This window comes from Cyclopterus lumpus, chromosome 7 (assembly GCF_009769545.1).
Source record: "Cyclopterus lumpus isolate fCycLum1 chromosome 7, fCycLum1.pri, whole genome shotgun sequence".
NCBI classification, from domain to species: domain Eukaryota; kingdom Metazoa; phylum Chordata; class Actinopteri; order Perciformes; family Cyclopteridae; genus Cyclopterus; species Cyclopterus lumpus.
The window spans coordinates 6,343,468-6,451,938 of NC_046972.1; the positions used below are offsets into that span (position 1 = coordinate 6,343,468).

Below are 108,471 nucleotides of genomic sequence, written 5' to 3' on the forward strand. Positions count from 1 at the left end.
ATCTATCTATTCATATATCTATCTATCTATCTATCTATCTATTCATCTATCTATCTATCTATCTATTCATATATCTATCTATCTATCTATCTATCTATCTATTCATCTATCTATCTATCTATCTATCTATCTATCTATCTATCTATCTATCTATCTATCTATCTATTCATCTATCTATCTATCTATCTATCTATCTATCTATCTATCTATCTATCTATCTATCTATCTATCTATTTCATCTATCTATCTATTCATCTATCTATCTATTCATCTATCTCATCTTCGCCTTTTGGCAATAACCTCCCAGTGTCTCTCACAGCTCCTCTTTGTCTCAGACAAAATAATCTATAGCCGACCAAACAAACCAGTCAGACCGGTTCTCTTCATCATTCTGTCTTTCTTCGTGGTCCTTTTCCTGCCTCACGCTCCTTCCTCATCGTCAGAAGACAGAGATGGCATGCCCACACCTTCATCATCCCCAATAACTACTACAACCTCCACTGTCTCATACTCAGAAGACATTTAGTAGATCGTATACCTTCTCCGCCGTCGAGGATCATCAGTGCTCAATAAAGTAGGAGAAACCTCCTGCGTAAAGAAAAGTAGAAGCACACAAACACTCAATTTTAAATATTAAATCCCTTTTAAAAGAAATGATATTTGTATTTTTCAATAAATATAACTCCACCTGTGGGTAGCCATAGGTCGAGGTTAAAGTGTAACAGAAAATAAATGCAATAGAGTAAAATGCGTTTGCAATGACACATGCCGTCATGCTGTAGGAACTGCTGTCAAACGTACATAATTAAACACAATAAAAAATGTCCTTATATCTGTGTCCAACCACATGATGCAAGGGGAGCCTAGGCCACCCTGATGTGTTATTATGAAGATCATTTGTATAATTAACTGTCAAATATGAAAGCAAAGCACAGCATGTGATTCCTATAACTCTCCTATCGACATCGTTATCAACTAGCCTATATACTAAAACAGCATGATAGAATTCCTGAAATCCAGTTATTCAGCTTTTGGTTTTGGCATGCCACCCCAATATTTTTAGTGGCTCCATCTGCCCCCCTTAATGAAAAAAGTCCTGGGGGGGCCACTGGCTCTAGTTCTCCAACGAGGTTCGTTCTCCAGAGGCTTTCCGGAGCTTCACATCTGAGAGTTTAGCTTTACAAGGTTACATTTTGGCAGCGGATCAACTCGGGTCAAGTCCAAGAGCAAAGTGTGAACGTGGAAAAGTCACTGCTCTGTTGGTTACCATGACGCACATGCTTGAGTGTAAGTGCTAGTAAAATGGTGAGCGCGTATGCAGTCAACCTTCGGGCATATCTATGCGACAAAATCAGGGAAAGGGGGAAATGTTTGCATGCTACATTTTCAACCTCCTTTTAGTTTACTTTGCTAATCACTTGACCAAACAGAGGCCGGTTGGATTGGGTCTTGAAACGCCAGGAGGAACGACGGTTTCTCTCCAAACACTAGAGCACAGGAAGGAAAGTGGGCTTTAAAAGCCAGAGAGTTCAGCAGCTGGCCAAGTAATGGCTGAGTTATTGGTATCGATCCATAATCCCTTTCAACCCCCGCAGATATATAATGGTCATTTTGTGCCATCCTGCAGGAAAAATATTACACATTGCACACATTAAAACAGTCACCTCATCCCTTTTTAATTTAAAGGCTCCCCCCAAAAAAATATGAGAGCTGCATGCGTTGAATTCCAAGCAGGCATTATAGATCAATGCCACTGAATATTACACATTTCGATTTTAGCTGTGTAATATTTGTACATATGCACCATTTTCGCACCTTTGTGTTCTACTCATGCTGCGTGTTGGGAACGCAGCATTACGCTCGCCTGTTGTCATACAACATAAGACATGCAGGAAATACAAATTCATCTCACAACTTATCTCTCAACCTATTTATATAACCCTGTGTGCTTCAAAACACACATTAACTGTTTTCTGGGGAATTCTAGTAATCCCAGTATAACATGTATAACTAATCAACGATTTAGAACTATAAGACCACCCTCTGTACACATGTACACAAATGAGGCTTAGTTAAAATAGCATTGAGTTTATGGAGAACAAGCATCAACAAAAACAAACAAACTGAAATTCAGTGGGAGTTCGTGAGAAGTGTTTAGTTCTGATTACTGTCAGTGGGACTAAATGTTAGAGGAAAAACATCCTTTAAAAAAAACAAAGTGTTATTATCACTCCAGTGAAATCAGTATATTTCTGTGAGGGGTTGTTTTTGAAAAAGAATTGTTCATAATTACATAATTATAGATAATGTAATAATTCTAATTATGCGCGCAAAGTCAAAATCTCACAGCTCAGTTTACATGTTTTTGAATCCATGTCAGTGAGTGTGAATGTCCTGCTGTAAGTTGCCATGATTCATAAACTTGTGGCAATGTACAGTAATTATTCATGACAAGTAACACCTACTATGCGTGTGGGTGAGAGCGAATCGAGTCATGTTTCAGCAAGCAAGCTGTCTGATCTTCACAAAGCATCTGGTTGTTTCCACGCGGTGGATGAAGCATAGTAAAATGGTTTGTTGGTTGCTATTTTTATTTTTTGCAAAGGGAAGGCAACATGAGGCTACATGTTAAGTAGTCCTCCGGGCTGCTTGACTACTGTTGTGCTGTGACTGCAGCGCACAGAGTAAACTGTCTCATTTAGACCGGAAATTCAATGATTTGCCATTCAATATAAAAGTTTAATTTCGATTTTAAAAAAACCCATAAAATGAGCATCTTTAAAAACAAGAAAGTCAAACAATATAACAAACAACATGCCGTGTTTCCAGAATGAATGTGTCGAGATAATGTTTCCTTTACACGCCATTCATGTATAGCATGTATTAATTATTAATGAAGGCAAACACAGACCAACAATCTCAATATAATCATAGCTATAAGAGATGAGTATAAGCAGTTTTTACAGGATGCATATTACTTTAATACATTTGTTTTCTTCCCGGGTTACTCCCACACAGCGAACTCGTAACGGGCTTTATTTTGAAAACCTCCCACGGAAGTGAGCTGTAGGTTGTAACTGGTCTTGTCTCGCGCTTTGAGCAGTGTTTGTGCTTTACCTCCCGAACAAGTGACAGCTTTACAAGAGGAGGGTGGAGAACTTTTTTTTTTTCTTCTCCCCCAAGCTTCGCCTTATTCCCTTCATTATGGAGGCTCGAGCACATTTCTACCGGGAGGAGATCAACAGCACGGTGTGGGAGGTCCCGGAGAAATACACACGGCTTAAACAGATAGGGACCGGGGCGTACGGCTCGGTGTGGTGAGTGTCGTCTACCTTACGCGGCGTGAAGTGTGTGTGTGCGCGTGCGTCTCTGTGTGTGTGTCGTAGTTGAGACGGACTGTGCACGAGCGCTGTTCCGTCTGGAGCCCGCAGCGTCCGCTTTACCCCCCAACACTGTCGACGCGTTATTAAGTTATAACGCCCGATACTTTAGTCGCGCATCCTAAATCCGTAGCGCGTGACGCGTCCCCGTCAAACGGATGTATAGGTTCAATAACAGAGGTGAGATGTTGTAATAGTGGAAACGTCGATATTAAAGATGGCTACTTTCCACTTTCATTTCTTAGTGCAGTTACATGCAAATGTACAGGGATACGTTGTGGAGGGAGGCCACAGAAGCAGATGACATGCATGTTGTCCAGCACCTACGCACGCGCGTGTGTACGCATATATTTGCGCAGACACACGCACACACATATCCACACACACATTGGATGTGGTTTGTTTACATGTAGTAAAGATAAATAAATAACATGTCAGGGATGCACATGAATACAGGTGTCAAGCATCACTCAACATTATTGATTTACAGGTACTGGTATGTTCATCCAGCTGACTACATACACACAATCAGTGTTTAATGTGTGGGTCAACTGGTGCTGCAGTTTGGTGAAATGCTTGTGTTACATTGTATTTGTGATTGTATCTGTATTGTGATTTATGAGTGATCTATAGTGCTACATACAAGGCTGCTGTCAAGTTTCATACAAACATTATACAGAGACACTTGGATCCATAGCCTACACTCTGGGCCGTAGCCAGGATTTTTAAATATAGTTATATATAAGTTCCCAAAAGCAGCTGCCATTAGACTCAAAAATGTCCAGAAACAAAAACTCCCTACATTGTAGTTTAGTTCGTTGGATTCGAAAGCCTGCACTTCCACCGGTGCCACTATCTTGAATACTAAATTCCTTTTATTCTCACGAGTACTGCCACCCCCTTACATCAATCTCCATCAAATGTTTACTTCTATTAATTATTTGTACTGCAGCTATTAGACATTTGGGCTCATACATAAATCACTGCATTATTGTCAGTTTTGGTGTAAGGCGGACTTCTGGTGCTTCTGTTGTTAGAGCTGCAGATATTGTGCCAGTTGCTGTTACCAGGGTTTCAAGCATTAGCGTGGGAGTGATGGTCTTTAAAAGAAGCACCGTCTGATGAACTGGGATCAAGTCACCACCATTATCTGTAATTTTAACATATTCCACATCTCTCATACATTGTGTTGTGGCAATTGAAAACATGGGGAAAAGAACAAATTAATAAACAGAAACGTAGCACTTTCACAACTACTGTACGTGTGAGATGCACTGTATTTACGTTGGCTGCTTGTCTGGCAAAGGATGAGCCGCTGCGTGTTAAATTGGCGTTCATATCCGACATTAGTGCGTCAGCACTGTGCACTATCTTTGTGTGTGATGCGTGTTGGTGGATGTGGCTCCAAATAGCCTAACAAGCCTGTCCTCCCACGATGTGGTGCCCTGCAGATCACTGCAGACATACTGTGATCTGCAGACATACTGTGCATATCACTGGTAGCCAAACCTTTTACATGTTCATGCTCAATACAACCACCGGACCCCCTTTCCAACACCGCCACTCTGTTCGAGAATCCGGACCTCCGTCTGAGAACGTCTCTGCTGTTGCAGGAATTCATTTGCCTCTTTTGCGAGAGTGAAACCTCAAAATAGACCGTCCTGTCATTTCCATACTGCTCCTCTGACTTCAAAAGAGTGAAATCACAGTGAGACTGCAAGGCGCACACAGACTCTTGAGTGCAAAGCTAATGACTTGTTTTTTGTCCATTATTCACCGCAGCTCCGCAATAAATGAGAAGACTAAAGAAAAAGTGGCCATCAAGAAGCTGCACAGGCCCTTCCAGTCAGAGATCTTCGCCAAGAGGGCCTACAGAGAGCTCCGTCTGCTCAAACACATGAAGCATGAAAACGTGAGAAGATGAAACCTGACACTCCTCTTCTTCTTTTTCTTTAGACTTTTTTTTTTTTGGGGGGGGGGGGGGGGGGGGGGGCCTTTCAAGCGTCAATCCTTAAGATTTCAGCCCTTTGATGCCTAAGAATTTCTATTCGAGTAAACATTTAGGGTTAAGTTTATTTGCACCAGTCCAGTGATGGCCTGGTGCAAATAAACCCTGATGACCCTGCCTTCACCCAAAGTCAGCTGGGATTGTCTGAAGTGTGACCCTGTGACCCTGAACAGGATAACAAGCTACAGATAATGGATTGATGGAATTGAAATATGCAACCGTAGAGACAACAACTGATAACCCACTGCTTATTTGAAGCCGTCACCTAAATACTGTTAACATTTCACAAAATCATACACAAAAGTACGCAAGATTAATATTCATAAAATAATATGACTACATAATGTTGATGGCAAACAATTTTAACTAGATGCATAAAATAACTATAATGTATCAAAAGAAAATGTGACTGTGTGGTGATGTGTATACGTCATGTGTGTTCATGTGTGTGTGCGTGCATGCGTTTTCAAGTGCACAAGTGTGTGCTTGTGTTTACACACCTTGTGGAAACCTAGGGGTCGAGGAGGCAACATTCCCAATAAAACACTCTAGACTCAAGAGGCAGTTGGTATGAAACCAAAGAAAGTGTCCTTTAATAAAGAGGTCGGGAGGGAAAAGGGATGGGGTCAGATTCTAACTAAGGATTCCCCCCTCTGGCCGTCAGCCTTCTCAGAGCAGAGTAAGAGAGATGAGTCTTTTCGATTACCTCCTGTTCGGCGCCTCTTGTCTCCAGCGGTACAGGAGATCCTCTGGTCTGCTGCCCCAGCTCGTCTCCTCAGCTCGTCTCCTCAGCTCGTCTCCTCAGCTCGTCTCCTCAGCTAGTCTCCTCAGCTCGTCTCCCCAGCTCGTCTCCCCAGCTCGTCTCCCCAGCTCGTCTCCCCAGCTCGTCTCCTCAGCTCGTCTCCCCAGTTCGTCTCCTCAGTTCGTCTCCCCAGTTCGTCTCCTCAGCTCGTCTCCTCAGCTCGTCTCCTCAGCTCGTCTCCTCAGCTCGTCTCCTCAGCTCGTCTCCCCAGTTCGTCTCCCCAGCTCGTCTCCCCAGCTCGTCTCCCCAGCTCGTCTCCTCAGCTAGTCTCCTCAGCTAGTCTCCTCAGCTCGTCTCCTCAGCTCGTCTCCCCAGTTCGTCTCCTCAGTTCGTCTCCCCAGTTCGTCTCCTCAGCTCGTCTCCTCAGCTCGTCTCCTCAGCTCGTCTCCTCAGCTAGTCTCCTCAGCTCGTCTCCCCAGCTCGTCTCCCCAGCTCGTCTCCTCAGCTAGTCTCCTCAGCTCGTCTCCTCAGCTCGTTTCCTCAGCTAGTCTCCTCAGCTCGTCTCCCCAGTTCGTCTCCTCAGCTCGTCTCCCCAGCTCGTCTCCTCAGCTAGTCTCCTCAGCTAGTCTCCACAGCTCATCTCCCCAGTTCGTCTCCTCAGCTCGTCTCCTCAGCTCGTCTCCTCAGCTAGTCTCCTCAGCTCGTCTCCCCAGCTCGTCTCCCCAGTTCGTCTCCCCAGCTCGTCTCCTCAGCTCGTCTCCTCAGCTCATCTCCTCAGCTCGTCTCCCCAGTTCGTCTCCTCAGCTCGTTTCCTCAGCTAGTCTCCTCAGCTCGTCTCCTCAGCTCGTCTCCCCAGTTCGTCTCCCCAGCTCGTCTCCTCAGCTCGTCTGCTCAGCTAGTCTCCTCAGCTCGTCTCCCCAGTTCGTCTCCTCAGCTCGTCTCCTCAGCTCGTCTCCTCAGCTCGTCTTCTCAGCTCGTCTCCTCAGCTCGTCTCCTCAGCTCGTCTCCTCAGCTCGTCTCCCCAGTTCGTCTCCCCAGTTCGTCTCCTCAGCTCGTCTCCTCAGCTCGTCTCCTCAGCTAGTCTCCTCAGCTCGTCTCCCCAGCTCGTCTCCCCAGCTCGTCTCCCCAGCTCGTCTCCTCAGCTAGTCTCCTCAGCTCGTCTCCTCAGCTAGTCTCCCCAGTTCGTCTCCTCAGCTAGTCTCCCCAGCTCGTCTCCTCAGCTAGTCTCCCCAGTTCGTCTCCTCAGCTAGTCTCCTCAGCTCGTCTCCCCAGTTCGTCTCCTCAGCTCGTCTCCCCAGCTCGTCTCCTCAGCTAGTCTCCTCAGCTAGTCTCCTCAGCTCGTCTCCCCAGCTCGTCTCCTCAGCTCGTCTCCTCAGCTAGTCTCCTCAGCTCGTCTCCCCAGCTCGTCTTCCCAGCTCGTCTCCTCAGCTCGTCTCCTCAGCTCGTCTCCTCAGCTCGTCTCCCCAGTTCGTCTCCTCAGCTCGTTTCCTCAGCTAGTCTCCTCAGCTCGTCTCCTCAGCTCGTCTCCCCAGTTCGTGTCCCCAGCTCGTCTCCTCAGCTCGTCTCCTCAGCTAGTCTCCTCAGCTCGTCTCCCCAGTTCGTCTCCTCAGCTCATCTCCTCAGCTCGTCTCCTCAGCTCCTCTCCTCAGCTCGTCTTCTCAGCTCGTCTCCCCAGCTCGTCTCCCCAGTTCGTCTCCTCAGCTAGTCTCCTCAGCTCGTCTCCTCAGCTCGTCTCCCCAGTTCGTCTCCTCAGCTCGTCTCCTCAGCTCGTCTCCTCAGCTAGTCTCCTCAGCTCGTCTCCCCAGCTCGTCTCCCCAGCTCGTCTCCTCAGCTCGTCTCCTCAGCTCGTCTCCTCAGCTCGTCTCCCCAGTTCGTCTCCTCAGCTCGTTTCCTCAGCTAGTCTCCTCAGCTCGTCTCCTCAGCTCGTCTCCCCAGTTCGTCTCCCCAGCTCGTCTCCTCAGCTCGTCTCCTCAGCTAGTCTCCTCAGCTCGTCTCCCCAGTTCGTCTCCTCAGCTCGTCTCCTCAGCTCGTCTTCTCAGCTCGTCTCCTCAGCTCGTCTCCTCAGCTCGTCTCCCCAGTTCGTCTCCTCAGCTCGTCTCCTCAGCTCGTCTCCTCAGCTAGTCTCCTCAGCTCGTCTCCCCAGCTCGTCTCCCCAGTTCGTCTCCCCAGTTCGTCTCCTCAGCTCGTCTCCTCAGCTCGTCTCCTCATCTCGTCTCCCCAGCTCGTGTCCCCAGCTCGTCTCCTCAGCTCGTCTCCTCAGCTAGTCTCCTCAGCTCGTCTCCCCAGTTCGTCTCCTCAGCTCGTCTCCTCAGTTCGTCTCCTCAGCTCGTCTCCTCAGCTCGTCTCCTCAGCTAGTCTCCTCAGCTCGTCTCCCCAGCTCGTCTCCCCAGCTCGTCTCCCCAGCTCGTCTCCTCAGCTAGTCTCCTCAGCTCGTCTCCTCAGCTAGTCTCCCCAGTTCGTCTCCTCAGCTAGTCTCCCCAGCTCGTCTCCTCAGCTAGTCTCCCCAGTTCGTCTCCTCAGCTAGTCTCCTCAGCTCGTCTCCCCAGTTCGTCTCCTCAGCTCGTCTCCCCAGCTCGTCTCCTCAGCTCGTCTCCTCAGCTCGTCTCCTCAGCTAGTCTCCTCAGTTCGTCTCCTCAGCTAGTCTCCCCAGTTCGTCTCCTCAGCTAGTCTCCTCAGCTCGTCTCCCCAGCTCGTCTTCCCAGCTCGTCTCCTCAGCTCGTCTCCTCAGCTCGACTCCTCAGCTCGTCTCCCCAGTTCGTCTCCTCAGCTCGTTTCCTCAGCTAGTCTCCTCAGCTCGTCTCCTCAGCTCGTCTCCCCAGTTCGTGTCCCCAGCTCGTCTCCTCAGCTCGTCTCCTCAGCTAGTCTCCTCAGCTCGTCTCCCCAGTTCGTCTCCTCAGCTCGTCTCCTCAGCTCGTCTCCTCAGCTCCTCTCCTCAGCTCGTCTTCTCAGCTCGTCTCCCCAGCTCGTCTCCCCAGTTCGTCTCCTCAGCTAGTCTCCCCAGCTCGTCTCCTCAGCTCGTCTCCCCAGTTCGTCTCCTCAGCTCGTCTCCTCAGCTCGTCTCCTCAGCTAGTCTCCTCAGCTCGTCTCCCCAGCTCGTCTCCCCAGCTCGTCTCCCCAGCTCGTCTCCTCAGCTCGTCTCCTCAGCTCGTCTCCCCAGTTCGTCTCCTCAGCTCGTTTCCTCAGCTAGTCTCCTCAGCTCGTCTCCTCAGCTCGTCTCCCCAGTTCGTCTCCCCAGCTCGTCTCCTCAGCTCGTCTCCTCAGCTAGTCTCCTCAGCTCGTCTCCCCAGTTCGTCTCCTCAGCTCGTCTCCTCAGCTCGTCTTCTCAGCTCGTCTCCTCAGCTCGTCTCCTCAGCTCGTCTCCCCAGTTCGTCTCCTCAGCTCGTCTCCTCAGCTCGTCTCCTCAGCTCGTCTCCTCAGCTCGTCTCCCCAGTTCGTCTCCTCAGCTCGTCTCCTCAGCTCGTCTCCTCAGCTAGTCTCCTCAGCTCGTCTCCCCAGTTCGTCTCCTCAGCTCGTCTCCTCAGCTAGTCTCCTCAGCTCGTCTCCCCAGCTCGTCTCCCCAGTTCGTCTCCCCAGTTCGTCTCCTCAGCTCGTCTCCTCAGCTCGTCTCCTCATCTCGTCTCCCCAGTTCGTCTCCCCAGCTCGTCTCCCCAGCTCGTCTCCTCAGCTCGTCTCCCCAGTTCGTCTCCCCAGTTCGTCTCCTCAGCTCGTCTCCTCAGCTCGTCTCCTCAGCTCGTCTCCTCAGCTAGTCTCCTCAGCTCGTCTCCCCAGCTCGTCTCCCCAGCTCGTCTCCCCAGCTCGTCTCCTCAGCTAGTCTCCTCAGCTCGTCTCCTCAGCTCGTCTCCTCAGCTAGTCTCCCCAGCTCGTCTCCCCAGTTCGTCTCCCCAGCTCGTCTCCCCAGCTCGTCTCCTCAGCTCGTCTCCCCAGTTCGTCTCCCCAGTTCGTCTCCTCAGCTCGTCTCCTCAGCTCGTCTCCTCAGCTCGTCTCCTCAGCTAGTCTCCTCAGCTCGTCTCCCCAGCTCGTCTCCCCAGCTCGTCTCCCCAGCTCGTCTCCTCAGCTAGTCTCCTCAGCTCGTCTCCTCAGCTCGTCTCCTCAGCTCGTCTCCTCAGCTCGTCTCCCCAGCCTGTCTGCCCGTTTTGATTTAAGTCACTCGCACACACTGTGCTGTATCTGCATGGCATTTTTCCCCTGGTTTGCCACAACCTCATCAACAATAGCAATGTTACGTGTCACTGTGAGTAAAAAACATATACATAAGATATAAAAAACAAGTCACGTATAGATGGACATCAATACATGGAGGAAAGCAGTTCAATTAATAGATATTTTGGGATCGTGATCAGAGTTTACTGCAAATTATATTTTCTTTACTAGGCCACCGGCTCGTTTGCCATCGTATCACCTCCTTTGGTGAAAGATGGTGACTCAACAGACATTCATTTGAATGAACACCTTTGAGACTTTAAATAGCGTTATAATTTAGCATTTTTGATGCGATGACATCCTGTAAATACTTCACGTCTCACGTTTCATCCCAACCAGGTGATAGGACTACTCGATGTGTTTTCATCTGCCTTGAGCCTCGACGAGATCCAGGACTTGTGAGTATTTTTTGGCTTATGAGCGAAGCCCTCAGGCAGAGACAGGCAACGCCTCTTTTCAGCATAAATAGGGGCAAACAACTGTGGAGATGTATGAAGCAAAATACAGAATAGCTTTAGATTGATTTGATTATAAATGACTACATTTAGTGTGCTGATAAGATGAATACGTTCAACTTCAACTTTTGCAGGAGCAAATTAGGAGGATACTGCAATAAGAGAGCATATTGAAGGTTGTGTTATTTAAACTTACACAATGCACGCAAAGCTCCTTAATCAACATGGATCAACTCCAGGATTGCAGCATTAACAGTGTGTGGGAAAGAACAGCAGGCAGCAAAGGAAAGCTTTTCCTTGGGCATTCTTTGTGATCTGGACTGATTGAAGCTTGTACAGTGTTTGGCCTATTCAATAGAGGTAATTATTCTGCCCGTGTCTTTCCATTCATTCCCCTTGCTCGCTCGGCCCCATCTCCCTCTCTTTTTCCCAGTTACTTGGTCATGCCTTACATGTTCACTGACCTGTCGAAGGTGCGAGGTCATCTCACAGAAGACAAAGTCCAGTTTCTCGTCTACCAGATGCTCTGTGGACTCAGGGTGAGCCGACCTTTCACAAACGTATAAATGTTATCGGCAAACGTTTTTTTTTTTTTTGTGACTCATCAAAAACCTCCCCTGAATGCGTTCCACAGTAATCATGATGCACAGATTCATGCCAGATTCATATGCTACAATAATTTTGCAGAATTGTCTGCACTTGCACATACACGCATAATAAAGGGTGCAGGGGAGAGTCAACCTGTTGTTTCTTAAATGGGTCATGATAACAGTTAAAATATTTTAAAACGGAAAAGACAAAGTTATGCACTATGATAAACTAGTATATACTATATATAGTGTAATAATACATTATGCTATATTAAGATATAATAGACAAAAAGTGCAAATAGGACTGGTAATAAAACTACCATGTCAACAGGCATTATAAAGATACACAAAATACCATATATATAATTAAAAGCCAGATACCATGCATTTTGGATTTTACTGCAATAAAAGTGTCTGCTTTCCTGCTCTGTCTCCCTCTTTCTGCAGTACATTCACAAGGCTGGAATCATCCACAGGGTAAGCACAAGTCAATCTAGATATTTAGGCATATATATATATATAAAAAAACAAAAGGTTTATCCTGAGAAAAGGTTTTGGTCTGTGATGAGGGCTATTATTAAGAAATTGTAACGTGTGCAGTGATTTGTTTTGCAAGCAATTCCGACTCAGATGACACACATACACATGCTGTGTGAAATCCATGGGAATGTTGATTGAAGTCATTAAGTCAGATCAAACCCTGCCCCAACAGGTAGGATGAGTTCACTCGCTGATGTTTGACTGCAAGTCTCGAGACGTTAGGCCACACCCTTCACTGGTGCCAAGTGTGTGTGTGTTGTCTGGGGAAAGTAATGTTTAGATCGATACAGCCCTTTCATATCAGTCAGATATTAATGGCGTCTTAATATTAGATTTACAAACACACTAATTGCTTTTCATTTCATTTTTTGATTATGCTCATATATTACCAAAGGCATCTGTGTGTTGTGGATGAGCTGCAACAAATTGTTTGAGATTAGCAAACATGATCAATCACGTGATTCTGTCGGTGTTGGGCTGCTATTACTCTTGTACTCGCTGCACAGTTAAGGTGTTATCAACACTCACTAAGAGTGCCACACTTACACACACATTATGTCACAGTATTTTACGAGTGACCCTGCAGAAATGCTGCAGTGAGTCGTATGAGCAGCGCACAGTCGAGTCTCACCATTTGAATCCCTGAGTCACGTTAAACCTCAGGAACTACAAGCAGTTGTGATACTGCCCAGTCCAGACAAGTTCATGTGCTGTTAATCACTATGTGCAATAAGTAACCACCACTCAGCTCCTTTTCTTTTACAGGATCTAAAGCCCGGAAACTTGGCTGTAAACCAGGACTGTGAACTGAAGGTTTGTACTTCGAAGCTTTACAAACCTGATATGATAGGCACCCTGCAGCAACAAAGTAGTAGGAATCATATGATCGAAATGCCAAGAAATATGTTTTAAGATATTGCTATTGATGTATGATAATATCTTGGAACTGGTATGACCAATATGAGTCTATATGTTAATTAAAGCTGCAGTTGTTCACTTTTATTAAAATAACAATTTTCGTGCACATGGGGATAAATAAGCCCAGTTTGCTTAGTTTTTGGCTCGACTGTTTCCAACATGGCAGTCTGGTCACAAGCTACCTAATTTCACAGCTGAAGGGCACACGAGAATAAGTTTCTGAAAACATTTGAGGCGAGAAATAGGCAATGCCGAGACAGGACCTTGATTCTCTTTGGATCAGCGCTGCCCAGTTTGACAGTTTTGATGGGAATTCACCTGCAGCGATCGACCATGTGGTTGTGTAGGGAAACTAAAAGGAGGAAGAGGAACCTGCTTTTTTTGTTGTATTTATTGATGATTATTTATCTCATGTACTACTTTCAGGGAATAATGACAGTTTGAGCAAATGTGACAAAGACATTTGAATGTAAAATTGAAAGACGAAAAACCCAGTTAGCTTTACGTCGGTCATGTCCAGGGTTCAAGTTCCTGGTTGTGATTCCTGTCTTTGCTGCCGATGCAGATCCTGGACTTCGGGCTGGCTCGCAGTACTGACGCTGAGATGACGGGCTACGTGGTGACCCGTTGGTACCGGGCACCTGAGGTCATTCTGAACTGGATGCACTACACCCAGACTGGCAAGACAATCGTTGCCGTTACACATTCTGACCTCTGACCTCGCTGTCGTCTAAGTACTAAGTTGGCCGGTCGGTGCTGTCACTGTTTGCTGTTTGCCATGTGAAAACATCTCCAGTTACAATGGTTTCTTTCTTCAGCTGTGGCTTGTACGGCACTTTATGGGTCAGCAGTTTTTTTTTTTTTATAATCCCACCGTTCGTGCGTGAAATGCACTTAAAGTTTCACTGGTTTCATTTTGGCTATACTTTTTTTTGTTCCCCCTTAATCTGTTAGCAGTTGACAAAGATGGATCTGACAGCGGCCTGATAGTGCTGAGACTCAATGACAGTGCTGTCACTGCAATGAAACTGACTTTCTCAAGATGTATGCTTCTTTAGGAGATAGTGGTCTATTTTTTTCATTCTGTAAATGGCAGCTACAGAATTGGATGTAGCACAGAGAGCAACTCTGGCAAGTTCGTACCCTCCGTGGGATTGTATCACTCACCAAGTATTCCCCAACATAAACAGCACAAGAGTGACGAGGAACTTTGCTCTGGCATATAAATGCCAACTTCCCCATTTGCACTGTACTGAGCTGAAGTTAAAACACTCTGTGACATGTTTTGCTTTTCAGGGTTCTCACTGGTTTTTTTCTTCTTCTTTGTTTCTTCTAGTGGACATCTGGTCTGTGGGCTGTATCATGGCAGAAATGATCAACGGCAAAACCCTTTTCAAAGGGAGAGATTGTATCCTTTCACCGGCCATTCGAAGCCTGTGTAATGCCAGATAATGAATATGTTTCAGTGTGTAGAAACGTAAATGTACTAAACGATTCCTAAATGACATCAAGTTTTAATGGCACTTTATTAAATTAATGTAATAATAAATGCCATTCAAGCCACTTTATTCAAAAGTGACAGTTCTGTGACGGGCAATATATAAATCAGGTGCAGAATGGAACACAAAAGGCAATCACAATTTATTGCATCCAGCAAAAACACGTTTCCTCAGGCAGCTACTGCTGCACTATATTACATACTTTCCCTGCATGTTTTAGATTCACTTTTTATGTCCCTTTTTGCACTTCAGGCAATTTAATTATTTATAGCATCTACTCGCAAATAAAGCTCTCACTTGTGGCTTTGACTTTCCTTTAATAATCTGTTTCATGGCCCTGCATGGAAACCCTACTTTCCACTTTCTTATTGAACCACCAGAACAACCCAAATTAAAAAACTAAACCAAATCCTTGATTGTTACCGTAACCAGACATGGACCAGCTGACTCAGATCATGAAAGTGACTGGAGTACCTGGAGCAGAGTTCATACAGAAGCTGGACAGCCAAGAGGTAGGTTTATATATATATATATATATATATATATATATATGTATATATATATGTATATATATATATATATATATATATATATATATATATATATATGTATATAAAAATTGGTCCAGAATGTATTTCAACTTATAAATAAGATGCTGCAAGGATTCATTAATTTTTTACAGAAACTTCTGTATCATTTGCAGACTGATGCAGTTGATGTGTCATTGACACACACGCTAATATGTCACAATCAAGTGATGCTTTGAACAATATAATGTAGTTTATTGTTAGCTGTGTGTTTGTGTGTGTGTGTGTGTGTGTGTATTTAGTTAATTGCATGCTACCCTCAGTGACAGTTTTTTATCAGTGGAAATGAATGTACTTGTAATAATCTATAGGTCATGAACAGAGAGGGAAATCAAATAGCTTTGATTTGCATTATATTTGGTCAAATTTTGTTTTTGATGCCTAATTAATTTGTCTTTTGTCTTTAAACACAGGCCAAAAATTATATTAAGGCCCTTCCTCGCTATCCCAGAAAAGACTTCTCAACGTTGTTCCCCAGAGCCAGTGCAAAGGGTGAGTTAAGCAACAGCCGTTTTCTTGAGCTCGACCAGTCCACAGATTTTGATATTTGACCTTTTTATCAAACTTAAGACACATTTAGTACAAGCACATTCTTTTACTCCGGTCCACCACAGCAGTTGGAAAGCAAATGCTGGTTGTTGAAGTAATCATTTTTCCTTTGCTTGTAATACTCATTTTCCTACTGTCCTTCACTGAATTAACACCGTCGTGACTTATATTGCACCTGCAATAAGCGATCTGTGGTGCATTTCTCTATCTGGCAAAAGCAAAATATTTTGGGGTATCTTTTGGAAACAACAAAATAGGCACAAAACAAATAGTACTTTGGACTATACAAAATTCAACCTTCTGCTTCTGAAACGCTCGCAGCAACCATCCATATGGCTAATGTCAGTAGAATGTTTCAAACATTGACACGTACGATTTGATGTGTTTTTTATGTTTGATCAAGTTGTTGCATTATTTTTGTACCACCGACCGTTTGCAGGTATCGACCTGCTGGAGAAGATGCTGGTTCTAGACGGAGACGAGAGACCCACAGCAGAACTGGCTCTGGAGCACCCGTATTTCGACAGACTAAGGGACCCGGACGACTTACCTGAGCCTGAACCATACGATGACAGCCATGACAACGCCACATTGACCCTGGATGAGTGGAAGGGTAAGCAAAAAACGCAAAAAGCCATAATATAATCAATGTTTTGGGATTTGAGTAGTGTATACGGTATATCTCTATAGTGTATAGATGTCAGCTAGATCATAGATCAGCTATGGTCACCTTTTACAACTTTTCAGAAAAGAGATTTTCTAAAAACAATTCCTGTGTAGTTGTATAGTAAATATTGAAGTAATACGGTTGTCTCATAGTGGACACAGTAAACATTGGAACTTATCATGCTTTTGGTTGAAGTGGCCATTTGTCCCCAAGTGTTTACCATGTTGGCCATATTGAATAACTACACAAACATCCTGTTGCAGGGCTTCTGTAAATGTGGTAATTAATAGTTAATGTTATGATGTAATACACCTTTAATAGCTTTCTGTTTGAATTATTATTGGAGTTGTGAACTTGCCCCTTCTGCCCACAGAGTTATGCTTTCGAGAGGTGAGAAGCTTTGTGCCGTTCCCACGGCGGGACTCTAAGAGGAAAAACTCCCTGACTATGTGTCCGTGACCCGATGTATGACCACTGATGACCCGACCCCCACAGCATATTGCCAATGGTGCCCTTGTATATTCCAACCATGGATTCACTATGTTTGTTGTATCTTGGATAGTGAAGAATGTTTACGACAAAACTTTTTTTAGTGCAATTGTTCCATAAGTGTGGATTGCTCTTCATGTTACACTTTCCCTATCAATATATTGTGTCACGGAATTTACTGTACCATTTACTGTAATGTGTTTTTTCAATTAAACAATAAGACAAGATGTGTACAAAGTTCTGTTTTTGCAGCAAATAGCAAATGTTGCTGCCCAAGAAAAGACTGGCCTAACTCAAGTCAAATAGAATCTCTTGTGAGGAAAACCATTGCAGTCTTGAGGTGAACATGTAATCTTTATGTCATCAAATTAAATTAGGATTTGCCAGTGAATGCCCTGAAAACCCCTGAACAACAAATAACAAAAGATTAGCATTTACTGTGTGAATGTCCCATCTGTATCCAGTGTCCGCTGCCATATGTGACCGTGACGCTAAAAGCAACTAGTTGATTTATTCATGTCCCGAATGTAGCAGCCTTTGAAAATGTACTTTACTGGGCATGTACATTTGGAGGCTGCTGTAAGGTGTTTCTGTTTTTAATTCATTGTGCCATCTAATTGCACTTGAGCAGGTGAGGGTGTGCATGTGTGTAAATTGAAAGAATAAACAATTTTCATGAGCAAAATGTGTGCCCGCATGTTTAGTGCACATGGGGTGACTAACATGTGTACGGTTTCCACTCCACGTGTAGTTCAGAGTTATAATTTTGAAAATGACACATTTAGAAAGCATAAAACTCGCTCAATGCAGATTGTTGTCATTGGCCCTGTTGAGTAGCTTGCGCGCGAAAATCACGACGTGGTGACGTCAATGAGGCGGGCTAAACGTATCACACTGCTGCTATCAAGGTAAGGTTAGTCCACTGCCTACCGTAATAGCGGAAGTGAGTAAATTCGTCGTCAAAATAAAACAATATATAATATGTAAATATAAGTAGAATGACAACTAATTTGGCATGGCTTTATGATTGATCAAAACTGAAAACTAAGCTTCAAAAGCGATCGATTATTTAAATTAAGTTATTTAAGAATGATCCAGGAGTAAAGAAATGAATTGTAAGTCTATTCAGGATTTTCTCGTTTAAAAAACAAACCAGACAGCTGAAATAAACAAACACTGAAGGTGATATTCCCTGTAAGTGGATGGAATAGATCAAACATATCAATAAAATGTGTTACAACAGGAAATGTTGATAGAGGAGGGAAAAATACGATTTAATTCTGAGTCGTATTAATTGTGACACGTTGAAAACAATTTATTTTGAAACGCGTATCCGGAAGTCATGTGTTTTTTCTCGGGCTAGTATCGTTTTAGCACATTCTCAGGAGTCCAAACAGTGAGCCAGCTAGCCGAAGGATGCTAGTAGTCCTCCTTCTCACAACATTTAATCGACAATAAGCTGTTTGTCGGCTTATTAATGCAAATGTGTTCCTCGTGTTCTCAGTAAACCTTTGGGGTTGACTGTTTGCCTTCCAAACGCCTTGTTGTAAACAAACGGAAGCGGTATAAAATAGAGAAATATACCGGCTGTGCCAGGAAACTGTAGCTGGCTGGTAGTTAGCTGTTAGCTTCGAGAGTACAGCAAGTAAGGCGGCTGGCTCGGCAACCATTACTGTAGGCAACCATTGCTGTTGGCAACCATTATTGTAGGCAACCATTGCTGTAGAAGCGGCTCCAGACCGCCGGCTGTCGAGCTACCTGTGTCAGTCAGTTGCCATAATAGGTAAGATGGCTTAAGTTTGCTACGTACTGTTTCTTTATTATAGAGCGACTTGTTACATTTGGTCAATTATTAATATGGCAACATGTTCTGCACCTTGTCAACGTTTAAATATAAGAAGGCAGCTGAAGTTAGTTCTGCCTTTCTTTTAAAGTTAGCAGGTTAGCTCGTGATATCTGTAACGTTAACTAACTAGCTAGTTAACTAAGTTAGCTAACTCTACTTTTATGTCAGAATACAAGTACTGTCACGATGCTGAGCCTTTCTCATCCCGTTTGACAAGAGTGGGAAGTAAAGCACCGCTATAACATGCACGTACAGAACTGTAAATTATATTAAATCCGAAGAAGAGCTTTTAGTTGTGTTTAAAACTGTAAATATGGCTGACATTTTATTCCCGAAATAAGGGCACTGATCTGGTTTCCTTAAAGCTGATTGGTTCTCGGGTGGATCAGTCACGCCGTACTGGAAGCTGATTGGACGTGATTCGCCGTTGGTTGCGGCTAGCACTGGTAGTTGGCAGATAAAGTCGAGAATAATCGAGAGATAATTTAGTTTTTCTGTCCGTGTGTCTATTGACAGTGTAGAGTGACTGTCATTTTGACAGTTGGTTGGGTCAGCTGTCAATACATTGGTTAACGCATTTACCTAATTAGGTTGAGTAAGTTTGGCGAGTTGAGCTGTGTGTAGGAATGTTAACACCACAGGTGATGGTGACCATAGTCCTGCCACATAACACTGCATTTAAATGCAGCGCACAGACAGGGATGCACTGAATGACTAAATAAAGCATTTAAAGCCTATTAAGAACTTAGTTTTATTGCATTGTTAACAAAGGAATTAGATTGAGCTTAGTCCTGTACATCAATAATGAGAAGAAATGAGGCTGTCCAATGCTTGCTAGATAAGAATAGGAGATTAATACACAATCAAGATAACACAAGCCAACGATAACAACAAAATACTATCGCAAGAGTGGAATTATGGCATAACATTTTAACAATTCACTGTAGCACCACCAAATGCGTAGTCTGATGCAAACTAAGTTTTGTATATTTATTATTATTATTTACAGTCTACAACACTATTTTCTTATATTATTGTATTTCTTTGTTATCCCAACAGGAGGTAAAGTGTGACTTGTGGCCTATGAGGAAGCCACGTCGAAAAGGCCAGGTGGCCGCAGGGGATGGAACTGATGTCAGGAAGTCCAATGGGACAGTTGGCGGGCGTGGGGGTGCCCGCCAGCGATCCCCATCCCCTTACAGCCTCAAAGCGTCTCCAAGCAGAGAAACCCTGTCTTACTCCCAGGCCCAGAAGGTGGTAGAGGTGGAACTGGATGGTAGGCTTCATCGCATTTCTATTCTGGAACCCTTGGAGGTCATTACTGAGGATGAGATGATGGCTCAGGACATTATTGAGTGTAACAGCAACAAGGAGAACAGTGAGCAGTCCTCACCTCCCACCAGCAGTGCCCAAACAGTTCGCAAACCCATCACACCCCGGGGCCGCAGGAAAGACGCCAAATGTCCCCCTGTCAAGTCGCCACCACCTTCCAAGAACCACTACCCCAATTCTCATCCACCATCCCCTGAAAAGTTTAACGAATCACACCATCAGCACATGACCTTACCTGAACCTAAGTTCCACGTGTTAGAGACCTTCACGCCAGTCGAAGCGCCTCCTCTGCCCACGGCATATTACCGTTACATTGAGCGGTTAGCTGAGGAGCAGGAAGCCGAGGCAGAATATGACATGGATGACGAGGACACCGCCTGGCTGGAGATGGTCAATACTGGCCGGACGACAGAGGGTTACTCGGCTGTCACACCAGACTACTTTGAGCTGCTGGTAGACCGGATGGAGGAGGAGGCGTACCGGGAAGCCCGCAGCCGGGCACCCTCTCAGAGTGCTATTGACGACGATGCCTTCTGCTGCGTGTGCCTGGATGATGAGTGCCTCAACAGCAATGTCATCCTCTTCTGCGACTCCTGCAACCTGGCCGTCCATCAGGAGTGTTATGGTGTCCCCTACATCCCCGAGGGCCAGTGGCTGTGCCGCTGCTGCCTTCAGTCCCCTCAGAAACCCGTTGACTGTGTTCTATGTCCGAACCGCGGCGGCGCTTTCAAACAAACGAGTGACGGCCGCTGGGCACATGTAGTCTGTGCCATCTGGATCCCCGAGGTCTGCTTTGCCAACACAGTGTTTCTGGAACCAGTGGAAGGGGTCAATAACATCCCGCCGGCACGCTGGAAACTGACTTGCTACCTGTGCAAGCAGAAGGGCCGTGGTGCATCAATTCAGTGCCACAAGGCCAACTGTTACACTGCGTTTCACGTCACGTGTGCTCAGCGTGCTGGACTGTTTATGAAGATCGATCCTGTGCGAGAGACAAACGTTAATGGGACTACATTCTCTGTCAAAAAGACTGCATTCTGTGAGACCCATTCACCACCGGGACAAGAGGCCGTTTCAGATGAGGACAGTGAAGGGAGAGTGGTGGGCAGCAGAGGGAGGGCTAGCAGAGGACGGAGTGCCTACACAGATGGCCCTAGAACACCAAAAAAAGGCAGGAAGTCTGAAGATGATGCCAAGCTGGATAAAAAGAAGGGGAAGAAGGGCTCAGAGTCAACAGAACAACACAGTGCTTCACCACAAGTGACAGTGCCTCAGATACCCACAAGCAGGTGAGACTTTCTTTTATTTTGAATGTAATAAAATGCTGCACATATGTTTTTTACCAATATAAATAAGTGGAAATTCCTGGACCAATGTTAGTTACGTTGACAGTAAGACCAGCCTGCATTTATTTCTGTTGTACAGGCTGAATATCATCTGCAAAGGAATCCTCTTTCAGAGAAAAAAACAGTTCATACATAGGCTGCATAATTACTGGTTACTGAAGCGTCAGTCGAGGAACGGCGTGCCGCTGGTCCGGCATCTGCACTCTAGCATCCACATCCAAAGGACGACTGAACCGGTCTGGGTAAGAAACCGTTCCACATTCTTGTCTCGCTGTGACTATTTTTGTTCTCTGATGATTGATTTTGACATTATTTAGCCATTGTCCTACCAAACAATTTCTAAAATGAATTGATTGCCTCAATTGAGTGTTGATCCGATACCTATTGAAAGATGTGTTGTACTTTGTAGCCTGAGGTGGATGAGAAGGTTTCTGCTGCAAGAGAAGCACTGAGATATTGGCAGAAGCTGCGGCATGATCTTGAGAAAGCCAGGCTGTTGGTGGAGCTCATCCGCAAGAGGGAGAAACTCAAACGAGAACAGGTAATGTACACGGGATGAATCTCACATGCTTACAATGGGGGGCAACTTACTGCATTTCAATTTCATGCTTTTAACTTCATCCTTTACCCTTTTGATATTATGAAGATCAATGTACAGAATACTGTCATTATTTTCATTGTTGATTATTCTGTAAAGAATTTTCTTTCTCTTGTCTATAAAATAAAAATGTTGCCCAGTATATCCCAAAGCCCAAAATATCTTGTTTCGTCCACAATTCAATCTTATTCTATTTACTGTCACGAGGAGTAAAGCAACCCCAGAATATTCACATTTAAGAAGCTGAAATAAAAGCTTTTTTGCTTAAAAAAATAATAATCGGAAAACAAATTACTCAAACTGATTAATCGATTAGCAAAATAATTTGCGGTTAATTTAGTAGTTGACAATTAATCAATTTAATATTTGCGCTTCTACAGAATGTAGTATTTCAAATCTGAAGTGTTGAGGATCCAAAGAATATAAATTATGGGTCTTTCAGATTGTAGTCTATAGATCTGAGATGTTTGAATGGTCACACTTTTCTTTGCCTCCCCTATAGAGAGTATATGTATCTCTTTTATACGTGATACAATCCCTTTAATATAACTGAGTGGTAAAACAAAACCAACAGGTGGCTGCTATGAATGGACAGAGCTTTGTGGCAGATTTTAAAGAAAATGAACTGGACTAGCTGCGGGTGTTAAAATCTGAGGAGTTTGCATGATATTCTGGTTGGCCGTGGACATCTTTTATAGAAATATTTAGATTTGATCAAGTTTCATAGAAAAACAATTGGCTCTGTTAGTTAACATTTCCGCTCACTAGTATCGTTACCTATTGCTTCTTTTCCTTTTAGCCTCTTGGAAGTCTGTCAAATCTTTCTTCTGAAATTTGTATGGTGGCAACTTCCACGTATGGTGACATCACATGAACATCCTCTGACAACTGCAGGTCAAAGTTCACCAGGAAGCTCTGGAGATGAAGTTGACCCCAATGTTGGTGCTGCTTCGCTCCACTCTGGACCAACTAGAGGAGAAGGACACAGCCCAGATCTTTGCAGAGCCCGTCAACATCAAAGAGGTTAGACACTTCACTGTTACAACCCCAGTTGCCAGAGACCAATTATTATTAAGAAAACAGTGTTCATAGTTTCTGAATTCACCAATGCACTTGACCCACAAATTATTGCGTTACAGTTAACCTCCCCCCGAAGTTTCTAGGTACACAGGCTTATACCTTTTTAGCCAACTTTTCTTACAAAGCTTGTAATCTTTTGCATTGCTAATTTAACTGAAAGAGGTTCATGCCCATCACAGCTGTCAAAGAGTTCCAAAGTATCTGTGGGAGTATATATATATATATATATATATATATATATATATATAGTTTTTTAAAATCAGTCCAGTTTTTTTGTGTTTGAATTGCCTATATGTGTCTGTTCCTCGTGAACCTTTAGAGTTCTGTTGTCTTGTCCTCAGGTCCCAGACTATCTGGAGTTCATCAGCCAGCCCATGGACTTTTCCACGATGCGCACTAAGCTGGAGAGCCACGCCTACCACTCAGTGGCTGACCTGGAGACCGACTTCAACCTGATGGTGTCCAACTGCCTCCTCTACAACAACAAGGACACGGTCTTCCACCGGTTAGCGCTGCGTCTGAGAGACTTGGGGGGCGCCGTACTGCGCCATTCACAACGCCAAGCCACCAACACCGGCCTGGACCTGAACACTGGCATGCACCTCTCGGAGTCGCCGCAGAAACGAGACTTTTACAGCTGCACCTGGGAGGATGGTAAGTGGTGGAACGGTGGAACTCGACAGGAAATGTGACCACACACATCTGTTTTACTTTAGATAAGGGTCTGTGTCTACCTTTCTTATGAGTAGATACTTATTTTAGATGCATGGTAAATGTTTCAGTACAATTCAAGAAACCTTTTACCAATATTGTTGTATTATTTCTATTCAACGATAATACATTAATACACTGCCACTCAAATTTGATTAAATGGGACGGAAATAGATATGTGTTATTCTTTATTATGGACATGAATTAAAGTGTGAGTTATATTTGGGTGTACCTAAATACTCCACTCTTTTTGTTTTTAAAAGGATTCTTCACTTCTTACTTACCCCATACTTACTTTGAATTTGTGAAGAAAACTTTGCTTTTCTTGCCTCCACGGGGAATAGAGAATCTAAAAAAAGACGAAACGTCTTGATGAATTGAAGCAAACGGGGAGCGGGAGCTATATACCCAAACATTCGTTTACAAATTCTAAAGACTTGGATTTAACAGTCAATTTAATCCAAGTCTCATTTAACCCATGCATCTTAACACAGAATCTTATGAAACACTCGGGATTCGTCCAGACTCACACTGATGCGTTTCTTAGAACCAAATGACACCAGAAATGTCTCCAGTTTGTCTAAATATGGACTATGGATGCTTTTTTTCACTCAACCTGACTGAGAATATGTATAATAATACGAAATGTTCTTCATGTTCTTTTCCTGCAAATAGCATAAACATCAGCGACAATGCTTGAAAGCAGAATAGTGTGGCCACCACCAGTTAATGGGGTGGTTGCATGCCTTACTTTGCATAATGCTCTCTGTTGGCTATAGTGCAGTCTGACATTTTATTCTGGGAAGTGATGGATTTGAATGAGGTTTGAGATTTGGCAGGAGAGGGAGGGCTATTATATATTTAACTGTTCAGAATTTGTTTTGTGTTTGAGTTTCTCTGACTCTTCTATCCACTATTGTTTTGCCATCTCATACTGAAGATGTAACAATGTAGCTCAAGAAATTACAGTATATTGTGTCTGTGGACAGTGTACAGAGTCAAGTTCTGGCAGTTGTGAGTTGGTTCATGATCAATTAATTTGACTGGGCAGTACTGGGCTCTGCTCTCTTGTTTTTTGAGAGCGGAGACAGAATCTAGTTCCTCGTTTGCGAGTTCATTGGTTGCTCTTCAGCTAATCTGTTCAGTTAACAAATATCAGTATTAAACTCAATGTTTTTTGTACTTTCGTGGAACATGCCCGTCCGCCTCACCCTTCTGCCTGACCCTTCCTGTTGTGTCCAGTTGACAGTGTGCTGGATCCAGACAACCGGATTCATATGACAGTGGAGGAACAGCTGAAGGAGCTGTTGGAAAAGATGGACTTTGTCTCCTCCATGCGATGCAGCGGCGCCCGAACCAGACGCATCCGCCTGCTTCGTCGCGAGATCAACAACATCCGCTACAGGCAGGGCCAGCACCACCGCTCCAGCCTTCACAATGGACATCTGAAGGACGGGGATGACGAGGAGGAGGAGGAGGAAGATGACGACGACAAAGATGCCAAGGCCGACCACGGCCTGTCGACCTCGGACAAAGGTGGGTGATAAGCACTGAACGTTTCAACAGTATGACATTGCCTGCATGAACCTTTTAAAAGCCTCTTATTTTCAATGAGACAGTTGTGAACATGAGCTAACGGAACATTGTCCTCAGGTAATTGAGCCAGGGTCCCCCCCACGCACCAACCCCAACCACCCCACTGTCTCCAGTCTAGTAAGTAGGGGCCCACAGAGTCTCGTTAGCCATGGCTGCCTCACAACTCCTCTCTCCCAGTGCACTCTATGTCTGCACCTCTTCTGTACATCACTCTCATGGACTCACCACTCTCCATTGGCCACGTACCGTCATGCCATGTCATCCCACTTCTGACTCCAGGCTAGTCCAGCCTCTTGCTACCATAGAGGTGCGGCGCAGAATACCTGCGATTTGTGTCAGCTGAGTCTTAAAATATTGCCATGTTGTCATGTTGCTGGTGTCCAGTTGTGAGAGCAAAGTTATCTATTCACTCGTCTTTATAAGGTCCTCCATACCTATAGAATACCTCAACTCCCTTTGAGCCTGTTAAACCGATTGAATGAGATGTGACCATTCTGAAGTGACACCATATTCCAGTGTGAATACTACACCACCGCATCACACAACATACTAAATGGACATTCATTTGAAATATATGCAGACGGAAAATTAAATGCAACTTTTCTCTCTCTTCCAGATGATCTCAAATCCACTTCGCCCCCGACACTGGAACTGACCGGCCCAGCCCCTCCTCCACGACACGGGGACGCCCCTCTGGAACCTCCCACACTGCGGCCAATCACAGGGGAGCCCTGGTCCCCCAGCTGGCCTTGCAAACGCCTGAAGATGGACGTCGACCTCACCACGGAGAACATGAATTGCACTAAAACGCCGGAGCGGGATGTGTTGCCGCCCCCCATTTTGCACAGTGAAGGACAGGCGCTGGCCAACGGGCTGCCAGAACTCGGTGCTCCTCCGCGGCCCACCACCGGGGGAGTTGGACGACGGACCTCCGTATTGTTCAAAAAGGCGAAAAATGGAGCCAAGCTGTTCAGAGAGAGAGACAATCCTTTGCTGAACGGAAAGGAGCAGCAGGACAACAGTTCCAGCAACGCCCCTACAGCACCCAACTCCACAGCCAGTACCCCATCCTCGACACCGTTATCCACTCCATCTAAGACCCCACAGAAAAGTCCCGGACCCCCCACCCTCAATGATCAATGGACCCCCAGTCGGTGCTCAGATAGTGAGCTGGATAAGACACCAAATCATACGCTGGAAAGTGGTGAGAGGCTTTATGTTGTTCCTTACATTAGTTCACTACCTGTCTACCTGTGGCACTGAAGACCATCAGTCAGATGTGTCCACATGGGTAATATATCAACGTGCTGTACTTTAAATCCCTCTTCTTCAAGAGACGGAAGAGCTGTCTTCAATCTGTCTTTATCCATTTTTAATATCTGTTTACCACATCAGGTTAGCATCCCCTTGTTCTTGTTCTTTATTGTGAGGAAACGCTACTGATCACTGATCACAGCATCAGAACTTGTTTGTTTCCCTCTACCCTTACACCCGACCCCCCCTGCATTATGTGCGATCATTGTGCGCTGTCCCCTTTTGCACTGATTGGCGATGTTTTATCATTGTGACTGAAATGGGACCGCATATATCCGTCTGTCGGCGTGCCCTTTTCTATCTAGCTTTCCTCCTGGTCTTCTGAGATTGTTCTCAGAATTTTCTCATTTGCTTTTCAGGACTGACCAACGGTTTTAACAAGCACAAAGATGGCGGGTCCGACTCCGAGTACAGCCCGTGTCCAGTCCTGCACAAAGAAATGTAAGACACGGTGCAGCCGTGTCGGTGGTTGTTTGGTTGCGATTGGTAATGAGTGACAACACATTGACGGTGACATTGTCTTCCAGTAGCTCACCACCCAAACGAAGCCTCGGGAAACCAGCTCTTTCCAAAGTTCCCTTTCTGGAGATCGTCAATGGAGACTTTGATTATACTGGTATGTTTGTTTTGTTAAACACACGTCTCAGTTCACATGAATTTCTTTCTGCTGTGTACCATCATTCTCAAGTGTCCCCTATCTTTTTCTTATTAGAAGAAATTATTTTGCTATCTGTTGCTGTTTTGCAGGCAACGGCAGTCTAATGTCTGCGGACGGGACGGAGCTGGAGTCCCTAGATCTTGTGTGGGCCAAGTGTCGGGGATATCCCTCCTATCCTGCTCTGGTAAGCCTGTATTCTTTTAAACGTTAATGACGCACCATCTAATATGAGCCGTCAACAGATGGTGTAGCTCCCTTGGATACTTGTTGGCAGTTTTCACCAAACATCTTGAGAAATTCAAGTGAGTTTCACTGTGATATAAAACCAAATCTAGATCTAAATAAGGAGCTTCCTGGGACCACAGAACAGCCGTTTGTGAGAGAGCAGCACTAGAAACGGACCTAAGAACTTCTTGACTGTTCGTTCCAGATCATCGACCCAGAGATGCCAGAGGAGGGCATGCTGCACAACGGGGTGCCCATCCCTGTCCCACCCAAAGAGGTCCTCTGTCTGGGGGAGCAGAGGCAGGAGGAGGCCAATGAGCGGCTCTACCTGGTGCTCTTCTTTGACAACAAGCGGACATGGTGAGGGGTACACGCTTATATATATATATATATATATATATATATATATATATATATATATATATATATATATATATATATATATATATATATATACACACATATATATATATACACACATATATATATATATACACGTATGTATGTATATATATGTGTGTGTATATACTGTATAAGATCAGAATGCATTTCAGCTGGGTGAATTGTCCAGTCAAGGAGGATCAGAATGATGGTGATGATTATTTATTATTGTTTGCCTTTTCTTTAAATTAGTTTGTATATATTGTAGATAATTACATTGAACACAAATATTATCAACAACATTCCCCCTGGGGATGAATAAAGTATATATATATATATATATATATATATATATATATATATATATATATATCCATTAAATGGTCCTAAAGCAGTGAAAGTCGTCACCGTCTGTTTCTGGTACTGCAGGCAGTGGCTCCCGCGAGACAAAGTGACCGCCTTGGGTGTAGACGACACGGCGGACAAGCTGCGCATAATGGAGGGTCGCAAGTCCAGCATCCGCAAGTCGGTCCAGGTGGCGTACGACCGTGCCGTGATCCACCAGAGCCGAGTCAGCCACAGCCACGGCTTTGTCGCCTCCAACTACCTGTAGAGGGCGACGGCGAGCCCCCACTGTGCACGCACAGTCAGCAACTATGCATCTCTGTTTTGGTCTTAAAGCTGCAGGTCGTCTTACCGCCAGTGGAATAGAGTCCTGGACTGTACGTTCCCAAACCACTAGTGTCTGACTCACACACAGAGCTCTCGATAACGTTACCTTGAGGTCCCACGTTGCTGCGGTCGGTAAGCATTAAATCCCCGTTCAGAGGGATGTATCGAGGTATCTGCTTACCTGGATGTGAAACGGTGTGTTTGTGTGTGTGTGTGTTTGTGTGTATTGGAATTCCCTCTTCTTTGTATAACGCTACTGCCAAGGAATCAAACTGTCAGAAAAGAGATTTGACATATTTATATGACACGCAGAAGAAGAATGAATGGATCACTGCCATCTTTTATACAATAGCTTTTTACATTTTAATCTTTTACAAAGACACTTGTATATTATAACGGCACACTTTGTGTACATATGTGTGTTTATTATCAAACCCAATGTAATTTAATGTTGCCGTTTTTAAAATGCGTATTTCAATCAACCCACAAGGGGCAAAGGGGCTGTGTATATTTGTGAAGATGAATTAATTCCTGACTTGCTGCAGTGTACTGTGTGTGTGTGTGTGTGCGTGTGTGCGTGTGCATTCAGAACATACATTACAATGAGCCAATTGTTCTTTATATTTGAATTCTCTTTTTGATACAGAGAGAAATAATTTATTTATGGGATACAGAACTATAGAAATAAAGTTATATTGGTGAGAGTTGGTGTTATTTAAAACAAATGGAGTGAAGTTTAAGAAAACAAATTTACAGCCAACATTTTAACAGATAAAGTTCACATTTGGTTTGGTGGTGATTTTACCAGCCGCCACTGTTGACCCCCCAGAATATCCTATTTATTGTCAAGAGTCACATTTTATCAAATGGAAAAATACACCTTTTTATAAGCTTGTAATATGTGCATATTTTAGCTGCTAACCAAATATTTTGTCAAAACAAGTATTTCCACATTTTTGGGAAATAAATGCTCTATTAAAAACCTTTTGGGATTACTTTTCAATTTTTTTCTTTTTAAAACCAAAAGTGAGAAAAGCCATTGTTTAGTATTTAATAATGATCACTACTTTAAAAAAGCAGGTGTGGTGGAAGTGATATTTCCGGTTTCAGTCCAAACGTTCTCTTTTCCACTGACTGACGGTAACGACGATCAGCATCATGGAAAGTAGTTAAAACTTTCATAAATAAAATAAAAAGACCTTGTCCAAACAAACGGCAGCAATCCACAAACGCATTTCAGTCCCATCATAAGCTCAAACTCAACAATGACTGCTGAACTGAAGTTAACAGAAAGAAGAAGACCCAACAAATATTGAACAGTCGGATCAATATCGGATAAAAAAAGTCCTGCGCATGCAAACATGGACTGACGTGTTGCACAATGTTGTGAAATTGTTGTCAGTCGTCGGTCCGCCGAGCCACTTTAAGCCTGATTCGTTAATTAATTAAGGTGTGATCTTGACTATTCCAGATGGGTTTCTACTGATTATTTACAGTGGAATAGAGGATTTGCATATCTTGACAGCCGAATGGCTTATTTCAGACCGAAGGTACAGATGGCTGATCTGAGAGCTGCTGTAGTGAGCGGGTGTGTTCAGCCTCCGTCACAGAGGAGGTCCTCGCTGCCTCCTGTTCGCTCCAGCGAATGGAAACAGTTTGTTCATTATTTTTAAGCCTGTAGGAGCTTAGAAGTTTTCTGAGTGAGAGTCTGGATTCAGTGAACACACCAGAAAGGAGATGGTGAAGCTCCTGAGGCATTCCCAGGGCCAGACGAGGTATGTGATCTCCCCAGCGTGTTCTGGGTCGACCCCGACGCGCCTCACGAGTTGGACATGCCCAGAAAACCACTAAAGGAGCCCAGGAGGCCTCCTGATCCGATGTCCTCATCATAAACTGTCTATTAAACTATCTCATTATATATTGCAGTGTTAACGAGGTTAGACCTGTACCAGGATGAGGATATAACTTCCCCGTGTTGAAACTATGAGAAAGAAAAGTGCCTTGAGATGAATGATAAATGATGCCGTCTGAATTTGTCCACCTGATGGGAGTCATAGAATGTTGTCGAAAAAAGTCATAGTATTTTTAAAAAGTAATACAAAAGTATTTTTTAATGTACCATACTCTGGTATTTCATGTCTTTTTGTATACATTCGGAGCATACAGCACATTGAGTCCATTGTTATTGTATATTGGCGTTTGGATTTCACACAAAACCAACCGCCATCGCTCATTGTTGAATATCCACTTTATTGTCGAGAGCTCCATAATTATTAAAGGAGAAAATATACCTTAAGCTTGCACTACCTGTATATTTCTACAACATATTTAGTCTCAATAGCATTTCCACATTTTGAGAAATAAATTGTCTATTAAAAACCTGTTGGGGAAACTCAGTGCAGTTTTATGTTGTTGCTTTTTAAATCATAGTAATATAAATTTGCATTCAATAATCACAATAATATTGAAATGCTTTCCATCAAGGATTCAGCCCATCAGCTCAAACCCTCAGGAAGTGATGTCCATTAAGGCGCTGACCTTTTCCACTGGTCAACTCCAGCCAGCACACAGCGTTTAATTGTTATTCTAACAATATTCAGCATAGTGAAAAGTACTGTTAATTGTAAATGTATACAACAGTTATATAAAAAAAGGCTGATAAAATATCCCTTGTCCAAACAAACTACAAACACATTTCAGTCCCATCATAAGCTAAAATTCAATAAGTGTGTGTGTGTGTGTGTGTGTGTGTGAGAGAGACCAAAGCGTCCATCACAGTCTGATCATCGGTGGAAACACTTCTAGTCCGTCAATTCAAACACGAGCCCCGTGGTGGTTCCTCCGTCAGTGTCCAGGCTGCCGTCTCGTCAGCAGGAGGTAGTTGTGGCGAAGGGTTCGCAGCTCTGTCAGTCGGCCCAGCAGGCGCCCGAACCGCTGTGGCCCCCCTCGCGCGGCCCCAGCCTGGGCCCCACACACCCTGGATAGCAGATCCAGGATCAGTTCCTGCATTCTCTCAATGCAGCTGGCTGCCTGCAGGGACGCACGGTCTGTAGAACGGGGGACAAAGAGAGAGCCGGGATGTGTGGCGTCTGTATCCGGACACTTACTGAGTCAGAAGTTACACAACCAAACCATTTTAAGCCGTGACCCTACGTCATCCTGCTGAAGTGCTCCAGGTGTGTGTGTGTGTGTGTGTGTGTGTACTAATCATGTACAGTGGAATACAGATTGCTGGGCTGTACCTGAGCAGAGCAGAGCTGTTGCCGTGAGCAGGGCGTATTCTGCCTCCGTCACTCGCAGCGTTGCCATGCTGTGGAAGAAGTTGAGCACCGGCCCCAAGAGATCCTCACTGCCACCTGTTCACACCAGCAAATAGAAATAGGGAATTGTTCTTTCTTCTTTTCTTTTACACCTTGAACATACAAAATCGTGGATATTTTCTGAGTGAGGGACCCACCTGAATTGACCGGCATCCCACTGTGGATGTTTTCCTTTGACGCTACATTTCTCAACCAGTTGTGTGATGACATGCTGAAAATCTGCAGGGCTGATATTAGAGGGAAAAAAACAAAGTATCAAACTGAACTAGAATTGTGTGTGTGTGCGTGTGTGTGTGTGTGTGTGTTCGTGCTCACCTGGACTGGGGCTAGTTGGGTTGTGGGAGAACTGCTGTGCTGAGAGCAGGAACATGACCTCCAGCGAAGAGATGGACAAGAGAGAGCTCTGGTCAGGAAAGTCCAGGAGGTCAAACCCTGTGAGGGGAACATCGTTATTAGTTTTGATGCGTCACATTTATTTGATTTTTGTGACAACTCAGCAGAATTTGATGAAGTTCTATTTTGTATTTCCACGTTTTTACTCCCTCATACGCCTCTTCATCACTCGCTGGACGCAGCGGTAATGACGATGGACGGCAGTATCCGTACATCTTTACCATATTGTGGTTCTGTATGTCCTTTAAACTACTTAAATACAAAACTTCACAACGGAAGTGTGCCAACAAGTGCGTCTTTGGAAGTCTTTATTTATACGTGGTGTTATTACGCATCACATGCTCCTTCTCCACGTTTCTGTTAAGTTATTTAAACATGAAAAAAAACTATCTTCTATTTATTACACGTCACAGATTCTGAAGGTCACATCGTCCCATCGAGCTCACCCGGCACTGTCCTGGCAAACTGTTGCAGCCGTTGCAGTTGTGGCGACGCGACGTCAGACAAGCCCTCGCCTTCTTCTGTACACGACCACTCAAGCAACTGAGCAGACAGACACAAGCAACCATTAAGGGGCAATGTAGACATGGAACTGGGTTTGGGGGGGGCACAGCTGTTTCCTGGGGGGACCTACCCTGCAGCGGCTGCTGTCCTGTGCTGTGTACAGCTGATGGGCCTCCACCATCCTGTCCACAAGGTACTTCTGTTCTCGGGTTAGACTGGCAGACAAAGCCTGAGGTAGATGGAAGTTAACGACATATGGTTAAGACAGTATAAGGATTATGGTATAACTTCCCCATCTTAAAACTATGATTTAAAGTACATTTGCATGGCTTCCACCTTCTGATGTTTTCTTATGACATATACTGGGAAATTTGTTGTGTACTTTAATATATATTAGACTATTTGTGTATGACATACCATATTTTTGTGTGACAAACTATGACTTTCTATGATGTTTTTCTCACATTTTAAGGCATATATGACATATTTGACATTTCTCGTGACCTTTTTTTGACATGTCGTCTGGCATCCTATACTATGACATTTGGTAAGACATATTATACTATGACTTTTTAGTGACATGTTTGATGACTTTTAGTGACATACTATACAATTACGTATTTATGACATTTTCACATCATAATATGTTATGACATTTTTTACTTTGTCTTTTTTATGGCGTTCATTTTGTGACATTTTTCTATCTTACCAAGGTAATCTCTTTTATGACTTTTTAAAATTAAATTTTTCAGACATTTTCTTTAAATACATGATACTAAGTCTTTTTTATGACACCCTATCACTTGACAATTAATATGACATTTCGAAGCCAATGTGTGCAATGTTGCAAATGAATGAGCAGGACGGCTTAATGGCAAAACTGAGTTTGCCAAGAGTTTCATTTTCTAGATTAGGCTAAAACAAGCACTGACTGAACAAGCTGTTCGGTCTAGAAAATCAATACACTGTATCAATACGGCAAAATAAAATGACATGTACCGTGCTAATCCCCCACTCTTAACTATAACCAAACGACAAACCAACCATTAAATAATAATAAACTATCCTTCAACCTAACGTGTAACTAACACTAGCGGATCGACCCTTTGCTAAGTCCTGCCGTCTGAACGCAGACTTCCCAATCATAGCGTAGCATCGGCCAGCTATGACCAGGGAGCTAACATCCAGCTTCATAGACTCTGATGCAATTGTTTCAGGTTTTCTTCCTTTTCAGCCTATTTTTTATGGATTCGGAGCTCGTCATGGTTAAACATTGTGTAACAGTGATAATCGTTACCCAGAGAGGTTGTAAGGAGTCATATATTTCCCTAATGTTACGTTTCTACATAAAACCCAGTGGAGCTGAATACACATGCTGCTTTTACAAATAATGTGATCATATTTCTTCCTGGACTGCAGTTAGTGACAGTGTGGGCTCCATGGTAGCTCGGACTGCTCGACCGAGCAGGCTTAGAGAAGGGTCAATTAGCACTACATACATACACAGTACATGAAAAGTCGAGGGGATCGCCAAAGTTAGTAGGATTCATCCTCTGGGGACCATGAATGTCTTTAAAATCTCATGACAATCCATAAAATAGCTGTTGAGATATTTCAGTCTGGACCCAAAATGGCCATGCCAGTGCCACTGGCTAACAAGCAGACTGGGTCAGCCCTGCTTTCTATTACCTGTCCGGGTAGCCTGCTGGTAGAGCTGACCCTCTTGTTGTCTGTGTTCTCCTCTTCCTTGTGTCCTCTGACCTTACCGCCTTTCCTCAGTCGTTTGGACTGGCACTGCACCTCTGTCAGAAGGCCTAGGGAAAGAATATGCATCTTGAGACTCGAGTCAAATCAGTTAAACGCCTATTGTTGAAGCAGGTATTGATGACTCCCATCATTACTTTCCTCTTAAGTTAAATCACAGCAGAAGTCGCTTACACTCAGCCAGCATCCCCACAGCGCGGCACTTCCTCAGCCGACAGTCTTGGCACTTCCTCCTCATGTACATGTCCATCTCACAGCCACCGCCACTCTTACATTGATACACAGCCTTTTTAGTCACACTACGGCGAAAGAAACCTTCAAGTGAAGAAGCAGAAAGAAGGACCAGGTGAAATAAAACCTCTCTAGATTAACTATATGGAGAAAAGTTATTAACACAAATTGGAAAGTGAGAAATACCTTTGCATCCCTCACAGGTAAGAGCGTTGTAGTGATACCCCGACGCTTTATCTCCACACACCACACACAGCTCTTCCTGACCTCTTCCCTTCCCTCCCGACACCACCCGCATCCTCCGCCCCAGGGGCAGTCCCCCCGCTCCGAACCCCTGAGCCAGGACCCCGCAGTGGGGCTCAAGGCTGGGATCACAGGGGGCCTCCAGGCAATGAGGGCTGTAGTGGTACGGAGGATGGCAGGGCTGCGAGGAGGAAGAGGAAGAGGACGGAGAGGAGGTGGAGGAGGGCGGAGAGCCATAGAGGGAGAAGGGCACGTTGGCGGGGCTGTACTGTTGTTGGCTGCAAGGGAGCAGCTGAAGGTCAGGGTCCTGAAGGGGGTATCCCAGAGGGTCAGCCAGCATGTCTGAAATAGAAAAGGGTGGATTTCCAGGGGAAAGATTATAGTGCATCTTCACTGGTGCTGCCTTTCTGCCCGTTCTATCAAATAAAACTGCCTTTTTCTCCGTAACTGACACATGGATGTTATTTTATATTTTTTATCATTGTCAACGAACCTCATGGAAAGACATGTACCAACAGGATATGTCTGTGTGGCTGAAGCCTGATATATGTATCCCGTTCCTCTGTTCTCCAAAATGAGAAACATATCAATGTGTCACACCGTTGCACTGGTAGTACATTTTGAGTCAATCTCACAAACACCAAATATGTATTCATCCACAGCTAAAAGAATAGTGCCCAACAAATGCCCTAATTACTCCCAGTTCAGTAACATTTGCTAAAAGTGACCAGCAAAAGAATTACTGAGCTTTTTGAAAATCTAAAACTGACTATACTGTATGTGACTGGTTTTTACAGCTTCATGTGTTGAGCAGGAGCCAATGGGGGTTGGTGCTGAATTCCACAGACGGGGCAGAAAAGTCAGAAACCATCAAGAGACGGAGGAAAACATTGTTGTTTTTGGATTTGCAGATCAATGGCTTGAACAAGTGCAATTATCCAGAACAGAAACGTGAATGACCAAAGTCAAAGAGCGTCACAGGAATGTGGTCTCACGTGACTCGTGTGACTGCTTTTAATGTTCTTGGGGGATATAATAAAAAGCAGAGATGGCCTTTTGAATTTTCTGAAACAGGATGCAGCTGAGAGCTCCAAGTGCCAAACACGTTTTTTATCCCTTTTTCTGGATGCTTCATTCAGCCTGTAACGGCCGTTCCATGTTGTGACGGACTGAAACGTCTCCGAGCGTGTATCAGCAGCTTGTGTTTGCGCAAGTCCGGTCTCCTTTGAGAAAACATGTGTGACCACTGGCAGCCTCTGAAGGAACAGCTGGACCAGTACTACTGGGACTGCTGTGGGATCTTTTATGCGCTGATTAAACTCACCGTCAGGAGTCTCAGACACGAGGTGGGGGCCAAAGTCAATCCAATTATATGGAAAATGTGTCTTCCCTAAAAATGTGTGCCTTCAAACTTTGACGGGGAAACGTAACAACCCTCCTTGTAGGTTTGCGTTGCTAAAGAAGAACTTAAGTGATTGGAATCACAGGAGAAAAAACTAATATGAATGTTTGAAATCAAAGCAGGCAAAGGTCTTGATAGACTGTCCTTTAGTCCCTAGTATGGCCTCAGCAGAGACGACGCTGATGACAATGCCTGGATCCAAAGAGCTTAGAAAAGCCTCCCAGTCAGAGGCTCCTGTGAGAAAGAGCCTTTTTAAAGAAGTGGCTGTGACAAGCTACTGTATTTTTGTTGAAAAGTCACAAGGCTCGGTCAAAAAAAAAGAAAAGAGATGGCCGATCACAAGTTATTTGAGAAAGTGGTATCAATGTTTTCAACTTGGAGAACCTTTTCTGGAGGAGTTCGTGACAAAAGACAGTAGACGCAGAAAACGGGTGCATTAAGTTCATCGACACCCTGGATCGAGTAAATATCCCAATCATCACTTTAAAGGGGGCACTTATGAACCCGCCCTCTGTCCATCCTTTTGTCCTTTCGTTCTCTCTCTCCAGATGTTTTCTGTCTTTATCAGACCGTGGCGGCGATGGTTTGGGGGGTGGGGGGTGGGCGGGGGCACTGTTTGTAAACCATTGGAACACTGTCTAAACACTCCTCAGCCTCCCCTCCATCCCACGCACTACGGAGCCAAACAACACCAGCAAACCACCCCCCATAGCTGCGCCTCCACCCCCTCCACCCCCTCCACCCCCTCCACCCCCTCCTCCCCCTCCTCCTGGAGGCAGACAACATGGGGAATTTGTCGATGATACACGTCAGTATAAATAGATCCTCCGATGCACACTCGGCCTCCCCGCGTGTTGCGAATACATGGAGCCGGCTGAGACGCCTCAAGAACCTTTTTTCTTTTTTTTTTCATGGCAGCGAGTTCTCAGAGGCGGTAAATAAACGCTCGACGTTCATTCATCAACTGTGAGAGTTCAGTCACATCCTTGTTGTATAACATTTTGATGTATAAATGACCCACTGCTGCTTTGCTGCTAAGTTAATGCTCTGGATGTCTAGTTCTGCACCGTTAAAGGCATCCTACATAGCTTTTGTGAGACGCCAGTGAAAATGGGATGTGAAACTAGAATAGTAGATCAAAAGTCACAGCACTCTGACTCAATAATGCCGTTTTATTATAATGGTCAGAAATAGTGAATATAAACTCGAGTAGATTTGAGTAATCAGGTTAGGACTGGTGTGACGGCAGTCTAGTGGGCCTGTCCTCCTTTACATTACATTACATGTCATTTAGCTGACACTTTTATCCAAAGCGACTTACAATAAGTGCATTACATCCTCATGAGCTCCAGAGTCTGACATCTTAGAAGCGAATATCGAAAACGGGAAGAAATTCAATCAAAACTATCTGCAGTAAGTGAGAAAATTTGTTTCATGAATTTGGGTGAACCACCCCATTTAAAACATAGTTGATTAGAAATAAACCAGGAACCAATAATGCTATAAAACGTAATTTTAATAAATGTACCATTGACTGAGAACACTGGAAGTCTCCACACATTCAGATCACATAAGACATTAACACTCACGTCTGTATATTTAGTCTTTTCTGTACTTCCTGGTTTAAATGTATTGGTGTCAAATACCAACAGTCCAGCTAAGACATTCCAGCTTCAGTGTTGTATCTATTATTGTAAAAGAAAAAGAAAAAAATAGAGGGAGAAGAGAAAGTGAAGGCAAAAAGAAAGGTGGACTCACCATAATACTGGAGCTGCTCTGTTGAGCAGTAACCGTCCGAGGCGGAGAGAAACCCCCCTGCCGAAAAGCTCATCTCCAACTCAGTCCACTCTCTCATCTGGACAGAATATCCTCTCTCCACCAAGTAATACAGGATTTATCTTCACACACGCACTTGCAAAGACATAAACACACACACACACACAGTCAATTACTCAGAGGATTCACAGACATGAAGGATCTGGGAAGTGCAGAAACATTCCTCTATCCCCAGGATGCGTCCAGGTCTCTTAGCTGTAGAGGCTGAGATCCCGTCCTATTTATAAAAAAAAAAAAAAAAACAGAGAGGACGAGTGCAGCTGAGGCTCTTGGTCTGTGGTGGACGATGTGCTGGAGGAGGTCTTAGTCGTCCCCGGGGGATAGACGAAAGGGAGAGCGGGGGACACCCATGAAGGACAGGGATGTGACTGGGGTCCAAACAGCTGGACCCGACCGGGACTTCACAGATCGGAAGATGGCAGGGACGGATGGATGGAGGCTTTATCCCCACAGAGAGAACACCCAACACTCATTGAGTGTGCATCTGTGTGTGTGTGTGTGTGTTGAGGTTTGGCCAAATGGATGTATCCCAGAGTGCAACAGCTGGGCTGGAAAAAAAGATATTTATTTTCTTTTGCTTCTCAGTTTAATCTTGATGAGTTGAAATAAAGTAATTAACCTCGTTAAATCAATTGTTTTATAAAGTTTATCGTGGACTAAATAGCGCTTGTGAAGCTCGCCATACTTAATGTGTGTTTGTCTGCCTGTCTGTCCGTGTTTGTCCTCCAAGCCTTCGGGAGTGTGTTTACTCTGCTTTTGTTTACCGCTGTTCTGTTTGTGTTGCAGTTAATATTGGACAGCAGTTAGATTTAAGGGGCTCGGGGACCTCCTCCTCCCCCACAGACAGTGAGCCAGGCCGGGGCAGAGCAGAAGAGGAGACGAGGCCTGCAGCCGCCCAGCGGAGACAGAGGAGTGACCTCAACACTGGCCCGTGAATCTCTGAGCGGGGCCGCTTGACATGCAGCATGCTTACTGAGGATTAACGGCGTCCTCCCACCCGCATATCATCCCTTTCACTGGCTCATTATGGGAACCAGGACCCGCCGGTGGATAACAGAGGGGTCGGTCGGTAATGCTCACCGAAGCTGTAGCCTTCACTGGGGCGATCCCGATATCGATCTCAGTGATAAATGATACAGGAATGTGGGTGCTAGCTACACAGTGTCTCTCCTTTGAAGATTGTGTCCAAAGGGTAAATCGTCACACACTTGACCACAGTCCACGATGACAACACAGCTTTGAGAGGAATTGTAATTCAGGGAAAACCACAAAACTAATGGAGCAGAAATGAACGTCGTAGACCTCCAATAACAGTGAACACTGCAAACCTGCCGTTACACGGTGAAAGGATAAGACAAATAGCTACAACGATATTATTACTTTCGCGGTTTTATGGTTGGATAACAGCATTGCAGGAGCATCCAAATGCACTTCATTCTGTTTCTCCATATTGTAACTACAACAGATGTGTCTGTCTATCCTATTGAGTGTACACAGCAGTGATTTGAGCTGAATCAGCTTGACAGCCAAACATGTCAACAACAAGAAATGCTAACATGCTTTATTATAGCATGCAGACATTTTCTAGTTAGCAGTAAAGACAAAGTAGAGCTGAGGCCGATGGGAGTTTTGCAGGGAGATTTTCTCACCAACCAACATATTGGGCAATTTAAACATCGGACCTGAAGATGATACAAGAGGGGAAAGTCACCGGGCCACCAACGTTCTTACAATTCACCCTAGTTTCATGGCAATCCATCCGTTAGTTGTTGAGATATTTGACTTAAACCCACAAATGTCGACCTCACGGTGTGGCGAGAAGATCAGGTCATTAGGTTTCATCCACTGGGCACCGTGAACGTTTCTTCCAAATATCCTCTCAATCCTCCCAGTAGATTTTGAGGTATATCACAGGATAACCTGAAGAGTTAACCTGCTGCTGGCACGAGTGTAGAGTTAAGGGATTCCCCAAAGTTATTAGGGTTCATCCTCTGGGCACCATGGAGTGCTGTGAAGTGTTGAGACATTTCACAAAAGCCGTCAAGGGATTAACACACCAGGGGATCAGCAGTCGGTAGGATTAATGCCGCTAGCGTTACTAAAAGATCAAATGATTGCCATGAACTCACTTTATTCTAATTAAAACCAACTTGTTTGATCTTCACTCGGGCCTAATCTTCTTGACATTACTAAAATAATCTAGACAGATGCATGAATCCATTGCTGAAGAAGAGGTGGTCTGTTGAGTTTTTCCTCCATTAAACATCAGTGTGTCATGGCAAAACAAGCTTCAGCCATTCCTCGCAACCGCCTCTGACCTCTGACCTCTGAGAACTGGAAGGAAACTTGAGAGCAGGCAGCAGTGCTGAGAGTGACGCTGAACGATGGGGACAACATCCGAGAGCGTGCAAATGTCGCCATGGATCTTCAGGAGGTGTCACACTGTTGGACACGGGCCCGACGATGAGGGCTCGCCCCATGGGAGATGAGTATCACGAAAAGAAGAGGGAGCGTCGGGGAGGGAGACTTGGTAAAGGATATAAATTGGACTCTGAATTAGGTTGTGTGTGTGTTCTGTGAACCAACGAACTGTCCCAAAATGACGAGATGAACACCAGAGGAAAAGGAGCAAAGTTTGGCATTTCGACGCAACGCGAACTTGAACAAAGCAAACAGAAAATGTCAACTTTTCCCTCAAAGTGAGCGATGGCATGTGCAAACCTCCCAAAGTCATTAGTCCCGAATCACTCACAGTGATAAATTCGGCACATCGTAAATCCTTGTTCAGGACGTGGTCTCCATGTGGCCAGCTCCTCTTTATCAGAGAGCCGCTGGCGGGTAGCTGCAGCTCGATAATGGTTTCGGGACTGTTTACTGATCCTCACAGGAAACTGACACTTACATTAAAGTGGCCTCGGGTTCGTGAGTAAAGGTCACAGCTTATGTTTGAGCATAAGCGAGTGAGCGTGCTTGCGGGGTTTATTTGTCCATCAAGAGAAGGAATGTTGAATGTCAAATATTAGTTGTCACTACTTAAATTTGTTTGAAACAATGTCCTATGATCCATTGAGGTTGCTATGTTTTCTACATTCATTTCTACATTAAATGCCTTATTTGAAAAAAAATTGAAAAAAAACATAGAAAACACTGGATCTTAACGCAGCATGTTGAAACTGGCCATAATCAATAACATCTGGACTTTGACTCCCCTGGTGGGAATTACATTGAAGATTTTTCCTAGCTGGAATTGCATTGATATTGAAATGAGGTGGAGAAGGAGAAGGAAAAAAAAACAGTGTAGCAGAAAAACGACAAATGTGATGTCAAAAACTCCCTTTCGTCACTTAAAAACAAAACAACCCGATAGACGAGACGAAGCAGGACAGTAACGTGCTGCTCTTTTGGTTAGAAATCTGTGCGTTGGCTTATGAAAAATTCTGTTCACGCTGCAGTTGTGTTAGTTAGGAGCAGAGGTAGTGGACTCACCTGACGGGGGGAGCCTTCCTGCTGCACCGAGTGTCCCGACGTCCTCTCCCTTTGTCCAACTATCTGACTTTTTGTAATGTTGACTTCAGCCCAGCCTCCATCCTTACACACACACACACACACACACACACACACACACACAGAGTAAACAGACGGCTGCTCTTGATGTGTGTTTTAGCTGGACGTGCGGAAACCTGACCAAAGATCTTGTTTTCCTGTAAATGTTCTCTTGCAGGACAGAAGTCTGTCAGTGTGGAGAAGAAATTATATATAGACCTTTTCATGGGAATATTTGGGGAAATGTGAAAAATTAAGCTGGGCAACAGTAGCATTTAGAGGCAAAGGGTAGTGTGTCTGACAAGGTAGAAGTTAAAGATATTTTCAACACCGGGAAATTGAAAATATCCTTAATTACCCATAAAAAAAAAATCCCCCAGCAAAGGCCTTTTGGTTGGAATAGGGATTTGAACTGGCAACCTCGGAGTCACAAGAGACCCCCCGTTCTTGCCTTACTTGTAGCAACTGGAAACATCTCATTAAAAATTCCCAGTATGGAGTGTTTATAAACGGCCTCTTGTTCATCCCTTGTGATGGATGGATGCTCCCTATCACTGTTCTTCCCGCTAACTCCACAACCCGCTTAGCAATCTCTCTGCCACTGTTTCACAACCCTCCACCCCCCTCCCCCAAATACTCTGGAGCCATGAGTTTCTGTGCTGACCTTGCTTCCTTGGTGGGTGGGCCCTTACTGGTTGACTATGCACAATTGCATTATGTTTGATAGTGAGGGAAAGTGTTTGCATGCGGGGGTGTTATGGAGGGAGGAGGGTGCAACTGAGAGGCCAGTGTGAATCTTCTAATGACGAAAAACAACACGGCTGTCAAGGCCTCCCAGGAGCAGGTCACACACACACACACGTCAGCGGGGGTGGAGGTCAGCCAAGGCAAAGGGGCAAAGGTCAACAGCTAGGTCAAGAGCAACGCCTTGACCTCTGCAGGGCTTGAAAAAAGTGGGAGATGAAGAGAGTAAACTGTAGGAGGAAGAAGTGTTTTCTCAGTATGAAGATAATCCTAAATGAAACAAAATGAACAGAGAAAATTACGTATTTAATGTTTAATCTTTACAGTACACTGACCTACAGAACATATTCAACATTTATCAAAGTACAAAATCGAACTTTTGTTGTGCAAAACAGTGAGAATGAAAAAAAAAAAAAAAAAAAGTAAATTAAACATGGTAGTGAAAAACATGTTGCAACTTTTATCACCAGTGCAAACTCAATTGGTCAAGTGTCCATTTTATTTTTTAAAAGCTAATAAAATAAATGAACAATTCTCAAAACTGTGATTAAAGCACTTGGTGTAAACAATAAAAAAAAAAATGTACCAAATACAATATACACTTTTGCGGTCAGACGCGTGAGTCACTGCAACAGGATGAAACTGGGCTTCACGCAGCGTTAAGTGTCGACGCCGTCAAAGTGTTTGGCAACTTAAAAACACCAGAATACTTCACGGACAGCAGAGTTCTGACATCTATATTAGGTCTGAAATCAAATGGAGGTCGTGGCCTAAAATCAGGAGGATTTGGGGTTGACGGGAGTTTTTTTAATCCATGTGTGACACCTGAAACCCTCGATCGTCCATCTAAAACTCAAATGCTGAGAGAATCGGAAATCCCATCACTGCAGCTGAACCCCAGTGGGGGACTCCAGCTGTCACTGTACTTTTTGCAGATGAAAACAAAGTGTAAACATAAAAATAGATCATCATAAGTTACACTATAAAATCTAGCTAAAAATGTTCTTTCGTCCCGATTCTGTTGGATGTGTGATTTTGAGGCTTCCCTGGAAGCTAGTGTCCGTTTCGTGTCCCAGCAGTACCCTCTTGGTTTAGCTCCCAATCAGAGGAGTCGTCTCACCGTGGCCGACGTCACCCGCCAACTTGGCTTTCCGGTAAATTAAGAACTGGAGAGAGATCTGAACCGCAACGTTAAGGAAATTTAAAGAAATGCACCTAGAAACACAAACAACTATGACAAACATGATATAATATTTGATCATGAAATTACTACATGAAATGACCCATATTTATTGTAGGCTTTGGGGCTCCAGACACCCAGGACTCCCTTAAAGTCTCAGAATCACTTCAATGGATTGCAAATGTGTTGCATATTCCCAAATAAAGTTGCAGTTGACACACACCCCTTGTCAACATGTTCACTAAAAATAAAAGCCACTTCATACTTAAATCCACCACTTATGTGGGGTGTAAAGAGGCACATGGCCTCCAGGAGGCACTAGCACAGCTTTCACAGTGTGTTGCTTTGCTTCCCTGCCAGCACTTGGACCTTTGATACTGTATATTGTGTTTCAGTCATGAGACCTAATCCCATCTGATGAAATGTCCCTTCTGCCTAAAATGTAACACGTACGTGGGATAAACGGAGAGCCCAGAAGACCGGCAACAACAGCCATGTTTTGAATTCTTTAAAAAGGATACAATGAGGTCTAAGGAGAGGGTGCCGAGGCTGCCGATGAGCCATGGCAAGTGGTGGATTATGTAGCTTTTCTCGCCCTGGCCCTCATCAGGGTTCTTGAGCAGGACACTCAGGCCGTACGAGGTGTTTCCCAGGATGACCAACGCGAACAGGAAGAAAGACACACCCTCTGTCGACTTCCTCTTAAACTGTGGGCAGAATTGAGAGGACGGGAAGAGAATTGGGAAGAAATCAACAGGAATAGAGGAAGTAATACATATCCACCTCATGCTGTACAGCAGAGTGATATGTGCAGATTGAAGAGGCAGTCGTCCATGCTATCCTTGCGTCATATGCACTGGCGTTTACGACTGTTCAGCTTTCAGCGACATTTAATCTGGCCTCTTTCACTTTGATATACATTTGTCATCGGTTGCAGATTCAAACAAAACACAACTTGTAATGCCATCACGGCTTTTTTGGGTCTATAATTATCATTTCACGTGCATTTCTACACATTTTAAATTTATCTTTAGCTATACCTTTCATTTTAAAGTCACATTTTTAATGTTACTTATTGGCTACACGTGGATACTATGTAATATTATGAGGATACTTATTCTGAATAGCCATTTGTTATTAGTGTTAGTATAAGTATCAGCAAACATCAATATCACAAAGGAAACAACACATCTGCAGCAGGACCCACTTTAACACACTCACATTAGTGTACATCTGGGGCAATCTGGAAAAGAGGTAGAGAACTGACGACACTGAGCCAATGGAGAAACCAATGATTTCTCTCGGGGTAAAAGCCTGAAGCGACAAAGAGGCAGACAACAACATTAAACCAGCAAAATAAAAAGCCAGACGAAATGTGTTCACCGCCCTCATGTCAGTAACAAACAAATGAATATGACTCACCTTGATGGAACTAAGATCAGCGGTAGAGAGCAAGGCACGACCTCTGAACCCAGAAGGAACCGCTTCATGCTGGGTGCCTAATCCAGGGAGGTGGGCGAGGCCTGTGGTGAAGCCCAGGACACAGGCGACACCCACCATGTGCAAAACCCTCCTTCCTGGGAAGGAGACAACGCCTGGGTTCAGCACCAATACCAGGAAAGACATCCAAGCACATTCCTCCAGACAAGGGTCACCGTGTCAGAGTTCACCAGTCGTGTAACAAACGCAGCAACATGAGGCATGTGATGACATCACAACAGGGTACAGCGATAACCCTCTTCCTCCGTCTGGACTAGTGTTGGATCACTATCCATCAGCATTGATAAGAGAAGCGTGTTCATTAAGCAGCCAAGTCAGATCAAACTGACCTTAGAAATAAGCAGCGCCTTAATGGTGGCTGAATCAATAAATTAACAACGTGGTACATTTGTAAAATTGAGTAGTGAAAAGAAAAAGTAACTCACTTTCTAACATCTTGTTCGATATCTTGTAGTAGAAGTACATGGCCAGCATCAACAGGTCAGCTAATATATAATAAACAGCTGTATATGTCTGGATGACAAGGAGAAAGACACATGAAACAGGTCAAAAATAAAGAATTAAATAATCAATTACTCATGTAAGTCACTAATCAATACAAAAACAATAATTAGCTGACAATAGCTAAACATTTGACGGTTTGTTTTTTGCCATACCATTATTAAATAAAAACACACTTTTTTCTCTTAAATAAATGATTGAGATTTTAATTACTTCTAATGATCATCGCTTTTGACAAATTACTGATTGAAAACAATGATTTATAGACATGGAAACATTCTTAACACCGCTACAAGTCACCTGAAGCGGAAGCTGGTCTGCCAAGAAGGAGCCCACCAGATTACAGGAGTCGCCTCCCAACCACAGCAGCAGAAACCAAATGGAGAGGGCCCGGTCCATGTTGCCCGTTTTACACGAGCTGTAGTACTGTCTGAAAGTCAGAAAGACACGTTGTGTGTGTGTCCATTACGACGAGATGACAGAGCACTTCCTCCGAGAGGCGCCATACACCAAATACTTACGGAAGAGAAGACACCATGAAGAAGACGATGGACAGGAGGCCGAGGTAAATGCTGGCCATGTCCCTCCCGTCCTGCGCGCATTCCCCGAGTCCTTCCCAAACCCACTTGGACCCGTTCGGGCAAAGGGAAGTGAAGTTTCCTTGAGTGGACCACCCAGAGGCACCCCGCGCGAGGTCTCCGTCTGTACTCATCGTCTGCTGGAGAGAGAAAGGGGGCCTGTCGTTATCCGGTTGATTACGGATTAACATCCTTATTACGTCTCTTTAGTTCCCGTTCACAGCCAACACACACTAGTTAATCGACGTCTCCACTAATGCAGTCATATGTGCCACAGGTGTGGAGTTTTCCGGAGCGTCAGCACAGGTTTGAACCCGCAGTACAAACTACAAAGAGAACAACAACACGACCCAGAAGACGTAACGCAGCATTCCAGCTAACTGGGTCAAAGGCTGTTAAATTGTTTTTTTAAAACAGCCCGTTGTTTCACAATTGTTTTCTGCTACGCCGATTCGAGTGTCACACAAAACACACTGAACAGAAGCCACAGAATCACATTAAAAACTAATTGTTAGTTAGCCACTTAGCTAACGTTAGCTAGCAACGTCAATTTAGACTAACGGTTGGATGTTCCCTGAGAGGGTCGACATACTAAAAAAAGAAATGAGTAAAGCAAATGTGTGTCTTGCCTGTGTGGCCGCTGACATGCCGACAGAGTCCTTCGCTGAACAGAAACCTCTCAGACACTGCGGACACAAACACAGAAGCAGTCAAATAAACAAGCCAGGCGCGTGTCCGCGCGCTGATTGGTCGTTGGGTTGATACGTCACCGCAGGCTGGTCGGAACTGGGGCACGTGACTTGCGCCTCTACTCTGCCTTTTAAAAAATAAAGCTAAAATTGGCTTTGGGGGAAATGTACATCTCGTTAATTTAATAAGAATATCCATTCCAAGTTATGTATAATACCTGTTTTTAAACACGTTGTGATTTTAAGAAGCATTCAAAAGGGAATATAAAAAAAGAAACATGTAGATTTGACAGATTTGTTGTATTATTGATCATTTTGATGCCACCATGGTGATTATAAAATGATGTCTATGTGTCTGTAATTGGTCGTGGAGATTGCTCTCTTTGATAATACGTTATGTTTGGAAGGCCGTATTCTGATTAAAGTTCATTCTCCGGTCGGGACTGTTAAATAGACGTAAAACAAAAGATTGTACAACAAGTGTGAAGCCGCGTGACAAGCTTCCGTGTGATAGTCACTCATCTGTAGAGCTGGGACAGCTGATGAGATGTTCCAGGGCTCACACACCTCACACCCTCTCAACACATAGCTACAAACCTCGTTAAATCACATTGTTTCAAAGTAATCCGGTCATTAGCCTCGAGGCCTCCTACATTCTTTAACTAACTTTGCATTTTAGTATGTGGCTGCGAAAAACAATACACCTATAAGTGATTATATAATAACACCAGGTCCGAAACCCCTGAGTAAAGCGTGATTGTATGCAAATTACCCCACTCAGTGACCTTTAGAGAAGTCATTGTTATCAGTGTCTTTTCACTCTTGTTCAATGTTAAGATGATGATGGCTAATTATCCTCATCGTTACAACAACAGAGGCAGTACGTTTAAATCGAAACTATTTCCCCAGTTATCTCGTCTAAGATGGGCAGTTGTCAAGAGGGGAGAAAAAAAAAACATCCTACCACGAAGAGGCAATCAGATCCGATGTCAGACTTCTAGAGCTACTTCTTTATATAGTAAAAAACTAAATGCTTTCGGCTGACGATGCGTCAGACTGACGGACACTAGCACCTTCCTGTTGTGGTCACGTGCTTCTTGTGAAGCGACTCCGACCTCTGGCTCAGTTTCATGGGTCAAAATGCTCCTTTGCGGTACTGAAACTTGCAGTGCGTCGGCGATGTTTTATGGAGTCAGTGGTGACTTCCTCTTGGCAGTTGTAAAGGTTCACTGCACCATTTAAAGTCCACCATTTAAATCACTTTAAATCGAACCAAAATTATCTGCTTAGATACCAAGAGTATGTGGAAATGTGTTTTGTTGTTTTTGCTCAACTTTTCAGAGACAACCGGCGATTCTCAAACCTACTCAACGCCACATTTTCTGGTATATTTCCAAGAACAGGTATTTTTATTGATGAAGCAACCAAACATCTATTACCGTAGGAATACCTTCAGTGGGCTAGATTCTCTTATTTACACAACGCTTCCACAAAGTAATACAAATACTTGGTTTCATGTCAAAGTATAGATATAATACATTAAGAACTGCGAACCGAGGAATTGAATGGTTTATAAAGCAACTGTCACAACAAATCTACAAATTAAAAAAAAAAAAAAAAAAAAATGATGATAGAAAAAGAAACTGAGCACTCATTAACTTAACTACTGCAAAACAAGTCCTACTTCAAAACAAATCTGTACAGGCAGGTTCTTTGAGTGTCCGTGAAATAAGGAGGAAATGCAGCTCTCCTACGTTTCTGGCCTCGAGAGTTCTGTTGAAGGCAGATGTCTAATGGAGTCCACGGTAATTCTTTTCGAGGCGAGGATGAGACAACCCAAAAGCATTTTGTACAGTGAATATTGTCTTTTTCATTCTGTCCGCTGCCTCAAACAAAGTGTGGAGACGTGAGGAAAACAGTTTCTTTTCCACTTCTCTCGTTTCCTTTCGCGAAGGGTCCTCACTTGATGTGGAGCACTTTCTCGTCAGTTTTTAACCGTTTGCGTCTGGGCTGTATGAAGTCGTCCTCGGAGTCGTCCGTTTCGCCGTCGTCCATCCTCTCCTTCGTTTCCGGGCACTCAGTTTCCGGCGTTTCGGGGAAGCTCTGCCCTGGGAACATCTCCTGCAACTTCTCCTCAAAGTAGAGGCTTACGGCCTTGCCAGATATCGCCATCTCTGATCCCACCTGGAGGAGGCGGAGGAGGAGGAGCAGAGAGGGTGAGGGAGAGGGGGTGGGAGAAGAAGAGGGTGAAGAGTGATATATGGTGGCAGCAGGTGGTGGGAGCACAATTGGAGCAGGATCAATAAATGGGTTGAAACAGGGGAGGGAGGGGGAGGGGGAGGAGGAGACAAATTAGATCTGGTTAGGACTCCTCGTGGTAGGGTGGCCCCGGCTCAACGTGGCTGTACAGAGCAGAGATATCCGACCGCCCTGTCCCACTGTGGCTCCATGAAGCATTTCCACAATCATAGGGAAGTGGCCAAATTTAATTTAGGCTAGCTTCAAATATTTCCGTACACATAAAAAAAAAAAAAGAAAAAAAAAAAAGGGTCAAACCAGTGGGGCAAAAATTCAATATTTTCTTTTTAAGGTTACACACACACACACACACAAAATAAAAATGAAGAGATTATGTTAACACCAGGACAGACACACACACTAGGATGGAGATTATGTTTTTTAAATTAAATTTATATATATATATATATATATATATATATATATATATATATATATACACACACACATACATATACACACACACACCAAATACTATGAGGGGCCTATTTAAATATTTAAATTAACCAAATACTGTGAGGGGCCTATTTAAATATGTAAATTAACCAAATACTATGGAGGGGCCGTGCAAGCCATGATTCGTTTTTGGGCCTCGTACATAGACATCCACTCAGTTTCCCGTATACTTTGCTTTCACATTAGAGAGCGACCTAACACCCACTGTCCTCCAGTGGTTTGACTTTTCCGCTTGCTGCAGTAAAGTAGTATTATACTCTGACATAACCATTTATTCTAATCTTACAAACATATTCCCTTTATACTAAAAAAGGTTCTACATACGATATTCAGTGCATTGATAAAGCAGCACACGTATATTTGCCACGTAGCAAGGCTGTCCACGCGTGCATTTTAAATGTATGCAAGTCTCTCTGTTGCACCCCACTGGCTGGCTGATGGCCCGCCGCGCCGCACTGTGCTCATACAGGCAGTTGCAGCCGGTAATGCTCTCACCTCCCCACATGCTCCCCGCCAGGTAAACCCCGCTGGCTCTGCTGCCATTGTTTATGCTGTGAGCACCATTCGCTGCAAGCAGCCGTACGGAGGCAATAGATGTATATATAAAAGTGAAAAGCAGAATGAATGTACGCTAGATTCATTCATTATGGTTGACACAGCCCCTGATAAATTACAAAACACGTCTATATTACATCATGATTTGCGTCGGAGAGAATTAGAAAGGAAGTGATTCGTAAGAGTTTGCGGTTAATATAGCGCGTCGGTTTCGGAAAGATACAGGAAATGGGTTAACACAGACGCCCCCCCAAATCCAACAAGCAGTATTCTTGCCCCTTAGATAAACTGGTTTCAAGACCTCTAATGCAAATAGCATAATATATTCAACTTTTTTCAAGACCTCCAGAATCTGTAATCTCCAATACAGTTCTTACCACCTCTCTTTAGGATAAAATGGAAAGAAATGTAATCCATTTCTCAGTCGATCTATGTACAACTTCTGTAGTCTGAAACTGTGTGAGTGGCCAAGTCTGCTGCACATGAATTCTCTCAACACTAAGATGAACGGCAGAAACATTTCTTGGAGCTTCAGTGGGAGGAGGCCAGACATCTGTTCTCTGTTAGAAACGGCTTACCTGCGTATTAATCTGTTTCTCCTCATCATAAACCTGGATTATTCGAGACATCTAAAAAGGGGCAATAACGTTACAACAAAACAGTGAAGCAGCAGGGGGGGGGAGAAAAGAGTTCACAGCACAGGCAGGTTAAATGAGAACAGATCAGAAATCTGTTTAGGGCCAACTGTGCTCAAGCCTGGAGGTGTGCAACACTTAATTGATTCAGCATAAATTAACAGCAAGTAAAGTCTGCCTGGTCTTCTTTCCTCTACAGGAAACGTGGGATCATTTCTGGTCATCTCTAGTTTCTAATTCTGTCTAGTTACATCAGCATCTCTATGATTATACAACATTCTTGAAATAATATCAACATATATAACCTTAAGTAAATGTAGTAATTTACACAGAAGTGGTAAAGAAACAGACTGAACTGTGTCTGTAAAAAAAAAAAAAAGATTATGCAACACCATCAAAGTCTTCGATTAACCAGCGCTTTAAGCCCTCCAAAGCTCTAAATATTAACTGCTGATAACCATTATGTTATGTATGTCAATGAATTGGTACAGAGGCAGACTTTTGGGACCAGTTCCTCAGAACCTGCTGTAATGCTAATGCCTGTGAATATTAGGTTTGTGTTACAGTGTAAACGGGCTCTCATAACAAACTGATCGACCAACACTGACTTGACAGACAGACTAAGCCACTATTCATGACTTAAAAAAACAATTCTTCAATTTAAGAAATTAAATCGGTTGCAATTAGAATTGCTCCAAAAGTTTTAAAGCCATCGGCTCTGCAATATGTCAAAATAAAAAAACAGTCAACTCATCAGGAAAATCTAAACATGTATATGTTACCTGAATAATTACATTAGTAATTAAAAAACTACTCATTACTTTAAGAATCTATTAATCTAATTACATTGAAGATGTCTTTCTGCTAAATAGTGAGAACCCTGCTTGCTGTTAATTTTTGTGACATAATGATGTCATATGTACAATGTGCTGCAGCTCAGAGGCATTAAGATCAACACTGGTGAGGTAAATTAACGCCTCGGGTTTATTCTGCGTTGTCATTCCACACATTGTTAACTTCTTGAAAAAAAGAAGCTGTCTCTTGTGGTTGGAAGGTGAAACACATGATCATATACAGAATCCTTTATAGCAGATCCCTCGAGGGCACATATCAAGCAAGATGTAAGTACACACGAGGGTTTATGCGATCATAAGCAATTAAACGGTTACCCACAACAAAAAGGATCAGACAAAAGTAATTAAACCCACTACAATGTTCAAGTGAAGCATTTCCCCCAATAGAAGAATCAAGTGAGCATGGTGACCCATTGAAAACCATACTTGTGATTTCTCGTGACGCAGACAGTGTTACCAGGGTTCAGACAGTGGTGGAGCACAGTGACGACTCTGTACGCCACCCCCCACCCCAACAGCCAATGTTAGTAGGTGTATAAAACTGTACACACATTGCAGGCCGTAAGCACCCATTCCCACTTTCTTTTCCAATGCCAGACTGTGTCTTCACATAAGGTTAGAATAATATATTTAGGGCCATATATTTGACCAATTATTGTTTGGGGCCTTAAAATCGGTCAAATGATTCAATCCAAGCTATTCAATTAGCTGGTGGCAATTTAAACTCCAACTCATATCAGTCTAACCCGTGTCTGCATGCACACACACACACACACACACACACACACACACGCACAAGTGGATGCCATTCTCCAAAGCAGGCTCAAGATTCATGCCGCTCACCTCATTGTAATTTGCACAGTTTGTGAAGATCAGACGCATATCGGACACAAACTCCTGGATGGCGTGGTAGTACTGGGAGCTTCGTAACTGCAGCCTCCTCTTCACCTTCTTCAGGTCCATGGGCTGCTTGATAATCTTGTAGTAGTTCGGCACCTGGTTAAACAAAACTGCGTCAGACAGCATCTCCAACTGCAGCAGAGGTTGTCGAAAAAGTTTTCATTTGGCTCGCAGGTGAGCGGCGGAGGGAGGACAATGTGGCTGGCGTTTGAGGACAGCTGGGGGTTACATTTTGGCACACAGCCAAGCAGTACTGCGATACCAAAACGGAGAATTAAGTGTCGGAAAGACAAACTTTTCAAAGGTTATGTTAATGCCTTGCCGAGTTGGTGTCCCATGAAAATAGGACTTTACCAAATGCCTTTTAATTTTATTTTTACATTCGTAAAAGGTATTCCAGTAAAGCTTTGAATATCTGGCGTTATATTTAATGACGTCATCCCCCCAAAAAACTAAAACACACAAAAACCTCAAAGTGATTCATCGGATGAATGAGTGGAGTATCTTGATTAAATCTACTTTCCTAAAAAGAATATAACTCATCAGTTTAGTTAACTGTGGGTGCGGACTGAGCGCACGGTTGCTCTGTGTGTGTGTGTGTGTGTGTGTGTGTGTGTGTGTGTGTGTGTGACAAAAGAGTGACCGGAGAGAGACCGGGAGTATTACACGCAATGTTTCTGTAAGTGATTAATACACACCAAAGCTGTGAGTCATCACTACTAAGCAGCCACTCACATTCCTATTATAGCCCTACATGAAACGTTGTATGTAACTCACACAAACCACATGTCATAAGGGTCTCAAATATCCCATTAGGCTTTTTTTGGTAGTCGTACCTGGAGGGATGACCCAAGCAGTTCCAAGAAGGTTCTTAGCACCTACAGTGATGGGACACCCCTTAATAGTCATCTTTTTCTAAGATGTGTTTTTGTCCCATTTTCGCCTTTAATTGATCGCTTGACTAAATAGACAGGCAGGAAGTGTTGAGAGAGAGTAAAGAAGGAAAGCGTACAAAAAGGCCCAAGTCACAATTGAACCAGGGACGCCGCGGCCACAGAGCATGTACCCCTGACCCCCAAGTTACAGGACACCCTCTCCAACAGGAATCAAAAGTAAGAAGGGCTAGATGAACTGATGTTCATTTGTACAGCTATTTAACAAGTCATGTCTCAACAGATTGTATGAGTTCATAAGACAAGACAAGCTAACCAGTCAACTATAAACCTCAGAATATAAAAAGGATAGAATACAGTACGCAATAAAATAAACAGAGAAAGAAAATACCGGCCCACGAAAAAGGTGGACCAAAAGAATAAATAAAAAAAAGTTAAACTGTGAAAAATGAACCTTTGCCACTGCATAAGAAACAAAAAGGAAATGAACAGGACTGAAGACACCTGGGCCATCAGGTAGCAGAACTGCGTGTGTGTGTGTGTGTGTATCATGTGGAGCTACTTACAGAGCTAAGAACAGGTTCCCTGAAGCCCACGCTGAGCTCATGACAGAAGATGTGCAGCAGGAGGCGTTCACATTTCTGCAGAGAGGGAAAAAGGTATTAGTTGCCTTATACTCATCCCGAGGAGGCCTTTAAAAAGGTGTGCTGGCTGTACTGACCCTTTGGTCCTCTGGACTCAGGTCCTGCTCTCCTTTGACTTTCTTGCTGTCGTCACAGAACTCTATCTCGGGGGTGGTCAGACTCCGACAAAACGTGCAAAGAAAGTCACCCCTGAGGCGCAAAAAAAGAAAAATCACACAGGGGACATTATGTTAACGTTACCGTTCATGATCTATACGGTCAATTCACTGCAGCTTAAGACAAGCGATGAGCGGTGTGCTAAGATATTACGCTGAGATGAAGAATGAGCCGGGAACTACAAATTGTTTCACTGTTGCATCTCATCCGTTCTGCATACAGGATTCCCACCGTTTGCTAGTAATAATGTCCCCAGGACGTTCCCACTTTCAGTGATGATCTAGCTGGTGTGACAGACAGGACCATTTTATTATCAATTATATTAACAAGTGCTGCCTGAACACAAATAACAAAATGCTCGATGACAAATCTAGACTGAACTTTCCATACCTAAATGTACTCCATACCAAAACAATGCAGCTTTGTGTTTTAAGAGACAATGCCAGCAAAGAAAATAAAAGTACAGTTAGGCAGTATTCAGCCAGTGTTCTGTGCTTCCCATTCATTATTATCCAACCTACATGTGCAAAAATGTGACATGAATTAGGTTCCTCCAAGTTTTCCAGGATGCGTTGGGAAACCCTGCTGTTATCTTTGTGTTATCTGAGCTGTGTTATCTTTACAAACTCTGTGTGCACGTTTCAGTATGAATGTTGCGGCAGTGTGCAACAGCAGTTAAATTGTTCTAAAAATGCACCACCAAAACTATTGACCGGGACTGATCACTTACGTTGGGAAGATCTTTATGGTGGGCACATGGCATTTCATGTGGAACACCTTAGGGCAGCGGTCGCAGCATAGCAGGTCACCGCCGTTGATACACACGGCACACCAGTCTTCATTTGGGTCGTCCTCTTTCCCACCTTTGGTGTTAGTCCCTTGGTTGGAGTTTCCATTAGTGAGGGGAGTGTCTGCCGTGCTGCTGCCGTTCCCAGAGGGTAATGAGGTAGTGGAGGTCATAGTGGCATTCGAAGAGGTGGCGGCGGCATTGGAGCCATTGAGTCCAAAACAAGAAGTTTCGGATTGGGGTTCTGTTTTGATGTGCTCCCCTAAAGCCTTGAGAGCGTCTAGACCAGCAGATACAACTCCCAATACAGGAAGGGGGCTGTTCTCCAGACTGCTCATCTGGGGGTAAAACAAAACAAAAGGTTATCAAAACCAATATTTACCACTAGTTATGTTGTTAGAAGGATCCAATGTAAACAGTTATCAGGCATATACATTTTTTGCATATTTTATCACAGGCATTTGTCTGCTTTGGGTAAGATAATAAATAACTAAACGTTTTTGTCAAAACTGTAAGCGTATCTAGTAATTATACTTGTTGAAGTACACATTTTAAAACTAGAGGACTACGTATTCATACCATGCAGGCACTCCTCCCAGAATCTTTGTCCCGCTCCATCTTCAGAGAAGAGGCCGGACAGCTGTAGCTGTCATCTGTACCAGGCTCTTGCTTCACCCTCACCTGCTCCACCAAAGCTCCACCTCCAGGTCCCGCCCTCCCCGCAGAGCTAGAGCTGGAAACAAAACACACAAAAACGAACCATGCGGAAAAGATTACCGCAACAGTTTGAACTCATTACAAACCAATTAATTACTAACTGTGACTATAATTGCTACGTTCACTGAGACTACACAGGGATCATAACTATAGTGACTTCAGACCCCACGTCAAGCACAGGAAAAACATAGTGTGCTTTTGTCATTTGGCCCTTTGGTGTTTAATATAGTCTGTAAAGTTAGGCAACTAAAACTTCTTTCCTCAGGGGAAAATGTGCAGATGTTTAATCATATCTCTATCTATCTATCTATCAGAGTTCCGGTGATAGTGTGAAAAGCGCATGCAGTTTTTGCAGATGTTCTCCCCGTCTCTGCAAAATCTGCCGCTCTACTGCTGCTCGTAGTTTAAAATGCAACCCAAGACCTCATCTCCACTCTGTAACGTTGGCTCCTGCTGTTTCAGAGCCTTTGGAGCCTGAGCAAGTCTCGTCTGTATCGATCGTTCCTTAATATAGTTAGTTAGTTATATTAGAACTACCTGGCAACGGGGACGCTGGCGAAACTTAACGCCGCTCTGTCTAGGACTGTTTTTATCCTTTTTTTTTTTTCATTCATTTAAATTATTAAAATTATTTAATAATAAATAAATAAAATTATTTGTATTAAACAGTGTAGCCATTCTTCTGACTTAATTATTCTGCAAATCTTGGATTATTTTTTTATTTTGTGATTGCCGTTGGCTCCTGCTCTCCACCACTGCGATCTGGTCAACTGGCGTCGGCTGGCTAGCCGACAGTCTCTTGCTGGCTGGCCGACGGTCTCTTGCTGGCTGGCCGACGGTCTCTTGCTGGCTGGCCGACGGTCTCTTGCTGGCCGGCGGCTGCGGGCGAGCCGGCCGACTCCCTGCTCCGTGCTGTTGCTCTGAGGCTGGTCGCCTCTCAGCGGTCCTGGTGCTCCGGTAGTCCGGTCCGTGGTTGGCGATTGCATCCACCCCGGCTGGCGTGGTTCTGCAGTGTTCCACCTCGCGGCACCTCGGGCTCAACAGCTTCTCTGCTCCTCCGTTCGTCTCGGCCATCGGGGCGCTCGGACTCCTTTGTCGGCCCCGTTGCATCCACAGAGCCTCCCGCGGAGGGTTTGTTTGCTCCTGGCCTGATCGCTCCACGGTTTCTATCCCCTCCCTCTGGTCGGCCGAGCGCATCGCTGCAGCTCATCATCACAACAACAGTCTCCAAGAGCGAGATGGTGGCAACGAAATTAAGAACTGTTACAGCTCCCCCAGCACCCTCTACTCTTCCTCCTGACTCCAGTCCCCAAAACCGGACTGGTACACTCCAAGATGTCGTCCTTTTATGCAGTTCTTTGGTTCCCCTATTTTAGTTTGTCTGTTCTGCTTTATTTTGTATTTGTCATTTTCTATTCCTCTATTGTGTTCATTGCCTATATGGCATTGTCTCCTTTGCCTCATGTATTTTCTGAAATGTTTACTTGTATTGATGTTATGTTTTTACCTTGCTTCTATGTAGAGCACTTTGTAAACCCTGTTTTTAAAGGTGCTATATAAATACATTTTAAGTGTGGTTAAGTCTTTGGTTCAGTTATTGAATCAGCGAACTTGGACTCTGGCCTTTTTATGTTCTACAAATTTTAACAGGGCGTTTTGTCACTATAATAACTTCATATCTTCTTACCTGCCCCTGCTACCCGTGCTGGACGTGCTAGAAGGTCGTGCTGGTGTGTGGGCATTCGACAAACCTGCAGATAGAAATGAGACGGGGAAACAAAGACGCAGGCGACAATGAAGCAGCAGTGATCAAAACTTATTGTACAAGTCTCATGTAATTTCAGTATCTAGGAAGGAGACACAGGATAAGATGATGGGGTGAGCAACTTGCCAATATGCAACACTAAATACTTCTATAACATTGTAATGACGTATCATGATAATGTTCTGGAAATTAAAGTGAAATTACTTCGACATTAAAAGATGTCATTGCTTTCATTAAATCCAGTGTATAACATTTGTGTAAAAAGACATTAAATAGTTGGCGGTATAACAGTAAACCTTCTGTTTGGTCAGATGTGAATGCGAGTCCATCTCCCTGAATGTACCTGAAGATCCAGGCGAGTGTGTGGACAGTCCAGGTGAGGGGTTCATGTCCACGGAGCCAAGAAGATGCTGCGTGCTGGCTGTGATGTAGCGAGACAGGAGGTGTCCAAGGTTGCTGGAACCGGCATCCTCCAGCTAGGAAAGCACAGTGGCAGGGAAACAGACAAAAAGGCCAACAGATTTTTGTAAATTAATATATTTAATGGAAACTAGACTCTCAACCAGGGGAAATATCGGAAAACGTTGGCCTGTGTCAAATCTGTGTACCCATTCACCGCATCAGACTTTGTAGTTGTGCTTCGCCACACTTTGACAAGTCAATGGTACCTTTCATAAATGTATATAAATTCCCAACATTTTATATCATTTGTACTCATTCCTCTCTAAAAACATTCAACTGTTTATCATAATATTAATTATGGGATACTTTCAATAATATATTGAAATTACATTGTTTTTCTTTAATTAAGAGCATTGTTGGCATTTTTATTTTAAGTCTGAAAAGCAATCTAAAAGTGGCAGGTCCAAGAATCAAATACATGGTTAGAATGTGCGCACCTGAATGGGCGGGATCTCAGGTAGGCAGGGCAGGTTCTCAGGATTGGTGACGGAGGGGATGAGCTCGATGGGACCTATGATGGGGCTGGCAGGGCCGCGGTGAGCATGTGCACCTGCCATACTGGCACTGGTCGGACTTGTGGGGTTGGCATTATGAAGGGATGCCACCGGGAAAGGGCCTGCATGGCCTGGGTTGGAATGCTGCATAGAAAGAGAGAGACGGAGTGATGAAGGAAAAGAAGATCATTGGAAGGAGGGAAGGAAGATAGGAGGTGGGGATAGAGGGGAGGACAGGAACAAGGACATTGGTCATTTGCTGAGTTTGATCACAAACATTGCATTGTAGAAAACAACATGGTTGCATGATCATGCATTTGGGTGACACATGCTGCACAAGACACAAATGTCAAAGTAGGAAAAAAGTGCCAAACCCCTGATTGTAGTAAGAAACGAAACCTTTGGTGGCTCATCTCAGATTCTATAGACATCTGGACACAAAGAAAAGGAGGCTGGATATAGTGGAGGTTTCTCTTATCTAGTCTTACATGCAGGCAGGACATGTACATTTTCATTCTGTACACATAATCAGCTGTGTATGTATAGATCATTGGTAAAGCATTGCAAAGGAGGACAGAATGAGGACACAGTACATTTGCACCCTTCTCTGAAAACTCATTTAAAAACAAAATTTTGATTGGCCCGTCGTCCGCATCTTCCGACGCAGACGTTCAAGTATTGGCAGTATTTAAAATTAAATGTTTTGATCAAATTTAAATTTGATTTGTATCCACAAAACCTTTTTTTCCATGTTTGAAAAGGTGGCATTGCTTCCAAAATCTAAATCTAAAGTATTCAGTGCCAACGTATAATCCTGCTGGTTTGCTTTTCACATTGGCAGACAATTCGCTACTTAAGGAGTTTTTGACTTTTAGTGACACCATGGAGCTGTATTTCTATGAGTGGGTCCCTGTTTTGTTTCTTGCACACGGACAAGGAAACAGTCCTACCTATGAAGCTGTTAAAGGTCAACAGGGCGCAATAACAAAGCAATTATGCTACAATGCACCAAGGAAGACATGGAAGAAGACGACTGCAAGCTAGTAAACATGGACGTAAACAAGAGAAGGGAAATGCACTCGACACGTTGTGTGTGGTTAGTAACACTGAATGGAAACATAATTATTGTTTGTTTACAAGAAACCTTCAAAAGAGGCATATATATATATATATATATATATATATATATATATATATATATATATATATATATATATATATATATATATATATGAGATCAGAATGCATTTCAGCTGGGTGAATTGTCCAGTCAAGGAGGATCAGACAGATAGATAGATATTCTGGGTTAAAATAATTTACAACAACAGATGTGTTAAGACAACAAAAAAATCATATATAAAATCCAAACATTCATGTCATACAGTGAAAACAGAGTGTGTTTGCACTGACCTGTCTCTGTAGCTGAGGTTGCATCATGGCAGGATACTGCTGCCCGTTAAGTCTCGGCTGAGCTGTGGGCATTCGGCTCTGCGGTGGACCCGGGAGACGCATATGGTGGGAGGAGGGGTACATGGGGGGACCTGGCCCACCATTCATACCCCCAGGCCCTCTCGGTAGCTGCTGCATACTGATGAGCCTTGGAGGCTGTTAAAACCATAGATATACAGACTTTGTGAAAATCAGATCATTGGATGAACACAACCAAGGCAATCTATACAAACTGCAAGTGATATTCAGGGTCACGCAATTACAAGAACAAAACGTATAGTTAATAATGCACATGATGGGTAGATTAAAATCGATTCCTTGATCTACAGAAAACAAGAGTTGAATTATCAATTCAGACATGCATGCTTTAAAAAAATACAACATATTCTCTAGTTTCATCCTCTCAAACTATATGATTTGCTGGCTTTTCCTCGTTTCATCCACTTTAGTGGAGAAATAAAATCAACTTCCAGCAGCATGTTCCTTGCTTAAGATGAGTTCTCCATCACAGGTAACAGTTCATTTTTTAAAGTTATATCGAACAATATTAATTTCAAGCAAAGTTCAAGCAAACCTCTTCACCACATCCATGCATGCTTTCTTGGTTTGATTTGACAAGCACAACCTATGCATGCAATGTTTTTTGCAGCTTGAATTGAATGACGTCCCTTTAACCGACCGTAGGTCGGAATATTCAGTGTCCGCTCACAAATAAATTACCACACAAAGTACAATAAAATAAAGTTAATGAACTGTTTATCTCCATCTCGGTCTAGTTCAAAGTCTCTGACGGTTTATTTTCTATTTAAAAATTAATGCTTTGGAAAATATCTCTCCATCTGTCCGGAGGTCTGGAAAGATATAAGCCAGTGATAAAAAAAGAAAAGAAATTACAATAAGAATAAAATGTAGAAGTAAGCTCCTAGCATCTTAGCGAGCCTCCCGGGTGATCCACTGGAGCACAGACTTTCATTGCATTCCACACCTCGACTGGGGGATGTTTTCCATACCTGCTGCGGACCCATGGGTTGCCCGGCCTGTCTGGCATGCTGCTGGGACATTTGGGAGGCGATGCGCATCTGTTGCTGGATCTGCTGCTGTTGTTGTTGGTGTTGCTGCTGCTGTTGTTGGTGTTGTTGATGTTGCTGCTGTTGTTGTTGCTGTTGTTGTTGTTGTTGTTGTTGCTGCTGCTGCTGCTGCTGCTGTTGCTGTTGGTGCGGGTGCTGGTGCTGGTGCTGGTGTGGGTGCGGGTGTGGGTGCTTCTGCTGTGCATAGGCTGCCTGCTGCTGCATGTGCTGCAGCCGGAGCTGGGCCAGGTTGATCTGTCCTGGGTGTTTGCCGTGGTGACCTTGGCCTGGAGAAATTGGTGGTCCTCCAATCATCACGCCGGGCTGTTGCACAGGTGGCGGTGGCTTCTCGATAACCAAATTACCTACGAGAAGAGGGATAACAGTAAGCCTCATTTATTGAAGTGCACATGCTCTGGACGGGTGTGAAAAAGTCCTTTATTGTATCTAATTCTTACTGCTGTTCATAGCCCCTGTACAATAAATAAGGTATGACTTAATCTGGTCAGCCGGCATTGCAAAGACACACCTTTTAAATGACAAATTCAGACTAATCTTGATTAGAATAAAATCAATAAGAGACTGAAAGTCAATATAAACAGAATTACTGAGCAATGGGGTATAATAATACTAATAATAATAATGATAATAATCCCCTCACCTAGATTCACTACGTTTTTGGCCCAGAAGGTGGGGTCACAGAAGAAGCGTACAACTCCGTTGGCCTGGGGCGCTGGCTCCAGTCTAGCCTTGAAGAGCTGGCGGAGCTGGAACAGAATCTACACACACAGAAACCAAAAAAACGTCCTTCGGTTAATGAGCCTGGCTTTAGTGGAGGAACAAATGCCTTTTGGGAGCATTTTCCCCCCAAAATAAAAAAAAAACTAACAATAAAGTTACCCAATTATCCAAGTTGCTGACTTGTGGTACGAAGTCAAAAAACATACGGCACAAGCCTCTTGTTTTCACCAAAACAATAAATACCCCAACCAGAAAATTTGAGAGAAAAAAAGTTATTTAGAAAAGGCTGATACAGAAGTATACACCAAACAAAATGCCATGTCTGCTGCTGAAAACAGATTTCAAGGACAAACAAGAAAATACCAGAATACTAGCTGCAACCCTACATCTGATAGTTTATTGCTGCCCGATGACAAAGTTATATTAGAACTCAAATGTTCCTCAAAAGCACTAAAAGTAGGGATCCGCATCCAAGTGCAGTTCTTTATCGTGAAAACAAACCAGCCATGTTGTCATCAGAGCTCGAGCATCTCAACTGCTGAACATCCACGGCTCACGAGGAAACATACCAGCCTCTTGCTGTAGAGCAGCGCCGTGCTGCTGCCCGTAGAGATGGCCCACTGGCAGAAGCCGAGCACATGGTGGATCTGTTGGGCCAGCTGGGTGGTGTCCTTGTGCTGAGACACAAGCCTCAAACTGCGCTCTTTGGTCACACTCTGGACAGAAAAGAGAGATCATTCTGGTTAAGGGACTACTGAAAGAGCCTGACCATACAAGATACATTAATGTTATTACAAAATGTTAGCATGTGCAGCGAGATGGATTAAATCATTAGATTAGATTTTTTTTTTTTTTTTAAAATCTTTTCTTTAATGTATATGTAGTATATGTGGGTGTGTATATATATATATATATATATATATATATATATATATATATATATATATATATATATACACACACACATGTATGTATATATGTATGTATGTAAGTATATGTATATTTGTTTATATATATATATATATATATATATATATATATATATATATATATATATATATATATATATATATATATAATGGATTTTGCAGATCTTAGCCAAACCGACTTAATGTTCTCTTACCTCTAACTGCTGCAGCAGGGACTTGCCCTTCTTGTTGATCTCGTTAATAAGAGTAAATACTGCGATTTTGATCTCGTGCTCCACCTTCTTGTGCGTCTCATTTAGCTCTTTTAACCTGGAAAAACAACAACACTTAATTTAGAGAGCCACCAATAGAAACGCTGACGGCATGCGTCAGTCCACCAACATAGATATTAACAAGCGGTAACTCGATCAATGTGCAGCACTGGAGAGGAGACTGGTGATGACAAAACTCGCACCTGCTTTGCACCTGAGAGACAGAGTAATGGACATAGTTCTTCTTTTCCTGCAGTTTGGCCACGCTGGTCTCAATGATGCCTTTCTGGTTCTGGAAAGCCTCCTCTAGGAACTGGTACCTGAGAATAAGGGGGTGTAAGTTGTTACCAACAACTTACAATGAACGGATTGACTGGGATTTTCCTCATTACTAATAAAGATTTATGAGAATCCTTTCCTTTTCTGTGTGGTGGTAAGAGCAGTATTCATTCCCTGTCTCCCAGTTGGGAGCGCTTCCGTTCACCTTGCAAAATGTGAATTAGCCTCCGATTAGTCCGGCTTAGCTTATCCTCACCGCAGTGAAGCCAGAGTGAGTTACGCGTGGCAGAAAATATATATATAATCCATAACGCAGCAATCCATTAACGCCGACAATGATTCTTTCATGCGTTAACGGCATTATTATTTTTTGTACTGGGAGGGGCTTAACACTGCTGCGCACATTGACCGAGAACATGGAGAAAGGCACTTTTAAAATAGACATTTTCATTTAAAATCTCTACAAACTGGAGTTATCTTATCACCAGAGTACTACGAGCATGAAGTACATCTTAAAAGGCGTTACACAGCATTGATGCCAACGAGCTAACCAAACAACCAGTGGAGCGATTTTTTGTGCATAATGTGATTAATCGCTGCTAATCACAGAAAAATCATGTGATTAATCGATTAATTTTGTTCATCTTTGCGCACCACTAAAATATATGTTTGCTAGCAAAATCAAATGAGGCAATAAAGTAGTACACGATAATGAATTTACAGATCATTAAAATACCTCTTCTGCATTGTGGAAGTCAGTTTTTTGCGGGTTACACCTACAGTCAATGGGTTGGGCTCATCGGCTTATTTATTCTTCATAGTTCATTTTGTTTGTACGCCCTCTGGCATCTTGGAGAGTAAGACAGCAAACAGCACGTAGAGTATAAACGCCTCCGTCCATGCCTGGAGCTTGGGCGCCATCTGCGGAGGCTCACGCTACGGTGCCAAGCACAAGTATGCACAGCACCCTTGCATGCAAGGCATTAATCGTCGGTTAACTCTTAATGATCATTAACCAGGTCTGGTTATTGGAGGGGTGTGTTACATGTTGAGCTACCTGTGCTCCTTGTGCTCCAGCAGCTGGCAGTCCCTACAGGTCAAGGTGTCGCAAGTCTCGCAGAAAAGCTTCAGTGGCTCCTGCTTGTGGATGGGACAGAAAACAGGCCTCTGTCCTGGCGTAGCAACAGCCTCTATAGACATAAGAGAAGAAGGACAAAAATAGACGACACCAAAAACACATGTCAAAGCCAGTTTAGGTTTGCCAAACAAGACTGCAAAAGCCTCAAAACTCTGGTCAGAGCTTCAGGGTGTATGGTTTCCCAGCTAGAGTTACCATCCAAGCAACCAGACTCTGCAGCACTGTTACTATGGCAACAGCCTACCAGCGGAACCACACTGTGCTTCAACTAGGGTTAGTCTTATTTCGGCTTTTGCAGTCTTAGCTTCAATAAACATGAGTCGGCCCTTTACGGTGAGGATCAGCCATCTTACCGGAGGCAGCGTCAGCGTCCTCCTTTGTGTGGATCTTGTGGTCCTTGGTTATTTTGACCCTCTGGTGGGCCTCCACGCAGGTCTTACACAGCCATTCTCCGCACTCCACACAAAAGCCGATGGTTCCTGCGTTGTCCTCACAGCTTGTGCATACCTGAGTAAAATCACACCCAAAAGCATGTAAAAAAAATTGGTGCCGACCGATTCAGCTTCTCCAAAATGTGTGCACAGATCTTGAAATGGTGTTTCCTCAATATAGACGCAGTACTTTAATGAAACAAGCAAATGTTAAAGTAAAATGTTTCTTGCTGAAGACAAATGTCTGATGTACAATGGTATTGATAACGAAATCTGGTATATTAAAGCCTAAACTACTCGTTTAGATTTGTGTCATCACGCTGCATATATTTTAAATGGCACAACTAAACAAATGGTCATAGGTTAATTCATGCATCTTAAATCTCACTTTAGCAAAGTACCAGTCAAACCTGTGGCACGCGGTGAATATTACATCTTTGAAATACTCTTGGCAGTTACCAAGAAAGATAAGGTTGCAGGGCAAGCTGGACTACATTTAATTGGTGCACAACCAGATACAATTTGCTGAATTGTGGACAGAAGACTGTACTTTGTTGTTGCTTTATTAGAAAATAAAATATCAGAATCCCATATTTATGCAGAGACCCCTCCAAACACCTAAGTGGCAAAGCATCGATGCAGATACACTTATGTACCACATTATGGCCGCAAGGCCGACCGCTTTGACATACCTGTGCAGCCTTATTATCCGACGCACTGGTAGCCTCTGTGGTATCTTTGACAAAGTAGTTGTCAATGATGTCGCTCTGTTTGTAGTCCTGGTGGCACACCGAACAGCGCATAACATTTACTATGGGCAGAAAAGAGACAGAGAGCGAGGGGGACGCAAGTCAAATGAGATCAAAAAGGTCAAACGACGGGCTACACAGCCAACGCAGATGAAAAATGGAAACAAACTCACGTGAAATCCATCACCTGAATGGCATGATTAGAATATGGCCAAACAACAAAGACGTTTCCACTTAATTGCATTAGTTGGCTTTGTTAATGGCATTAGTTAAATTACTGCTATAATCATACACCCCAACAAATAATTTGTTCAGTACATTAACTTTGCCAATTATGTTCACAAATCTATTAATGTGCAAAATATTAAACTTCACAGAAATACATAAATAATTTATATTGAGTCAGCATAATATATGTCACCCCTCCTCCTCTACCTCATAAGCCCATAAAATCCCCCCCTCTCACCAGCCAGCTGAGGTAAGAACTGGTTGAAGCCAGTTTGAACCGGTCTATACTGGCTTGAGCAGCACACAGCCGGTTTGTGTAAGCTCCAGCTGCATGAGCCTCTGAGTGATGGGTTGTGAAAGCAGATGGACTAGGGTTGTGTTGAGGAACCCACACATTCCCTCAATACACACACACACACACACACACACACACACACGCACACACACACACACACACACACAGCTGTCACAAGACTATAAAAGCATATTCAACCCCACTAACCGGTCGGTTTGACCAAACTGGGCTTTTGCTTAACCAAATGTGTCGATTTGCAAGTGCCTTAGTGCCAGAGATTTAGCAGTGAGCCGCGACCAAAGCTTACACTGGGATCAATGTGTAATAGCAAATATCCTTAAAATACAAGGAAACAATCAATCCAAGGGGACATTGTTTATCTTGTAGAAGTGACAGATATGATCACATTTCAACTCTGCTTGGTGTCCGTTTTTACTTTCACTTAATCGCAAGATGGAAAAGGACCCCAATTTTGGTCCAACCAAATAAAATCTCTGTATCTTAGGTCACTTCATTTTCTTGTTCTTTTTTGTTTACAACTAAGCAATATGTACTTTTACAAGTATTGTGCAGGTGAAGGCACATTTAGCTTTCGCATCAGATAAAGCGTTCTTCAGGCACACCTGACAGGTACTTCTGGATATACAAAGAGTTACATCAGGAAGAAGGTAAACAACATGGCCCATTACAAGCTGCTACCATGTAGGCAGACACCACAAAAGAGAAGTAGAACGGTAGGTTTAATTTACGAGCAGTGAAGTTGTTTCTGAACTCTGCATTTTCACCTAGCGTTTACATTTCCTCATTTTATGTACACACCTTGACATGCACATTATCATGAATAGATTTGCTGATCCAGTATCATTATGGCACCTTTCCTTTGACTAGGTAAAGCACAGGGTGTAATACTATCAATCAGTAGCTTGGGTAAGTGTGGTGACAGTTTGTAACCCTTGTTAATCAAATGCTATAAATCTAGTTGCTAACATTTTTGGAGGATTTAACTGCTACAGTGGAACAGGGCAATTAATAATCTTCTGATATGTCTGAGTTTTCCCCAAACTCAGGCAAGTAGGTGTTGAGACACTGGGCCATATGCAGTTCAGTTCTGTATTATGTGACCCACCTGCCAAAAGTCCAGTCAACTGTGGCCAAAGGAACATTTCAAGTGAAATATATATATATATATATATATATATATATATATATATATATATATATATATATATATATATATATATATATATATATACATATACATATACACATACACACACACATTATATATGTGTATATGTATATATATGGGGGGGGTGTTTGTATTTGCGCTGAGTAGATGATGTGGTTAAGATGACTGCACTAGGCCCTGCAATTTGAATTTGACGTGGGACATTTATATATATATATATATATATATATATATATATATATATATATATATATATATATATATATGGGTATATCTGTGAATCTTAGTTGCATTATGTTTTTTGTCATTTGCCGTCAAAAAATGTGGCAGATGAAAATAAGCCTCTCTGGCTAACTTTGGCTCAGTTACAGTTTTACTGTTGATTGGTGTGCATTGTCCCCGGAAAAATAACCAAATAAAATAAAATAAATTATATTAGAACTCTCCAATGAGAGTAAAAAAGCTATAGCTTGGTGGCAGGTACTGTGAGGAAGTAAAGTCGACACACAACGCTAAAACCTGAGGATTAAAAGGAGTAATTTGAGATGTCCCCTGAGACAGAGCCCCCTTCGTTAAACTAGAAATACGACACAATTGTTTTGTTGTAGACTACCAGTGCTCAGGTCTGTTTTTAATGGATGTTGGAGTTACATCATCTGGGGCCAGTATTTCAAAACTTGTAATCCAGATCAGAATGATCCGGATAACCAAATCCCCCTGTCCTCATCCACGGATCAACCTGATCTATCCCGGTATTTCAAAACTTTGCCTGATTGGATCAGAGTGATCCTGATAACGGCAGATTGGGATGTCAAAATTCGTCCCGCCCCCTGGATCACAGACAGGAAATGGAGTGAACAATTTTACCGAAAAAAGGAGAAGCTGGCACAACTATTGTCTCTAAATGTAAGTATAATCTTGGTCAGTGTTGATGCGTCCTAAAACTAGGTGAAGTCAAATAAAGCCGAGTTTGCGCTAATGCGAGCTAACGGTGCTCCATTGACTTCTGTGTTAAGGAGCTAACAAGTTAGTAAATAGGCTAGCGTCTGTATGTCGGTGTCCACAGTCCACATTTTAATGCATTTACCGGTACTCGCAAGGCATTGCGTGTAGATTTTAAAATGTGTTGTACACATCTTTTTAGGAAACAGTTGTCAACAAAAAGGGACAGCCCTAAAACCTTAATATTTGTTTTTCTTTGCAGATCTTTGTGGAAAGAGAAGACAGACAGTTAACACAGACCTCCAAATGGCATAACCTTTTGAGCTTTGGCTATGAACATTAAGTGTGTGTGCTGAATGCATGTTAATAAATACATTTGACTGATTATGTTGATGTGTATTAAGTATTTTGGCGACGAATACGTTGTATGTTTTTTATTTTTTTTACTTCAGTTTTTCAGTGTTTGCTGAAAAATAAAAGGAACGTGCAAAGAAAATTAACATTGATCAAACAGCAGTGAAGCGTAGCTATATCTGTATCAAACAGGGACCTTTGGGAGCAGTTACACTTAGGCTGTTCAAACCTTTACATGCAATCTCCCTCAAATCCACCTCTGAGGTGGGATCAGGGCAATCCTGATTTTTAGGATCAAACTGATCCAGATTTCCCACTAAAGTTTTACTCAATAACAGTTTTGTATCCGGATCAAAATGCAGGATTGGATTCCCGAATCTGAATCTGAATCGTCAGATTAACCCTAACCCTAGATCGTCAGGATCAGATTTGCTTTGAAATACCAGTTTTGGGGATCTGATCAGGATTTAATCCAATCCAGGAGGATTAATCCTGTGGGATCATTTTGAAATACCGGCCCCATGACATTAAAAGGAGTAATTTGAGATGTCACCCTGAGACAGAGCCCCCTTCGTTAAACTTGAAATACGACACAATTATTTTTTTGTAGACTTCCAGTGCTCAGGTCTGTTTTTAATGGATGTTGGAGTTACATCATCTGGATCACCGTTGCAATAAAGAATATTTTTGTGCAGAGGTTTCACATTAACATGAAATGGGACCAGACACCTACCTGTATACCATCAGTATAGTTGCTCTACAAAATATCGACCGACAAAAAAAAGAAAAGAGTAAATAAGTAAAATTAATAAAAAAGGTGAAAGTCTACCTTAAAGAGTGAAGCAATGGGAGGAAAATTATGGATTGAAGTGCAAAAAATGGTCTTTTATCCCCCGAAGGGAAGTGAAAACCATGCAAACAATTTATTTTGCTTTAGCTTACGCTTGCTCACGGTGTGACACTTTTCTTACTCCAGTTGAGCTGTTGTTGACTGACTCTTGGGGCTTTTTGTGAAGTATCTGACAATCGTGCTATCAAAAAAAGGTATCGACAGAGCAGACATGTGATGTGTGCACCTTTTAAAAGCCCTAAGGTAGCAAACATATTGGCAAGACAAGTGTATGCACATGCACTAACATGGCACTGTTAATTAGATTGCATTGTATTCAAGGCAACTTATTTTGGAGACCTCGTAATGATGCCTTTCATGTGCCATAGTTATGGTTATGACTACGATGTAAGACTTATGACCTAAGACACTATGGCAGTTCAAGAAAAAAAAATCATAAATAGTAGAGAACTCCTACAGTCGTATTTTGATACACACACTTTGGATAGCTTTTTTAAAATATATATATATATATATATATATATATATATAGTTTACGAGTTAACAGGACATTTGGATTTCTAGGGATCCAGAACAAATACTTTTCTACATTAAGTAGCTAGATAATAGTATTTTCAACTCTCTGCACTAGAGATGAGCTCACTGCTACTAATAGTTGTTAATGAATAGGTTGAAGTGCGGTGTCTGATCACCATCCAAATCGCGTCACTGTCGTCTAACTGTTAATCAACTGACAAGCCACCTTTCTTGTAAATCATTACAGCAGTATAATTGCTTAATGGAGGATTTGAAATGCATAACGTTAGTTGAACTCAGAGAGAGAGAGACACGCGGTCTTGTAAGCACACACCTGTCAAATTACAAAATTGCCTCGCTGTTGACAAAAAACTATGACGAGACGGAACGTGCACAGTGTATTTATGAAGCCAGACACCTTCTCCCTTTTCTTGTACTGCAATACACTGACATGCAATCATCTGACCGGTCCGCGCTAGTGTTGGTAACGCTAACGTCAGGTATTGAGATCCAGACCAACCCCCTTAGGCGTCAGGTTGTTAGACCTCGTCAATTTGTCGCCGAATATAACTAAATTAAGTGTTGATGTCAGAACTTTTGACAGACGGCGGTTCACCTTAACGCAGCAGACGACTGTAACCAATAAATACAACTCACCGATGTGCGTGTCAGTCTGCCCGTGCGGTCCAGGTACCTGCACGCTGATCTGCCTGTCTGGTTGCGGGATACATTTGAGGCAAAAGGAGTGCAGGCAAGGCAGAAGTTTGGGTTCACAGTCTCGGCTCTGGAGACTTTGTTTACAAACTGCGCACGTATCAAAAAAATTGATGGGAGCGGGTACCGGGGCGGCCGCCGGAACCGTCGGTGGGGGGGACATTTCAGTGGTTAGTCCGCCGACCGGAGCCTCGGCAGCGGCAACGGTGGCCATGGTTTCAGCCGCCGTTGGCTCTTCTGCATTGGCGCTGTTGGTCGCAGTTGGGCTGACGGCGTTGCTAACGCTAACATCGACTTCCACAACTGCAACAGTAGCAGCAGCAGCAGCATCAACAGCAGCAGGAGCAGCGACAGCCCCGCCGTCGCTGCCGTCTCCGCCGTCGATGGTGGGTGTCGGTGTCTCGTTGGCGTTATCGTGGGACTCTGTTTCTTCACCACCCTCCGTGGTCGATTCTATGACTATTACCGCATTTCCAGCTGTCGTCTCTGGCTGCTCGTTATCTTTCGTTGAGGGCACCGAGTCCGAATTAGCAGACTGTTCCATATCCTCCTCGCCTTTGTTATCCGCCATCTTCCTTCCTCTTTGAACCGCTGCACGCCCTGCGTAACTTTTCGGACCATCAGTACGTATGAATACGTCATGACGTCGACCCAAGACCTTATTTACTTGTTTTGTGGCAAGTTTACGATACACGATTTAAGTGTATCTCTATGCCCCTATGTGTGAACTGTTCATGATGTGAGCCAGATGGCTAACAGGGTATGAATATCTGTAATACATAAATATCCGAACAGGGAGTGTTGGGGGGGGGGGGGGGGGGAATAAATACAATTATACACATAAGAAAAATATAGAAAGAAACAAGCACCAACACAGACAATAATACATACTGCAACAAAACAAAAACATCATTAGGGGGAAACATGACCTGTACCTTTTTTTGTATCTAATTGTCCTCCAACTGTCTATGGGAGAATGACTCAGTGTAACTCCTTCCAACTACAATTGTCTGATGTTATTATGTTTAAGTTACATAACAATGATAGGGTATGCATATAGCATATTGTTGTTATACTATTTAGTGTATTTACCCAGTAATATAACTTATTTATTTATAACAATTTATTTGACGGACACAAAGATGAAAGTATTTTTTTAAACTTAAAATAGTCTGTGCTTTTGAGAAAAAAAGCCTCAGAAGTCTACATTTAGAGTAAATGTTTTTACAAAAAATAAAACAGGCAAAAACCTTTGCCAGAGTACAACAAAATACTACTTCTTGCATCTTGTCTTCTCCAAGCAGCAGTACTCCACTACACTAGGGGTCACAACAACAACCCACGGCCGAGCTGCTGGGTGAGCCCTTTATTTTGAAGGTTGAGACCGGAACCACTGGCGTTTAGTTAGCTGGGAAGATTTTATTTTTTTTTGTCGCTACGAGAGGCATACAGCAAACAAACTCAACAATACAGACTGATTAAAAATGGCTGGGACGGCGTCAGTAGCTGGCGAAGTGTTCGTCGATGCGTTGCCGTATTTTGACCAAGGTTACGATGCGGCAGGTGTCCGAGAAGCGGTGAGTGAACGGGGAGCTAACCGCAGCGTGGCTGCTAACGTAACCATGCTCAACGCGGCACGCTGTGCGGCATTTAGACGCATTTTAATCGACACGGGGCAGTTTGAAACTAAAGTTGGAGCCTTTCAGTTCGTGTACATGCGAGCATACGCGTGAGTTAAGTGCAATATTTAGCTAACGGTAGTTTAAAGTCCGTGGTTCAGTTGAACGTTAGCTTTGCTTCCTGCTGGGAGGAGCTGGAGCGTGAGCCGGAGGAAGTCCCATCCCGCTTAGACAAGTACACGCACACATAACGTCCGACCATACGTGAGTTGTTCAGGGTGTTTATTAGCAGCCAGGTCATGTGAGGGCCCAGGGTGTATTAATATACAGTTGTTTTTACTTTTCACTCTTAATGTGTTATCAGCTTCTGTCACTTTGTGCCATTTCACCACAGTACAACAACGAAGCAATCTTCGTGTGATACTTCCACAAGAATGAGCATCCAGTCTGTCTGTGAAGCTCTGTTGATTTGTGTTTGTGATCAAATGTTTTCAAATGCGTTTCTCACTGCTTGAGTCCGACTTCCAGTCCAAAATAATAAAAAACGCCTGCACTGGTTGATTGTCAAGCCATTGTGAAAACTGAAAAAACGTGTATTTCTTGTTGGATGTGTTGCTTTTAAAAGCCTGAATAATCTTTTGTTCTGTAGGCTGCAGCGTTGGTGGAGGAGGAGACCAGAAGATACCGACCTACCAAGAACTACCTGAGCTACTTGCAAACACCTGACTTTGCTACTTTTGAGGTGACAAAGCTCCCAGACCTCTAAAACACCCTTTTTCACGTCTTAACCAGTGTGACAGAAGTAACGGCGTATTTCTTCTCGCCCATTAGACCGAAATCATGAGGAATGAATTTGAGCGACTGGCGGCTCGGCAGCCCATGGACCTCCTGAGTATGAAGAGGTACATTTACACACACACACACACACACACACACACACACACACACACACACACACACACACACACACACACACACACACACACACACACACACACACAGTCATTCAAAAAGGAAACTTAATCCTGTAATAGACCAGTGAGCGAATTCAGTTCAGTGGAAACGTGCCACGAATTTACAAAATGGTGAGATGCGCCACAAGCCTGTAACATCACACTACTAAACAGAATTAAAGCGGCAACTTGTTATTTTAATTAGCGATTCATGCAACAATAATTTCCTCGAGTCATTTGGTACAAAATGTCAGCAAAGAGCAAGAAAAAAATGTGCCCATAGTAAAGTCTTCCAAGGTCTTTTTAAATTAATTTTTTTACTAACAGTCCAAAAATCCAAAGCTATTCAGTTTAATAGAATAGCAGACTTTTAAAAATGTTGCTATTACTAATTATTAACAAACAAACAATAGTTATCTAATTATTGACTAATAATAATTTCACTAATGGTTTCAGCTCTATGCTAATTGTGTTTTTGTGTGGAGGGGGTTCAAATGTGAACTACTTGAACAAGCGCCTTGCTGCTATAAGAATAGTAGATGTTAAATAATTCAGAGTTTCATGTCAGCGCTCGTTTCTAAAAACCCAAAGTGTAACAGATAATAATGCCAACAAGTGTTAGTTGCAGCTCCATATTGCAGTAACTATATATAAAAAAGTAACCATATATAAAAAATACTCAACTTAACCATTTTAAAATGATAGCACAGGTGTATTTTTATTTATTTTTTCCTGTGCAGATACGAGCTGCCAGCCCCCTCGTCGGGACAGAAGAACGACATCACAGCGTGGCAGGAGTGTGTGAACAACTCGATGGCCCAGCTCGAGCACCAGGCAGTCCGCATTGAGAACCTGGAGCTCATGTCGCAGTACGGGACTAACGCATGGAAAGTCTACAACGAGTACGTGATTGCAGCCGTTTCTCAACGCGCCTGAACTCTGTGCGTTATTAGTCTGAAGACTGCTAATGTGTTGCCTTGTCTTTCTCCTTCAGTAACTTGGCCTTCATGATTGAGATGGCTCAAAAGGAACTCCAGAAGTTCAGGTGAGCGGATCGCTGGATCACCCGTGGTGAATCAAAGTGTCAGTGAACAATTTTTTGCATGTAAAATAATTTGTTTTGGGCCACACAGGAAGCAAATTCAGGATTTAAACTGGCAGCGTAAGAACGACCAGTTAGCCGGAGGAGCCAAACTGCGAGAGCTGGAGTCAAAGTATGTTTGAAGAGTTTATGATCACTGTACAGAGGAATGTGTTTAGCACAATCCTCCCCCAGTTGTAAACATCCATGTCTGTCCCCCTCAACAGCTGGGTGTCTCTTGTCAGTAAGAACTTTGAGATCGAGCGGGCCATCATCCAGCTGGAGAACGAAGTAACTCAGCTCAGGCAACAGCAGGGGGATGAGAACAAGGAGAACATACGCCAGGACTTCTAGAGCAGCAGATGTCGCCCTCGTAGCACTGATCTACAAACTGGTGATCCCTCAATCGGAAAGATGTCATCATGTTTCCATAACTGACTGCACTAGGAAGCAACTGTGTGGAGGAGATCATCCAATACCTTTGACTTTCAGAAGGAGCAGTCCAGAAACCTCAGTGACGACACATTTTACACATGAAATGTGGCATAATGCAGCTTTTGTCCTTTTTTTTTAATTTCAAAGGTAAAAGATGTTTAAAGCGAGACTATGCATGTTTTTTCAACAAGATACGTCATCTTGCAAATGGAGAGTTGAATTCATATCCAATAGATTACATCTTTGCTTAACAAGTAGGTCTTGGTGACTAATGCTTGCAAAATAGAAATGGATTTCATGTTATTCACATTACCGAGTTGGTTTATTGGCTTTAAGATTCCTTTTCTTGTCGCGCTTCAGTCATACTAGCATTTAATGTTACTCCATAAATGCCACAAGTGACAATATTCAGGAAAATTGTCATAATCTCTCTTTAAAGCATAACTCGCACCAGCATGTAGGTTTCAGATCTAGTATTGAGTGTACATAGGTTGTCAAGTCTGTCGGAAGACAAATTATCTCTGTGAGCCCCGCCTTGACTTGCTGTAATTTTTTTTATTATGTATTAATAAAATTAACATTTCTTGTATTTTCTAGTGTGGATTTGACTTTTTTCTCACATCAGAAAATATATATAAATGGATGTGAAATATCCTCTTCACTTTTCTGTTTGAAATTGTGTTGTGCTCCGTCTCCTCTTTACTTTACATTACAGCTCTGCCTTTTTATTGCGTCATGGTACGGTTTATCCTCAGGCAGCCTGTGGGTCATGGACAGTAATGGTGCATACGCTCAGGAGTCATACATCTATTTCAATTTGGGCTCTAGTTTGTCTAGAAATCCCAGCTTTCTTCTAGTGGACATTTGGAAACTTAACTTGCCAAGAGCTGAAGGCCCAATTAGCTGTCCGATAAAAGCCACTAAACATTGCACAGCTGGCGGAGCTATCGAAGGTTTCTTTTTTTTGTAATCATTAATCTGTTTAATAATGACACACAAACCGTTTGGTCACTCATGACTAAGTCCAAGTTATCTGTAATTAGAACAGCCAGTCAAATACTTGCCTATATATTAACTGATGGCAAACATCTAATGCGTCTGTAAAACATTGCTGAAGCCACTTTCGTTAAAATCCAAAGAAATGTTACTTTGTTTCTCGTTAAAATGTCTTTCTCCACCATCTTTTAAAGACTAACTTCACTGACGTCTTTAAACATGTCAGAAGTGTAGTTTACTAATGTCCCTCTAATTTGCAAAACACAAATGTCATCCTGGGATTCTATTTGAAATACTATCTGGTGCACAAAAAACAGTAAATGATCATTTAGTATTTATTGCCACATTCTTTACACAGTGTGCGGAACAATCATTGACCACACGTCATCCTTTGCGAAGCCCAGCTGCACGAGATTGCCCACACGGTTGTCATTTGAAGCGAGATGTCCGGCATACAAAAAAAGGGGAAAGGGTAGGCCGACCAGTTCTGAGGAGCGTCTGCGTACACCGACCATGACCAGCTCGGTCAAAACACTGAAAGTCGTACACGTACACACGTACACACACGCGCGCGCGCACACACACACACACACACACACACACACACACACACACACACACACACACACACACACACACACACACACACACACACACACACACACACACACACACACACACACACACACACACACACACACACACACACACACACACACACACACACACACACACAAAACTATCGGGTTCTCTTGAGGAAAAGTCATCGACTGTGATCCAATGACATTTTTTACTATGTGCAAAAACAGCGCCAGCCACCGGTAGCTGGAGTAACAGTGCTCCGGTCTATATGCTGAGAGTGTTAAGAGCTGGTACTAAAGTAACAGCCTCTGGTAGGTTCTGGTCCTGGCTCCCTTTAGTCTGGAGAAACTTCTGCCGATGCCTCTCCTCCTGACGCTTCTTCTTCTCCTGCCGCTGCTGCTCTTTCCTCTGCTTGTTGGATACCTGGGGATGGGACTAAAAATGGTTTATATTTCAGTAATTTCCCCGTAACTGAGGAGCATTTTGACCAGGGCCAATGTGGAAGAGCCTTGAACTTGCATTGGTTCTAATGGACTCTGATTATAAAGACGTCTATGAGAAAATTACTCTACTTCTCTCTTGATTTATTCCCCCAATAAACATTGTAAACATGAGTTTATGGTCTCAATCACTAGTTTCAATTCCTATCAATACAGCATGTTTATTTAGTAAGTATGGTCCCATTTATAGTCAGATAGACCATAAAGCAGGATACGCTTTAGGGCGGGGCTAACTAGTGATTGACAGGTCGCTTCAACGGGTACAAGTTACAAGGTTCATTTACTGTCACTGTACAACAGGGCTGCGCAACATAAAGGCAGTTTGTCAACACCATTTGGCGACATGAGGAAATACACACGACAAATGTGAAAGTGGAATTGCTGAAGAAAGTCTGTTGGTCTGACTTTAATACTTCCGGGGTTTTTTCTCGCAACTTTAACCCTTTTTTTCCAATTCACGAATAGGTAATTGTAACCTTTTTGGGGGAAGTCAAGTATTTGTTTCACTGCATTGTCATTGTCAACTATTGCTGCAGTCTGGGGAAATGTTCACTTTGTGTGTGAGAAAAACATTCAAGTGAAATCTAAAATCAAAAATGGACTTGGATTGCATTTAACACAGCAACAGGCTGCAAACAGGAGAGTCTACCTTTGGTTTTTGAATGTTGCTGCCCTCCGTTGGCTGTTTGGGCTCTCTGCAGTCCGTGGCTGAAGCTTGGCAGGCTGAGCAGAATCCGGAGGCACACTGGCACTGACAGGACTGGCAGAGCACGGCACCGACTAGCCATTCCGCATTGATGGTCGCCGCACTCAGCTGGAGCAGGTTCTCCTCATCACCTGGGACAGGAAACACACACACATTGTGGCATACGACCTGTCAGTGTGATCTGACCAATCCTGGCAACGTAAAGCCACCAATAGGAAACCTAATGCATGATGGTTTTGAAATCTGTAAAAAAAGTCCCTCATAGTTTTTTTTATGCCTTGACAGTAAATGGACCTGTACTTGTAAAGCACTTTTCTCGTCTTCGACCACTCAAAGCGCTTTAACACTATATGACGTCATTCACTCATTCATACACTGATGGGAGGATCTACGGTTTCACCTGCACATCAGTAACCAACATTCACACACAGTAGGCACAGCTACGGGAGCAATTTTGGGGTGAAGTGTCTTTCCCAAGGACACAGACGTAACCGCCGATCCTCTGATTAAAGGACGACCCTGCTCACTATTGAGCCACAGTCTAATTATTCAAGTGTAGCTTCTGACCGTGGATTCCTTGATTCCTGATGGAGCTCAGGATCACGTTGTCCTCCTCTGAGGTTGTGGGTGAAGGGTTTTTCCTTCTGTCCCAATGGCCGCCCCCAAACTCACGCTGCCGGGCTTGTGAATTCTGAAGATTCTGGGAACAGCAACAGCGAGGAACACATCAGTAAAGGTTGCTGCTTCAACAGGTGTAAACATGACAAGATGCACAATTTAAAGAGGTGGACCTGAAATTTACTAAATTGGGGATGTTTTTCCCAAATGCATTCCTATCCATTGAATGCCCATTATACCTCTATGCGGAGCTGAGCAGGACTCTCAGAGTTGTCCCCAGTCCGCCTCACACTGTCATAATGGTCTCCGTAGCGATAAGCGATGTGCAGCTCTCTGCATACCTCTTTCTCTGCGCCATTTATCTGCAATGAGAACAGCACATATGAACTGTGTGGTGTCCCGAAAGTGAGTTAGAATTCAGCGTTTGATTATGTGACAATGGTTTAAAAGTCTCTGCTCTGTCCATACCTCCCACAGTGCCGTGTTGAGCTGATGGATGACCACTTTCACCTGTTGACTGCGAGCAAAAGCCACAATAGCATCGTTTCCAGCAAAGGTACCGGGCTGAGAGAGGTTGGACACTGGGCGGAGAGAAACAAAAAGCAATTACTTGCGAGATAATCTTACCCTGTGATCAGACATCTTTTTTTATCGGTTCTGTCACAACAGATATGCAGTTACATTACATTTTTACAAATTGATTATATAAAAAAAGTGTTTATACATTTCATTGTAATGAAATAAAACATTTGAATGAGTTAAATCGCTTAAGAATTAAGTCAAAACGGATGCAAATAGCAGTGGTTCTTAAAGCAAAGCAATGTCTATGTGCATCCTTCATCAACAGTCACACACGTCTACTTATTGTGACCAGTTCAATCAAAGAGTGAGTTTCCTCATGTTTTATTTTATTATTGACAGAAATTATCCTGAAATTCACAAAAATACAAAAACAGCAAACAAAGGAATGTCAGGAAATATCACAATGTTCTTAATTCCTTTGTAGCAAACCTCCAGCTGGAAACCACTGACACGCAGCGTCTGTCACACCATTGCAAACAGAACAGAGCCACCAGGGGTCCCTGTATAGCTGCTGGTCAACATTGTCTCAACATTGGACTTTGTGTACAGAAATATGACAGAATAGTTCATTGTGAATGAGGCATTAGTAAAAGTATTCTATCTGATCACAGAATCTTATTTGATTTACTTTGTTGATTCACTCAGTGTCCCCCCCTGGGTAATTTTCTTACAGTGTTGTGCAAAGGGAACGTCGTCCTCAACAAAGGGTTCAAAGTCTTGTCGATGGGACATCATAAACTGGACGGTCTCCTGCCGTAGCCGCAGGTGACCCCGGGAGTGACCCTCTAACTGGTCGCCTAGCGCTCTGAACAGGCAGTTCCTGCAAGAAACGAAGGACAGCGAGTGACTGGTATGTCCTCACATGACTGCCTACAGTTAAATGACTCAGTGTCAAGATGCTTGGCCAGCATGAATGTTATGTTGTGTTCAAGTAAAAGGCTTGTATTCCACTTGTGCGTTCACTGGAGTTGGCATCAGCTGGCAAGAGAAAAACAATGACTCAAGTCCTGAAGATCACAAGGCTCCCAGACCTTCTGCCCGGTAAGTGAGCATGACTGATAGATGCAAGACCAATTCAATTCCCATCTTTTTAATAAGCTTCCCCTGATTGTTTTCATATTGTAAATGACAAAATGCTGCTGTTATCAGTTGGGGAAGACAAATCATGTCTCAACAAAGTGAAGTTTGCCTCTACTGTGCAGCCACCGTGCAACCACGAACACTCTGCAGTTTAATTCACTGTACATTGTTATTGAGTGTCAGGGTAGTTGTAGGCACAGAGGTTGAAAACATTGTTTTCCTTCTGATATGACTTGCTGTCTCCATCTTAAAGCATTCTGTATATAGTCAAATTAAGGAGACACGTGTTGCAGTATCAGTGATGGCGGTGGCCAATACAGAGGGAAACAAAGCACAGATAGACCCCACAATCTTGTTTTGGTTTTTGTGGCTCTTACCCATCTCCGGGGACTTCTCTCAGCCTGAGCCCCAGGGCCTGCAGCTGATTGGAGAAACTGACAAACTCTGCTGCCTCATCGCCATCCTGAGGACGGTTCTTGCGGTCCTTCACGATGGCCCTGCGCGCTGCCCGTTCATCCTTCTTGCGTTCCAGTTCACTCTTCTTGTTGCTGCGTACAGGTTTTGCCGTCTGCTTCCTAGACATGTTAGCTATAGTCGTCTCTGCGGGCCTACAACACCAAAATATGTCTTCTTACAGGAATGACCTGGCGCCCGCATCAACCACTGCCACACATCTGGAGACGATTTAAAAAAGACACAGAAACAGGAGTGAGGTTTTCAGAATATTTAAAAGAGAGGTAATGTTTTCTTAGGACATCATAATATACCAAGTTGTCATGTCAGCCAGTTAGTCATTGCTAAAGCTGTGATTTGAAAGAGAGGAAGATTCATTCATAATCTCTCCAAGATGGAGAAGATGTTAAGCCAAACTCCATTAAAGACTGACACTTTAATGCTGGGATTCCTTGACTTATAGCTTGCTGCTATATATTTTTGTCTGATTCTCTGGTGCATACTGACAAAATAAAAAAATAGCCCTTAATTATTAAGACACAATTTGTAGCAGTGTGATCTTGGTTCACTTTGCTAAATGACGTTCTCCAAGATGCGTTTCGATGAAAAGCATATTGTCTGCGTAACAGGAAAGCTTAGTGAAGGGATTTTGGTGTCGATATTTAACAAATTAAACACTGCATGCAAGATAAAACGAAAAAAAGTCATTTATTGGAGTATTTCACACTTAAGGGATGTTTTTTATGTGTGATATGGCCTCTAAATTAGCGTGAACTATGATTATTACTGAAGCTACGTTAAATGACAATAAGACGAGTTTCGCTATAAAGCTATCGATCATTAATCAGTGAATAGTAGTGTCGATAACTAGTAAGCGCGTTAGCTATTAACTTAACTAACGTGAACTAGTTCTGGCACTAAGGGACGTTACTCGTTAGCTAACGTGAAGTTCGACAGCTAAGCTAGCAGTTAGCTCGCGAGCGTACAACGGCTGAATGTTACGCAACACATCCTCCGAGCTTGTAGCGCTCAAGCTGTAGTGAACGGCCGGAACACTTAACCGTTAATATATGTTTGCTTACCTCCAACGAGCTGCGTTCTACAAACAAATGTTTCGTAGATTTAATTTGTTGGCACAGCAGATGAATGTAGTGAGTGTAGTATCCGTTTTTGTTTACAACCTAGGTTCCGCATACGTCTGTCCGTGTGCGTCAAAACGTACGGAAAGGGGAATGGGCCAAACCGCGAAAGCGACTTATGTCTACATCTACTAACTACACAAAATAAAAATGCATACACACGTCTTGACACACTTTAAAGAAGACTTTAAAGGAATACGTGGATTAGTATCTGTATATCTATCTATCTATCTATCTATCTATCTATCTCTCTGTATGTATATATATATATATATATATATATATATATATATATATATATATATATATACGTATATACAGTATATATATCAATCTATCCTGTCCCTCCATCTATAATATACTTTACTATACTATATACTATAGTTATCGAAAGCTCTGAGTCATCATATATTTCAGATGTGACTCAGGACAAAGTAGGAGGCTCAGTTACAAGTCTCAAAAAGATGTTGCTTCTGAAAAATCCCTCCACACTCGGCTCTCTTCGACTCATAGAAAATCGGCTCACCATCAACTCCTTCTGATGACTCCACACAGGGTGAAAATAATGTGTAGGAGGAGTGGGCTGAGAAGTAATAAACAGAATATTTGCTATGTAAAAAAGGCCCAAAAAATAGCCTTAAGACATAAAATTGCATCAGAAAACAGAAGGAAGCAAGACGATACTTCCTAAACCAGAGAAAGTACAAATCAAATTAAGAATTTATCCAGCTGACAATCTGCCGTCACAGAAACCGGACATATATCTGCAGACGTCAGTTGTGTGGTGTATTACAGAGCGCAGTGATGGCATTGTGTGATAACAGATGTTATGGCCTGAAGGCTCCATGCATTTGTGCATTTGTGCATTTGTGCATTCAGCAATCAGCGTCAGTCACCTGAGTGAAACAGAGGAGTGTCAGCCGAGTGTGGACACCACATCATTTTTACTGTAGGCCTTTATGTCGTAACATTATGTCAACTGATTTCACAATGTTATATTTATGACTGATGTCCTTTTCTGGAGACACAATCTTTGACACCTTCACTGACTCGCTCATTTTAAGCATTACAGCATACAGTTGTGTGAAACTGGTACACGTTTCCGACCTCTTCCAGTGTAACACAGTTGTTTTTTGCTTGAAACCAAATACAATCTTTCCAGTTTTTCGGTGAAATGTTGGGATTTTTAATGCAGGAGATGATCCACTGGAGGTAGACAACACTTCTATAGGGGCACTCAACATTTTCTGGCTCCGTGCCAGTGCAATGTTTTAGTACAACAAGCATGTAAAACGTTATAATTTTGACAACAATTCAAAAGAAAAATGCATCCCGCAGCAGCTGGCAAATGCAGGCTGCTGGGTGATCGCTGACCATGGTGCTGAAACAATGTTCAACACCGGTCATTACACAGATGGACAGAAACATTTCTCTGTCGACGCCTTGTTTACCTTGTTTAGGCCGATTGGTTGGTCTAATGGAATCCATGCATATGGACGATATTTTATTTTTACATTTCTCCTGTAGGTATACATTTGATTGGATGCGTTTGGCCTGAATAACGGTACGTAGGTCAAGATATTAGGTCTTTAAATTTTTTACGATGAAAGATATGCTAGACAATGCACATTTTGGGTTTCTGAATTGAGGATTAGAGTGTAGAATGTGTTTGTTTTTTGTGGTGGTTTTTAAAAATCAAAATTTAATTTTTTGACATTAAACATGCATGGATAGTAGAAGTAGAAACAGCGTGAATGGCGCAGAAACTGAAGAGCTGCAATGTCTGGAAGAGATGTAAAACAAGGGCGCCTGCGCGCGTGTGTAATAGTGGCGGTGTACTGAGCCTCTGGAGAGAAAAAAGGAGGTTAAATCCTCACGAAGAGTCACCATTCTTGAAGCCCTCCAATGCATCTGCAGGTATCCACTATAAATAATGAGCTATAGGCCGATGCCACAAAGGCAGTTTGCAGTTTCCCCGTCTCACACCGCCCACTATTTTTTCTCTCTCTCTCTCTCTCGCTCTCTCTCACACACGCGCACGTGCACAGGCACCGCCACGCACACGCACGTGCACTATAGAGGTGGGAGTGGATGCTCGTGTAGCCGCTGGAAGCCAGGATGGGATAATCATGCGTGTCTGGCTGCGGGCGTTGATGCTGCTGCCGTTGCTGGATCCGGACTGGACTCGGGGCGCAGGGTGGATCTAGTTCCCGACTGGAGCTGTATGGACCTCGTGCCGATGGTATCAAGCATTCACAGAACGACGAGGGCGATGGCCGTGAGAGGAGTCGGTGCAGCTCTTTGAAACGTCCAGGCGAGAGAAATCGACCGTTTTCCGCCGATGGAGGACAGAATTGGCCGGCATTAAAGCGCAGCCCCGGCTTGGAAAAACTTGGAGAGGATACCGAGGCACCCCGGAGAGGATATTGAGGGAGCCCATCGCTTGTTTTCTTTATGTTCTTTTTTAACTGGGATAGAAATAGACACGCACCTGGAAGAACAGCTCACTTTTGCACCGGTAATTAGGACAGGACTGCCTCCTTGGAGCCGCGTCCGACCGACCGACTAACCGTGGTGGTGGAGGTGGAGGTGTGGGGGGAATACTTGGATGGAGAGGGCGCAGTGACGGCTCTGAGAGCGGCTTGCCGTGTGTAGGAGGAGAAGGGGGGTGGTGGGAAGGGGGTCGTTTGGGTGGGGGAGAGACCGGGCAGTTTTTTGAAGGGACAGGGAGCCAGGAGAGGCGCGGCGGCTCCATGAGCGGCTCCTGTCGGGACAGAGCGCCCAGAGCCCAGCCGGAGCGTCTCCAGCGCCGCGGGTAGAAAACCCCCGGGCAAAAGGAACGGCGGCCAGTTTGCAAGTTTTGATGCATATGATCACAACCACCATGATTTTTATGATTCTTGGTGCTTCAGTTGTAATGGTAAGACATCTTCGCCCTCCCTCAGCCACGATACGTTTTTTTTTTTCTTCTTCTTCTAATGTAGGCGAATAATTATTAATCCGATCGTTGCAAATGTGCCATTAAATGTATCACACTTGGGCGAGGAACCACCTCACTGCAAGCCTACCAATGACATGTGGAAGTAGGTTACCCTACCTATAATTTCCTGCTGTCATAAATAAATAATCTAAACCCGTTTTGAGGGAAGAGTCCCCCCTCTTAGAATCGGGAGGATCTGCCGAGGCTATGTCCTCTCCCTTTTCTCTTCGATCCCTGTTGTTGTTGTGTATCTCAGCGATGAAGAGAACGCGTCTCTGTCTGTAGGAATAGCCCGTAGCCCATTGCTTGACATGTCCCAGCTGACTTGCATGCTTCTTTGCAGGCGATAGCCTGTTTAATGGACATGAACGCACTACTGGATCGCTTTCACAACTACATCTTACCGCATCTACGAGGGGAGGATCGCGTCTGTCACTGCAACTGTGGAAGGTAAATGCCATCATTCTCGTCTTCGATATTTGTGGGTAAACACGGCGGTGTGGTGGTATTTTTGGTTGTCGTGTGTGTGTGCGTGTGCTATTTGTGTGTGACTCCAACCGTCAAATTCTTAATTGTCGGAAGAGGCCTCGAAGATTTCTGACGGCGAAGCTCCGCCAAAACCGAGCTGGTACATCAGCCCGTGCGCGGCAGATATTTCCATTGACGTTTTAATATTTGCTCTCACAGACGCGGTTGGTCGCGGTGGTGTGTGTGTGTGTGTGTGTGTGTGTGTGTGTGTGTTTGAACACATTTTTTAAATTAAAATGTCGTGTGGAGCTTATATATACAGAAGGGCTGCGAGGATGTTCTGCTTTGCAGCATACACGAAGGTGTGTGTCGGAGCCATAAATAGGTAATGGACTCTAAGGCCGTTCAAAAACAATCTGAGCATCAAGTGCGCTGCGCGCTTCACGCAGGCCCTCCACGGTGTCCGCGACAACACGAACCTGCTGGCTTCAATACGACCGTATGAGTGGAGTGGTTAGGGGCTGAGGAAGAGCTATGTGTACGGGGCTGAGGGCACTATGCCCGGGCTACCTGCTGTTTGCTTTCTCGGTGAGAGTAGCTTCAAGTGGTGGGGAAAAAAACAGCAGCAAGACACTCATTAATAAATTAATCCGGATTTAATCAGCAGTACTGTGTCTTTTCATAATACAGCAGGCTTTGGCTCTGTGTGGATGATCAGAGAGACACCAGTGGGCCTCTGTTTTTTTTCTTTCCGGTCTCAAGTCAGTGCCTGAGGGTATGGCAACAGTGTTGTCAGCTCGCAAGATTTTAAGTAAGAGTCCTTTCATCCAACAGATTCACACCTTTATTGTCCTCAGGTGTTAGATCCTCTTTGACCCACGTCCTGCAGACAACCTGTTTAGCTAGTGGAGGGGGGGGGGGGGGGGGGGGGGGGGGGGGGCTGGGGGGGGGGGTCACCACTTGTGTTGGTGCAAGCTGAACAGATGCACATTAAAACAAAAACAGCAGTGTTATACTGTGCATACTGCATGTGAGGGGTTGATGTAGTAGCAGTTTCACCAGGCATTAGGAGGCCAGTTCCCTGTGTGTGTGTGTGTGTGTGTGTGTGTGTGTGTGTGTGTGTGTGTGTGTTTTATTTTAGCCTGTAAATTCAGAAGTGGGTCATCATCAGGTGTTCTCTCGGTGTGCCTGTCAGAGAGGGATAATCTGACGGAAAGTTTGGAAAGGCCTCTCGCTTGATGTGATATATACAGACTGGTCAAGGCAAACAAATAAGTTTGGAGCCAGGATTTGTGTGACAAGATGATGTATGAACTGAAAGTCTTATTTTGTCATATCTTGACATATTTTGACAATCATGTCATCCTTGCTACTGCTGAAGGGGGCGTGGTTATGTATGCAATGGGCGATATGTAGTCAATAAAACAAGTTTAGGTAATAATCAGCAGCAATTAAGCACTGATTTCAATATTTATCATTTATATTTGTATTTCTCCAACACAAGTTTTAAGCCAAGGCTCCGGACGGTATGCAGTCCAATCGTTGCCACTTCCTGGTAGTTTCCAGGTGACCCAACCGGTGTCTTTGCCTGACCTGGAAACCCTCCGAAATGAGATGCATGTCATCTGTGTTTTCACACCAACAGCAGAAAGAGTGGGGCGCGTGGATGAATAGCCGACCCGAGCCTGTGGGTTTTTCACTTGCCTGACTCCCCCCAGTTGGACGTGGAGATGTCGTGACGCCCATGGCGCTCACCTTACCAGGCTCGAGGACACGGCCGGGTGTCATTTGGGCTCTGACTTGCTGTAGCTTCTCTGAAAGGCCGAGGAACTGGCTCTGCGGAAGTCAGTTTTCTGTTTTTTCTGGGTGCCCCCTGCGGATTGGTGTCATGCTGTTGTGAGGGGCTGCAGGGTAGTTGTCCTAAGATGATCTAAGTCTTACAGAAAAACTGAATTGCTGTAATTTTTTCACTAGAAAGAGAAGACACAGACACATTGGTAGCAGGGTGCCGGTGAACTCAAGTCAGTTTCATGCAGGCAACATAACACAATCCTTTATTCTTCAGGGCAAAGAAAGAAACCAGGAGAAAGATTTTGGCTTATCTTGACACGTAGCTTTGCTTTTTTATTTTATTTATGGTTTGCCGTTAATGGACCTCAGTGGCTGTCAGGCTCCAGTCAGGAGTTTGATTCCCCGTGTTGCCCCACTACTTCTTCTGTAAGACACTTAAGAAGAGGTTTTTCCTCCACATTCAATACCAAGGGCGGTGGGTGTCTCTGCACTGCACTTCCCAGAGATCATCTGCCAATGGAGGGTTTACTGTTAAAAGAAGTTGCTTTCCTGTAGGGTGAAGATGTTTCACTTCCCCCTCACTTTACCGATCAGACCAGTCAGAAACATCTGGAAACTGTCAAAAAACACTCAGTGCATCTTAGGACTTAAGCATAGCAGCTTTCATTAATTACATGTTATGTTATTCAGAGATAAGCAAAGCAGACATTTATTAAATACGGCATCAGTTCAAACCTGTTATCAATGCGGTGTTCCCAAAGTGTGTGCGCAAAGGTGTCTTACAGCAGTTGAATCTCTCTGCAATCTAACAACCGAACTCTGCTTTTCACTCACAGAGTTTGGTTGTTAGATTGTAAAATCATAGTAAAAGTATAGTCAGTGCTGGACAATATGGCAAAGTGAATGTATATGAATGAATCAGTAGCTGTTGTTATGCAGAGATATATTTAGGGCGTTATCATGCATGTTGTCCCTAAGCTGCATTGCAACAGAGTGATGCCTTCACTATAAACATCCGTTGTCTTTTTCATTTGCATTCTATCAGCGTGACATTTCCATCATTTCCCCCTCTTTCTTGTCCCGTGAGATGTGAACACCTGGTTAGGAGCAATCACACACCCTGTGGATTTGTGGAAAACACAATTAAAATTGGATTCATATTGAGTTCTTTAACGTCTCCAACTTTGAACACATTTAAAGTGACTGTGTAGTAAGAACCCTGTTTGGATCTAGCCCACTTTGACTGAAATAATTGCTTGTTATGAGGTAACTCATGAACTGTACTTGCACACTTGATGCATTTTGGATGATGTATTTGTCTTGGCAAAATGTAGATCATCCAGAAAGGATTTTAATGGGGAGGTATTGCCATAACCTGTTAGGATATTGGAGTAAGTGCCTTTCTTAAAAGCCCCTCAACAGTAGTCTCTGAAGGAGATAGTGGAGTGTTTGCTTATTCGTATTTAAAGAATTTAAAGGCCTTGAGCAAAAGTCTCCTTAAACTTTTTCAGCCGCAGCTGCCCTAAAGTGCAGCCTAGAGACACCCAAGGGTCCTTGAGAGGGCTTCAAGGGAGTTTCCAGCAAAGGGTGGATTAGTGCAATTTGCTTAAAATTCACAAAAGAAAATCCCTGGATATCATCCACATTAGGATGGGTATATATAATATAAAAACACCATATAAACCGTTCTACCACCATAACATACTCAATGGCCTTCACAGTTAACAGATCTCAACCCATTGAATGCCTATGGGAGGATTTGGAGCAACATGTTAACCCAGCACTCTTCACCATCATCATCACACCACCAACTGAGAAGAATGGTGTTCATCAACAGTATATACAATATATGCCGAGCAGCATTGAAACCGTGCTGGTAGCCCAGCAGCTTTTTCCTTTAATTTAACACCCGTCTGTATGTCTATATGTGACGGATAAGAAATGTTAATTTGAATCTTTCATTCATAAGATTATATGTTGGCTAACACTTCCCAATTACCTACCTCTGTCTGTCCCTCTCCCCCCTACCCCCCCAGGCATCATGTCCACTATGTAATCCCATACGATGGGGACCATTCCTTGGTGGACTCGTCAGAGAACTACTTTGTGAGCGACAGTGTGACCAAGCAGGAGATGGACTTGATGCTGGGGCTGCTGCTGGGCTTCTGCATCAGCTGGCTGCTGCTGTGGCTGGACGGAGTCCTACACTGTGCCGTCAGGGCCTGGAGGGCGAGCCGCTACTACGGTAAGGCGGACACATGTCTGCTGCAGACACACATGAATGTAACTCAAACAAGAGCTCAGCAAACCCTAAATTGTCATGAAATCTTAATTTGACAGGTGAACTAACAAAGTATCTATGGTTTAAAAGCAGGATTTGTGTGTCTGTATCTATACGCCATGTATATCTTGTGCTGGCGTTGGCCAGGTTAGCACGGCAATGGCTTTCGCTCTAGTAAATATATTAACAATAGTGGTGGAAATAATGATGATGTAGTCGAACCTCAATGAGAAGACTTAAAGAACGGCAAAATCGCAATTCCCCAAATTCATATTTGTGATCGGGGCATTAGTGGGCAGATAACTTGAAATGTGGACGTTTATGTTGTGTTTATTTAAACAATAAATAATACACTTTAAAAAGAATGATGGATTGGTATTTAAATACTAAAATTATGGAAGGACATTGTAAATAAAAGATCGAAGAATGGGGAAGGATTTAAAAGGGGACACTAACCTTTGCCATGGACTTCAAGAGCTGAAGGGCCCGGAAGGCAAACATAGGTCTCCCATGGTGATGAGGAAAGACTCACCAGAAGGGCCCTAAAAGAGGTTCTCAAGCAGCCATTAGGCTCACTTGAGGCTTAACAAATCCCACAAATAAGGCCGACTTAAAGCCTTAAAATCTATTCTACAACTGACGAGCAGTCTGTGAAAGGTTAGATAATGCGGTCACTCGTCTTGGAGAGCGTGATTAGCCTGGGAGCAGCGATCTGAATTGTAGTCCACTGTAGTGTATTGATATTTCTACTGAAAAAGCCACAAGTGCGTCACCACAATCAAGCTTAGAGAGGACACAAGCAGGGATGACCCTCTCCAGGACTGCAAATGAAGGAACAATGACATTGTCTTTATGCCCTAGTTAAATAAACAATTGCACTGTTTCTATTTGAAGACATATCTGAGATTATGGGCTTTCGGCTTCATGTTTGTTCACTCTCTCTGAGCAGATTATGAATACAATTATTAATAGGAATAGTAGAGGAGCAAGTAGGTGGGATTGTGCCGTTTACATATTTTGTCAAAATTGTTTGGAAATCAGCACTTATTATGAGAGAGACATTGCGAAATGCAAGATATAATATAATACATGGCTTTGTTGAACTTTATAAAAGCCGGTCAGCTTTAATACGCACCAAGGAGAGCATATTAATTCAGAACAATCAGGGACTAAAGATAGATCCTTGGGGGACACCACAAGAGAGTGGAGCCCGTTGACCCCATTAGAAGAAGGGTGTTTTATCAGGCATGGTCTTGCACCACGCCGATTTCAGAGAATTAATTGAAAAATAGTGGTCCACTCCGTCAAAGGCTGAGCTATAAGGTCGAGGAGAACTAAAGTGATTATTTCAGGCACAGTGATTTACTGGAGTAACCACTGGTTGCCTGGCAAACCCACGGTAACAGCGTAATACTTCCAGCACAAAACTACCAACTTCTCAATATTAAAAAAATTCAATGCATGTCCACATTGAATAAATGAGACACAGTGTGTTAAGAAAATAAAGCTTTAAGAGTGCCGGTAGGTGTATTTCAGCCATGCCAGGCCAGCAGTTTCCCCTCACGCTTGCGGGCTCTAACTCCACAGTTAATGCACAGGCATGAGAATGGGATTTCTTCTCATATATAGTTGAGGAAAAAAACTAATACGCACATGTCCCAAAATGTCAAACCTTTCTTTTAATAATCGCACAGCAATCCCATACTTATTATGGAAACCTGTTTTGGTCTTCTTACACGAAGGCTGAGCAAGGCAAAACTTGCATTGAAGATTGGGAGCAGATTGTAGATGTGTTTATCCATTTGAGCTGAAAGAAAATGGATTTTTGTGTGTTGTGTGTTATGTGTAGGCCTTTTTCACAGCAAACATTTTGGCAGTAGGAAAAGCCCAAATTTCACCAATAATACTAACGAGAGCTCTGTTCTGTCCAAGTGTCCCGGTTAGTCAGGACTGGGTTGACTGTGAGCATATACGTACTACCAGGACGCTGAAATTGAAGCAGCTAAATGGAACTCAGCCCTCGTTGATTTCATTATTTACACCTGTGCTTTTTTTCTACTGCGACATGTTGCGCCAAAATTGTATGTAAAAAAACGGCATTTTTTTCCGTTGTCTGAAAGCCCTGCACTCACACAGGTGTTTATAATTGTGCATATGAAATATGTTGTTTTTTTTGGTCTGTATTGTTCACAATGCCGTTGGCACACATTCTGTTTTCTTGAAGCACAGAACCTTCAATTTAAGGCGGCAGTTGCCATTCGAATGCCTAATCGAACCCCTGTACCACACCCTACCAGCACAAACCAGTAGCGTGTCGACAGTGTATTAGTCCGATACTCAACCAAGACAACAGCAACCAAGCCCAGCCAGTCCTGAAAAGAGACCTAATCTGCCTAAAATCACTTGTGCAGGTTTACCACGGGCATGCAGGGCCTTTAATAACTCAACTAACGGTATTACTTTGGCCTCAAGGGTAACTGTGTGTTACGGAAATGTCTGCGTGTCAAGCTCGGCCATTGAGAATACTGGGTCCGCGCGGTGGTTCAGTGTCATACTTTCACATCACAGCGAGAGGGTCCTCGCTTCAACTCTGGTCCCGTAACTCTCTGTATGGAGTTCCAGTACAGTGTGCTCATTGCAAGTTTGCAGGGTGATTTCCTGCTTTAGTCTATGAGAATAAGAAGATAGCATTCATTTACAGCTACTATACGTGATGTGTCACGTATGGATTATATTTCCGGGTTTGTTGAAAGCCCCAAATAGATATAGATATATAAAACGTCTCGGTGTGGATAAGTGCACAGCTTGTCAGTTCACATTCCGCTGAAGCTAACGTGAATTAATGTGCAGCGCTTGATGAAAATGTGTTCTGTCATGAGAATAGCTGGCCAAGCTGTTGTTTTTGGATCGTTTCGGTGTAATAACCAACAAAATATGAAGACATACACACACATCAGTTAGCGAGACCGGGGTTTGAACCGGGCTAAAAAAAATGGTGATTAATAAATGACTTTATCCCACCAGTCGTGAAAGCCACATTCCCAAATACAACCAACTTAAAGTGCGATAGTTGCTCCTTAATTTCCCATCTCCTGTCAGCGCTCTCTCCACGGAAATAACGTTTAAAAATATATATATATCGTCCAATCTCCCCGTGACAGATGAGGGTTGCATGTTATTGAAGTAGGAGAAGAGGAGTGCGCCTGATTTAATGAGACAGAACACGTGGCGTTCGGTTTCGCCGCCATTTGGCCCGCGTGGGCTGAGCAGACAGCGAGCGAAGACGTAAAAGGCTTGCAGCCGAGCAGATATGTGACACACGTGCGAGATCATGACACGGCAGCGTGAAATCCCCCCGTAGTCTGGCGCTCGGCTGAAGAGACGACGCAGAGGGTTCGTCTCTGTGCACTGGCAAGACGTTCGCTGATGAGCTGAGTATTAGCATCCTGGATTACGGCGTTTCAGTTTCTCACGGTCACGCCGGTTTCACAGGCTTTTCCAAATTCGAGGGGGGGGGGGGGAAGCCGCTTACTGGGTTTTTGCATTCTTTTGGCACAAATAAGATAGATGTGAAGATACTGAATATTGCAACACGGCTATTTTAAAAATAGGATTTGGAGCTTGAATATTCTATCTGAGCTCACCGTCGGGGCAGGCCTGCGTTGTGGAGGTGGCCTGGATCCTCAGGATGAAGGATACTGATAAAGAAGGTTATATGTGGCCTGGATACATGGAGCTGCCATGGAAAAGCTTCTCGGGCAGTATGAGGCCATGTTCATTTTATTTGATTACCAATATGTGTTTGGCTTTTTTTAGATATAAAATACCATGTGCTATTTGGATTTCCTTTCTATGTTTTAACGAGCTGCTAAGGGGCTTGAATTGTATGAGCTGTGATCGTTGCGGGCTGCTGCTTCGCTCAGAGGGGTGGAAGGTTCTGCAGCAGCGAGTCCAACAGTGTAAAATGCATCATCAGAAAAACACACCCGGAGAGGAGGGAGCATCATATGCATTAGCAACAGTTATAAAGTGGGGGGGGTATAGGCTGGTTCTGCTTTTGTGCTGGAAGGGAATGCCCCTTTCTTGTGTGTGTGTGTGTGTGTGTGTGACGTTGATGCTAGGTCGAGCTTGTTTAGCCTCCCCAAGATGAGGAGTGAAGGTGAGGCTGACAGAGCGGTGTGTGTGTGTGTGTGTTTGTGTGTGTGTGTGTGTTGGGGGTGCAGGATGGAGATGCTGTCACATCCCCACCCCCACCCCCCACTAACACACACACACACACACACACTCTCCTCCAGAGCTATAAATAGAATGTGGGAGAGAGAGAGCAGCTGGAATGGCAAGTGAGAAACACACACACACACACACATTGATTATCATTGCTCCCCCCCCCCCTCCTAATTCCATCTCTTGCTCCATCCTCTCCACTTATTGAATCTACTCCTGGCCATTTCCTTTACAGCGCTTCCCGCTGCAACTATCTCTTCTTCATCTTATCGTCGATGTCAGAGTCTCTTTAGTGCAAAGACACTGGTGAGAGAGAAACACAAAAACTATCTTTAAAAAAACAATGGAGAAAATGATGACTTGGCATTCAGCATTAAGCCCCCACGCCCCCCTCCCATATCCATCCCCTCTCCTGTAAAAGAGCATACCAATTATGCCGTTCGCCTCCCATTTTCTGCCTCGCATTACCATTTCTGCCGACTCCATCCCAATCCTTTTATTCAAATGAGATAAACCTGTCTTCGTTGCCCCCTCTTCCTTTGGATACCCTTCAGTGCAGTCCTTGTGGACAGCATAGCCATTCACAGCTATAAATAACTCCCCCTCTCTCCCTCCCTCCTCACCTGCCCTCCACCCACCCAACGCCTCACCCCGCTTCCCCAACTCCACCCCTCCTCCTCCTCTCTCTCCTCCTCTAGCAGGGCCATTTGCTTTACTGGGTTTACTGTCTGGGGCTCTCCCCTCATTCTCTCCCTCTCTCTCTACTGTCTCTGTGGCCCTCGCTCCGCCTCGCCAGCTCCAGTTTATAACCCGACAGGCACGAACCATTCCCCTCTTCACGTTACACACCTCTCCTTTGTCGGCTGCTAATTAGACAAAGACAGGCCGGTGCATTCGGCTCCTCGGCCAAAATCTCACCTGTAAATAAAATAAAACTCCCTGTGACTGTAGAGAAGTGACACCCCCGGATACGGTCACACGTGTGCCCAAACACACAAATAAGATCCAGGGCAACACCGCGGTGCACTTGAAGAGATTGATGCCAGTTACCGTTGTCATCCAATACCTCAATGTCCCGTCTCTGTCATTCGGCCCTCACTGCTAAAAGCTCACCTTCACTTCCCCTGAATTGAAAGTTGTCACAGCTAAGCCGGTTGGCGAAAATACCAAATAAACCATAAGCTTTTTCCAGTAACTCACCTTTTAAACCTCAACGCGTCCGATCGTGGGCCATTTCTGGACTTGGTGGAAGATCATTTTTAGGTTTGTTTTAAAATGATAGAATTGTAATTTAGTGTCAGCTGAAACTGAGCATGAGAGAAAAAGAAGAAAAAAAGGCATCGGAGACGGACAAAATCACAAGACAGTATATTGTTTTTTAGATAGAAAGCCAATATCAGCATAGTCCTCGAGTCATCCGGCATTACTGGAGAAAAGGAATGAAAGAGGCGCTTATAGACTCATTTTCATCAACGTCCAAAAAGGACAGTTCCCAGCACGGAGATCAGCCCTCTGTGCCGCTTGTTGTTGTTGTGTCCTCTAACTGGATTTGGAGCCTGAAAACCAGGCTAAGAGGGATTTTACACAATTGTGTGTCTTGGACTCACGAAACGTGTCCGTCTGGCTGAGTCGTCCTCGAAAGCCTGCATAGCAACAAGACACGCGAGACGACGTCGCCTCACAGTAACCACGCGCGTATACTCTGACGTCGCACTTTGTGAGTAAAGAAGGGGAGCAGAGAAGGAAGTAATCAATATTGGGACTGCGACATGCGATTATCACTTCGATACTCGCTTTGCGTTGCAACACTGATGCAGAGGCGCGTGCTGCTTCTCCTGCGAGCATCTTGAACTCTGAAGTGTTCGACTCTCTGGCAGTTCACAGTTTTAGCAATTTGTATTGGTTCATCATTGGACATTTTGTGCATTTTTTTCCCCTGGTATAGCCTAGACCTATAGTAATATTAGGACACATTAACTAGGATGTAATCAGATCTCCCCCAGTTCAAGTCTGCGTGGGACCTTGGTGGCACCCCCCCTTCATGCTTCCTATCTGTCTCTGTCGCTCGTGAAGGCAAATTGCCAAAGAATCATCTTAAAAAGTGCTTGGACTCACTTTGGTACACATTGTTCAAGGCCGTATGCCTTCTACAGTGTGTGTTTCATCGTTTTGTGTGTGTGTGTGTGTGATGATGAAAAACAATTGCATCAGCTGCTTATAATTGATTGAGATTGATCAAATACATCGGCAACAACTTTGCTTCAAAGTTACCCGCCCGCTCATAAGGCTTCAATAAATGCATTTTTTCTTGATGATGGAATATTCTTTAGGCACATGGATGTTATATTGTATGTAACACATATGTAACTTAGTTGTTACCCTGTGAAAAACTCAAGGTACCGGCTTCCAACAGTTGACTAATTGAAGGCGCACATCCATCAGCGGGTTATTGCATCCATCGGATGTGGATGCAGACCAGCATGTCTAGTGTTTGAGAAAAGGACAATTTCACCGATTGGTCACACACTTTAACGCCTGCCTCCTCTGACCGTCCTGTTGCCTCTCATCTCTTCTCTCCAGATACACCGTCCTGGTCATGGCTGCCCCAGTTCTGCAATCTTCGAGACCTCCGTCGCCGAGCCCAGCTCAGACAGCTGGAAGACTCCAGCGGCAACATGGTCCACATCAAGCAGAAGCTCTACCACAACGGCCACCCTAGTCCCCGCCACCTCTGACTCTAAAACACAAAATAATGATAAAAGAAAATACCCTAGACCCCCTTCCTCCTCTCCAAAACCCCTTATCTCTTCCCAAACTGCCCCCTGGCCAACTGTTGCCTCAGAGACCCTGGAAAACTGCCCTCCCACTATTCATAACATGGCTCCCTTAGACCCCCATGACAGGACTTTCGTATGACTAAACTAAACACTGTCGGCACTTAAAAAAAAGAGAGAAAGAAAATCCCAAAAATGGAGCAAGATGACAATTATTTGTTGCCACTGAAATCTTGTCTTATGTCCATGTCCACCATTGTGGGAGGAGGAAGAAGAAGAAAAAAAACATTTTTAAGGGTGTTTTTTTTTCTGTATAGAGACATTTTCTGTGTTCATTGTTAAACTTGGCATGCTCTTTTAGAACAGGGTAAGATGTGGGCAGCGTATGGAACGGGGAGGCAAGACAGGTGTCATGAAATCTTTTTCTTTTTCTTTTTCACTATCGGGTGGGAGTGGGACTTTGTTGGCGTGGGGAGGGGCGAACTAGACTGGTGGGTGGGCGGGTTTTTGTGATAGTTAGATAGCTGCTTCTGTAAATAGTTATAAATACAGGCAAAAGGGATTTAACAGTCTTTTAAAAAAAAAAGGGGGTGCGTGGGGGGGATTTTTTGTGTGAGTCGTTTGTCAATAGAAAACCTAACGATGGGACTGTGTGGTTAGATCTGTAGGGATGGAACGGGAAGACGAGTCTGTTTGGAAACTGGATGTGAAACCATGTGATTTCTGCAAAAAAAACACAGATTAATTAGCTTTGTTACTTAGTGAATTAAATGAATGTATTAATTTTTCCTGTAAATATGTGAGGGGGAGGGGAGCGTGTGCGGTTGTGGTCGGGGGTTCTCTTTGCTATATTATAATTAATTTAGTCGACACGGGAGGAGAAATAAATGCCAGCCAAGATGAGTTCACACACACACATACACACGCACACACACACACACACACACACACACACACACACACACACACACACAGCCCCTCCATCTTCCCCACACTGTGCTCAACAGCACAGTTCAATTTTCTTTATCCAATTCCCCCTCACTTATCAGGAGCAACCAGCCTATCAGCAGAGGGAACCCTCAAACCACCCCGCCACCACCCCCTCCTCCTCATCCTCGTCCTCTCTGTCCAGACATTGCTGTTGTGAGGATGAAATGTCTGTTTTATTAAAAGTGCCATTGGAGCACAACAGTGACCTCTGATGTTTGATTGTGTCTCTCCAATCATGTGAGCGAAGACGAGAACGCGTTCTCATACTGAGGGGTTATTCCAGAGCGCCGACAACAGACAGATTATGCAGAGAGGTCCTGTTGACAACTTCAGTCGGGTTTGTTAGGATTCTAATAGCGCTGACTAACAACACTTCTGAAATGACTAACAATGCCAACGACATGCTGGTGCGACGGAGTGAAGCCCTCCACTGTTATCCACCGCCACAATGCGACACGTTCCAGTGACACTGAGGGTATTTACGAGGACATTTCCACCTTCATTGGGTATCCTTTGGCATTATCCTCAAAAATAAATAATAAAATCCTCTAAAATATAAAAGCCCAGCTGAAGCTAACGCTAACTTTCATTATTGATGTTTCTCTGAAGTATCTTATAAAAGTTATGATCTAATCTACAATATGTGCATAAAACTTGAGTTGACATCTTTAAACGGTTCGTACTGTCCGTATGTTCAAATTACAGCGATATACAACCTCACATCTGAGAAGCAGTGAATGTTTAATAAATTACTTCCTCTGCGATTATTTGCTTGGCAACATTTTCTATTTTTGCACGTGCGCGGGATAAGGTCACACAGTCTCTAAAGCACCGTGTTTGTAAAACATCTGTATGGCAGCAGTTGGAGACAAAAACAAGCCTGATAGAAAGTGGGGTTATAAACGCTGGGTTTACTGTGTGGCTTTGTCAGACCGAGAGAAAATAAATATTCAATCTACATTTAAATTATAGTCTGGCAGAACCCAGTCATTCTATGAAAGGTGAAACAAATATCTGTCAAGGGCAGGTCTCAACTGCTCTGTGACAAGGAGGAAATGTCCCGAACGAACGTTTTCGCAGACACGCTATTGAACTCTTGCCAGTGTCGGTCAGCATACATGCACGAACATCCTGTTCAGAGGGCACATTTTCTAAATGTCACCCAGCCACAGACTTTGCAAATGGCAACGACGACCAGACATAAAAAAAAGAAAAGCGGAATGAGACGGTCCACAAGTGCTTTAATTCAGACTCTTGCAAACCTACAGGCCGTAATCAAATGATTACCTTGTTGGCAGTCACAGTACTTGGGTTACACACATATTGGTAGAAGAGTAGACAGAATTTGAGGTTAAATGTTTAGAGTGTTTAAAAATTACAATAACTCGTCTTTCACATTCGCCTTTCATCGAAGTTTTCAAGTGATCATTTCGTTGGACCGGGCTTGGCTGGTGCTTTGTCATCTGCGCTCTGTTTCTTTGAGAGAGGCTTCTCAGTTGGACCGGGCTCAGCCCCTTCGGTCCCGGGAGTCTGGGAGTCCGCAGACTTCTCTGTAGTTGGACTCTCTAGTTTCTCAGACTGTTCCGACGCGACGGCGTCTGCATCGACCTTGGTTTCTATGGTGACCTCGGCTTCCATGGAAACCTCTGCTGGTGTGACCTCGGCTTCCATGGAAACCTCTGCTGGTGTGACCTCTGCTGGTGTGACCTCTGCTTCCATGGAAACCTCTGCTGGTGTGACTTTGGCTTCCATGGAAACCTCTGCTGGTGTGACTTTGGCTTCCATGGAAACCTCTGCTGGTGTGACCTCGGCCTCCATGGAAACCTCTGTTGGTGTGACCTCTGCTTCCATGGAAACCTCTGCTGGTGTGACTTTGGCTTCTATGGAAACCTCTGCTGGTGTGACCTCGGCCTCCATGGAAACCTCTGTTGGTGTGACCTCTGCTTCCATGGAAACCTCTGTTGGTGTGACCTCGGCCTCCATGGAAACCTCTGCTGGTGTGACCTCGGCCTCCATGGAAACCTCTGTTGGTGTGACCTCGGCCTCCATGGAAACCTCTGTTGGTGTGACTTTGGCTTCCATGGAAACCTCTGCTGGTGTGACTTCGGCCTCCATGGAAACCTCTGTTGGTGTGACCTCGGCCTCCATGGAAACCTCTGTTGGTGTGACTTTGGCTTCCATGGAAACCTCTGCTGGTGTGACCTCGGCCTCCATGGAAACCTCTGTTGGTGTGACTTTGGCTTCCATGGAAACCTCTGCTGGTGTGACCTTGGCTTCCTTAGCAGCAACCTCTGTAGTCAAAGTCTGACCCTCTGCGACAAACTCATTGACAGTAGTCTGAGGCTCCTTGACTTCCTCCGAAACCGTGGCTTCCGTTTCAATGGCAGGCTCTGTTGAGATGTCTTCAGCAACCTTGGCAGCGGTCTCGGTCATCGCGGGTTCGACCTCCTTAACGACCTCTGTGGCAATATTCTCTGACCTGTTGACCACATCCGTCACTTTCACTTCAAGCTCTTTAGTAACCTCGGATGCAGTTTCCGCTACAACCTCAATCGGGTCCTTGGCAACGTCACTTCCAATCGCTTCAGTCTCCTTCGTGACTACTGCCCCGATCTCCTCGGTGATGGTCACTACAGCATCGGCCACCTTGGCCACATCAGTTGCTATTGCCTCAGCCTCTTTGGCAATGTTTGCCAGGGACTCAGACACTTCAGCTACATTGTTTGCAATTTCCTCTGCAACCTTTACAGCATCCGTTGCCAATTCCTCTGCAGCCTTTATGGCTTCTACGGCCTCAGGCTCCTGGACAACGTTAGAGACAACAGCATCCAATTCCTTCTCCAGAGCGACAGCAGAGACGGTCATTTCCGAGTGTGCTACGACATCATTTTCCTCCTTGACTACTTCAATGGCCTCCGCCTGTTGCACAGCGACATCAGCAGTTGGCTCTTCCTTACTCTCAGCAGCAATCACAGCACCCTCGGCCTCTTTAACCTCAGTGACTATATCCGTCACCTCGGGAACAAGGATCTCAGTAGCTACGGCTGTGCCAAGGACCTCCTCCGTCAGGTCCTTGATGGCCTCAGCCTCCTGCACCAACGGGGCAGCAGCAGCCGTGTCAACAATGGTTTCAACCGTTTCAATCGAGACAGGAGCTCCCGCAGTTGTCGCGGCCACAGCTTCACTGTCTTTAACCAAAGTGGCTGCCTCTTTGAGGATAGCATCTGCCTCCACCTCTATAGGTAGGGCGGCTGCTTCTGCCAGGGCCGAGTTGCTCATAAGCCCCAGAAGTGGAAGGACTTGTTGTGCCGTCGGGGTTGCATCTTCGGGCTGTGCAAGGGAAGCCGCTTCCTGGGCCGCAAGCCCTGCAGCCATTTCCCTCGGGAGGAGTACGCCGACCTTCCCGGCCCCCTCACCTGCTTCCATCATCAGCCAGTCCATTTTCTGCGCATGCTGCTTGACGGCATCATCGACCCTTGAGTCAATCATCGCTTCGGTCAAAACTCCATCTTCGGAAGAGTATGCAGCAGCCTTTCCGAGAATATAGGGAAATTAAATTTAAAATGTTTTTTTTTTTTTATTGATGCAGATTCATATTTTGTGTCAACGGGCTGTTCAACTCACCTGCCAGGCAACACCAAGTTTGGAGATTTCCCGACCGGACATGCCTTCTGCTCGCTTTGCGATGTCTGAACACTTCTGGCCGTAGTCGAACTGAGCCAACTTCAACCTCCTGTTGAGTTAAAGCACAAGAGGTTTGCAGGGTAAGTGAACCTTGAGCTTAAACTCGCTTCTCGTCATTGATCATCTATTTCAACTGGTGTGCTGCACTTCCTGAGGACTTAAAACACCTTTTCACGAAAGCAATAAGTAAAGAACCAGATACCACTTTGTTTTCTGAATACATTCGAGACTATTATGCAACTGGAGCTAGCAGGTCAACCTTTTGGGACCCGAGCTTTCATCTGCGCTAGTAAATCACCTCTGCCACGGAGCTGAGGTTTGAAAATTGAAATACAAATAAGTGGACTCACTGTCTCCCTGTAGTGGCAGGACCCAGCACAAATTTGTCGAAATACATGCGCACCAATCTTTCCCTCTCGTCCAGACCAGGTAGCGCAAAGTTCACAATCTCATCAATGCGGTCGTTGATGGCCCAGTCGAACTGCTCAGGCTGGTTACTGGCAAGCACCAGCATGAACCTGAGGAGAGAGGGTGAGACTACTTAGACCCGGCCAGTGGCCTTTTCAGTCATGGCTGATGACCTTTTCATGCCCAGCCATGCACAGTGAATAGCGTTAAGACACCGACTTGTTGCTCTGCTCCCCGGTGCGGTAGAGGAATGCATTCAGGGTGGCTCTGAGGTCCTCGCTGATTTTCTCCTGCAATGCAAAAATCATGACTCATGAATATGTGATTCAAATGCAGGGCATCATCACCATGCATATGGCACTGCGGCTGAACTCACTGTGGATCGCTTACGCAGGAACGCATCAGCTTCATCTACGAACAGCAAGACGCTGCGGAGAATCAGAGGACATCAAAGAGAATGTGCTTTTAAAAAAACGCCTTTTTTCTTTTTCTTTCTTTAAAGGCCTTTAATGATAATTAGCCGGTAGAATAACAGCAGCCGAGCATGCACTTTAACACGGCATACAGTCCGCACTTGTAAACTATCACGGTCAACATTCAACGGCTGATGCACATTCTCGGACCGATTCATTGAGTGTTAATGGAGCAAATGAAAGAGCCCCACCCTCGCCTGCTGGTGCTGGCCCAGTCGAACACCTTGTGCATGGCAGTGACTCCATCGCGCCCCAGGGGTGCCACGTCGCCACCTGTCATGATGGCATAGTCCATCCCTGAATGGAGAGCCAGTTTCTGGAAGGCAATGGAAAGAGCTTTGTTCAAAACGGAAGACAGGAGGGGCAAACATTTTAAAAAATAGACCGGTCTTAAAAATATCAAGTGACAGCCGGAAGATATACTGTTTAAAAACTGGACTGAATCTCTAATGCATGAAAGAACAGTATCAAAAAACAAAAAGAAGAAGAAAATTTAAAAAAAAGGTGTTTGACCCGGCCGTACCTTGGCGAAGAGTGTTTTTCCAGTTCCGGGGGGTCCGTACATCAGGATGTTTCTGTACAAGCCTTTGTTCTGCCGGGTGTTCCGAGTGGCGATGGCAACGTCCCTCACACGCCCCTCCAAAGCTGCCTTCGTGACCCACCGCAAAATGACAGCACTCAGCATTTTTTTTCTTTACAAAGTCATAAAAAGAGTAGATATCCATGCGACAAAAAGCCACGCAGAGTAAATGACTCACACTGAGCACCACGCCCTCCAAGGCGTCCTGCGGCCTGCTTCTCAGACGCTTGGTCGTCTAAAAATGTGGAGAACAGAGGGACTTGTTTTATTTTAGCACAAATCCTTTTAGAGGTTAACCGGTCGGAAACCTTATAAATGGAATTTCTAATTATCATTTAACACTTCATTATCTGTGAGTGACTCTTCTACTCGGCTTAAAACAAATTAAAATGTTCAGTTTTCTGAACATGTGAGAAATAACCAAAAAGAAATAACTTGCATCATTCAGCACACATCCGACCCGCTGTTATCTTAGTGATTGTTCTCGTTCATTTTACACACTCCATTCGTTCACTTCCAAGTTTTTTGCTAATTTTTCACATTATCCTCTAGAATTCTCCCACATTTATCTTATTGGGCAGGATTAGCTGGATAAACAAAATCCACTGAAATTAATTTGATGCACTTGCAGCTGTTACGGACTAATGTCAAAAATCTCATTGACAACAAGACTCTGGGCATTTCACTGTTATTTAGGAGCAGTGGTTTTTAAAAAAAAATATATATATATAATATCAAATAATCCATATGTAGAAGGCATTTATTTACGTCTAAAAAGCTGCCTCTTTAAAATATACTGTTGACACACATCTTGCGTGCATCCCATTCATTGTGCGGAGGACCACATCCACACAATGAATGGTTAAAAACGTGAAACTGGGATGTAGTTCCACCTTTATCGGGTGTTTGATGGCCTCAGCGACGGTTATCCTGGAGGTCTCTCGGACCAGCGAGGGTCTGCCCAGGCGAGCCTCTATGTATCTCCCGGCCACCGCCGTGGCATTCCTGGCCGTATACACCCCTGCTGCCAACAGGGTCAACCCAGCAACCTGTGGGAGGGACACGAAGGCAAACGTCTTCAAAACGCACTGTACAGCATATCAAAGCGGGAGCGCCGCTGCTTCCCATAATTCTCCACGGTCCTTCTGTGGTGTAAATGTGACCAAAGCGTGACAGGTCTGACATGGATTTACCGTGGCGGTGAGTTTGTCCCAGTCGGAGACGAAGGCCCTGAATCCCTCCCCGAACACCGCTCCGGCCGTCCTGCCAGGAACAGAACACAATTATCACGCCGGCTGCCTCCGCTGTGGCAACCGCACTCGCCTGCTCGCCCTCTGGGATCTTACTCTTACAGCTAGGAGATAACGTGCCAGTCACTCTGAGGATTAAGGAAAGTGAAAAGTAATTTCGCCCCCTCACGTTATAGATTCCAGGACAGTTTGTCTGTGTTCGGCAGCCTTCAGGCGGATCTGCTCCCGGATGAGGTCGGCGTTCTCTCTCTCCACCTGGGCGCGGGCTTTGGCCTCCGCTTCAACGCGAATCAGGTCGTTCTTGCGTCTCAGCTCCATTTCATGTTCGATGGTAGCTGGAGGGGGGTGGGGGAGAGAAAAAAAAGGCAGATATTAATAACTATATGCTTGTTATGACCACTTCTGGCAGGGCTGAGAATTTGACCTACTTAAATCAGTGCGGTTCAACTGAACCACTGTGTCAGAACTAGATTGAACTGATTTAAAAAGACACAGCTCTTTTGAACTACTTCTCTAATGGAAACCCTTCGCATTTTGCACGGATGGGGCTGTTAATATAGGATATCCATCAGTTTTAAGATAATGGCATTTTCTAACTTGGGACATCAATATTTTGATAAAGACTGCAAACATATCTACTGACTTACTGGCAAGTATTGTTTGTTAATGTCTTATATGAGCCGTTTCATAGTTTATCGTCTCATATTCTGTTCTGTCTGCTCCTGTTGTTTTATTAATTTTTTATTTCTGGCCACGCGGACACAGCTGTGAACAACGACACAGACGTATCATTATTTAATTATGTTATTTGAAAAATGTGTTGGCAAACAGTTGCCTTTTTACATATCCTGCAGACTCTATACTCTAATATTTACTCTCCTTTTAGTTTGGTTTGGGACTCGGACAACTCATCGGTCTCTTTAGCAGCTAAATGTCAACTATCAGCACCAGCTAGTCACCGACTTAATCTGTCTGAGCTGTGCAGTGCTGTACAGTTTACTGGAGCGGCTTTCTGTGGCTGGTAATGAGCAATGGGAGTTAACCAAAGCAGTAACGGCATGGGCTGAAAAAACCCAAAACAATGAGCTAAATGAGCATAAAAGCTCTTCAGAGCTGAGTGATAATTCTCTGTTGGTTCTTCAGTCGGATCTACATTTTATTTAAAGAACTCTTTGACTCAATGCAAATGTCTATTGAAGATCTAATTCATGATCACAACACACTTAGCATCTTAAAACTGGTTTGTGTAGCTTCCTTACAACACACAGAGTACAGGCCCACGGGAGTCGTTAGTGAGCCACAAATCTCACAGTGAGCTCAGTCATCAGTACTGATCGACAACCTTATTGACACCTGCAGACACATTATGGTCATTATTTGCTTTGGAGCAGTACAAATCCCACGTATTGGATTTGTAATAAAAGGAGTTCTTACATGGCATTATGAATGAATGATGTATAAATGAAAGCGAGCGTTTGGTTTTTATCTTTTACCCTTTCTCATGGACTCTTGCTTCACAACCGAGTCTTCTTGTTTGCGAAGGTTCTCTTCGTTGAGAAATTGCTGTAGATACAAACAAACGTATGATAAATGCTCCATTCAGGTGTTTACTTCAAGTGTCCATTTAAATTTTAAAAAATTAAAAGTCTTACCTGTTGCCTGAGCTGATCATCATATCTCTGTCTGGCAAGTTTGTCTTGAAATTGTGCCCTCTGGAGGAGATACAGAAAAATAAGGAATTACCTTTGCAGGTAAACTATTGTAGGCAGAACACGTGTTTTAATATCAGAAGAGCCTGTTGTATGTGTGTGTGTGTGTGTGTGTGTGTGTGTGTGTGTGTGTGTGTGTGTGTGTGTGTGCGTATAAAGTGTTGATTCCATACCGCCTGGTTTTGCTTTGTCTCCTCTGCCAGCGTTTTGCGTCTCTCCTCGCCCTGCAGGTGGATCTGCTCTCCCTTCAGCTGCTCCACGGCCGCTTCATATTCCTGTTGGAGAGATTGGTCTGTGTCATGGATTCAGAGGTGACCCCTGGACCGACCACACAATCACACCAAGAGGGACTTTTGAAGGCACCTACTTTCACTTTACTCTCATGCTCCAGCTGAACGGTCTGCTCCTGCATACGAGCCAGCCCCAACGCTTCTTTGGCATGTCCTTAAAAAATGTCATTTTGAAAAAGATAAATAAATAGAACAGAGTGGTGCTGCTTTATTCATTCAAATATTTGAAATCGTAATCACAGACACAATAGAGTTACACTTTTTGGGTGTAACATGCTTTAAACTTTGCTTGACTGACTGGTTTAAACCCCCCACACACACACACACACACACACACACACACACACACACACACACACACACACACACACACACACACACACACACACACACACACACACACACACACACACACACACACACACACACACACACACACACACACACACACACACACACACACACACACACACACACACACACACACACACACACACACACACACACACACACACACACACACACACACACACACACGCACACACACACACACACACACACACACACACACACACACACACACACACACACACACGAGGGGCGTGTGACGTATGGGACAGGTGACGCGGCTGAGCTCGCGAGGGGGACACTTTGTGCCATCTGTGCTCACTGACACGCCCACCAAACCGCCGTAATTTTGGGAAGACTGCGTGGAGGTCAAATAGCTTTGCACGCGCACTTGTAGCAACCGTGTGCAACTTAGTAATTCAACAGCCCGATGTGTTGCTTTCTCCCGTCGGACGAGACGAAACGACACCGTGTTCTGACTCACATGACGGCACATTACATAGGAGTATTGCTCCTTTAAAATGTCGAATATATAGAAATATATATTGTGCTGCTAAATGTGATGGGTGCCGAATGAAAGAAAATGTTACACCGTTTCACAGTCACACAACACGATATTAAAAAGCTGCACATTTGCTAGTTGAAAACGTTAACAGCTAGAAATGTGCGAGGGACTCTCCTCCGAAAAGAACAGGACGTACCCGCGTGAGAAAGTGACCAAAACAAACTGTAACAACAGGGATATAATGAAAACCTTTTAAACAATATATTATAACAAACAATAATACAAAATAGTACGCACGTGATTTGTCGAGGTCCTTTGCAGCTTTTGCAGCTCTCTCCAGCCCCGTCGGGTCAAAGTTACTCCACTTGTCCCCGGGTTTGTCTCCCCCCGAGCCGCCGCCTCCCGGTGCACCCCCGGCCCCTTCAGCACCAGCCGCTGTCTGCTCCTCCACCGGCGGAGCCCCGGAGCCCCAGCCCCAGCCGAAGAGCCACGACATTCTGCTTCGGTAGCGTTCAAGCAACAGGCTGCACTTTGTTTCAAAGTCTCCGCTCCTGTGGTCGAGCTGAGCCCGTGCTTAGTCTTCTTCTTCGTGTTGTTTAATGGAGGGTGGCAACTACCGTCAATGGTCCGTTACCGCCACCTACTATACTGGAGTGTGAGTTCCTTTAAGACTAGGAGGAGGAGAAAGCCAGCTTCCCTCAACAACCAGGCTTTATATTCTCCTTACTCGATGCTAAATACATTCTTAAGATTCAATACTCCATCACCACAACTCTTTATTTAGCTTTCTTTAGCTTTTAGGTTTGCACTTTCTTCTGGCAGAGAACATGATCATCCTCTAAGCCACATTCACACAGACCTGATGAATGTTTTCACATAAACTGCATGTTTTTTTTAAAAATTTAATCTAGTGTGCCCCTTACCTCAGCCTTGATCTGGTTGTGTTTGCTCTCTGGAGTTTCTTTTCATATTGTTTTCATTCCAAGACCAGAGTCGAGACACCAAGAAATGTCCGGCCACAGCTGATGAATATGAACAGTCCTCCTGCAACATTTTATATAAAGTGAAACGGAAGGAGGGAGGATTCATTTATGTAAAGATGGTTGCACAAAATTACGTGTTTATTTGTGTGATTGATATAGATTCAATCCAATTCAGTTTTTATTTTGTATAGCCCAAAATCACAAATGTATATAACATATGGATGGGGTCAAGGACATGTTGAGTAACAATGTGCTGATGTAAAGTTTGGCACAAGATCTAAAGCACTTCACTAAGATGGGCTGAACAATTACATATTGAGAAAGAGAATACCTAAATTAGAAAAAAATGTACAGCATAACATTCAGAAAAGGGTTACAACTAATTATGTTAACTAAGATCAAACGAGAACAATTGTGAAATATGGGCATTGTAAAGTTTAAAAAACATTATGATCATAAATCTCTTTAAAATAATCGTACCTGCATAGCAATGCATGTTTGTTTTCTTTTTATTATTATGGATATGTAACTAACCCTCGTCTACAGCAATGAGGGTTGCAAAAGAGGCTCTTACACATGGTGCCTTCAGGTGCTGTCGGATATATATGACACTCGCATACGAACTGTACATTTAGGACCCAATAAAGTAAAACGTGTGCTTTTTTTATACAGCAATATGACCAGTCCCATAATCCTGCTGGCGGCTCATTGTAGTCTCTAGCACACAACGACAACAACAATCTGCGTGCACGTTTGGGATCTGGAATTGCTGGATGAAAAAGCTGGGTGGGAGCTCGTGAAGGCAACCCTCGCTGAGCACTCCGACGTGCCTGACGTCACTTCGATGCACGTACGAGGCAGGACTTTTGAGTAATTTAGTTAGTTGCGGCGAGAGAAGACAAAAAAGGGAGCCGTCCCGTCTCTCACGCGGTGCACTGCGGTCAAGCCAGCCTCCACTTCGAAAAACACAGTCAAGTCAGCCCGCACGGTTTTTTTTCAGTACACGTATATAGTAGGCATTACGGTACGAGCGTGTAAAACTGACTTCAAAATAAGAGCAAACTTCCGGTGAACGTGATACGATGAAATACGCCTTTAAATACAGATACAGTAATAGATTAAACTAATCATGAATTTTATTAATGATGAATAGAAAACAATAGGAAGGTAACTCTTCCAATATTGGGACATTTTGATTTTGAATTTCAAAATAAAAGATATAGAAAATCCCATTCATGAGCAAACGTATCTCTAATTTCGGACTAGATTTAGAAGAAAATGGTGCATAGTTAAAAACTAATTTCACTTCTGATGCATAGTAAACCATCTCAGGATGTCCCTCAGAGACAATCAGGACATTCTGATGTTTCATTTCAAGATGAGAGCCTGTCAAAATCTCATTCCTGAGCTGACTTCAAATCAGTTCACGAGACCATTTAT

The 108,471-nt window shown here is 43.9% G+C and overlaps 9 protein-coding genes across 16 annotated transcripts; 4 read left to right on the forward strand and 5 right to left on the reverse strand.

The window, feature by feature from the left end:
- The first annotated feature begins 3,069 nt into the window (after positions 1 to 3,069).
- Positions 3,070 to 17,305, forward strand: mapk13 (mitogen-activated protein kinase 13). Its single transcript, XM_034538307.1, has 12 exons — positions 3,070 to 3,317; positions 5,163 to 5,292; positions 10,670 to 10,728; positions 11,219 to 11,324; positions 11,823 to 11,852; positions 12,681 to 12,728; positions 13,399 to 13,513; positions 14,170 to 14,241; positions 14,765 to 14,844; positions 15,333 to 15,411; positions 15,908 to 16,081; positions 16,509 to 17,305. The coding sequence occupies exons 1-12, from the start codon at positions 3,205 to 3,207 to the stop codon at positions 16,592 to 16,594; spliced, it is 1,092 nt and encodes a 363-aa protein (XP_034394198.1). The 5' UTR covers positions 3,070 to 3,204; the 3' UTR covers positions 16,595 to 17,305.
- A 705-nt stretch (positions 17,306 to 18,010) lies between these two features.
- brpf3b (bromodomain and PHD finger containing, 3b) lies at positions 18,011 to 29,378 on the forward strand. Its single transcript, XM_034538305.1, has 13 exons — positions 18,011 to 18,407; positions 19,530 to 21,091; positions 21,228 to 21,390; positions 21,558 to 21,689; positions 22,641 to 22,769; positions 23,168 to 23,480; positions 24,780 to 25,073; positions 25,750 to 26,337; positions 26,807 to 26,888; positions 26,975 to 27,063; positions 27,195 to 27,289; positions 27,536 to 27,690; positions 28,141 to 29,378. The coding sequence occupies exons 2-13, from the start codon at positions 19,554 to 19,556 to the stop codon at positions 28,322 to 28,324; spliced, it is 3,762 nt and encodes a 1,253-aa protein (XP_034394196.1). The 5' UTR covers positions 18,011 to 18,407; positions 19,530 to 19,553; the 3' UTR covers positions 28,325 to 29,378.
- Positions 29,379 to 30,543: 1,165 nt separating this feature from the next.
- Positions 30,544 to 38,256, reverse strand: nr1h5 (nuclear receptor subfamily 1, group H, member 5). Its single transcript, XM_034538306.1, has 10 exons — positions 37,999 to 38,256; positions 34,782 to 35,180; positions 34,539 to 34,679; positions 34,290 to 34,414; positions 32,731 to 32,829; positions 32,543 to 32,639; positions 32,019 to 32,135; positions 31,841 to 31,930; positions 31,626 to 31,739; positions 30,544 to 31,430 (listed from the first exon to the last, which is right to left on the reverse strand). The coding sequence occupies exons 1-10, from the start codon at positions 38,093 to 38,095 to the stop codon at positions 31,228 to 31,230; spliced, it is 1,482 nt and encodes a 493-aa protein (XP_034394197.1). The 5' UTR covers positions 38,096 to 38,256; the 3' UTR covers positions 30,544 to 31,227.
- A 4,405-nt stretch (positions 38,257 to 42,661) lies between these two features.
- On the reverse strand, positions 42,662 to 47,897 carry slc66a1 (solute carrier family 66 member 1). 4 transcript variants are annotated; one of them, XM_034537749.1, is made up of 9 exons: positions 47,776 to 47,896; positions 46,752 to 46,808; positions 46,066 to 46,262; positions 45,845 to 45,974; positions 45,469 to 45,556; positions 44,966 to 45,120; positions 44,765 to 44,857; positions 44,065 to 44,250; positions 42,662 to 43,541 (listed from the first exon to the last, which is right to left on the reverse strand). In XM_034537749.1, exons 2-9 carry the CDS (start codon positions 46,767 to 46,769, stop codon positions 43,455 to 43,457), a joined length of 954 nt encoding a protein of 317 aa, XP_034393640.1. In that variant the 5' UTR covers positions 46,770 to 46,808; positions 47,776 to 47,896; the 3' UTR covers positions 42,662 to 43,454. The 4 variants fall into 4 exon arrangements, with proteins under 4 accessions (XP_034393640.1, XP_034393641.1, XP_034393643.1 ...); XM_034537750.1 differs by having other exon boundaries at positions 46,066 to 46,259; positions 47,776 to 47,895; XM_034537752.1 differs by having other exon boundaries at positions 46,066 to 46,808; positions 47,776 to 47,874.
- A 292-nt stretch (positions 47,898 to 48,189) lies between these two features.
- trim33 (tripartite motif containing 33) lies at positions 48,190 to 71,194 on the reverse strand. Of its 5 annotated transcripts, XM_034538324.1 has the most exons (21): positions 70,493 to 71,194; positions 65,405 to 65,523; positions 64,635 to 64,788; positions 64,201 to 64,333; positions 63,068 to 63,184; positions 62,808 to 62,922; positions 62,254 to 62,400; positions 61,605 to 61,722; positions 60,887 to 61,308; positions 59,838 to 60,032; positions 58,802 to 58,858; positions 58,371 to 58,571; positions 57,815 to 57,947; positions 57,394 to 57,457; positions 55,569 to 55,722; positions 54,933 to 55,327; positions 54,124 to 54,235; positions 53,969 to 54,043; positions 52,453 to 52,605; positions 50,699 to 50,749; positions 48,190 to 48,995 (listed from the first exon to the last, which is right to left on the reverse strand). In XM_034538324.1, exons 1-21 carry the CDS (start codon positions 71,118 to 71,120, stop codon positions 48,771 to 48,773), a joined length of 3,768 nt encoding a protein of 1,255 aa, XP_034394215.1. In that variant the 5' UTR covers positions 71,121 to 71,194; the 3' UTR covers positions 48,190 to 48,770. The 5 variants fall into 5 exon arrangements, with proteins under 5 accessions (XP_034394215.1, XP_034394217.1, XP_034394216.1 ...); XM_034538326.1 differs by lacking the exon at positions 58,802 to 58,858 and having other exon boundaries at positions 70,493 to 71,191; XM_034538325.1 differs by lacking the exon at positions 50,699 to 50,749 and having other exon boundaries at positions 70,493 to 71,191.
- A 714-nt stretch (positions 71,195 to 71,908) lies between these two features.
- On the forward strand, positions 71,909 to 75,226 carry bcas2 (BCAS2 pre-mRNA processing factor). The gene is made up of 7 exons (XM_034538340.1): positions 71,909 to 72,126; positions 72,818 to 72,910; positions 73,000 to 73,070; positions 73,862 to 74,023; positions 74,116 to 74,166; positions 74,255 to 74,335; positions 74,430 to 75,226. The coding sequence occupies exons 1-7, from the start codon at positions 72,034 to 72,036 to the stop codon at positions 74,554 to 74,556; spliced, it is 678 nt and encodes a 225-aa protein (XP_034394231.1). The 5' UTR covers positions 71,909 to 72,033; the 3' UTR covers positions 74,557 to 75,226.
- A 724-nt stretch (positions 75,227 to 75,950) lies between these two features.
- Positions 75,951 to 81,366, reverse strand: otud3 (OTU deubiquitinase 3). The gene is made up of 8 exons (XM_034538338.1): positions 81,237 to 81,366; positions 80,079 to 80,375; positions 79,293 to 79,441; positions 78,508 to 78,620; positions 78,279 to 78,401; positions 77,989 to 78,121; positions 77,365 to 77,552; positions 75,951 to 76,650 (listed from the first exon to the last, which is right to left on the reverse strand). The coding sequence occupies exons 2-8, from the start codon at positions 80,282 to 80,284 to the stop codon at positions 76,480 to 76,482; spliced, it is 1,083 nt and encodes a 360-aa protein (XP_034394229.1). The 5' UTR covers positions 80,285 to 80,375; positions 81,237 to 81,366; the 3' UTR covers positions 75,951 to 76,479.
- Positions 81,367 to 84,156: 2,790 nt separating this feature from the next.
- Positions 84,157 to 95,772, forward strand: tmem240a (transmembrane protein 240a). The gene is made up of 4 exons (XM_034538341.1): positions 84,157 to 84,213; positions 84,617 to 84,723; positions 88,569 to 88,777; positions 95,618 to 95,772. The coding sequence occupies exons 1-4, from the start codon at positions 84,157 to 84,159 to the stop codon at positions 95,770 to 95,772; spliced, it is 528 nt and encodes a 175-aa protein (XP_034394232.1).
- Positions 95,773 to 98,025: 2,253 nt separating this feature from the next.
- On the reverse strand, positions 98,026 to 106,646 carry LOC117734170 (nucleolar protein dao-5-like). The gene is made up of 16 exons (XM_034538329.1): positions 106,346 to 106,646; positions 105,273 to 105,349; positions 105,079 to 105,180; positions 104,849 to 104,908; positions 104,690 to 104,759; positions 103,366 to 103,531; positions 103,140 to 103,209; positions 102,840 to 102,995; positions 102,125 to 102,181; positions 101,890 to 102,015; positions 101,558 to 101,682; positions 101,270 to 101,321; positions 101,113 to 101,183; positions 100,836 to 101,003; positions 100,426 to 100,534; positions 98,026 to 100,332 (listed from the first exon to the last, which is right to left on the reverse strand). The coding sequence occupies exons 1-16, from the start codon at positions 106,542 to 106,544 to the stop codon at positions 98,227 to 98,229; spliced, it is 3,714 nt and encodes a 1,237-aa protein (XP_034394220.1). The 5' UTR covers positions 106,545 to 106,646; the 3' UTR covers positions 98,026 to 98,226.
- Positions 106,647 to 108,471: the final 1,825 nt, after the last annotated feature.

Coding starts and splice junctions, on each gene's coding strand:
- mapk13 (XM_034538307.1), top strand. CDS start 3,205: ATGGAGGCTCGAGCACATTTCTACCGGGAGGAGATCAACAGCACGGTG. Junction 3,318..5,162: donor GGGGCGTACGGCTCGGTGTG/GTGAGTGTCGTC, acceptor TATTCACCGCAG/CTCCGCAATAAATGAGAAGA. Junction 16,082..16,508: donor GACCCTGGATGAGTGGAAGG/GTAAGCAAAAAA, acceptor TTCTGCCCACAG/AGTTATGCTTTCGAGAGGTG.
- brpf3b (XM_034538305.1), top strand. CDS start 19,554: ATGAGGAAGCCACGTCGAAAAGGCCAGGTGGCCGCAGGGGATGGAACT. Junction 21,391..21,557: donor GGACGACTGAACCGGTCTGG/GTAAGAAACCGT, acceptor TGTACTTTGTAG/CCTGAGGTGGATGAGAAGGT. Junction 22,770..23,167: donor AGCCCGTCAACATCAAAGAG/GTTAGACACTTC, acceptor TCTTGTCCTCAG/GTCCCAGACTATCTGGAGTT.
- nr1h5 (XM_034538306.1), bottom strand. CDS start 38,095: ATGAGAGAGTGGACTGAGTTGGAGATGAGCTTTTCGGCAGGGGGGTTT. Junction 34,680..34,781: donor TACCTGTGAGGGATGCAAAG/GTATTTCTCACT, acceptor CTTCACTTGAAG/GTTTCTTTCGCCGTAGTGTG. Junction 32,136..32,542: donor GTTTGCCAGGACAGTGCCGG/GTGAGCTCGATG, acceptor TTCCCCTCACAG/GGTTTGACCTCCTGGACTTT.
- slc66a1 (XM_034537752.1), bottom strand. CDS start 46,313: ATGTTAATCCGTAATCAACCGGATAACGACAGGCCCCCTTTCTCTCTC. Junction 44,858..44,965: donor CTGATCTTAGTTCCATCAAG/GTGAGTCATATT, acceptor TTGTCGCTTCAG/GCTTTTACCCCGAGAGAAAT. Junction 43,542..44,064: donor CCCTCTCCTTAGACCTCATT/GTATCCTTTTTA, acceptor GTTGCGGTTCAG/ATCTCTCTCCAGTTCTTAAT.
- trim33 (XM_034538324.1), bottom strand. CDS start 71,120: ATGGCGGATAACAAAGGCGAGGAGGATATGGAACAGTCTGCTAATTCG. Junction 55,328..55,568: donor CTGGGAGGAGTGCCTGCATG/GTATGAATACGT, acceptor TTTTACCCCCAG/ATGAGCAGTCTGGAGAACAG. Junction 54,236..54,932: donor ACCATAAAGATCTTCCCAAC/GTAAGTGATCAG, acceptor TTTGCGCCTCAG/GGGTGACTTTCTTTGCACGT.
- bcas2 (XM_034538340.1), top strand. CDS start 72,034: ATGGCTGGGACGGCGTCAGTAGCTGGCGAAGTGTTCGTCGATGCGTTG. Junction 72,911..72,999: donor CTGACTTTGCTACTTTTGAG/GTGACAAAGCTC, acceptor CTCGCCCATTAG/ACCGAAATCATGAGGAATGA. Junction 74,167..74,254: donor AAGGAACTCCAGAAGTTCAG/GTGAGCGGATCG, acceptor TGGGCCACACAG/GAAGCAAATTCAGGATTTAA.
- otud3 (XM_034538338.1), bottom strand. CDS start 80,284: ATGTCTAGGAAGCAGACGGCAAAACCTGTACGCAGCAACAAGAAGAGT. Junction 79,442..80,078: donor AGAGAAGTCCCCGGAGATGG/GTAAGAGCCACA, acceptor CGTTTCTTGCAG/GAACTGCCTGTTCAGAGCGC. Junction 78,402..78,507: donor TCAACACGGCACTGTGGGAG/GTATGGACAGAG, acceptor TTCTCATTGCAG/ATAAATGGCGCAGAGAAAGA.
- tmem240a (XM_034538341.1), top strand. CDS start 84,157: ATGCATATGATCACAACCACCATGATTTTTATGATTCTTGGTGCTTCA. Junction 84,214..84,616: donor TTGGTGCTTCAGTTGTAATG/GTAAGACATCTT, acceptor GCTTCTTTGCAG/GCGATAGCCTGTTTAATGGA. Junction 88,778..95,617: donor GAGGGCGAGCCGCTACTACG/GTAAGGCGGACA, acceptor TCTTCTCTCCAG/ATACACCGTCCTGGTCATGG.
- LOC117734170 (XM_034538329.1), bottom strand. CDS start 106,544: ATGTCGTGGCTCTTCGGCTGGGGCTGGGGCTCCGGGGCTCCGCCGGTG. Junction 105,350..106,345: donor AAAGGACCTCGACAAATCAC/GTGCGTACTATT, acceptor ACATTTTTTAAG/GACATGCCAAAGAAGCGTTG. Junction 104,760..104,848: donor ATGATCAGCTCAGGCAACAG/GTAAGACTTTTA, acceptor TTGTATCTACAG/CAATTTCTCAACGAAGAGAA.